Source organism: Aulonocara sp. 'chitande type north' Nkhata Bay, linkage group LG6 (assembly GCF_057382095.1).
Source record: "Aulonocara sp. 'chitande type north' Nkhata Bay isolate Kocher_YH1m ecotype deep benthic linkage group LG6, A_spYH_male_GT1.1, whole genome shotgun sequence".
NCBI lineage: Eukaryota > Metazoa > Chordata > Actinopteri > Cichliformes > Cichlidae > Aulonocara > Aulonocara sp. 'chitande type north' Nkhata Bay.
The window spans coordinates 38,983,849-39,128,027 of NC_141349.1; positions in this window are offsets into that span (position 1 = coordinate 38,983,849).

Genomic DNA, 144,179 nt, shown 5'->3' on the forward strand with positions numbered 1-144,179 from the left:
CTTTGTGGCAGCAAAAAGTTGGCAATCAGTACATTTCTAATGAAACTGCTTTTTTTTATCAGCTTTAAAAGGTCGGGGTAACATTTGTTTCCTCACTGGAAATTGGCTGGCATCATGTTTGTAGAGATAATGCAGTATTGTTATGAAGAAGCTGTCTATTCACGGCACCTCTTATTTTTCTGTGTTGCAAGCAATCACAGTGGTTAAAACTGAAAACATTTTTTGAGACAAAAACTACGAAACATTGAAATCAACAAAGAATGACCTACAATTGTGTGATTTCCACTCTTAGCAGCACTCTTGAGTCCTCCCTTGCCCCCTGAAACCCAGAACCCTATGTGGACAATCCAACAAAAAAAAAAGAAGAAAAAGAAAACATCTAAATAGTAGCCTCAAAGAAAAAAGATCAAATAGGTGTATTTAAAGAAAAATGCTGGAAAAATTAAAATAAATACATGAGGTTTTCTCCAGCCCAGTAGTCATTATGGTAAATACTTTTTTTAAACTTCTCTTCTACATACTTAAACTTTGCACATACGTCTTACAAATAACACATATACCTCAACTGAAATATGGTAGTATTGTATCATTCTGCAGGTCAAACAACAACCAATCAAACTGTGAGTCTTTGAAAAACGAGACCTTCTCAACCACAGTCTGGTAAATGTCATGATTTTCCTCAGATGAGATACTGTGATGGATGCAGAATGCTGCTGTGAAACAGTGGCATTATGGAAAAAATGTGGAAAGGACTCAAAGTCAGGTTCCATTATTTCACCATGTTTTTGCTTCTGACCTTACCGATTAAAAACACGTCCTTTACAGTCCAAGCCATTGCAGCTAATTGCTTTTTCTGCAGTCAGTGATAGGCACTAAACAATGTAGAAATATCATGGCATGTTTACAGGATGTGGAAAGCTTAAAATGAATATGATAAAATCTGTGAAATGTCAGTAAAAGGGCTGTACGATGATTTAAAATCTAGATGTGTTGGCAAACGAAACAAAAACCATCTGCTATCAGTAGTGGAAAGGTTTAAAACTGCAATAGCATGTCAGATGAGGTGTTTGACAGTGACCTAATTTAGTGGTCTCTTTATACCGACGTTAAAAAAATAAATAAACAAATGAAAAATCATTGCGTATTAATTTTCATATTGAAGTTGTAAAGCACAGAAATGCTGGGTGATATCCACATATGCACTTCAATAAGGAGAGATCACTTGAAAGAACTGAACATTTATTTGATGTAAAGAACGGAAAAGGACCCAAACACCCAGAAGAGCAGGCACATGAGTGATTACATAGCTTCCTCATTGAACTTTTGCTTAAGAGTCTTACATACAGAATTAGTACCTATAGCACAGCGATTCTTAAATATTAATATAAAATATTCTTTAAAATCCTTAGAATCTCCCTAACTAGTATAGAAATTTCAGAAAATTTTTGTCTGCAGTAAGCTCCTTCTCTGGATCTTCAAGTTGGTGATAACATGAGTTATTTACCATTCTTATTCCTATACCCTCCCACTCCACTCTACCAAAAAGTGTAATTCTGCATAACTTCAGTTACACGTGCACAAACTATCTTAAGAAGAACACTAACATCTGTCTGTTGGCTACCTCGAGCCATCACATGCTGGAATTTGATTTACATTTGATGTTTCAACTTTACTGTGATCATGGAAAATAGTGTATAGTGTATGATATACTTCTATTTATCTCATGACATGATTATACAGCGCTAAGGGTTGGGTGTCGATGGCTTTGCCGAGCTCTTCAGTAGGAAGGCAGGTTGTCAAGCTCCTCCACAACTGGGAGACTCAGGGTAACATCAGTCACCACATTCTGGGTAGCATGCAGCTCTAGCTAGTGTTCCACCCAGTGTTCTAACTGTTTGGTCTTGTCAGTGATGACATCTCCTATCTTGGACTTCAGCAGTGTGGTCTTGATGGCTGTGTGGCCTGTAGCTGTTTTGATACCCCCGTACATGCCCCTGATATTTCCGTTGTCTGCATTTGACTGAATCCTCCCGCAGAGGTTCAGAGGTGTGCTTCAGCACACTGGAAGGCAGTTTGCTGGGTCTTATTCTGAGCAGCTCGGAGAGCATCACATGTACTAGGGCAGGGGTTCTGCTTGTTCTCTAGCAGTATGTTCCTCTTGGCTTCTGATACTGGTTGCATCTCTGTCCAGTGTGTTTTGTACCAAACTGTGTTCCTGTGCTCTTTCCTTCCAAAACCTGGGATTCTTGGAATCTTGGAGTTGGGACCATTTAGTTTCAGCATCATTGTCAGTAGTTATTGAGGTCTTCAGGTTCTCTTTGAAGGTGTCTTTAAGTGCCTTTAATCATACAGGGTAGTTTCACAGCAGGGGTTATGTGTATTGAAAGCCTTTGGTTCTGGGATGGTGGCTCTTCTTGAACACCAGTCTCACACTGGTGACAACAAGGGAGTGGTCTGTGTTAAAGTCAGCACTGTGGTAACAGCGAGTGTGTAAGATGCTGCTCAGGTCCGCATACCTGGTGATGGCAAGGTTGAAATGGTCCAGTGGCAGGAAACTGGGTGTCTACAGTGTCTCCTGTGATAACATGCAGACCATACGAAAGCAAAGTCAAGCGGTTTCTGTCCATTGTCATTTATCCTGCCCATGTTACCCCATGGTGACATAGGCAAAATGTTCAGGCTTCAAAATCGACCCACAATTTAGCATTGAAGTCTTCCAAAAGGTACAGTCCTTCACTGCTGGGAATCCTGGATACTGCCTTATCCAGTTCCTCAATGCTCTCTCCATCAGGAGCGAGTGTGTGAATGTTAAGCTAAAAGTGCTCAGGCATAGGAAAACATGCTTATATAGATATGGTTGTGTAAATTAGGCGTGTATTAAGAAACGGTTTTATATAGTCAAACAAACAGAAAAGTGCTACTGCAGTAGCAGTTGTTTCTTTTACAATCAGGCAATATTGTTACCTAATTTTTGCATTCTTAGAAATAGTCCTGACTCTGATTCCACCTACGGACACATTTGTTTTTGCTGAGATCATACACCTTCCTCAGGTTGCATATGGGTGAAAAAATAGCAAATTAAAAATTCACTTTCACATCATTCCATCAAGAAAACTGTACAAAGCAAACACAAATCCTAACAAAATCTACTATTAAGATCACGGATGATTTTGTTACTATGGTAACATTATTTTTTTGGTCACTGCAGTGTAGTGTGTGTTTACTTTCTCTGACTATTGAGGGCACATCAACCTTAATTCCATTTTGGCATTACCCAAAATCAGAGTTTTATTTGGGAGCCAAGAAAAAAAAGTTCTTACACTACTTATTATTGTATTAAATATTTCTTGGCAGCAGCTCGATACAAAAAAGTTTTGATTCATCCTCCATGTAAAACTGTATTCCTTTGGTTTGGCTTTGTGATATGGTAATTAGAGGGCTTTTGTAGCAATAGCAAGTAAATATTTCTGGCCATAAAATCCATTGGATATGCCAAGCATGTTTTTGGGATAAAGGCACCTTGATCTTTAATAAGAGGAGAAGATATAAAGCTCTCTACTTGGACAGTATTCTGCTCTCATATCTGAGTGTAAACTCATCTGTGGCTTACTGCAGATAACAAACTATAAATTCTTTATATTGCTGAAACAATGTTTAATCATAATTTATTATAATATTTTATCAAATAATGTTTTAAAAAAATCTACTATAAAATTAGAACTATAAATAACTCTTTTTCTTCATTTGGCTGCTTCCTTTGTCACACCAACCCTCTGCATGTCTTCCGTCATCACATCCATGAACCTCCTGTGTTGTCTTTCTCTTTTCCTCCTATCTCGCAGCACCATATTAAACATCCTTTGTCCAATATATCCACTGCCTCCTCTGTATATATCTGATTTATCTCAGCCTTGCCTCTCTTAACTTTGTGTCCAAATTCCTCAACTTAAGCTGTCCCTCTTATATACTTATTTCTAACATTGTCCATTCTTGTCACTCCCAGGCGTCTTAGTCATGTCAAGCTCTTTTCCCCCCTTTGTTACTTCTGTCTTTGCTGTCATGGTCCTGGGTCATTTTGACCCAGTGTTCTTAGTTTTCTTGTGTTTTTGTATTTTGTTCATTATTTACTCCATGGTTCCTAGGTTATTCAGTTAGTTTATTTGATTCCCCCTCGTGTATTTACCCCATGTGTCCCCCTCCATGTATGCCTCATTTCTCCACCTTGCGTTTTATTCCATGTTTTCCCCAGCCCGTTATGTCTGTGCTCGCCCCGTGTTCTCTCTCTCCCTCCCGTCCACGTCTCTGTGTACTTCCTGTTTTACTTTGATAGTCTCCCGTCAGTGTACGTCACGTTGTGTTGCTCCTGCCCTGTCTTGTTATAATTATTAGTATCAGCTGTGTCCCCTGTGTGCTCCCACGTCCCTCATTATCCTTCTGTGTATTTATGTCTGCGTCTCCCTCAGTTCTGTGTCGCGTCCTCCCTCATGACTGTGTGCCCCTCCATGTGTTTCCTCGTCAGCCACTTCCTTTAGAATCTCCCAGTTTAGTTTTGTATTACTTTGTATCGCCTTTTCCTTCTTTCAGAAATAAAGCTGTATTTGAGTTTAGTCCTGTTTCCTGTGAGTTTGCGTTTGGGTCCAATTCCTGCCTGCACACAGCCAGATTATGACACTATTTATTTATTTATAAGTGACTTATGTATGTATGTATGTATATATATGTATATATTGTACTATTCTTAGTTAGCGTATTGTCTGTCTTGTCTTAATGTTGGTTTAAAATGGAGCACTGTAACAAAAAATAATTTCCCCCAGGGATCAATAAAGTATTCTGATTCTGATTCTGATTCTGATTTGCTGTGCAATAGCCTCCTAGTAGTTCAGTCTACTTTCTTCAGTTTTCTGCTTATTTCACTTTTTCTTTGTTACCTTCTTTCTTAAATACTTTACTGGACTTCTTCATTCCATAGTCAAGTATTTTTCCTGTTTCCACTGTCTACTGTTTTTCCCTCACAATTCCAGCTACACTTTCCCAGTCATCTGGTAATTCTTCCCTATATCACCAAGCACCTGTCTCAACTTCCTGAGCTCTGCAACATCCTTCAGTCTTTATCTTCAGCTATTAAATCCTTTTCCCTTTTTCACTTGCTTCCTCTCCCTGACTTTCAAAGCCATCCTGCAGACTATTTTGTGATACTGCCAGGTACATTCTCCCCTGCCACCACCTGTAAGAAGTATATAAGATGTATCACCTTTTGCATAAGAAGTAGTCCACCTGTTTGCTCCACTTTTTTGCACCTTCCTCCTCCTACAACATCTGCATCATGCTCAAGCATCATGTCTTTCTGCTTCACAGCAACATCAACACAACAGTTGACAGTATGCTGTCCATGCTGTTCGTAGACAGCTTTAAATCTGCTATCTTCCATCTGTTAAACAAAGAAAAAAGTCTTGTACAGGTGTTTTCATGAGATCGGCTACGGTTGCCAGATTAGCCAGAGAAATCTTGAGTGCCTGCTAGAGACATCTGACTACTTCTACAACTTCCACTGTTATACACTGATGAAAAATCCCTGGACCAAACACTTTAGTATATCTATATACATCAATCCAGGATTCAGGGAGTAACAGATGCTTTTCTACACAAACTGAAAAAAGGTGGTACCTTCTAACATTGATAACTTAATTCTTTCTTTTCTTTCTTTTTTTAAGTTCTTAACTCTCAGGCCTTGTTCAAAAACACCACCCTTTCAGCTTGTTCATGGCCACAAGTGGCCACCTACAGATTAGGTCTGTAATTTTTTATTATTTTTGTTTTTTTGCCATTTTTTTTTTGCATAAAGCTTTTAAGTAACTTCAGTTCTTTCCATAAATATAAAATAATTATTACTTTTTTATTTTTTAACCCTTTAAACACCAGTTTGTTTGTCCACTGCACCAGCTGGACGACAACCTCAAATCTCGCAATTTTAGAATCAGAATCAGAATGGGTTTATTGCCAGATGTTGAGGTTTACAACATTAGGAAATTGCTGCGGTGCTTCAGTGCAAACAATAAGAATTAAAGAATGAGATATACATGAGATATATACATGAGAATAAGAATTATGAGTGCTACGTAGAAAGATATATACATGAGTGCAGGTGGTGATCAGTGCCAGACATGAAATGATGCAGTGACACAGCGTAGGGTCATGTGTCAGTGGCGGGGGCAGTCATGTGGTTATTGTTCATGTGTCCAACAGCAGAGGGGAAGAAACTGTTCTTGTGGCGAGAGGTTCTGGTGCGAATGGACCGGAGCCTCCTGCCTGAGGGGAGCAGGTCAAACAGACTGTGTCCAGGGTGAGAAGGGTCAGCTGAGATCCGGGCTGCACGCCGCAGTGTCCTGGAGGTGTACAGGTCCTGCAGAGATGGGAGTCTGCAGCCAATCACCTTCTCAGCAGAGCGCACAACACGCTGCAGTCTCTGTTTGTCCCTGATAGTGGCTCCAGCGTACCACACGGTGATGGAGGAGGTGAGGATGGACTCGATGATTGCAGTGTAGAATTGCATCATCGTCCGTGTTGGCAGGTTGAATTTCTTCAGCTGCCTCAGGAAGTACATCCTCTGCTGGGCTTTCTTGATGACGGAGGTGATGGTGGGCTCCCACTTCAGGTCCTGGGTGATGGTGGTACCCAGGAAGCGGAATGAGTCCACAGAGGTGATGGGGGTGTCAGTCAGGATGATGGGGGGGAGTGGGGCTGTGTGCTTCCTGAAGTCCACAATAATCTCCACTGTCTTCTGGGCATTCAGCACCAGGTTGTTGTGGCTGCACCAGGACACCAGACGTTCAACCTCCCTCCTGTAGGCAGACTCATCCCCGTCAGAGATGAGCCCAATGACGGTGGTGTCATCTGCGAACTTGATTAGCTTGACAGACTGGTGGGTGGAGGTGCAGCAGTTGGTGTACAGGGAGAAGAGCAGAGGAGAAAGAACACAGCCCTGAGGGCTACTGAAATTTCTTGTATTATTAATAGTAGAGTCTGGGGCATGTAATTGATTCACATCAACATTGATTATAATGCATTGTTATTTTAGTGCAGAGAGAGCAAAAACATAAAAAAAACCCTTTCAGCTTGTTCGTGGCCAAAAGTGGCCACCCCTTGTTTACATTTACAAAATGCTATAAAATTATTATATATTAAGAAAAATGTCCAGTTTTTTTACATGATTTTTTAGATTAGCATCAGGGCTGTTCATCAAAATCAAAATTTCATTAAAATTCTGAAATTTAACCCTTTAAATACCAGTTAGAGCACATAATCATAACAACTCATAAATAGAGAAAATCATAAAATCCCAGTTTTTTTCTAAATAATACATGCCATCTGATTTATTTGCTAACCATGATGAAGGTTAGATGCATAGCAATAATTAACACCATCAATGACATTTGTGGAACATTGTTTTTTTCTGCAGTGGCAGAAAAACATAAAAAAACCCTTTCAGCTTGTTCGTGGCCAAAAGTGGCCACCCCTTGTTTACATTTACAAAATGCTATAAAATTATTATATATTAAGAAAAATGTCCAGTTTTTTTTACATGATTTTTTAGATTAGCATCAGGGCTGTTCATCAAAATCAAAATTTCATTAAAATTCTGAAATTTAACCCTTTAAATACCAGTTAGAGCACATAATCATAACAACTCATAAATAGAGAAAATCATAAAATCCCAGTTTTTTTCTAAATAATACATGCCATCTGATTTATTTGCTAACCATGATTAAGGTTAGATGCATAGCAATAATTAACACCATCAATGACATTTGTGCAACATTGTTTTTTTCTGCAGTGGCAGAAAAACATAAAAAACCCCTTTCAGCTTGTTCGTGGCCAAAAGTGGCCACCCCTTGTTTACATTTACAAAATGCTATAAAATTATTATATATTAAGAAAAATGTCCAGTTTTTTTTACATGATTTTTTAGATTAGCATCAGGGCTGTTCATCAAAATCAAAATTTCATTAAAAATGAGAAAAATCCTAACATCAGGAAAGAGACCATCGCTAATTCTACAGCCCTTGAAATATAGAAATGATCGTGGATTTAATATAAGAAAATCCCCCACACCTTATACAAAGCAATCCCACATAGGGTTTCCAGCACCAGAGTTTGGAAACTCTGACTTTTTTGTTAACTCCGATCTGGCTACCACCAGCCATGTAATGAAGAACGCAAGCAGCATCCAGTTTTTATCTTTGTTTCCTCTCACTAGGGTGACACATGAACACAGATGCCAACCAACAATATGACTGATCCAGATAGTAATTAGCAGTGTGCATGCCTCCCTGAAATGCTGCTTGCCCACCTGCTGTGGCTTCCAGTCTGGTACCAGTGAAACACACATACACACACACACACATTTGCATGAAACGAGGCCGTAATGTACCACTCTGACACCAATCCAAAATTCTTATTATACTCTCTGATCAAACTGGGACAATATTAACCTGCCAATGTTCACGGTTGGTACTTTAAGTGAGATATGCTTGCTAGGTCATAACAAACAATCACACAAAACACCAACATAGACAGACCGCAATGACCAACGGCCAATTAGCACCACCTTCAATAATGATCATCCATCATTACAAATTGCCCTTTTATATGGGTGTCCGAGTGGTTTTGTGAATGTGCGTACTTGCGGTGTGGAGTTGTTTCAGGCTGTCGTGTAAATCACACCAGAAGTCAGACTCTGTCAGTCAATGCTGTCTGCGCTGGACTTCAATATAACCAGAGCTGAGTGACATTTAACACAAGTGTGTGTGTGTGTGTGTGTGATATTATGTGCATTATTGTGCTTGTGTATTATTTCATGTGTTATCGCCTTTTCATTTCCGCTTCCTGCCTGCTTTGAAAGTCATAGAGACGGCAGGCCATGGCCCTAAATCATTGCTGATGTGTGTGGATGCATGTGTGTGTGCTACTGTAATTCTCTCATTTTAAACATGGCTCATCTCTTCCTCCCATCACTCTCATGTCTATATCCTGTTTTTCTCCATACATCAGCTATTTACAGACTTGAAAATCTGGAGCTGCAGATATGGTTGGAATTTTATTATTGTCTTCATTTTCTTGTTATTTCTTCCTCTCCTTTCCTCCTTCAAGGTCTGCAATATTTGAATTATGTGTAAAAATTCCACCAAAAACTAAGACAACGCGAAGAAGGCAATATATGGGCTCAAATTTTAATCAGTATCATTATTTTTATTATTATTATGTTCTTGCAGCACGAAAGTGCATAAATACATAATGAGATTGCAAATGCAAAGCAGCGTAAGGAGCATCAAATTTCAACTAAATTAAAAGAATATGCCCTGCCTCCTACCCACAAAGACTGTTTATTATAGCCTACTCGCCACAAATTAGTCTATAGCAGCTTTGGAGCCAAAGACATGTATAATGGATAATATATTAACATCCCTCTAGACTGTGTGTAGGTGGTGGAGGCCATGTTTGGGAGGGATACACTGGATCTATGATGAAAAACAGAAGAATGTTATTTAAAGGACGCACACACAATACACTACTTGTGTCTTACTTGAAGACTTGACCCTCAAAGGGTACAGTCAGAGTGAACAAGGAAAGAGGAATGGGGATGAAGGTAGCATTATGTAGATTAGAGCAACTCAAAGGCTAGGCAAAAAAAAAAATGGGAGTAGGAGAAAAGACAGGGTAGATTTGTATGGACTGTGAGGTAGCACCTGGTATTCTCTTATATTATTATGAAGAATGTGACTGTACTCCATGAGCGTATGGCCGCACAAATGAACCAGCTGCTAGCAGATGAAACACACCCGGAATGACTCACTGAAGGCTGGACAGTCCTGATTTCCAAGGATCCCCAGAAGGGACTGATTCCATCCAACTACCGGAGGTCAATAACCTGTCTCCATATCACATGGAAGCTCCTGTCAGGCATCATAGTGACTAAATGACCATGCACGTAGCTCAATACATGAGCAAAGCACAGTAAGGACTGCTCTGTTTACCATTAAACAGAGCAGTCGCCTGAAACTTCAAGACTGGGCTTGCCAACCTATGCACTGCCTGGATTGATTACAAGTAAGTCAATGACTCATTCCAAGATGCTCCACATTAAGCCTATGACCCAATGTGGGGCATCCTAGAATTCCTAGATCTATGCAATACCAACAGAACTTAATAATACCTTCATCAGGGATTTGATGGGGATGTTGCAAACAAACACTAGATGCCAACTTCAAGCCAAGTGCACAGGTCACCATCAAGTGCAGGATTGCTTCATTCCATAGTCGACTTATGCCGGTGCCGTGATAAGGAGAGGCAGTGAGACACAGTAGTTAACACAGCCTTCCTTTCATTTACAGGATCACAAAAAACAGCATTTGAAAAGCTGTTATACTAAAATTCAGGTCTTGTTGGCATGTGCTTTGCAGGAGCTGTGAGTTGGAAATGTTAATTCTTACACTCTCGCAAACTTAAGAAAAAAACGTACTGAATGCCTTACCTCTCTATGGTGAAAACGAAGTGGCTTTAAAACTAGTGCATTATTTCCATCTGATATTCCCCTTGTGAAATACAGTAATCAGTCTTCATTTCAGTCTCAGTGTCATTGTTAAGGTTCTGTAGTAATGGTAAGTATTCAATGTGTTGGTTTCTTTCCTTCACTGCATCATGAATAAAGGCTATTCTATTCTATTCTATTCTAATGTGAATAATTGCCACTCTAAGCCTACATGAAATATATGCAAATAATCTTTTTTTTTTATCCCTTTTAAAAATCATTTTCAATCTTTGAAGAAGACGTCAGCTTTCAAGGATTGACAACACCTGACAAAACCTTCCTGTATCTGTCACACAAGTTATCAGTGAAATTCAAAGACAGTGTGGTCTTAGCTTCAAGCTTTGGTTTAAGAATCCATAGTTTTGAAATGACTAAACCTCTCTTCACTATATAAAGTATGAGACAAAGGGGCACCTACTCGACCTCACAGTATGCTGAAGTCACTTCCACTTCAGCAACTTCCTTATACCTGCTTTCACTGAATTAATCTATATTCCTCTCCAGTGGGTGCTTCAGTACTGGCAGGCAGACTTCAAAAGACTCTGAGACAGTCAGGTCATCCAGCTAAGGGACGTTTTGGGACAGCATCTTACATGTCCCTCAGTTTCTGATACTGTACTTAAACATTAACAAACTAGAGGACATCAGGACTGTGTATTGTTTATCAGGATGAGTTTCTATGCAATTTCAGTAGCAGTTATGTGGACTTCTTCATTATCCCAGTGACCACTGATATTAAAGTTTTACCATTTTTCATATCCATATGGATGTGTTTCGTTTTATTAACCCAAAATACAGAAGCGTGATGGAAAGTCTTGCTTTTAAAAGGATTTTGGAGGATATTAGTAAAACATTCACTGTGTTTAAAAATGTGGTATACAATACCAATAAGATATATTAGGATGTAAATAATGGAAGCTACAGGAAATTGCATGTTACTAGCCACAAAATAGCAGTAATAGCCATGGAATGTAAATCTATTGGGTACTGCTCGTGTTGTCAGTGCCATAAGTAATTGCTTGGATTTTATTTTGTACTTTATATTTGTACTGGATATTCTTTTCTATTCCTTCAGAAGTATGCAGTATATCTGTGTCTCTTTTTTGTGTGGTAAGTCCATTCTTACCATTTCAACCAGTACCTCCTACATTTCCTTTATTCTTAAGAAGGATCAGAATTAGTTTTACTGGCCTTTAATCCACCACACCACCCTCATGTGATCACCAGGGGTTCCGACCTGAGCTCTCTTTGTGCTCATGTGCCTGTAATTCACAATTGTAGAGGTCTCTGTGGAGGTCTTCACACATTGATAAAGACAGGCTCAAGAGAGCGAGAGAAAATGAAATCCATGAGCATCCTGGCACCAGCCTTTGAGAATAAACAGAGGTCACATACAAGAGAATGAGTTCCTCAAATAGATATGAAGATACATACACAGTGGTCATGCACACACATTTTATCTTCATCTAATGCTGACGCTTTTTCAGAGTAATCCAGGTCATACTAGAAAACACATTACTTACTTTTTCCAGCGTTTTTAATGTTCAAGGTTGCCAAAGGATCATGTGTTGCAGAAGCTGTCTGACAGCTTTGTTGCATGAGTCATCTAACTTAAGTTTGAAATTCTAATGTTGACTATTTAATGCATGAGGAACTTGAGTCCGCAGGGGCTCTGCTGTAAAATGCACCAGCCGATGTAGGTTTTACTTAAAATGGACTTATGGCACAAAAAAACGGAAAGGAGGGCCACACAAGTGCATCAAGCTATTTTCGTCGATGTGATGTTACAGCTGTAAACAACACTGGGAGGCTTGTTGATTCTTGCCGCCTCAAAAAAAATTCAGAAAACAAGGTGGCGCTGCCTTTTAGCCAGCACAGTAATTTGGTTTACTAATTTATTTTGGCCTGTAGGTTTGATGCACTTCAAGCAGCACACAATAAACATCAGAAAGCAGTTCTCCCATTGTGGGTGTGCTGTACAATGCCGGTAGCCCACTCAAAACAGCAGGAAAGCAATCAAGTACTCTGTGTGCAGGAAAAAATAAACAGACAGACAGACAGACAGACAGACAGACAGACAGACAGACAGACAGACAGACAGATAGATAGATAGATAGATAGATAGATAGATAGATAGATAGATAGATAGATAGATAGATAGATAGATAGATAGATAGATAGATAGATAGATAGATAGATTTGACTTTAGCAGGAGTTCATATGAAACTGTCCTATAGCACTTTCACTTTTCTGTTGCCTGTGTTCTCTGTAATGCTGCAGTGACAGAAAGCTATATGTGAAGACAGTGATGTGTGATGACAGAGATCCAGAGAAGTGGATGGAGATAGGGAGTAATGAATAATGGAAGAGAATCTTAGCATACCTGCTGAATGATTACAGCTCAAGGTTTGCTTGCATGGGGTTTTCTCATCTCTCTGCAATTCTGTACCTCCCCCCATGTATTCCTCCATACATGTATTCTAGCAACCAGTGATTTATGATAACCGCATCACACGACTACCGCGTTGCACAATGTACAGTTATTTTTTTAAGCATTCTCTCTTTATGTTTAGATTTCTCAGTCTATTATAGATCAACAAGTAGATTCACAAACCATCCTAGGAAAACAAAAAAGGTGCCATTTAGGCCAGTCACATGACCCTAAAATAAGAAAATAAATAAATAGTCCCAATTAAAAAGATAGCAGATTCACAAACTTTCCTAGGAAAACAAAAACTGTGAAAAAATGAGAAGCCTCTTGCGTATGTTAAGGCAATTAAGCCAGTCACATGACCCTAAAATAGCTAAAAAAAAATAGCCCCAATTTCAACACAATAATAGGAAACAATATGCCATACTTTACTTGTATTTGATAGGGATAGGGAATCTGGGGGGAAACTTTTAATTTCCTTACACTTAAAATTAAGTTATACTAACGTGAAAATGCAGAAGAAATAAGATGGGTTGCATCCAAATGCAATGAAAATTCTCAAATGGTATCAATAATGTCAAGTCTAGTAAGCTTTTCTGGTGTAACACTGTTCAGACTGCATTACAAAGGGCTAAAATAAAACATGCAAATCATATACATGTCATGATATAAATGATGCACAAAGACTCATTGTGGAGTTGAAATATAACAATAACAATCCAAAGTGAAAACCAAACAAGACTAGATTTGTTTCCCTGTTCACAGATGTCTGGTTATCTTACACTGCAGATGTGATCATCACCACGAATCCAGATTATTTCTGCTACAACCTCGGTAAAAGCAATTTCCAGACAGTGGTAACTGTGTGATGACCCAGTCCTCTGTTTTGTCCGCAGGGACAGGTGTTTTACTCTACCCTGTAATGACTGATCATTAGATCATATGTGAACATGGGGAGCCCAGTAGAAATGAAAACAACTAAGAGGTTAAAAGAATTTTGAAGTCGTGGTTTACTGACCAAGCCACTTTAAATAATAATGTTTTAAGCCCTGATAGATGATGAAAATGATTTTTTTTTAAATTTTGTTTTGTTTTCTGGGAAAACATAGAAGGTCTGACCCTGTTGATTTTAGATACAAGTAGAATTGAAATATAATTATGTCCAAGTTCAATTACTGATTTCTAAATTAGTAGAGGTATTTTATTTAATATAGAAGCTAATATAGAGGTTTGAGAATAGGACCAGCTGCATGTTGCAGGAATGCAAGCTTCTCCATTCCAGATGATTTACAATTGGAAAATTGAATTTTTAAGTACATATTGTTGTGTTTATTTATTTATTTATTTTCATTTTTGTAACAGTAAAATGGAAACTCTCTATTTCCATAAAATGTGTTGTATGCAATGTGGTTTATGAAAGTATCACATGACAGTTATCTTCTTACTATAATGATAATAGCGTATGTATGTACATATGAACCCTATCCCCTTATGGGTGAGCTAATCTGAACTAAACTTTTCATAAACAACATCACACATTCTGGAATTCTAAACATATATATTATAACTTGCAAATGTCATGTTACTCCATGTGCGTTTGCTTCACGTTTTATGTTCAACGTACATTGCCCAACTTAATAGTTACCACAGTTTACATCCGTGACAGAATTCCCTTTGACGCACCACTAAATACAGAATGCAGAATCTGAAGAAGGGCTGCAGGTCTGGCAAAGCATGCTTTTAGGGAAGGTTTTTGAATAATTAAGCCACCAGACTGAAAGCCACTGAAAGCATGATCAGTAATGCATTTTTTGAGATTTAATATTTGGAAAAGATTAAACCATGTTCTTGTCTTTCTGAAACGGCTTGTCATTTGTGCTCCAGCTGCTGTCCATCTAGTCTGTGTCCTACAACACCATGTTTATGTTTTCAGTAAGTTATATCATCATACCATTTTCTCAGCCATATTTGGAATATATGCATCAGTCCCACTGTTAAAAACAAAAAACAAAACTATAATTTTATAAAGATACCACAGTGCCTCCTACAGGGGTAGGTGTTTTTCGATTGTCAAACGTGTATAAGGATTATCATGGAATAAGGATTATTATATTATGTTTAACAATAGTGGCATAGCCTCTTCCTCCTCTCATCTGGAGCACTGCATATGCAATACAGAAACACAGTAGAATGAGAAGAAGGAACTTATACATTTAAAAAGTCTCAAAACTCAGCAGTTTGTGAAACACTAAGTGATGATTTAAAAATTCACTTAGGTTGGGTTAGGTCGACATCTAATATTACTTTAATATACCTTTGAAAATAGCAGTGAACACATATATATGATTACTAATATTAATCCCAAAATAAATGTTTGTAATGTTTTTATAGAGAGGACAGAAAGTTTTGAACATTAGCAGAAGTTGAAGAGCATGAAGAGCAGTTTATAAATAGAAGGGATACTTCATGTAACAAAAAATTGAAGTGAAAAATAAACCATTTCAGTACATAAAAATAAATCATAACATTCAAATGAAGAGTCTGATACTTCATTAAGTATGACCCCTGAGCCTCACAGACAATACCAGGGAAATGACTTGTTAAAGACCCTTTAAAATCAAATCTGGCAGAGACGGTGCATAATCCGCCTCTTATATCTTACGTCATTAGCCATTCCCAGCTTCAGATTCTTATTCGACTGAGAGTTAAAAATGGCCTTTTCATCTTAAATAAAATGAAAAAAGTAAATGATGGTCAATGAAATGATAAGTGTGGCTGCTCTCCCAGATGTTACAATAGAGTTTGACATCCAGACATCAATGAAAAAGATAATTTACTAATTTTAACTGAGTTTAAAGTTAGCAGGAAGTTAGCTCACTAGTTTCCACTTACAGATGCTATACCATCATCTGACTGGGATTTTTTTTTAAAAACCCTAGGAGCTAAAACATGCAGCTCTATCACTTCAGATATAAATGAAGAAAGTAAATTAATCAGCAGTATTGTGTGCATGGTTATTAAAGTTTGGATAGCTGGCATATAATAGTGTGCTAGTCCGTGGCTAGCTACGGACCTATGAATAGAATAATATAAACACCTTAGCAAAGCAAAGATTTAGGATGAATGTTAACTTCTTCCCTCCAGTAAAAGTTAATTTGAAGGTCCCTGATGGGCTGAGACAAATGTAATCATAAACTTCAGTCAAGAGATCTGAGATGATCAAGGTTAGTCATTAGTATGGTGCTGCATGGTTTGCATTACTCAGCATAAAACATTTCTGATCCTCAGCTTCGTGTACCCATTGAAACTTTACTTTTCCTCAGAGTTATTCTTTTCTGAAACAGATTTTTGGTGTCAGGCAAAATTTGAGTCCATGGGCTGTAGTTACTTCAAAAACACTCAAAACCTGAGCTTAGAGATGCAATGCACTTAGTGCTAATAAAAAGTCAGTTGGGCCAACAGTGATCATAGATTATTTTTAGGGGTTTTATATCAAATAAAACAAGATACAAAGAATGACCACACGTTAAAAGAACAACAGCCCTAATGAATGGAGTGAGAGCTTGGACCCAGAAGCAGGCGGATAGTTCACTCAGGACAGGTCCACACTACATCAGATGATGTATATTCAAGTCAAATCTGAGGGAAGAGACTTTGTTCAATAAGTGATTAGTGCTTTTGGTTGCTAATTTTAACTTCTATTAGAAGCACAATTTCAGATAGTGAGTTTTTGGTAATGTCAGTTTGGTGGCTTGCTGATACTGCAGTCCCCAATCTGTACATCACATTGAGCCCTAGAGGGTTATGGAAAAGGTATTGAGAAACAGAAGTCAGCAATGAAAGCAAAAAGAAAAGTTGAAGCACTTAAAAAAGGATAAAAGACCTGTTTTTGTCTAGGTTTTGAATTTTTCCAATGACAAGATTAAAAATTGAGACTAACAACGGTTGTATAGAAAGCTGTTATGATTTAAAAGTAGGAGTTTTCACCACAGATTCTGATGTATTATGCATAGAAAAAAAGCTAGATTTTGCTGTTAACATCTTTCTTTTATGTTCATAACTCTCTCCTTCCTATTTTACACAACTGTCTGACACAATACAAACACAATGACTGGTAAATGTTGACGCAAGCGAGAGTATCAGGGACACAGAAAACTAAGAAACAATAATCTGAAAAATAGCTATGTGGAGACCGGTTCCCTGTTTCTATTCTGTCAATATTCATATAGTAAATGTGTTGCCATGGTAAAGTAGAACAAACCTAAAAGGTCGAACGAAACCAACAAAAACAAAACTATATGGAAATAGTCAAAGGAGCTTGCAAAGAAAAGCATCTGGACTTCTTTAAGTTGCTTGAAGACTTTTCACCTCTCATCCGAGAAGCTTCTTCAGTTCTGAACTGAGAACCTTCACAGACATATATGGAAGTAGCTAAAATTGTATATATAAAAAGACTTGAATGTTATATATGATATGTATGACTTTATTTTCTCAGGCACTATACTTAGATACTTACCCATCAGAATCAGAGACTTTCTCAGGGGAACAACAAGAGTGATTTAGCACAGTGGTGTATACCGATCATCCCACCTTTATATCTAATGCATGAGTCAATGGAAGGAAACACATCCTGTTTAATGTGAAAACACATTAAACAGGATGTGTTTAATATGTCACAGTAAGTGACTGATGGAGATCTTAAGCTTGGCTCTTTTTTTAAGAGTCCTTTCTTATCAAATCTTTTTTGATAATTCAAAAAAAAAGTAGTTTTAACTTAAGATTAATTTTAAAGGAAAGTCAGCCCTAATTAAGTGGAAATTTCCCATTTTCTTGGAAAACTTTTCAGGAAAACTTTATGGCTTAATATTTCAAAACATTTGAACACAGAAAGGTGCTTGGCAGCTTTGAAATCCAGGTATTATTATACATTTTGGACTCTGCTGGTTGGCCAGAAATGAAAGTACATTGTATTCGTGCCTATAATACCTTTATGAAAAAAAAAACATTGCTTTTTTTCCAGCCTATTTCATTTCTTATCAAGTTGCACAAAAAATTTTTTTAGCAAAGCTTCAAAACTACAAATATATAAGTTTTCAATCAATCAATCAATCAATCAATCAAAAGTAACTTGTAAATAAAACGTAAAGTCAGTTCTGCCTGGTCGACTCTTTTCTACATCCCTGATTTCACTTCTCACCACTGACCATGTGATAGAAACCATAAAAAAGGGAAACCGCAGATGTTTGACCTCTTGCTTTCACTCCGGCTTGCCTCTCTCTTTTTTCCGCTTTATTCCTCTCAGCTCACTCTCTCCCCGGTGGGCCCGCCAAGCTGTCACATAGTACTGGAGCGTGTCCTTAACTCTGTTTTGTCATTCTGTCATCCTGTCTTCTCTCCTACCATCCATCCATCCATCCACTCCTCTCCAAGCTCCCCAGTCTCTGAGGCCCCTGTGGGATTTCTGGATGACCAAAGCGCAGACCCTTATCTGTCTCCATGTGTACGTGTATGTGTTTTTGTTTGTGTACTGTATTTTGAGAACGTAACAAATGCCAGGTTGGGATTTACAGGTGAGCAGTCATGGAGCGGCTGCAGATGTTGTCAGCCCCGCAGTCTGCTTCTCTCTCTCTCTCTCTCTCTCTCTCTTCGTTTTTTCTTTTTTCGTAACTCACTGTGTACTCTTGGAGCTCTCACAGATGTTAACATGAATGGTCATAGACGGCCCTGAGCTAAAACACACTGGCCAGCCTTTTCAGTCTTTGTATATGTGTACAGTACATACATATGTGTGTCTGTGCGTGCCTGTGTGTGTATACGTATATATATGTGTGTGTGTGTGTGTGTGTGTGTGTGTGTGTGTGTGTGTGTGTGTGTGTGTGTGATGAATGGGCAAGTGCCAAGCAGCGTTCCCTTGGTGGCCTTGGATCAATCTGCTTATCTGTTAGCTGCCAGCACTGCCAGTGATTAACGACCAGCTCCACACACAACACATCCTTATTCATTACCACACACGTCACACACATGTGTGTTGGCAGCCAGTCAAGCAAACACACGCACACATGCATGCGCGTACACACAAGACATCCTTTTTCATTACAGTAGATGACCACATTGGGGACAGTCTGGAAGAGCTGGAAGCCAGAGAGGTGAGTGTGAGCTGGAGGGAGAGAGATGGATAGGTGCAACATAAACACTAAACGACACAGGCACCTCCAATTACTCCTTTTATTCTACAGTTATCCCTCCTTCTGTTCTACCACCGAGCATCTTCTATATTTCCCCTTTAGTCTATTCAAATTTCTCCTTACAACCAAATTTCCCCTTGTGGGACAATTAGAGGATTATTCTATTCTATTCTATTGTATTCATCTTTCTCTGTGCCTTTTGACTTTCTGACCTCTTTGGATCACTTAAGTGCAAAACTTCCCACAACATTTGACCTTCTCGGTGACTTTCCTCCTCCAGGCCAGTGTGTGTCTTGGATACCTGAGATAGTAGCCTACTCTGTCATCAGGCCAATCAGAGCAGCAGAGAATACCCCTGGGGCAAAGTGTAGGAGGGAAGAGGCGCCGGCAGGATCAGAGACCAAGATAGATGTGTCTTCTTAAAATGTATTGCAAGATCACAGCAATCCCTTAGGACATAAGTCATGTTTTAAAAGAAATTAGCACAACTAAATTGGATTTAAATGCAATCTTTTCGATGTGGTTGGATTGCTCGGCAGTTGGTGTGGATTACTGAATTTCTAACCCAGTGTTATGAGACATAAGACTCTTATGTCTCATTTATACAAAATTGAGCACCTTAAAGTGTTATGACATTAAATCACAAATGTTTGGTAGAAAAGTCTGGCTTTGACAGAGCATGCTTGAATGACTAATTTATCTATCTGAGGTACCGTATCATCAACATAATGCTAATCCTTATTTCGTTGTGAGACCATGATGTAATGTGTTTAATAATGGTTATAACCATAACCATGGTTATGGTTAATAACTAGTCAATAGCCACCACTCTAAGCAGAGTTTTGGTAAATAATTTTGTACATCAGCATTTGGAATATCAAATATTATTGTTTATAACTACAATGGCAGTTTCAAGGTGAGTTCCATTTTTTTCTGAAACAGCAGGATTCAAATTCTTATTTCTGCAAGCAATGTCTGTTTTCCATTTAGTGTAAAGCAAAGCGTTATTTTTAGTTTTTTTAATTTTTAGTTAAGAAAATTCTAAGCTTACAAGCTGTTCCTTTGGCAGAACAAGCTTGTATGAGCCAGCTGCTTCAGCCCTGTGCTCAGACCTGCTATTTTTGTGATATCCTCCTGCTAGTGGTGGTAGTGGTGGTGGTTTGGGGGGGGTGAAGAAGACAGACTTGTATTTTGCCTGTGCCAGTGAGAGGAGGACAGAACAGCAGCTGTTTTGCAATCTTTAGGGACTAAAGACGATTGTGGGACAGTTTAAGATTTCACAGACTTTGTTTCACTTATTTAAGACTATTACAGTTTCATGGTTGGTTCATGGATTAAGAAACAACAGGATATAAGCACAAGTTCACCCTGAAACAATACTTTAAGTAATAAAAAGGAAATTGTTTAATATCTGGGATCTGGAATAAATAGAAGTTTTCTTTGTTTTCATTTTAAAATTAAAATGAAAACAATTCCCAAACACATCTAAATATATAATTCGATCTCATTTAAAGCTTAGGGATTGTTTCGCCTCATTTATTGTGCCTGGCAGATGAAAGAAAGGTAGTGGTGATGTCCAGTTGTGTTTTATGGAAATATATTCTCAAGTCCAACAGTTTATGAGACAGTTTCTCTGTATCTATGAAGCGCCTTGAGGCGACTTTTGTTGTGATTTGGCGCTATATAAATAAAATTGAATTGAATTGAATTGAATGAGATAATTGGACAAACAGAAAATTGCCTTCATGCCCTAAATAAATTGTCCTCTGTTATTTTATTAACTGACACACTGGTTACAAATGCAGCACTACAAAGAGATGTAGATAACTATAATCCCCACCTTTTTTTTAATTTACAGCACAGGCGGAAGATACTAAAAGTGAGAAGAGTATATTAGACAACAGTGTTTCAATCCAGTAGTTATTTATAGAATTTTCTAAGCTAGTTTAGCTTTGTAGGTGTCTTCAAGAGCACCTTAATTTGTGGATTATACTTTTGTGGTCAGATGTTTACATGCACTCATCATGAATATGGATGTCATGGTCATTTTGAGTTTTTAATGATTTCTTTGACCACAAATGTATATAAATGCAGTACCATGCTTTTAAATCATGCTTTTTATTTGTTTTTGTTTCTAATGTCTCTGTAAAGCACTTTGAGTCACCTTGTTGTTGAATTGTGCTATACAAATAAATTTGCCTTGCCTTGCCTTACCATTAAACTGATTAAAATGCCCAGGTGGGTTCTATTCAGGGTACTCTGGCTTTCTCCCACATTACAAAGACATGCATTGCTTTCTGTGAGTTAAATAAAGTGGTTGAAGTGAATGGAATAACGTGCTGTATGAATGTATGGTTAAAATGTGATCTGTAATCTAAAGCGCTTTGAGTAAGACTTTAAAAGTGCTATATAAATGCAAGCAAATTAACTAAACAAATGTAGAGTAATGGGGAGATGTTAGAGTGGCCAGCCATGTACGCAGCCTTGATTTGATATTGCCATTTTAGCACTCCTATAATAACATAATTGTTGTGGCTTCAGGAACGTCTTTTCACCTGAATATTAATAATATGATGTATTGATTTTCTAACCTGGGAGAAGTTTGAGACTTGAGTGTGATTATGAATGGCTCTTTAATGTGTAGTTAAGGGTCCACTTAACAAAAAGGCTCCCCAAACTGAAGCTAGTAATAATTATCCAAATCAGATTTAACCTACATATAGGAAACCTTTATCCAGTGTCCTGTGTAAAGGTTGAGTGCTTGACCCATTCATCTACCATGACCTACTATCTATGTGGATTCTTCTTTATATAATCTTACTCAATCTTTTTTGTTTGTTTTTCTTCAGTTTTAATTGATTGTCCTGGAGTAGCATTAGTGATAGTGTTTTCATCATTCCAATCCTTTAGCTTTAAATTATTCACTATATCCTCCTGAGAACCTAGGAAACAAGTATAGTTTAGTTCTCTTTCAGTTTTTTTGTGATGTTTTGCCTATTTGGAGCTAAAAGAGGAAACCCAAGCACATGAGATATCATTGGAAAGGCCAGATGTCCTCTTTTTTCTTTTTTTTCTTTTTTTTTTTTTAGCTCAAAAGGACTTATTAGGGTAGCTCAAATAAGTCAAAAGATGATTTGAGAAATGTCATATAGCAGTGTTTTCACTGTAGTGCATTTCATACATAAAGACTAAAGCTTATGGAATTGTTTTTATGTCAAAAGTCACACAAACAAATCATTTCATTTCATAGGTTCAGGTATTCATTTCCGCTCACAGAATTCAGTTCTTCACACAAATTCACTAGCCTGTGCACGGGTAACTCAGAAGCCATGTGCGCAAAGAAGCCATCAGGTACACAGGAGGGTCTGCTTGGTGAGCACTGCAGCAGATTCACCCTCTCATGGATAACTCTGCCCTCAAAGCTGAATTGCACTCGCTCAACTCAACTAACTTTTGACAATTTGGAGGGCAGCGCCTAAAGCAAGAGGGGTCTGTGGTAGGGTGTGGTTTGTAGCTCACCTGCAAGGGAGGGGTGGAGCAGTGGGTATAGGATATGGTGTCGGGGGGGCTGACCCAAACAGCTGTTCTCCATCACCTGGTCATGCCTTCACTATTTCAGTAGGATGCTGAAGGGAGGGCCACATGCTGCTGGAAAACTGGACAATAGCACTGTAAATAAAAACACTCACTAACCTGCAGCTCTGCGGTCATCGGGTCCTTTATTGTTACAGGGTCCTAATGTGGTTCATCACTTTCAAAGCAGTGACACGCTAGCCTCTATGATGGACAGAATTTAGTTTACTGTTTATGTTGCTGCTTAGCAGCAAGGTGACTATGGCAAGCTGTGTGCTTAATGGCACTGTGCTCTTTTCAAATCAGGGAGTGCAAAGTTTAGCAACAAGCTGTAGCTCTCCTGCTGCCTTCAGATGGCTGCAGGAATTTGGTGAACTGAAGGTTTTCAGACAACAGATGCTCAAACAATTTAATTATAGGTCAGTGTAGAACACTTTACTTGCATTCTTCTTTAACTAAGATTAGCGTTATTCAAAATTTTTAGGTTGCACTGTGTACTTCCCCTTGCATACTGCTCCAGAAATAGACATATTTCTAATTCTCAACATAACATACATAGACACTCTTAAAAAACAGTTATCTCCACTATTTGTTTAATGCACAAACAAAAAAGAAATCTACTTGTGCTTCCTTTTCAGTTCAGCTTATTTAATGGTCAAGTGCCAACGTGAAGGCTAAAACCTACCTTGTTTGCTGTGCACTTGTCATTTTGCTTGTCATCATGTCACCACACACAATCATGGAGGTGTGTCGTGCTGTCATGAAGCTCTGGATACTCAAAGCTTAAGTGCTGGCAGCCAGTCGCCCAGTACAGATGTCAGAAATGATACCAGATATCTTGTTAAAATGTGAAAAACTGACAAACTAATAAGCCAGTGCTCTTGGTGAAATATTTAAGGAGAAGTGACATTTTCAATGTCCACAGTGTTCCTCATCAAAATAAAGAGTGTAAGCTTTTCACAGCTTTACGCAGAAACCAAAGTTAAAATTACATTGCGACACCAGGAAGAAAGTGGACTTCAGGAAGACCAGGAAACACTTGACCCCTGTTTCAATCCAGGGGGTCAGTGTTGACATTGTGGAGGACTATAAATACCTTGGAGTACACATTGACAATAAACTGGACTGGGCTAAAAACACCACAGCACTTTACAGGAAGGGCCAGAGTCGTCTCTATTTTTTGAGGCGACTGAGGTCCTTCAACATCTGCCTGAAAATGCTGAGGATTTTCTATGAGTCTGTGGTGGCCAGTGCGATCCTCTATGCTGTTGCATGCTGGGGGAGCAGGCTGAGGGTCGCAGATGCCAACAGACTTAATAAACTAATCCATAAGGCCAGCAATGTTGTGGGGATGGAGCTGGACTCCCTCAAGGTGGTGTCGGAGAGGCGGATGCTGTCCAAGATAAAGACAATGTTGGATAACACCTCCCACCCACTCCATGACATGTTGGTCAGTCACAGGAGCTCGTTCAGTGAGAGACTGAGATTACCGAAAAGCACCACTGAACGACACAGGAAATCTTTCCTGCCTGTGGCCATCTCCCTGTACAACGCATCCACTTAACACACTGTTTGCTGCTACAACTACACATGTTTCTTTTCCAACTATTTATTTATAAGTGACTTATGTATGTATGTATGTATGTATATATATGTATATATTGTACTATTCTTAGTTAGCGTATTGTCTGTCTTGTCTTAATGTTGGTTTAAAATGGAGCACTGTAACAAAAAATAATTTCCCCCAGGGATCAATAAAGTATTCTGATTCTGATTCTGATTCTGACAACTGGAACACTATGTGCCTTCTGTCAGCAAAACCCAAAGCTCCTTTGTCTTGTTCAGCTCCTCTTTCTAACTCTATTTTAGACCGCTAAGAGTGTGTCTATAGACGTGTTTTTACCTTGTAAAATCATATATAATATTTCCCTCTTGTGCTCCATGTCTGCATTCTATTGTTTCTTGTAGATTTACCTTAAGCTCCCTGTGCCATTTCGGATTTTGCTTTTGTGTTTCTGTTGGACATGGATCGTGTTTTTTGATATTTTTTGTGAACAGACAATAAAGGCTCATATTTTGTTTTGTTTTGTGTTTTTTTTCTCCTTTCTGTGCCTCTTGATTATTATTTTACGTTGATTATTTTTGAATCAAGATAAAGTTATCCTATACCAAATAAACAATTGCAGCCTTTAAATGGCAAAATGTAAAGAAGAAATAATTTGTTATTTTCTCCACTGTGTTTTGATCTGTATTAGATGCTTCTAAGGTCGTCAACACACAAGCTAATAACCACTTATTCACACATAAGCCAATAAACAGAACATGTTTTACTCTTTTCTCTGTGTGGTATCATTAAAGGTTTATGTTCACCACCCTGCCAGTGACTGTCTGTGTACTGTTGCTCATGCTGCTCAGCTAATGTACACTCAATCTTTAAACTGCTCAGGACACTGCTGATGAGTATGATGGAACGTCAGTGAAACTTGCACCCACTTGACTCCCAGCTAATATTTTTTTTATAGTTTGGCTCTAAAATAAAATAATTATAGTTATTGATGCTGATGATGAAAGCAAAAGCTGTGCATGTGTGTGTTTTCTTTGTCACATCTGTTATTTATAGACACACACAACATACACATTACACACTAGAATTTCAGTGAATCGGAGAGTCATATTTCTAAAACCACGCTGGCAAATCGAAATAAAAAGGATGTAAATTAAACATGTGCTATAAATCTGAGAGGACATGATGGGAAGGAAAGAAAGCATTGGTTTATGTAAAAGAGAGTTGATCGCAAGTCAGAAATGATGACAATAGTTGATGGGGACACTTTTTAGCTTCTTGATGCAGGCTAAAGAAGATATTTTTTGACTCAGGTTAAATAAAAATGCAAACAACCAGACATAAAGAAAGACAGTGTCAACAGAAATACCAGAGGCTTCAGCCTTTCCTTCGGTATTGCTCCGTCTCAGTGTCTCTCGCTCTTATCATCTTCTGGTTTTTTTAATACCTTTCAGCTGATGAGCAATGTATGCATTGCTGGTATGTGAGTATGTGTGTGTGAGAAAGAGAGAGAATGAGAAACCGATAGAGCAATCCTGGCAGCTTGCCTTTGATCTCATCTTTAGCAATAATGCTCCAACTTCAAATGGCCTCAGCAATGGCAGGTAGATGTCTGTGGCACTGCTACTAAGCACCTATTTGCATGTGAGACTGACAGTTGTGGCACTTGTTTCCATATCTCACATTTCTCATCTCACTGTGACTCTGGCTCTGGGTTTATGAACTAAAGCAGCCTGTGCTTGCATGTGTGCTTGCATGTGTGTACACTGGCTTCATTTGTTGCTACATTTGGGTGTCTAAATGGAGATGTTTCCTGGGTTTGTGTCACGTTTGTTTCTTGCACGCTTGTGCTCCTTGAATCTACACACCAATGCAGCTAAGACATCTCGAGGGGATGTAATGCACTGACTGTTAATTAAATGAAACTTGCTCAGAGAAGATGTGTTTATAGCCATTTATTACCACCAAGGTTTTCATTATGGACATCTCTGCGAACACAGCTTCTTCATACTTCAACAGTGTCTACACCATACACTGATTTGTTGTTGATTTGTTTCTGCTTAGATCTCAATATGTTTCATTTCATCATAGTGAAATTCCTAACCCATTGTGATATGCTCCTACTGGTACCAACTATCTTTTAAAAACGGTTTTGGGTTTTGGGGGGTTTTAAAATTTGTTTTTGTTTTTTTTGTTTTTTAAAAATTAGATGCTTTTATTTTCTTCCTTCAATAGATTCTCTTCTTTTCAGAATATGTATCATTGCAACCAAGTGCATTTTGGTCAAGCAAATACATAGTGAGCATATCCAAAACCCATCTGCACAAATATAAGTACCTACCTATAAGTACCTACTTACAAACAGCTAAGCAGTCAGTATACACTGTACAGCTTCATGTACATTCATAGTTATAGCCACGCAATTCAATACTTGTATGATTTTTTTCACTTTTAGTGAAATATCCATTGTGCTAACGATATGTTAGAAAGGAAGGTTTCGAAAGGAAAACCTTACAATATCAACTTATACACTGACTCAAAGTGTCTCATCCACATTTAAAGTTACATTTTTCTATTTATCTCATAAATATTAGTCCAGTGATACCTCAAAATCTTGTTAATTTGATTTGTTGTTTTTCTGTAGCTTTAAATAAATACTCTTTCCTCATCGTAGTAATATTTATTTATTTTCCTTCAACATCATCTCTTATACTGTATCAGTAAACAATATAAAGGACAAGTGTAAAAGTTTTAATTATAAACATCTACTCTTCTGCTTTAATCCATAAATAATGCTGCTTCCTTACAATTCTGAAATGTTTTAAGGTCTGCTTCCTGAATTTTTTTTTATAAAATTAATGCTTGTTGTTAAGTGATCCATTTTTAAGCACATTAGCAGGTTGTAAATTGAATTTATCATGTAAAATTCTAATTCTCAACCTATTTGTGTGCCTTAGTTGTGCGTAACTGATATGCCGCAGGCAACAAGAGTATTATTGCTCACCAAGTCCAAATCTTTATGACCACAGTCCACCCATCTTCTGTTGGCTACTGCCACCATGTCATGAAGCTCAAATTCTTAACTGTCTCACTGAGTTCTTCAATGAGTACTCAATGGCAATAGAATCGCGTGTCTGTGAGATATGGTCGAGCCATCCAATCTACAGCATCTGTGTGATGTTATCATGTCATGAAACAAAATCTCAGAGGAATTTTCCAGGCCCTTGTTGAATTGGTGCCAAGACGTAAGGCATTTCTGAAGGCAAAAGGGTTTCCAACCCACTACTAGCAAGGTGTACCTACTAAACTGTTTGGAGTTACAGTAGTAGCTTCCAGGGAAGTGTATTGTGGAATGGCACTTAATGTGGTGGACCCTCCACCTGAATGGATGTGAAAGTCTATAGATACAGTCTAGCACCCAGATTTAAATTTGAACTGGGTACTAGAGTGATGGCAGTACTGAGAAAAGCAGCAAATTCAAAGATAGTTATATTAAGAAACAAGAGGTAATTCTAATTCTTCAAAGATTACTAAAAAGCATGAAATTTAAAACTTTTCTGCCTTTGAAGCCAAACTTATTGAACATACGTTGATTCACATTAGTGAAACTTTCTCAGCAAATTATTTATATTTGAGTTAAGATATTGTGATTTTGTGTGTCACATTCTTACCATTCAATGTACTATTGATTTACTGACACAAAAATGAATGAAAGTGATGAGATATTCTAATGTAATATTACAAATTATGCATATTTAGCTATTTCAAAGTTAGTAGAAATCCAGATGTGCAGTAACTATCTGTCTTAACCACAGTTAACCAACAATACTAAATGCATGAAAAGGGTAATGTAGAGAAAGCAGAATGAGAAGTTTCACTGTCTTGTTGTGTTGGCTGTTGGTTGTTGCACACACACAAACACTCATATGGCTTTGTGCGTTGGAGCATGCCCTGTCTTGTTTCCTCGACATGAGAGTGTTTTACATTCAACGTGTAGCTTTTTGGTAAAACATGTATTTATTTTTTTATTTGTGTGTCTTAAGTGGTGGAGCAAGTAGAGCTGATGGTTTGACTCTCTCCACACATTAAACGTTCCATGTAAGCTGAAATCTCCGACTCTAAAATGGTCGAACTAAGAAATTAAAAGATGAACCAACAACCGTAGAAGGAACATTTGGGATCCAGGGTAGTCTGGACTCGGCAGCAGTCAAGATGAAGGCCCTGGTGGACTGCCTACAGGGATTCCTAAATTTCTTAGTTTTAATTATTTCCATCTTTAGATAACAGCCAACATCGAAAATAGCTTACAGAAAACAAACTTATTACATTACAAATTTCACCTCAAATCAGAGTGTTGCAGAGCAACCTGTTGTAGACAGAACTTAGGCCAGAAACCAACAGTGATTTGTCTCAAAGGCTAGAAAACATTTTAACACTCTAAAGCTCAAGTGTGAATACTCTTCCACCCAGCTCAGCCTCGCAGCCTAGACTCACTGTGTAGTTTGGCCTACCGCCACCGTCACTAATACAGCTAACCTTTCTATCATAACAGCGCTTCACGCAGACACACTGCAGTTATTAACCTCTGCAGTAGTGCCTCCTTCCAGGGTCTAATTGCTGCCAATACCATGTTACTGCTCAATCTAATAAAGATTATACGTGCTGCGCCAAAAGGACAAATTGTTCACTAGATTCACTCTGTTCACTCATTTGGTCCCTGTTGGACATAAAGTTATGTGAGCTGGAGCATAATGAACATGGTAGTAATATTCTTGGATATGATCCCTCATATTAACTATTTCAGAGGAGAGAGGCGTAGAGGAATTGAAAGACAAATGAGTAGAAAAGAGGAACAGAATATAGGAGAGAAGCTGAAAATATGCAATAACTGAATATGCAAACATTATAAAAATGCAATTATTTTGTAGCCTAAAGTGTTTGCATTTGATGAAAATATGAATTTGTCCTTGGTTATTTGTCAACCATTCAAGTCTGGGAAAAAAAATGTTTCCATTCACTGAAAATGAAATGCAAGCTTGCCCAACCTCTAAAACTATTTTCATATGGAAACTAAGATCCCAACTTGGTAAAAGATTAAGCAGAGCAAGCAGATGACCTCAGCTGAGTGGTGAGGTTGTCTTATAACCAAAAGATTACGAGTGTAATTGTGGCTCGAAGCGGTCCTATTTTCAAAAAAATTCTATTTATGTTCTTTCCAGTTAGCTTCTGAGAGGAAACATTAAAACAGCTGTTTGCACAATATTACTCTTTTCATTTGCTTGTTTGAGTGTAGGAAGCAGTACATGAGTGTACTGCACTCAAATCCCAGAGATCACGAGAGAGGTGAACGGGGTGGATTGTGATCGTTGAAGACTTCTTTGTGTGGTTATATTTATGCAAGAAACATATTTTGGTTAAAATAGAATTCAGTCTGGAAACATCATTTTACAATTTGTGCGCTATTAGCAGATTTTATTATGCAAGAGCAAAAAATGATGGAAAAAAAAGTTTTCTCACAAAACCTTTTGGGTATAAAGTTCATTACACATCAACGTCGATGCCTGTTTGTCCTCATAAGACATCAATTAATCTCAATAAGCAGGATGCATGCAGGAAACAAGATTTTTGATACTGGATGTCTTGCTCTGCTTTCCATTTACATTCATATTGTGCATGTATCCATTTACTACTGAAGTAAATGAAGTTCTGTTGACTATTAATCATGCTTTGGGTGCATGAAGGTAAACACTTAATGTGTAGGAAGACTTAGCCTTAGTCAAGACATCAGTCAGAACGCTTGCATCATTTTGTTTTTTAGCCCCTCGAGGCGGGCAATAAGAAATGTGAAAGCAGTTTTGACATGTTTACTTACATAGAACTGAATAGTTACAGTTCAGAATTCACCTCTTTCTACCTTTTTTAAAATTCTCCCTACACTTTAAGCATATATCTGCCTCCTTAGCAGATAAATACTACACTTATTACTGCCTAGTTGTTGAACTGGGTATATCTGATTACTGGTGCTAAACATCAGTCTTATGTTTTTGTATTAAAAAGTTGGCACTGGCTAAGGGAGGTTGATGATAAAGTGTCACATAACAAATGTATCTAATAATGATGATTTTCCTCCTGTGGCTCCATGGGCACACATGCATGTCACAAATACACAAAAGTTGTGTGATGCATTTCTTCTTACTATAAAAGAGTGCTGTGCACCATGTTATGCAGATTTTTAATAAGTACATATTGTTAGTGAATATTTTATGAGGTGTGTTCTGGCAGTAAAAAATCAGCAGGACACCTTTACAAGACATTACTGTTGTATACTAAGTCCAGAAAGACCGATGCCAGGTAATCAATGAACAATTCAGCACAGTATTAAAAACTGGCCCACTTTCACGTGTTGGGGCACAGAAGCAGAACCCTTCCAAATCACATAGCCAGGCTATGGTGAGGAGGAGTGTAGCTAATGGAAACTCCTCACCATAGCCACTGTCACCTCCCACATGCAAACACATGCACACACTGTAATTGGCATCGATTAAAAAAGAAGGCTACAAAATATGGGAAAGGTAGAGAGGGTGAGAGGATATCCTATTGTGTAACAAGAGAGGCACAAGCTAGCCAAATTAGCTTCAGTTGGAGTTCAGTTGTTGAGTGAAAGTGATTGAGTGCTGTTTTAATGGGAGAGTGGGTGGAAGTGGAGAGGCAGGGAGGCTGCATGCCATGGCTAGCTCAATCAACACATCACTCCTCTCTCCTAGCAATTACCCAAAATACATTTATTTCACTGCTACAGCCAACTATTCCCTTCAAAAACTATCACTGAGACCAATGCAACATCATTAAATAAGCCTGAGCATTGGTGCAAAGCACTGTTAACAGGAATACAAATTACTCCAGCTGTCATTAAAATACCTTATTAAATTACAGTGATGCTCATTGCAAGTTACATCCTTGAAAATGGATCTGCGTCTTTCCCTGAAATAAACAGAATTAATAGGCATACACATGCTCACACAAAAAACCCCTCCTCATTCCTGATTCTATCAGTTCCTGGCCAATATAAATGGTGAGAGCTATGACATTGGAGATGTTACAGGAGTCTTGTTATGGGCTGAGGATGGAATCTGTTGTGTCCTGGTTAGTATTCCGGTGTTTGTGTGTTGTTTGTAGATCTGTTACAGTGACAGAGAGCTGACAATATAATTATTTCCCCTGTGGGAGCTGACTCCTGGTGATTAGGTGGCAGCGCTGTGATATGTGATGCAGATGGTGATGAGGAATTGCAAACGTGTGCGTGTAGCTGTGAATGTGCCTTTATGGTCAAGTTAATGAATAAGCGTTTCATCGCAAGATTGCAGGATACGCAACGATGGTGTGTCATAATCTGTTGATGCACAACAAAATGTCCCTTTGAGATTTCGTGTCAGGATGGTGCATGTGCGTTTGCGTGCCCGTGGACGCACACATTAATGCATATAAGTGCTCTCTGTATGTGCGTGAGTGTGTGCTGATGTGATTAATTGCACAGCAACAGCATCCAGTGTCATTCAAATTCTTTATCTCAAGGTTACAGAGTGATGAACCAAAGAAGATAAGCGGGGTGTGCAAACAAACGCTTTACAAATTGCCAGACTTTTCTGGTGTTTACCCCCCAAAAAATGTTAAAATGGAAGGGTTATATGCAGTCAGATGTCAAAAGTGAAGAGAGCACAGGAGAGACAGACAGAGAAGGAGGAGGGGGAGCAAAAGATCCTTGATGCTAACTCCATGTTTCTTATTCCCTTGTCTGTCTGCATGAGCGACAGAGATCAGAGATGGAGAAATGTCACTTAGCAAGCATTAGGCTACCACTTTCATCTGCCTTTAGATCAGAGAGATCGGGGGGAGGGACTTTTAAAAAGAGTTTTAAAGGGCTGTGAGCCTCCCTTTGCCTTTGAAATCATTCCATCATTCATTTTTATCAGCACTGAACATGTAAAACACGTACATCTAAAATTTCTCCAGCCAAAGGGATGCCAGATTTTCCTCCTAGTTTTTGAGGACAGAGAGATGTGGAGCTGTAACCTTGCTTTGCTGGTAAAAGGTGCAGAGTAAAGCTGAAAGAAGTCTGCTTATTGCATGTAGATTTTTCTGTATATATATTTTCTATCTACATATTTAACATATATCCTTGTCATACAGCCAGATGGGGAAAACAAACTTTTTATCTATCTATTTTCATATGATCATTTTTCCCTTGTTGTCCTCTTTGATGCTGTTAAAAGAGAGTGATTACTGTGCCTTCAACTTCTGTAGCAAGGCACCATAGACAAACAAATGAACAGCAACATAATGATACATTTACTTTGAAAACAGAATGCATTTTGTTCCTTAATTCATTCACATTTGACTGCTCTGATGTTTTTTTCACTGCACCCAGACACAGTTCTCTCAGTGACACTACAGGTGTGTAGCAAGAATGGCTGTGTATGTATTTATGAACGTTTTGGTCTTTCAAATGCAAAGATTCAATCCCTGCCTTTGTCATGTATACAATATAATATTTCTATCTTTAAACTGATTGTTTGAAATGATAAGCAATTTGAAGATTTAGTTTCTATGTTATATAAAGCATGACATTTGTTCCATTAATAATAGCTCACCACTAACTGAGGTTTTTAGGTTTTCGTATTCCTTCAAACGGGCTATTGCTAACCATTGTATTTTAACGATTACGCCAAGCCTATACTGATTTACTTGGCGCATTGGGTGGACTAGGTGTAATGCAGAATGTCTTTGCATGGTCACAGGAATAACAAGACTGAACTCTCCTGTTTTTTTTTTGTTTTTTTTACATAGTTCATGTAACTGTAATTTTAACATTATTCAAGGGATACAATTATAGCAATTGTTAGTTAATTACAGAGAGTGTGGGGAGGTAACATGATGTTAAAAATATTAGTTCACATAAGATGCTCAAAAAATGCTGTAATGTACTGAATTAAGTTCATGGGGTGTTGATCAGTAGCACTTTATTCAGCCCTAGTTAATGCCCAGATTTTTGGCTTCTCAAAAAAGTAAAATCTAGCCAAATGAAATGATCACAATCTTCAAATGCCGAGTTTGTTTTTTGTTTTTTGTTTTTTTAACCAATCTGCATCTGTTCTCAGCTTGTCAGGTTGTTGTTAGTGAGTGCCTGGGATCACTAGGATCATCCAATTCATTTTTTCCAACTTCAAATCAAAAAGTAAAAATCAAAATTATTTTATCAATTTAGTTTCTGATGTTTCAGGTTATGTCTTGTTTAACAATTATGAAGGTTATTTTATTTTTGAGTTCCAGCTTTAGGTTCATTATTCTGGTGATTTTACATTTTGATTTTTGACTTGAGTTTATTATTGCTCTCGTCTCTCCAGTTCTTTGGTGCGTCATGCATACGATGAGTTCACTTGTCTAGATGTTTATTAGGTGTCTTTTGTTTTTGTTACTTACATTCATCTGTCTTTTCAATGTTGTGACTAATTCAACATCAGTGAATATACAATAGTTCTTGGCTTAGTATTTGTGCATCTTTCCTAGAGTGCTCTCAGTTATCCCAATAATTTTTTGGACTCCTCTTGGCTTCCATTTTGAATTTTGTCTTAGGACCTTTTTGTAATTCCAATAAAAGGCTTGTATTTTTGTTTTCTTGCTTGTTTTTTTATCTACCTGGAGTCTTGAGATCTTTACTATATACATCACAATTTAAACCATCCATTTATCTGATTAACACAGTAAATGAATTCTGATCCAATCTTGTAATTGGCAACATCTTTCAGCATCTCAGTGGGAGTGAGATCCATAAGTATTGTTCTTGTTTATCTTTTTTTAAATTTATTTTTGCAGCTTCCATGTTACTCATTGGTATTGACACATAGCTATTATCAAAGGATGTAGCTTAGGTGGAAATATAATTGCTATAATTATGTATTTACCAAACTATTACAGTTCCTGAAAATATACGTGTATGTGCATGTGTGTGTGAGAGAGTGTGTAAACTGTGCGGGAAAATAAAGAAAGCTAGTATATTTTTACATTTATTCACTGCGTGCAGCCCACGTGAGTTACAAGTTCATAAATTCAGTGGTTCCACAGGGTTACTCTAATTTCACCAACTGCAGTTTTAACAATGATATATTAAACTGAAATAGGGTCAAAACTAGGTCAGTCAGTGTCCAGCTTATATAAGTGTCTAACCACTGCACATAGGGGTGTGTAAAAGCATGTGTCTATTGAAAACATATTGATGTGTTTTTGGATTTAAAAACAAGCAAAACTGACACATTTACCTCTTTGCATTAGTACAAATCAGGCAGCACGGTGGCACGGTGGTTAGCACTGTTGCCGCACAGCAAGAACGTCCTGAGTTCAATTACACCATCAGGCTTTCTGTGTGGAGTTTGCATGTTCTCCCCGTGTTTGCGTGGGTTCTCTCCGGGTACTCCGGCTTCCTCCCACCGTCCAAAGACATGCAGCTTGTGGGGATAGGTTAATTGATTAATCCAAATTGTCACTAGGTGTGAATGTGAGTGTGAATGGTTGTCTGTCCCTATTAGTTAGCCCTGCGACAGACTGGCGACCTGTCCAGGGTGTACCCTGCCTTTCGCCCTATGACAGCTGGGATAGGCTCCAGCGCCCCCCCGCGACCCTGAAAAGGATAAGCGGAAGCGAATGGATGGATGGATGGATGGATGCATTAGTACAAATCATTAGTACAAACTTTCCTCCTACATCTTTCAAATTAATTCTTATTTAGTGCATAATGAAAGAAAAACTGCAATTCAATCAAATAACCAACTTAATCAGGAATGTCCATGTACTCTTAGCCGTAATGTGAACACACGTTCTTAAAAAACAGTTGACTCTCCCATTGCAAAATAAAAATGTAAATGAGAAAAAAAAAAGCATGGCTGACCACATTTTAGACTTGACTGTCTAAGGCCTCACTGACCAGTTGGCCAGTGTTTGCTCGAGGATGCTGGCAGTCGCAAAGGAAAACTGTTTCAGTTGCTGCACCAAGATATGCCAGACATATGGTGATGGTCACTAAATTGACTAGGACACAGTTTGCAAAGAGGACACTGTCTCATCTGGAAACACTGCACAACCACTCACCAAGCATTAAAGAAACTTTCTCAAAAAAAAAAGGCCTGAGTTAAACTCTGCAGATATGATGAAATGATTCTGAATGCCAATACATATTTAGAGTAGAAACTATAATTATGAATTATTGTTTTTTTTATTTGTTTTTAATTGCTTCCAATGACTTTCTCATGAAGAATGGCAAATATATCACTTTTAGTTTATGAAGGATAAATGAGTAGAGATGAGTAAATGTGAAGAGACCTTAGATAATGAAATGGAAATTTATTCAAGATTGAACTGTCATGCAAAAATTACCATTTGTTCAGTAAATGAGTTATCTGTAGTAGCACTCAAAAGTTTGGACACAATCAACTCATTCAAGCATGTTTCATTATTTTCCTTTTTTTCCCTCCATGTTAGAAAAATACTCAAGACATGAAAGGTCAACCAATTTTGCAAGTGTCCTTAAAAGAAAGTATTTGCCAAAACTATTAAGGGGTGTGATTAAACAGATTTTCATTTGAAAAAAAAAAGTTATCTCTGCTGCTAAGCATGAGTTGACTAAACTATCGAACCTGTGAATATTGCATGTGCATTGAACCACAGTTTATAGTATACATACACACACACTCGCCTCCAGCGAGCTACTCATTCATGTTTGTGACCGAACTTTCAGAAACAGACTCCATGACGGTTGCATGAAGGCAACGTCCCTTACTGGGACCTGCGCTTACAGCCCAGTAATATGCAGTAGAATGGAACTCCCCAGAAAACTCGAGAACTGGGAAGTCCACCACTGTGGTCAGTGTGTTAAATTAGTAGGCTAATATTACTAAGGTTGAGTTTTATGTACTTGAGTTACAGATGCAATGTGTACCATTCTGCCTGCAGCTCTGACCGCGAGTGGTCCTTTTTCCATCCTTGAAATTGGATATTGTTGTTTTTACAAATGTTTTAGAATTTCCAACATCCTTCGTACCAAAAGTAAACAGTTACACTGGTTGGTCTTGTGAGGTCCATTTGCCCTTCTTTTTCCTGGTTCAAACTATAAACGGCCATCTTCCTTCCCTCGACTTTTCCCTTGTTGCTGGATATTTGATGGATATTTGAAAGTCTTTGCCTTCACTTCCAAAATGTTGAAAATTCCACATTGTCCCCTTGTTCCCCGAATCTGCAATGGCGTCAATGTATGAAGTCTGTTTTCTGCTGGATCTTTGCATACTTGAAAGTTAGCTGCTGTTGATGTTGTGCAGAATGCCCACCCTACACTCCTTGTTTCTTGTTTAACATCAGTTGTTCAAACTCATTAAATTAGTGAATACCTTTCGTATATAGAAGGAAAAAATACAGATTATTTTAGTGAATTTTAAAGGGTTTTCAGTAGTTTAAAATGCATTATTGCAATAATGTGTTAAAAACATGTTTTCTGTAATACATATAGATGCCACCATTAATCTGATTTGGAATGTATCGAAAGTTGGTTCCACAGGTTTAGAGACACGTCTTGGCTGCACTTTGGAAAAAGATGAGCACCATTCACTACTGCTTATTGAATATGCTGCATAGTACATATTTTGTAGTATTTGTGAGTAGTTATACGCAATCAAAGGAATTTTATACTATACACTATATGGGGAAAAGCACAGAGTGAATTACACATTACACCTACAAAACTGCTCAGCCACGGGAACCCAGGACCCGTTTTTGGGCAGATGTTAATGCCATAGGAGGTTTGGAACTTTGCAGTCATTGAGTCAGTAGAGCAAAGTTTTACAAACTATGCACCTCAATATTCAATGACACCACTCCATAACTTCTTGTAGTCTGACACTTAACCCTTTAAAGCCGGTCGGAGCGGACACGCTCCATTTTGCGTAACTATTTTAAAATCCCGGTAGCACTGCAACCACGTAAGCGAGCGCAAAAATTTTTTTTTGCATATGAAACCGGAGGCGTTGTACTTACATCTTATGCCATCAGCTTGTCCTAGGTCACAGTTTCCTTCCACATATAGCTTTGCAAAAATTGCATAAAAAGCGCTTGCAGCAACAAAAACATAATATTCCAGAAGCAGGCTTTGCCTACTTCCTATGTCCATCAGCGTGAACTATCGCATGTCCGCCATGACCTGGCCGAAACCGGAAGTGACGTCGTTTTGCGGAAATGTAGTTTTTTACCATCAAGGCCTCATGAGCCTATACTTGTGTTTTTAAAAGTTATGTTTGACTTTATGACTTTCTGTGTCGTTTCTGGGATGCTTAGGACTCATATTGCACTGCTGGAAATATTTTATTTTGATGCATATGCTGTTATTTTGCAAATTTGCATTATAATATTTATTTTCGTTTTTCCTGCAGTATATGAAAATTGGTGTATTTCAAAAATAAGATTATGAAGACACTCAAAATAAGTTTCCTGTGGTGGGAAACTAGTTTGTGCAACTTTTTTGTATTTACAGTTTTGAGGGATAAGCCTCTTAAATTTCTCTAACTAGAAATATATGTTAAAAAACAAAACAAAAACGATTTTAAATTTTTTGTAGTTTATTGCACTTTTTTGCAATTTATGTAAGTACTATGCACTTAATGCATACATATTATTAAAATTTGGGCTATAATGGTTGTATTGATGTACAGTGGGGCAAAAAAGTATTTAGTCAGCCACCGATTGTGCAAGTTCCCCCACCTAAAATGATGACAGAGGTCAGTAATTTGCACCAGAGGTACACTTCAACTGTGAGAGACAGAATGTGAAAAAAAAATCCATGAATCCACATGGTAGGATTTGTAAAGAATTTATTCGTAAATCAGGGTGGAAAATAAGTATTTGGTCAATAACAAAAATACAACTCAATACTTTGTAACATAACCTTTGTTGGCAATAACAGAGGTCAAACGTTTACTATAGGTCTTTACCAGGTTTGCACACACAGTAGCTGGTATTTTGGCCCATTCCTCCATGCAGATCTTCTGGAGAGCAGTGATGTTTTGGGGCTGTCGCCGAGCAACACGGACTTTCAACTCCCGCCACAGATTTTCTATGGGGTTGAGGTCTGGAGACTGGCTAGGCCACTCCAGGACTTTCAAATGCTTCTTACGGAGCCACTCCTTTGTTGCCCGGGCGGTGTGTTTTGGATCATTGTCATGTTGGAAGACCCAGCCTCGTTTCATCTTCAAAGTTCTCACTGATGGAAGGTGGTTTTGGCTCAAAATCCCACGATACATGGCCCCATTCATTCTGTCCTTAACACGGATCAGTCGTCCTGTCCCCTTGGCAGAAAAACAGCCCCATAGCATGATGTTTCCACCCCCATGCTTCACAGTAGGTATGGTGTTCTTGGGATGCAACTCAGTATTCTTTTTCCTCCAAACACGACGAGTTGAGTTTATACCAAAAAGTTCTACTTTGGTTTCATCTGACCACATGACATTCTCCCAATCCTCTGCTGTATCATCCATGTGCTCTCTGGCAAACTTCAGACGGGCCTGGACATGCACTGGCTTCAGCAGCGGAACACGTCTGGCACTGCGGGATTTGATTCCCTGCCGTTGTAGTGTGTTACTGATGGTGACCTTTGTTACTTTGGTCCCAGCTCTCTGCAGGTCATTCACCAGGTCCCCCCGTGTGGTTCTGGGATCTTTGCTCACCGTTCTCATGATCATTTTGACCCCACGGGATGAGATCTTGCGTGGAGCCCCAGATCGAGGGAGATTATCAGTGGTCTTGTATGTCTTCCATTTTCTGATGATTGCTCCCACAGTTGATTTTTTCACACCAAGCTGCTTGCCTATTGTAGATTCACTCTTCCCAGTCTGGTGCAGGTCTACAATACTTTTCCTGGTGTCCTTCGAAAGCTCTTTGGTCTTGGCCATGGCGGAGTTTGGAGTCTGACTGTTTGAGGCTGTGGACAGGTGTCTTTTATACAGATGATGAGTTCAAACAGGTGCCATTCATACAGGTAACGAGTGGGGGACAGAAAAGCTTCTTACAGAAGACGTTACAGGTCTGTGAGAGCCAGAGATTTTCCTTGTTTGAGGTGACCAAATACTTATTTTCCACCCTAATTTACGAATAAATTCTTTACAAATCCTACCATGTGAATTCATGGATATTTTTTTTTCACATTCTGTCTCTCACAGTTGAAGTGTACCTCTGGTGCAAATTACTGACCTCTGTCATCATTTTAAGTGGGGGAACTTGCACAATCGGTGGCTGACTAAATACTTTTTTGCCCCACTGTATAGCAACTTGAAATGCTCCCAAAAATGGCTCCACAGCATGTAAAAATATAATATAAGCTCTGGCGGACTTGGTTCTACGGTAGGTCTAAAAGGGTTAATGGTTGAGTTGCTGTGGTTCCTGAAGTTTCAACAGCAACAACACCAATTACAGGTGACTGTGAAATATTTAAGAGGGATGGAAATTTCATGAATTGACTTGTTGCAACAGCAGCATTCGATTACAGTATCATGCTTGCAATCATTGAGCTCTTTACAATGACCCATACTTTCATAAATGTTTGTAAAGGTAGATGTCATAGATAGGTGCTTGATTTTATATACTTCTGACAATGGGACTAAAAACACATAAATTCAAAAATTAAGAGGTGGCCCAATACTTTTGTTCATATAATGTACAATGGCATAACATACAAGCTTAATTTTGAGCTGTGCTTACTGTATTAGTAAAAATGCAATTTAGAAGAAACGCATTTAGTTATTTTCCATAAACAGAAAAACTGTACCAAATGTCCACAAAGTGTCCACATATGTGCATGTTAACATTTCTCTGTGTACCTAAATGAGCTGGGTATGTGCATCTGTGTATGTGCATGTGGGCAAGTGTTGGCTCTGCTATTTGTGAAGTTACAGTTGAATCGTCAGAGCAGATAAAAATTAATGACTTTCCTTGGTGAGACTGAACTCTCCACCACAGCATTACAGTGCATCACCATGAGCTGCAACGGTTAAACACATGCACATAGACAACCTGAATCATCTGCAGATAGACGCAAGAAGTGTGGGAGGACGATAGAAAAAGCTCTTAAATCCGCAAACACACACTGAGTTCACACTCTCATTCACACTCATACACACGTAATCACATATCTCTTGGCAGACTTTGTTTCAATTAACATTTTTATTACACAGAGGGATATGAAGGAAGAGAAAAGGAATTGGAAGGCAGAAGTTATATCTTTTTGTGTTTGTGTGCATGTAGGCACGTGGCACGCGCAGATATACATACAAGTCAATGAGCTTTTGGGCTCATTTACATTGACTGGCACAAGAAAAAAGAAAATTGTCATTACGGATTGAGTTAGAGAAGAGCTTGGTGGAGCAAGGGGAGAAGCAGGAAGGGTAATAGCAGGAAAGGAAATGATAAATAAGAAAAAATTTAAATCATTAATTTCCTCCTTGCTCTTCATATGCAGAAGCTTCATACAAATTGAGTTTTTCAATCAAGTATTATTTGCTGAGTGAACTGAGAGGCCACAAATGAAAATGGGTCTTAATTGTACATGCAGTTGTCCTGCTGTGTGAGCTTCCATAAGTGGTATTGTGGCTTCGTCGGAGTTCCATCACCTCTGCTGAACCGGTTCCTGATTCCATTAAGGCCTCTTGGTCAAGGTGTATATGGTGATTAACCCCTTACAGCAATGGCAGTGAAGCTGTAATTTCTAATGAGCAGTAGTCAAATGCAGTTGACAAAGAAACATCAAACTTCAAAGAGTAAAGAAAGAGGTAAAACTTTGGCAAACGAATTAAATAGGGTAAAAAAGAAGCTAAAGCAGTGCACCAGTCGATAGATGACGTCAACTACAGCTGGCCATGTACCTTCCAAAGACTTGCCTTGATTACTGAATCAAAGATACCAAGATACTTTTTAGGACACTGACATTAATTTGCTCTGCAGCTGGTGCTGTGGCTAATCAGAAGTATGTGCATTATGCAGTACTGCCTATAATATTGCCTGCCGCTCTCCAACTGCAAGTGTTCATTCCAGGCAGTTTGCTGCAATTTTATTCTATTTTAGATCGTCAGAGGGATTTCGTCTCCCACTGGCTTCTTCACCCACAGCCAATAATGAGGCAAGAGGATGAAAAGAGGGAAACAGAGAGGAACCAACACACTAGTTTACATAACATCACCACATGAAAGCTATTGAAAGAGATCTGTGATTGTTAGCCAGCTCGTAATTCCATTTTAACCCTTTAAGACCTACCATAGAACCAAGTCCGCCAGAGCTTATATTATATTTTTACATGCTGTGGAGCCATTTTTGGGAGCATTTCAAGTTGCTATACATCAATACAACCATTATAGCCCAAACTTTAATAATATGTCTGCATTAGGTGCATAATAATTACATAAATTGCAAAAAAGTGCAATAAACTACAAAAAATTTGAAAATCGTTTTTGTTTTTTTAACATATATTTCTAGTTAGAGAAATTTAAGAGGCTCATCCCTCAAAACTGTAAATACAAAAAAGTTGCACAAACTAGTTTCCCACCACAGGAAATTTATTTTCAGTGTCTTCATAGTTTTATTTTTGAAATACACCAATTTTTATACACTGCAGGAAAAACGAAAATAAATATTATAGTGCAAATTTGCAAAATAACAGCATATGCATCAAAATAAACTATTTCCAGCAGTGCAATATGAGTCCTAAGCATCCCAGAAACGACACAGAAAGTCATAAACTCAAACATAACTTTTTAAAACACAAGTATAGGCTCATAAGGCCCCGATCGTAAAAAAACTACATTTCCGCAAAATGACGTCACTTCCGGTTTCGGGCAGGTCATGCGGTCATGTGATAGTTCACGCTGATGGACGTAGGAAGTGTTACAAACAGCTGATCGGATCGGCGAAGCGTGTTTCTGGAATATCATGTTTTTGTTGCTGCAAGTGATTTTTATGCAGTTTTTGCAAAGCTATATGTGGAAGGAAACTGTGACCTAGGACAAGCTGATGGCATAAGATGTAAGTACAACTCCTCCGGTTTCATATGCAAAAAAAATTATTGCGCTAGCTTACGTGGTTGCAGAGCTACCGGGATTTAAAAATAGTTACGCAAAATGGAGCGTGCCCGCTCCGATCGGCTGTAAAGGGTTAATTGTGTAGTTGAGGAAGCTGATCCCTGCTGTCAAGAAAACAGTGAGATAGAAATACAATAATCTCTTCAATGTCACCCGTTGACATACTATGACTGTTGATGAGCAACAAGAAACTAGAGGAAGTGAGGCAGATAAAGAGAAAGAAAGTGATGGAGATGGAGGGACGAGGAGTCAGAAGGAGAAGAATGTTGTGGTTTTTGTCTGTCAGAGTTGATTTGCGTCAGCTGGAGACAAAGATTGATGAACACTTTGGAGAGCAAGGTGTGTGAGTTGATGGGTAGTGGAAATGCCACTGTTAACACAGACGTATCCACCTTGGGGAAAAAAAAAAACACATGGAAGTGGTACAGGTGTGGGAGTATTGCATGTGTGTAAATTACACAGCATCACACTTTAAATCTAACCTCATGATAGAGGGGGAAGGGCTTGACCCTTATGTATTCCCACATCAATCAAAGCTTCATTCTTTCTGCCTACCCAAGAGCTAGCTGCAACCTCTGACCCACCCCATCATGCACCACATGGAGGGCCAACGGGAGCTAACGTGCCCTCCACATTCAGAGGTCAAATACAAAATTTCCCCAAGAAGCAGCCCTCTGAGATGTACTTCATCCACAGTTTGACATGGATGAATGATTTAGGGTGTATTGCCTGCAGAAAACAGAGGTGATCATTTGAAACCTCTTTGCGTGAAATGAAAGGCATTTGGGACAATTACACAACAATGCTGCTTAGGTCAGGGACCATACTGTTTGAGGTCACAGCTGTAATTGCATTTTTGCTTAGATTGATTGGACTCAAATTATGTTTTTCTCAGTGTTGCAAGAAATTGCACCAACACACTCTAGGAGTAAGTAAGTAAGAGTAACTTTCTCAGATAGTAAATGTCCAGTCATGTCTTTGCAGTAACAAATTGCTGTAATATAACTTGTAATCATTAGCATGTCCAGCTACCTAGGAACATATGTAGCTGATAGTATTTCCAAAGTCAGGCAACACTTTGAAACTTATAATAGATATTTGTCCCTCTATTGATTCTACAGTATGTTATTTGTAGGCGCTGTTGCAAAGACACAAGTGTTTCCTGTTTTCCTCAGAACCATCAACACAGCACACAGAGCAATAGACGTAGAAGATGTCCACGACTAAGTATTTAGGTAAAAATTCAGTCTCTGTTGTCATATTTCTTCTTTTTTACATGCTATTTATCAATGATCCTCATTATACATAGTGGAGGGTGAACACTGTGTTCTTTGTTTGTATTAGGAGTTCCTCAATGGATCCTACTTGTTCTGCATACTAACCTTGTGTTTGCATTAGTCATCATGACAGAGAACGTGTTATTATGGTTTATTTTATTTTCTTATGTTTTTCCGAGAAAAATAATTTAAATATAAGTGTTTATTTAATGATTGGGCTGCTACAGGTAGCTGCAATGAAACATGGAAACATGGATTACAGCGTTCCTATGTTGCAAAGCAATACAAAAACCTAAAAATGTCCTTTCAATTTCTAATAACGCAGAGGTATGCTAAGGTCATATAAAAATACTAAAAGGCAGGGAGGTTTTGTGGCTCAGTAGAAATAGCCATCTGTCTTAAAGCCCATTAATTCCCTAAGCTCTCTCCATCATGTAAATGCTTGTCCCAGGATAACTCCTGCTTTATCCTGTCTTTTGTCAATCTTCCTTTTAACATTCTCTGTTTCCTCTGGAAAGCAGTTCTTTTTTCTTTTGAGGGTGGAGTTTGTAAATGTGTTTGTGTATCTGCCCTTCCATTGAACTAAAGACATTCACTGGCAGAGAGGGGCAGTAATGGGTTACAATTAATGTGTTACTGTAATCCAATTACTTTTTTCAAGTAACGAGTAAATTAGGGAATTACTATTGCAAAAAAAGTAAGTAGATTGCTGTTATTTAAGCATGCTGCATTACTACATAACTAAACTGTGATTTTGTTTGTGAGAGTTTCTTATGACAATGATGTTCTAGCATGCGGCGTCAGTGGCAGCAACAGACGTGTGTAGGTCAACAATGGAGTGTGGGAGAGAGTACGACCATGCAGCATTTAAAGCGTGGAAGTACTTACATTACTTTGAGTAATGTAAGGGAATGTGAATGTGAAAATCATAGAGAAACCCCCGAACGCTCGATGCAATGTGTTTAAAGTTAAAAGATTAAAACTAATAAAACAAGTTTTAAAAAGAGACTTTTTCATTTTAATCAATTTTATATGACGGATTATGCAGAAAAAATTGAATCGGGCTGAAAGGTCTATTACTTTATAACATATTCAGGTTCTGTATTATGTTTTTAGTAACTAAGTAATAAAGTAACTAATTACTATTTTCAAGTAACTTGACCAACACTGTTCAACAATGTCTATCACAATTTATCTCTAGCTAATGGCTAACCATTTGTGGATACTAGCCAGATGGCTACATCTAAGGTCTCAATATACCCACCACATCAATCATTTTGTGCCAGAATACCACATCTCTGTACTATTTACACTAGTGCTTTGGGTACAAAATAAAAGTTTTTACAGGAAGCCTTCTCAAGCTGTTGCAGCATCTCCTTCTGTGTATGCTGTGAATCTTCTGTGGTGATACATCATTAAACTGGTGGTAAAAAAAAAAAAAAAAAACCCAAAACAAACAAAAAAAACCTGACATGTAGTCTCGTGCCTTCAATCTAGCTGTGGTGGAAATGGGACAGTTAAAAAAATCGAGAGGGGCACGACCTGCTGAAATGAAACTGGAGCAGCAGCTTGTGCCAGCAGATGTGACATCAATTTTACCGTATGGTGCTGTTCGTCAAGGCAAGAAAAACATGTATAATGGTCCCATGACTGTGCACTACAGTAAACATCTGGTAAGAAGCTAAGCCTTCATTACACTTTTTGCATCTGCAAGTCCACAAGGGTCTGCTGGGATCCACTCAGAGTTATGTGAGTTTTATTATCAGATACTGAGCATGAGAATTACATTGCACCCCTCAGTCTCATTATTTTCCTGACAAAGAATTATAAGTGTGCTATTAGACTTGTTTAATATAGAGCACTTCCATATCCATGTGTGAGGCGTTGAGTCTGCCTTAGCCAAATACCTCCAAAATGAGTGGAACCAGCATAATGGTAGGAATACAATTTGCCCTACCAGTCATCAGGAGGACTTAGATGCCACTGATGTTAAAAAAACAAAAACAACAAAACAAACAAAAAAAAACCCTACGGTGCAGCACCATAAAACTGTACAAGAAAGAGGTAGGGTAAGAGTTTGTGAGTGTCAGAGCCACAATTAAGAGAAAACAGAAAGAAGCATCCAAAAATACATCAGGAAGATGTCTCCTCGGAATGTGCTTCACCTAAAGAAGGCCTCCAGCATCTTAAGACAGACAATGATGACAAACAGGAGGGAGACTGTCCGCTCCACACTGAGACACTTTAACTATTCCAACCAAGTGGGTGGGATAGAAACATCTGTGATACATAACACCCAGTGGTAGACACCACTCATGGTGGTTGAGAACGACAAGGTTCCAGGCAGACAAGCAGCTACTACAGAAACATTTAATATATCTAACATGTTGTCCACCTGTGTGAAACTTCCACTAATCTTATATGTCACTGTGTGTTCCTTGAAATATGTGTTCAGCACAGCCACTTCCATACTTTTTGCAAGTCCATTTCCATCTGTCCTTCCACATTTCTCTACTCAACACCTTCTCGTCATCTCTGTTGCCTTAAACTACACGTCCATTGATGTCCAATTCAGTTGCCACTTGCTTTACCACTGCATCCAACTTTTGACAATCAAACTATGTGAAATTTGCACTGACAGCATTTGATATCACACATCTGACTTAAGCTCCAGACTCATGATCCTGTCTGATACCCCCTTCATGCTTCACATTGTGCCTTCTTCATTTCCCTTTCCATCTACATCAGGGAGTGGGGAACTCCAGGCCTCAAGGGCCGGTATCCTGCAGGTTTTAAATCTCACCCTGGGTCAACACACCTGAATGAAATGATTAGTTCATTACAAGACCTCTGAAGAACTTCAAGACATGTTGAGGAGGTCATTTAACCATTTAAATCAGCTGTGTTGGATCAAGGACACATCTAAAGCCAGCAGGATATTATTTTGATAATATTTTGATGAACCCTATATTTGATTTGAGAAACTTTTACACAGGATGCCGTTCCTGACTCATCCCTCTTCTCATATATCTGGGCTTAAGATCAGCACGAGAAGTAAACTGGCTTGAGGATTGTCTTTGGAAAGTTGGAGGACATGTATTGTGAAAATTAGTAAAAGTACATTATCACACTTTTCATTTTTACACGTGCTGCATAGCTTCATTTTGATTATCTCTCTTCTGCTTGACTTCCCACATTTATCTGTCACAAAACTTTTCACAGGAAATTTTGACTTCATCTAAGCAATCCATCCCACCTGTGATGTGAAACTTCTCTTTCTCTTAAGTTACTTCACACTTTTCAGTGACCTCTATCTTCTTTCCCATCATTCTCCTTGTGTTTCTTCTCTTTGCTCCATCATTCCATTTCTCACCTTCCCCACTCCTATATTCACACCCTCAACATGGCTTTGATATTTCCTATTTCTTACTTCTCTTTGGTGCTTCTTTTCTCTTTTTTTTCTTTTTAAACTCTTTTTCTCACTTAGGATGTTCTTGGTTTGATGCCCCTCAAGCCAGGCTTGAAGAAAAGTGAACTGAACAAGTGAGGTGCTGAGAAACAATAACAACAGGATGTATTTGGCAAAGAGAACTCACTCGGAGTTCCATTACTGTGCCCTGGACTGTGTGTATGTTTGTGCATGTGTGCGCAAGTGTATTTGCTGGAATTATGGTTGCCCTTGAGATAGAAGTCAACCTTTGAAGCTGCAAACTGCCTCGATAAGCACCTCTAAAGTGGGTGGAAAAAAAATAAAGTTCAGTAAACTATTTCCACAGTACTGATTGGGAGAAAACCTAGATAATGTCTGTGTGCTTTTAAGCTGTGATGATATCTGTAGTTTTGTGTGAATTTAGCTTCAGCCAGCAGAGGATCAATGAAGTTCTTCATTCAATTCAAAGCCAATCCCCTAGACGAAATAAAAAACTTGTATTTTCCAGATTGTATTTGGATACACTGAGCTTTTAGTTTTGATTTAGGAAAGTGTGCTGTAAAATTGCAGAACTGTTCTCCATTAGCTTTCCAAGGGTTTCAATGATTGCTGCTGTCTCTTCCACATGCCTAAATCCGAAACAATTTTGAATTGGGTCTCTATCATATACAAAATGAGAAACTCAAATATAATATAAAAAATACAAACTCGAAACACAGTACAGTGACTTCTTGTTTTGTATCTCACCATCATCAGAAGATAATATAGGACAAATATCAGTATCAAGCAAGGAGTATTATTGTACTTGTGTAAAAAGACTAAGATCACTCAATAATGTACTTATTAAATGTTTCCAGGTCAATGGCTAGGTTGTCAGAGGACCTTCTGTTGTCATTTTTAATGACTGAGTGCCACAGTTCAAATTTACTTGGTCAAAAGTGGGCTGTAACACCTTTGGTTGTATCTGAAGTATGTCAGTAGGTATGCTCAAGTTATATTAAAAAGTAATTATCATGGCTTCAGTTCATAATACAAACTTTAAGTGTGCTTGTTCTTCAGTCAGAGAATCAAAAGCAGCTTGTGGTGTTTCTGCTCACTGTTAGTTTAGATCAAGGCAAATCAAGATCAAGGCTCGCAAAAATCACTAAGGTCCACAGCAGGACTTCTCAGAGAGTAGTGGGGAATGAACAAAACACAGAAAAGACATCAATGTACTGATAGTCTACTGGCATTCACAGTATTTAACATACAAGAAAATGTATTAGACCATTACATGTTCTGTAAAAGACTTAGTAAACACAAAAAAGATTTTAATAAATTTGATTAGAATTTTGGGGCAGCGTGGCGGCACGGTGGTTAGCACTGTTGCCGCACAGCAAGAAGGTCCTGAGTTCAGTTCCACCATCAGGCCAGGGTCTTTCTGTGTGGAGTTTGCATGTTCTCCCCGTCTTTGCGTGGGTTCTCCCCAGGTACTCTAGCTTCCTCCCATAGTCGAAAGACATGCAGTTAGTGGGGCTTAAGTGGTTAATTGGTTAATCTAAATTGCCAATAGATGTGAGTGCAAATGGTTGTCTGTGTCTCTGTGTGTTAGCCCTGCGACAGACTGGTGACCTGTCCGGGGTGTACCCCGCCTCTTGCCGTGTGACAGCTGGCATAGGCTCCAGCACCCCCCGTGACCCTGGAAAGGATAAGTGGAAGCAAATGGATGGATGGGTGATTTGAATAGGAGTCAAACAGCATGTTAGTTGGCCAATCTAGCTTGTCGGCACAGTTTTGTAGGTTGTTTTTGCATCTTTCTACAACAGACAGTCTAACAGCTTTCATTTCAAGCAGTATCATGTAGCTGGTAGCAGTAACATGTCCACATGAGAGAAGCATGACCACTTTAAAATATTTAGGACTTCAAAATATCTTTGAATAAAATTTGACCCAGAAGTGAAACGTGCTCAAAGCCAGTACAAGCAGAGAAGCTCACTTTCTTATCTTGTTGCTTTCGTTGTAGAACTGTTTCCTCCACCCTGAGACTCTGAACTTTAAGTGCGCTAAGAACAAAAGTATTTGTTCCTTTTACTCAAGAGGTTGTATTACTGCTGATACAGAGCAATGCTTGTTCATCGCCTCTGTCTGCCTTTCCTTTTCTGTGTATATCTCTCCCGTTCCCTCATGGTAGGAATTTGACCTGAGGGTTTTTCCTTTGCAGCGTGCTGAGGTTCTGATTGGAAACCAGGATAACTCCATCCCTCCCACTGTTATTTTGTGCTGAAACCAGGGGGATTGACACTGAGAGGGTCATCCATGTGTATCTGTAACTGTATATGTGTGTGCACACGCATGTCTGTGTAATCTGTACATTTGGTGATATTGTGATTGTGTAGTTTCATTGTGCGCATCTTTACATAACAGCTTGCTTTAAATGATATTCAGAAAACATGAGACATCTTTGGAACTTAAAAACTTAAAAGATTTGAGGTTCTTTTATCATGTTGGATATAAAAAGAAATACATATACTATATCCTAGCAAAACTGAGATGTCAAGTCGAATGTACTGAAATTCAAATCAAATGTACATATCTATATGTGCATTTCACTACAACACATCTCATGTTGTCTTATTACTTTAGGTCTAATGTTACTTCTTTCGTTAGTTTCTTTTATCAGTTTTTACAACTTCTCTCTTTCTCTTTCTTTGCCTAAGGGAAAATACTTTTCAAAATTCTGAGACTATGTGATGACTTTTAATGGAAAATTCCAGTCTTGAAATTTTGTACATTGTTATTAACACTCTATGAACCTTATCACATTCCAAGAGTTGTTTTATGATTTTGTGTTTCTTCTTCCATCAAACAGATAAAGCTACAGTTTGAAAACACACATTTCTAACTGTAATAAAATGCTCCTGATTAAAAAAACAAACAAACAAGAAATCAAGTATTTCTGATGTGAATAGCACATTTGGACAACAATCACAACAGTAATAATTTACAAAGAACTGAAGCCTGGTAGTTTGTCTATTCATTTTACATGACAGACACCTTTTTTCTGTGCTCTTATTTTCTGTGATTTTCTGATTTGTGCAGAGAAATTTTTTTTTAAAAAAAGCGTAATATATTTTGTATTATATTGAATAGAAAAAGCTATTTTCAATTAAATGAATGGTTTTTCATTGTCATGTTTTAGTATAACACTAGATTCACCACATGTTGACCCTCTGCCAGCACTCCCATGCATCACATTTTATGCACTGGGTACCTTTTCGTTTCAAATTATGGAGGGCAGCGTCTTTAAGAAGATATGAGTTTCACTCCCATGTAGGAGAAGTTCAGTTGGACTTTCACATTTTCCAAATTCCCATCTGCAACAGCTGCACATAGCATTTGGCTAGGATTTTATTATCTCTATTTTAGACTGCAGTGTGTCAGATTACCCTGCACATTAAAAAATGTGGCTAAGGAGTGTGGAACTATCACCATGTGTTGAGTTTGTAGTTCACTATGAATGCTTTATGTGGGAAAAACAATGTTTCTGTGACTTTACATTATATAAGCATACTTTGTTTTAGACTGCATTTGGTGTTTTATTTTGAAAATTAATCAGATTCTCGCTCCATTTCTATGTCTGACTTCCTGCCTTCCTCATCTGTTCTCTGCAGCTTGACAAATATTCAGTTATTCTGTATGGACTCGGCACTATTTTCAGCAATGCAAAAAGGAGAACCAATTGCATGGCTCTTGTATGCCATGGCTGGTGAAATCAAAAGCATCGTCTTAAATGTGCATGTTTAGCTGTGGCTGCTATGTTACAGTGCAGCTGCAACTGGTCATCATCAATTACTTCTCCAATTAAATTCACCATTAAAGTTTAATCTCAAGGTGGTTCCAGGTAATTAACTCATAACTCTACATTCTGGAGAAAAGTAAAATTGCTTTTTTTTTTAGAAAGACTGTAAAAATTATTGGTTTGTGTTTGTTACGTCATTAGTTAAGTCATTTTTGTCCCATGATTGCCAAACATAGGAGAAGACTATAAAAAGAAAACAAATGTCATTTTCTGATAGGATGGGGTAAGGGATAAGGATTAGTTGTACTTAGATCTCACAAGGTTGCACCTGATTCGGATACTGCCTTTGACATGACTGTAGTAAGAGCAAGAAGTTACTTCTGACAAAATGTAAGAGTTGCATCTAGCATCAGCCTTTCAGGTGTCTTTTCTATGTGACTCTTTTTTAGTTGAGAGCTCTATTTATTGTGACAGTGATCTCTTTGTATTACAGTGATGTGTCTATGAACAGGTATTTTCTCTTTTTAAAGACTGACAATAAAATCTGATTTCAATAAGTTAATGTTGTAGTAATTTAAGCCTGTCATTAGGCAGCTGAAATACTTATAAATCTAAACAGTTAAGGCTAAAGTCATTTAACAGAATACAAAAAGCTTTACCAGGTTACATCCTTTGAGCTTCAGTTGTGCTTTATGTTTGCGCCTGGTTAGATGTTGAAGATTAAATTAGAATCTAATCTGATCTATAAAGGGAAAAAAAGATAAAGCTATCTTAAGACTTGTACACAGCCATAAGAAAAAACTTAAACAACAATGTTTCTCATATGGAAATTCTTGAAATGTAATCTATTCCTCATTCTTCAATAGAAGATGCGGAATTTATGAATATACAAAATGTTTTCATTTCAGAGGATGAATCACTGGATACATGGTGCCTCCTACATTATTGAAAATAAATTTCGAGGCTTTGTGCAGTGCACATCACAGTTGTGTAAATTGCCTATTAGGCCGGGGTGGATTTCTAAACTAGATTTGATAATAAAAATTCTACTTGTGGGTACACTCCTTCAACTCAGAGAAACTTTCCACTTTCACCAAAAGAATTTGAAAACAGATTGATAGTGCCAAACTCTCTCCGTGTTGTATTTATAGTTTGTGCAGCAGAGTTCTTGTGTTCAGCAGTGTCAAAACACATTTTTGAGTGAAAGAGAGCTTCACCCAAAATTTTCAAATGCATACAAAGATGTGTTGATAAATGCTAATGCATAGAGTATGTAATATTGCATAGATTTTACTGTTTTACCCTTGTGCTGTCCACATTGTAGTATAAAATTATCTGCTAACAGAAGCTTAGTGTCCTCTCTTCCACACACTCATCTGACCTTAAATACACCATAGATCAGTTATTAAAACTTTTCTTCTAAAAGTTCTAAGAGTTCATAAAAAATCTTGGGGGACGTCATGTCATGTGAACATATAACTGTAGCCGATGGATATTGCTGACCTTTTCAGCATATTTGAGAAAGCAAAAAACATGAAATATATATATTTTTTTAGTATTTTCATAATTTGATAAATAAATAAGTTGCACGTGAACAGTAAATAGACCCCTTTACTCATCACACCTTCAATCCCCCAAAGATAAAATCAATCAGATCTGTATTTGGTATCAACCACTACAGCCTCTTTAGGGAGCAAGAAATGGAACCTGTCTAATTTAAACCTCTGAGATCTAATGTCCAGTGTTCTCTTGTTACCAAATCTGTGGCATTATCATACCAAGACCTTCGTCTTCTAATTCCTTCAGAAAAAAGAAGAGTTTGTTAATCCCAAAGAAAAAAAAAAAAAGAATACACTTATTTGACGTGCTTGGTAGCTTTGCAAAAAGTGATATTAAATCAGTAAATAAACAAACATTTATAGAAATACCACGTCTTTGATACAGTCTGATAGATGGGCAGCTTGCAGTCATTGATTCAGTGATGTATAATATCATTGCTGACAATAATGTGAGGCCATAATGTTTAAAAGCGAGTAGACTTGTCAGAGGGAGTGCAATAAAATGGTTGTAGTTATATTGGGGGATTTGAAGCTGGCATCGTACAGTATATGCAAGAAAATCCTAAAATACACTGAATCAAGAGGCAATGGAAAATGTACTACTTGAGCAAGCCCATGTCAAGCTAATAAAGATGTGTTAGCATGTCATGTAAATATACTAATATGAGCAATGCCCTCCACAAAGTTTTCACACAAACTATATCTGCTGATCAGCTGATTATTTTGATCACTAGCTAGATTAGTTTATCAAAATGGCCTCACCATTTTCTTACAAGAAAATGTCAGTTTGAAAAAAAAAAGTTCTCAAAACTGATATAAACATCTTTAAAAGTGGTTGTTCAGAATGATTTATTTTAAGATGAAATAAGTTTAAAAAGGTAAAACCAACTATCTTAACAGCTATTTGCTATATATGTCCTGTTTGTTACATTATGTGTTATGTTTGACTTTATTGAAGTCTGAGCCTGGCTTCACATTAAACTTTAATTTAGGGTTTAGGCTTGATTGATATGTGATTGATATTGATATTGATATTGATTGATATTGATTGATATTGATATTGATTCATATGTGTACAAAGAGTACAGCCCCCTGCTGTACTCTTTGTACACATATGACTGTGTGGCCACTACCAGCTCCACCACCATCATCAAGTTTGCTGACGACACCGTCGTGGTGGGCCTGATCTCTGATAACAACGAGACGGCCTACCTGAAGGAGATTAGGAATCTGGAGAACTGGTGCCAGAGGAACAACCTCCTTCTAAACGTCAGTAAGACAAAGGAGCTGATAGTGGACTTCAGCACTAAGCAGGAGAGGAACTACCAGACCCCCGTCATCAACGAGTACCCAGTGGAGAGAGTGGACAGCTTCAAATACCTCGGAGTTCACATCACGCAGGACCTGTCATGGTCCTGTCACATCAACACCGTGGTGAAAAAGGCCCGTCAGCGTCTCTACCACCTCAGACGCTTGAGAGACTTCCAACTGCCCTCCAAGGTGCTCAGGAACTTTTACTCGTGCACCATAGAGAGCATCCTGGCGGGAAACATCTTAACCTGGTTCGGAAACAGCACCATGCAGGACAGACGAGCTCTACAGAGGGTTGTGCGGTCAGCTGAGCGCACCATCCGCTCTGAGCTCCCTGACCTGCACTCAATCTACAGCAGGCGGTGCTGGACCAAGGCCAGGAAGATCGTGAAGGACCTCAGCCATCCCAACAACAGACTGTTCTCTCTGCTGAGGTCAGGAAAGCGATTCCGCTCCCTGAAGACCAACACAGAGAGACTGAGGAGGAGCTTCTTCCCGCAGGCGATACGGTCTCTCAATCACACCACCACACAGTACTGACCCACATATACAGTTCTTACACACACACTGGACATTCTGTACATTGTTTTCACTTCATCACTTAAATCACTTTAAGCATATTTGCACTGCACAAGACATAATGTGGATTGCACAACACTGGTCACTACATTCTTCATTTCCGGTTAATACTTGTACAGCTGCTGTTATTGTGTATATATTTATTTATATTTAGATTTCTTCATACATTCTTATATAGTTCTATATTGTGTATTTTGTTGTACAGTTATTTTATTTTCAACTTTAATTTATATATTTTATCTTATTCTTTCCCAGTTAAATTTACCCTTCATTCTAATTTGTGTTGTACAGTTATTTCATTTTTAACCTTAATTTATATTTTATTCCTTCCTAGTTAAATTTACCCTTTTTAATTTTTCATATTTATTTCCTATCTTATTCATAGCCTTTTCCTTTTTTGTTTTCTTTAGGTCACGAGCAGTTGTCCAAGCATTTCACTACATATCGTACTGTGTATGACTGTGTACGTGACAAATAAAATTTGAATTTGAATTTGATTTCAGAGTGTTTGGGACTACATATAAATGCTTTATTATAGAAAAAAGAAATTTAACGCATTGTATGATAGACACCATGCAGCCTTGGTATTTACCACTTTCATTAAAGTTAAAGTAGCCAAGAAATGTTAAATGAATGTGAAGTTTTTCTTTCTTTGTTCTATTATTTGTGCTAACAGCTAATTTCCTCTCTCTTTTGATAGTCTGGATGTAGCAGAGTGTAATTTTCCATTGAGTGTTCATGGATTAAAATGTTTTCTTTCTGCATTGCCACTCGAACATCAACTCAAGCAACACAAGTTTTATGACGCCATAGTAATGATTTTCTATTGTGTTTTCATGATAGCTACCATTGTCTACCTTTCTCCTTTTCATGAGACAGAAGGAAGCAAGAGACACAAGGAAGGGGAAAGAAGGATGGAGGCTCATTACAGCTTAGGGGATTGCTGTCTTTCTGTTTGTCTCTCTCTATCCCTTGATTTTTAAATCCCTTGTGCTTGCCCTCCCTGATTCCCCCCTTCCTGTTAGCAGGACAGGCTTTGTATTATGGTGACAAGTCCATGCATGTGTGGGTGAGAGAACGTGTTTGTGTGAGCGAAAATGTGCGCTGACTTACAATGTCTGTCACTTGTGTGCAGGAAGGGAGCCATCTCCCTAAACTGGCCCTGATAGCTCCCTTCATTCAGAAAGCAATCAGGGACTCTGTGGCTTCCCTCTGTCTTTCAATCATTCCCCCCATCACTGATGTAATTTGTCATTAGCAGAATGAAGAAACTTTTAATTGAGTCTCAACTATTTAGGGGCAGATGACAACTCCTTCCTCATCTCATTTGGCCTGTTTTTGTTTGCTTTGCTGCTGTTTTGTTGTAACCTTTGTTTTTCATCATGGTGATTACCTGTGTGTGTCTGTGTGTGTTTCTACATGTGTGTTTGTATGATGCCCAAATGTGTACAGATGCACACTTTTATGCAGAGTTGAGTGTCTGGGTGAATCTCTGGTTGCTTGTCCTGTTTTGACCTCTCCAATTAATTTCACCATTAAAGTCAGATCTCAAGGTGAATTGCAGAGATTCACAGAAAGGTCAGTGCACTGTATTTATGTATATTCAACAAAATTTTAATTAAGCAGCAGTCATTAAAAATTCACATAGTGTGTTAGCTGCTCAGGGGGGTTGAGTGTGGTGGAGAATAGCATAAAACATTTACTGTTTAAAGCCATCTGAGCGGAAGTAATTTACTGTCAACTGCTGTCATGAGCTGCAATCCAAGTGCCTAGTGTGGTACGATGAGTAAAAATGCACTGTTTGCTTGGAAACTCACACCATATGAGATTATAACTTTTTACAACAGTTTTTTATTTTTCTCTTTTGATAAATAAAAATAAAAGGGTAACTCTTCATTGTGATATTTTCATGTGAGGTTTCCTTTGCTGGCTTTGGAAATCAGTATTGAGCATGAGTTGTTTGAACTCAGCAGCACTGACATGTCTTTTTAACATACTAGTTACCTAATAGGCAGATTCCATTCAGAAATGTCATTAAAATCTAAATGAGTTTTTAAAAAAATATATTTTAGATTATCTAGAAATAACAAACCTACTCCATAACAAGTACAATTCAAAAAATTAATATTTGTGTATTTGTATGCAGTGCATAGATATTTGGCATTCAAGTGGCCTGGCTGTAATACAAACACTGGCACAGGTTTTTCTTACTTAAATCATAAGAACACTGACAGAAACGACTAATTGTGCTCTATAGAACAAATGTCTTCATTTGAATCAAATCCCACTGGCTTCCTGCACAACTTAGGCGATGACACCTTGTACATCAACCAAGCTTTGATTTTTCTCAGCACTGTGTAGTTATTGTACCTCTGTGCAAATTCAATCAATTCTCTCCTTTTGCTGCATGAATTGATGGTTCTTTAATATCTACAGTTCCCATTTACCTCATGGCTTCAAAGCTTCAAACATGCAAGTGTAAAGGAATCAGATGTGGTGCTGTCACTTGGTGTTCGCTCACTCTGTGGTAGAGTATCACTTCCTGTTCCTGCTTAAACACTGGTGTTTCTGAGTAGCTTATCTGCTTAGCAATTTAATTAAAAACTTTTAAATACATTCTTTTTTCATAGTATAATCTTCACGTGCTTCATCCGAAGCACACTTTCTGTGTACTCACTACCTAATTTACAGCCAAAGTATTCACTCAAAGTCTCTGTACTGTTTCGCTAGCTTAGCTTAGCTCATAGCCGACTCGTTAGCACCATGGCTACTTCACCTGTCCCTCCTGCACTTTCTTGCTCATTGTGTCAGATATTTAGCTACTCCTCGGCCTCCTTTAGAAGTAATGATATCTGTAACAAATGTAGCATATTTGCAGCTCTGGAGGCCAGGATTACTGAAATGGAGACTCTGCTTCGCACCCTTCGTTCACCCGTAGCTAGCCAGGCCCCTGTAGCTGGTGCAGCCGAAGATAGCGTAGGCCCCGCTAGCTGTTCCCCGGCAGACCTCAAGCCGCTGGGAAAAGAGGGTGGCTGGGTGACGGTGAGGAGGAAGCATAGTCCTGAACAGAAGCCCCAGGTACACCACCAACCTGTTCATGTGTCTAACCGTTTTCCCCACTCGGCGACACACCCGCCGGGGGTCAAACTCTGGTAATTGGTGATTCTGTTCTCAGACATGCGAAGCTAGAGACACCAGCAACCATAGTCAATTGTCTTCCAGGGGCCAGAACAGGCAACATTGAAGGAAATTTAAAACTGCTGGCTAAGGGTAAACGTAAATTCAGTAAGATCATAATTCACGTCGGCAGTAATGACACCCGGTTACGCCAATTGGAGGTCACTAAAATCAATATTGAATCGGTGTGCAACTTTGCCAAAACAATGTCGGACTTTGTAGTTTTCTCTGGTCCCCTCCCCAATCAGACGAGGAGTGACATGTTTAGCCGCATGTTCTCCTTAAATTGCTGCCTGTCTGAGTGGTGTCCCAGAAACAATGTGGGCTTCATAGATAATTGGCAAACCTTCTGGAGGAAACCTGGTCTTGTTAGGAGAGACGGCATCCATCCCACTTTGGATGGAGCAGCTCTCATTTCTAGAAATATGGACAAATTTGTTAAACCCCCAAAAATATGACTATCCAGAGTTGCGACCAGCAGAGTTACAGTCTTACACGCCTCTCTGCAGCTTCTCTCCTCCTGGTACCCCCCCAAAAACTCATCTCCATAGAGACTGTGTCAGCTCCCAAAAAGACAAAAAATAAACTAAAAACCAGCAATAAACAACTTAAACATAAACAATCACAAAGAAAGAACAATATAGTATCCACATCTGAACCAAAGAGTAAAACAGTGAAATGTGGTGTGGCAGCAATTTTTCACACCAGCCTATTAATTAATGAAAGACCAAGACAGACTTTTAATTCATTTGAAAGCCTGATGCTTAACCTTGTCCACCCCAGCTGTAAAACTCAGAAACCAGTCTTACTTGTTATCATCTATCGTCCACCTGGGTCTTACACAGAGTTTCTGTCTGATTTCTCAGACTTTTTATCTGATTTAGTTCTCAGCTCACATAAAATAATTATTGTGGGTGATTTTAACATCCATGTAGATGCTAAAAATGACAGCCTCAACATGGCATTTAATCTGTTATTAGACTCTATTGGCTTCTCTCAAAATGTAAAAGAACCCACCCACCACTTTAATCACACTCTAGATCTTGTTTTAACATATGGCATAGAAACTGAACATTTAACAGTGTTTCCTGAAAAACCTCTTCTGTCTGATCATTTCCTGATAACAAATACATTTACAATAATTGATTACACAGCAGTGGAGAGTAGACTTTATCAAAGTAGATGTCTTTCTGAAGGCGCTGCAACTAAGTTTAAGAATATAATCCACCATCTGTTATCATCTTCAATGCTCTGTACCAACATAGAGCAGAGCCACTATCTGAACGCTACTCCAACAGAGGTCGATTATCTTGTTAATAATTTTACCTCCTCACTACGTACGACTCTGGATACTGTAGCTCCTGTGAAAACTAAGGTCTCAAATCAGAAGTACCTGACTCTGTGGTATAATTCTCAAACACGTACCCTAAAGGAGATAACTCGTAATCTGGAGAGGAAATGGCATGTCACAAATTTAGAGGTTCATCATTTAGCCTGGAGAAATAGTTTGCTGCTTTATAAGAAAGCCCTCCGCAAAGCATCTTACTATTCGTCACTGATTGAAGAAAATAAGAACAACCTCAGGTTTCTCTTCAGCACTGTAGCCAGGCTGACAAAAAGGCAGAGCTCTGTTGAGCCAACCATCCCTTTAACGTTAACTAGATGACTTCATGAACTTCTTCACAAAATAAAATTTTTATCATTAGAGAAAAAATTACCAACAATCATCCCACAGATGTAATATTATCTAAAGCTACTCTTAGTACCATTGATCTATCAATCAATCAAAGCTTTATTGGCCACATGCAGGTTGCCCTGCAGTGAAATGGGACACCCCCCCCCGACCTTACACACACACAACACAGACATTACATGGGGATACAAGTCAGAGATCGGTAGCGTTACAGAAAAACACTGAAATGTACACTACAATGGGAAAGTACAAGAGGAAAAAAAGAGACCTCTACTCATGCTGTGCTTCCATGGTAGGACAGCATGAGAACAGGAAACAAAAAAACTCTTCTGCACAAAAAGCAAATAATGTCCACAGCACAACATTGTGAAAGACATGACAAGCCACAGGATTGGGTGGGGGTGAGGAGTAATCCGAAGCGAAAACAGCAGCCGCCGTGCACTACCATTCCAGCGCGGCACACAGACCCGCCGTGTTCCCCCGCAGGAAACAAGCATCGAAGGCGTTTGGAAAGGAAAAGCACAAGACAAGACAAGGACATAAGAAGCTAAGCAGGGAAGTTAGACTCTTTTTCTCCAATTAATCTTTCTGAGTTAACTTCAATAATTACTTCCTCCAAACCATCAACGTGTCTTTTAGACCCCATTCCTACAAAACTGTTCAAAGAAGTCCTGCCATTAATTAATTCTTCGATCTTAAATATGATCAACCTATCTCTAATAATGTACCACAGGCCTTCAAGCTGGCTGTAGTTAAACCTTTACTCAAAAAGCCATCTCTAGACCCAGCAGTCTTAGCTAATTATAATCCAATCTCCAACCTTCCTTTCATATCAAAAATCCTTGAAAGAGTAGTTGTCAAACAGCTAACTGATCATCTGCAGAGGAATGGCTTATTTGAAGAGTTTCAGTCAGGTGTCAGAACTCATCACAGCACAGAAAAAGCTTTAGTGAAGGTTACAAATGATCTTCTTATGACCTCTGACAGTGGACTCGTCTCTGTGCTTGTCCTGCTAGACCTCAGTGCAGCGTTCGATACTGTCGACCATAATATCCTATTAGAGCGATTAGAACATGCTGTAGGTATTACAGGTACTGCACTGCAGTGGTTTGTATCATATCTATCTAATAGACTCCAATTTGTACATGTAAATGGAGAGTCCTCTTCACACACTGAGGTTAATGATGGAGTTCCACAGGGTTCAGTGCTAGGACCAATTCTGTTTACACTATACATGCTTCCCTTAGGCAGCATCATTAGAAGACATAGCATACATTTTCACTGCTATGCAGATGACACCCAGCTCTATCTATCTATGTAGCCAGATAACACACACCAATTAGTTAAACTGCAGGAATATCTTAAAGACATAAAGACCTGGATGGCCGCTAACTTTCTGCTTCTTAATTCAGATCAAACTGAGGTTATTGTACTCGGCCCTGAAAATCTTAGAAATATGGTGTCTAACCAGATTCTTATTCTGGATGGCATTACCTTGGCCTCCAGTAACACTGTGAGGAACCTTGGAGTCATTTTTTACCAGGACATGTCCTTCAACGCACATATTAAACAAATATGTAAGACTGCTTTCTTCCATTTGCGCAACATCTCTAAAATTAGAAATATCCTGTCTCAGAGTGACGCTGAAAAACTAGTTCATGCATTTATTACTTCCAGGCTGGACGACTGCAATTCATTATTATCAGGATGTCCAAAAAACTCACTGAAAAGCCTTCAGCTAATCCAAAATGCTGCAGCAAGAGTACTGACAGGGACTAGAAAGAGAGAGCATATGTCTCCTGTTTTGGCTTCACTTCATTGGCTTCCTGTTAAATCCAGAATTGAATTCAAAATCCTGCTCCTCACATACAAGGTCTTAAATAATCAGGCCCCATCTTATCTTAATGACCTTGTAGTACCATATCACCCTTTTAGAGCACTTCACTCTCGCTCTGCAGGCCTACTTGTTGTTCCTAGAGTATTTAAAAGTAGAATGGGAGGCAGAGCCTTCAGTTTTCAGGCCCCTCTTCTGTGGAACCAGCTTCAAGTTTGGATTCGGGAGACAGACACTATCTCTACTTTCAAGATTAGGCTTCAAACTTTCCTTTTTGTTAAAGCATATAGTTAGGACTGGACCAGGTGACCCTGAATCCTCCCTTAGCTGCAATAGACGTAGGCTGCCGGGGGATTCCCATGATGCATTGAGTTTTTCCTTTCCAGTCACCTTTCTCACTCACTATGTGTTAATAGACCTCTCTGCATTGAATCATATCTGTTATTAACCTCTGTCTCTCTTCCACAGCATGTCTTTTATCCTGTCTTCCTTCTCTCACCCCAACCGGTCGCAGCAGATGACCGCCCCTCCCTGAGCCTGGTTCTGCCAGAGGTTTCTTCCTGTTAAAAGGGAGTTTTTCCTTCCCACTGTCGCCAAAGTGCTTGCTCATAGGGGGTCATATGATTGTTGGGTTTTTCTCTGTATCTATGAAGCGCCTTGAGGCAACTTTTGTTGTGATTTGGCGCTATATAAATAAAATTGAATTGAATTGAATAGATGTGCACACAGAAAAACAAACAGAGCCATGCAATGCACACAAACCAACAGACCACACAGCCTCCCTTGAGATTCCATTAAAAATCACATTTTTGATTTGTTGAATTGTATGCCTGAATGTTAAAGTGACTCCTAGGAAGCCTAGGAAGTACACCGAAAATTGCAACCAAGATAGAGGACGGAAAGTAGCTATATGGGAGGTAGGAAATAGCTGCGTGCGTGTGTGGGTGTGTGTGTGTATGTGTGTGTGCCCATGCTTCGATAATGGTATTTCTGGATATATCCCAAGTTATTACTGTAAATCAGGCAGGCTTTCAAGACCTTTAACACAAAGTAACAGTCCCTAACAGCAGCCTGAGGCTGCCATATAGAAATTACATGAATATGGATTAGGGGGGGAAAGCATGGAAGAGAATGAGAGATAGAAGTATTGAGTAAGGAAGAGGAAAGAAAGAGAGATGAGAAAGAGAGGAAAGAGAGAGAGATGAGGAATTATTAAAATAAAATAGAAAGGAAGACAGTGAAGACAGTGAAAGAAAAAGCAGAGGAATTACGATGGACAGATTGAAGGGTAGACAGAGGTTAAATAGGAGAGTGGTATTTGATAGAGGTAAAACAGCATGAGGTGGCTAAGAGAAGCGGGTGTGGAATGTGCAGGTGGAAGGGCAAAGCGGGGGCCAAGGTCTGAAATGGAAGGAATGAGAAAAAAAGAAAAGACAAGCCATTTCAAATCAAGAGTCTTTCATCACAAGTGGACCACGTCCACCCATTGCCCTTTGGCTGAAGCACACAACAGACTGCACTCATATGCAAACTACTGAAATTTATGGAAATGTTTGGTCCAGTGTGGACTTAAAAATAGGATCGACTCTCCAGCTTGCTCATAAATCATGCATCATTTTTCAAGTCAGAGACTTTCACTAATGGGTCATTGTGAGGACCCTCATTTGGCACTGATACTGTATATGATTATTGTAAAAGCATGCGGTGGTCTTAACACAGCCAGAAACTGTAATCAAGGATACATCTCTAGAAGTGTTCTGTGCAGTTTTCCAAAATAAAACTAAGCCTCTACATCAGCTGTGTCTGTGACATACTGAATAAGCGAATATCAGTCAGAATACTAGTTTAGTTCAAAATAACATATGACAGTTAATGGGAGGACTCACTTATTTTTTTCGCTGAAATGAATGGTCCCCAGAAGATCTTTCTCACCTTTTTAAAAGATTGATTTTTTCTGGCACTTTGCCTCTCCACACTGAGTACCTCAGGGGGCGGTTCCATCTAGCATGTCATCAGGCATGAGCGTAAGCACAAACCTTATTGTGACGGCTCTGGCAAGCTCTATGTCACATCGTTAAACCACAAATTATTCATTTTACTTTATTCTTTGGTAATAATGTGGAACAGTGGAGGTAGGTATGGAGGAAGGTACAGTGTTTTATTTTGTAACTTTTAGCATGAGTCAGCAAGATTTTTGTTAAACTTTGAACTGCATACCCCTCTTCTTCAGTTCTTTACTTTGAGCTAACCTTAAAAACTTGCTGATTGAGCACTGCTTTTCTTACATGCTTAAGACTGATATTGATCTCCTCATTTCATTCTGAGAGAAAAGGCAAAGAAGTACAACAATTATAATCAACTAATATTGTGCAATATACTACGAAACATGTATTCTCTATTCATCAGATATGAAAGCATCAGAATTAGAGAAGGAATATCCAGCAGGCTTTGCAGTGCTTCTTCCTTAATTACATAAAATATATCTTCTCCGTGTCAAACATTCTTTTAATAGCAATGTGCACACCTTCATCCTCACACACATACAATGTCATACATACAGAGTCATACACACAGTATGCACATTTTGACCAAATTTCCTCACTCCTTTAACCTGCACTTCAGAAACTTTATTTTGAGCTTACAAGTTAATAGTTCAAAGAGATTGAAATCCACATATGCAGTTACACACCCAAACACGCACGCTCACCCTGCAGATGTATTCCCACTATTACTGTGCGAGGAACACTATTAAGGAAGTGCTGCGGTTGCATCTGTTCTGAGTGTGTGTACAGCCCTGAGCGAGTCATCTATTTCAGCAACCTTCCCTTCTCCTCTAGTCAACGCAAGAGAACACTCAGCGCCTGTGAATACAACTCTCCAGGCTTGAGAGGGACATACCCTATAGTTCAGCATGTCTCAGCGTCGATTTCTCTCTCTCATTATCTGCATTTCACACTTTCTTACCCTCAGTTCTAAAATCTGTATGTTTTCCCGCTGGGTTTTTCATTTTTTCTGTTATTTATCTTTTTGTTAATCTAAATATTGTATTAATGCGGGTGTTGCATGTGTTGCTAACAAGACAAGGTGAGAGAGAAAGAGCAAAATATTGACTGCAGGATGGCGTCCAACAGCAGAATGACATTTTGCAGACGAAGACACAGATGGGGTGTCATTTTAGAAAAGAGTTGTGATAACAATCAGAAACTGAGTCTTGTTATGCCAGCAGTTCTTCTCCATGCATACATATGACCTCGGGTTTGTGTGAGCGCATGTATTCACGAATATCAGTGCATACTACTGTCAGAACACACACAAAAAACAAGAAAGTCAGCCTTCATATTTATATAGTGACATTACAAAACACATATCTGTTGAACTTCTAGGAACAATGTGTACATGACACATAAACATGCACTCTATATCTTTTATCTGCATCCCAGGGATTTCACATTTATGATCATGTATGTACATTGTCTTGCACACTATGTGGTGTGTGTACAAAGACATGTACACCCACACTTTGCACTGAGTGCGTGTACATGTGTTTTATGTTTGTGTGCTGACTGACAGCACCGTGTTTTTCTGCAGTGCTTTAGTGCCATCTACAGGCGGCTCGCGCTCGGGCGTAGAGCGGTACAGAGCCGGTGGCCATATGTGAGTAGTGGCCTTCCGTTCACTCTCACCATGGGATCAGAGAGTGTTTCCTCTGAGTGCGCGTGCATGTGTGTGCATGTGTGTGCATGTGTGTGAGTGCTGCAGGGAGCACAACAGACACGCCATAAAGGTGAGAGGATGCAGGAGGAGAAAATAGCCTTGTATATTTGTGTGCGAGTGCGTGTGTGCGCAAGTGTGTGCGCAAGTGTGTGTTCGTGTGGCTTTTCACTCCTCTGGCTGACAACTAAAATACCACACTGCTCTGGTCTCACAGACATGGCCTTTTCTTTCTCCCTTCTAGCCTTTTTCCCCTCTTTCTCCTCCGCCCCTCTGTACTCAAACTCCAAACTCAGCGTCGGTCCAGAAGTTTGCTCTCGTCTCATACTTTTAACATCATTCTCGACTCCTCTACTTAAGAATGGCACTCCGTTTCTGTGCCGTCTCTCTCAGGATCTTTCTCTCACTTTGCTCTGGCTCTTATCTTATCTATACAGTGTGCTTGAATTATAAGATGCAGTTTCCTCCCAGACTCAATAAGAGAAATACAGGTCTACCATTTAGAAACTTTTAATACATTTCCACAAATCATTTGAATTCAGTTCACTGCACTACTGTCAGTGCTTTTGAGGCCAAACACTCGGAACCCATCTATTGGCAATGTGATTTAAATTCTAGTTGGTTTACGGAGGAACAGTGATTGATGACAGTGGCAACAAGATGTATGAGTAAGAGAAGCATTTGGATTACGGTGGTTGAACAGCAGTGCTTACACGTCCACCCGAGCTACTTCTGTCTTTTCCTTTCTTTTTATCTCCTCTATCTGTTTATTCATTCCGTCCCACAGAGACACTGCTCTCCTCATCTTCCACTTCCCATCTTCCTCTCTCTTCCCGCAGCCTCTCCGCTGGGGTTAATGAATGACTTGGCAGGAGGCGGTAGCTGTGGCTGTCGGGGAGCCAGTAGGGCTCGGAGAGGTGAGGAGACACTCTTCCTGTCACCTCCCAGCTACTATTTTCACTCACCAGGCTACACTGCCAGGAACAGGATGGCACCGGCTTATTGGATTATCTGTTAGAATGACTTCCTGGTCCTGGGTAGTCTTAGTGCAGAGCTCTAAAGCAAACGGGAGCTTCAACTACATTTGTTTATATCAGTGTCAGCACATGAAAAGTAAAGCCATCCAAGTTGGAGAAAAAATGTAATGGTGCATTCTAATAGGAGTACTAGAGGACACTGTGGATTAAAATTGTCCACCAAAGTAAAGCCATGGAGTAATAAACACCATCCACAGTGTCACTGAATGTCTTGTAAAGTCTTTAGAATGAGCAAAGGGTGACTCCTACTAAAATGACTGTCACAAAATGTGGTCAAGGTCTTATTGTTCCGAGGAACTGAGAAAATATGCTGTTGTTTTTTGTCAGCTGCTCTCTTTAGGGGTCTCGACAGCGGATCATCTCCCTCCATCTCACCCTATCAGCACTAACCTCTTCTGTCAACCAACCCTCTGAATATCCTCCTTCACTATATCCATGGACTTATTGCTCGTACCTGCCAGCTTCTTCTTGTACAATAAATCCATTATTCCTCCTCTGTACATGTTGTTCAACTTTGTCTCCAAACCGCTCAACCTAAGATGTATTCATTTCTAATCTTGTCCATTCTGATCACTCCTAATGAAAATCATCAATAGTCATACATCATGGTAAAGCTTCCTTTTCACTCTTGCGGTCATCCTTCTGTCCCAAATCCCCCCTAATCTTTGTCTCCACCTACTCTATCTGCACTCTTCTGCATTCACTTGTCGACTGTCCATGGGCTTGGATGTTGACCCCAGGTACTTAAACTCATCTACCTTCACTATCTCTACCCCTTTGCATGTCTCACCTCTCATTAACACAGACGAATTCTATCTTGCTTCTACTGACTTTCATTTCTCTTCTCTCTGGTGCATAGATCCATCAATGCTGTCAAAGCAAACATTTTGTCTGTAGTGCTCTTTCTTGGCATGATGACATACTGCTGCTTGTTGATCATCACCTCTCTTCTTATCCTCACATCAAGAACTTTTTCCCATATCTTTATGGTAGTTACTACAGTTTTGTATATCAGCCTTCTAATGATAATAGGTACCAGTGCACTTCTTCTCCATCCCTCAGGTATCTTCTGACTCTCCAAGGTTGCGTTAAACAGTCTAGTTAAAAATCGCGTTGCCCTCTCTCATAGACATGACCATATCTCCACAGTTATGTCAACTGTATCAACCTCCTTTCCTCTTGTCATTCTTTTCATAGCTGTCCTCACTTTCTCCTTACTAATTCTCTGCAGTTCCAGATTCACTAACTGTTCTCCGTCCATCCTTCCCTCTTTCTCATTTCCTTCCATATTCTCAGCACATTATTTTCACGTGTTAAAATGTTTCCATCTCTTTCCATCTCTGTCTCTTCCATTTCCATCTCTCTTTCTTAAGTAACCTAATCTGCTGTACAACCCAGATTTCTCTCTCTACCTAGCCAATCATTACAAGTCCTTTTTTCCTTCCTTAGTGTCCAGCTTTATATACAACTCACTATAAGCCTCCCATTACTCCTGTCTATTTTCATTACCTCTGTGAACATCACATTTTTCTTTGCTAACCTCTTCATTTGAATACTTTCCTATACTTCCTTGTACTAAGTCTCCTTGTTCTCATTCCTCTATCCAGATGAGGCACCAAATGCCCTGTTGGCAGTTTCCTTCAGGACTGTAGCTGTACTTTGAGCTTATCTCAACTCTGAACTCTGTGCAACATTCTTCATTCTTGCTGCTACCTTAGTGGAAAACCACGCAAAATCATCATAATACAAGCCAGCTATATACCAGATGGTTTATCGGACATTGATTGTGCTGAATACAAAATGTAATCTGTAAATTGCTGTAATTTAAATTTTGTCCAGACATTCATAGTCACTCAGAAAGAATTCTAATGACATTTCAGTCAGGAGCACTTTAGTCAAAGAAAATTATTATTTCTATCTGCAGTAATTCATATTTGGCAGTTTGGCTGTTCTCTGGGAACCCCACGCTGTTCCACTTGCAAACATGGAAAGCCTAAGGCTGGGAGAGCATGACTTACTGCCCTTTTATGTGTATACATGGAAAGCCTGAGGCGGGGAGAACAGCAGCAAAGACCCCCTAAGGGTAGACAACAGAGGAGGCATCAGTGACAACAGACGTAACATTGATTAAGTCAGACACAGCATGAAAAGGAGGAACTACGGTCGAGGCAGATTGAAAAGTACTATTTAGTGGAAGCACCTTAACGAGGCAGGATGATGCACCACGCCCTTTTGGAGATTGCCCATTGCAGACGTAGTTAGATATTAGCTGATGTGAGCAGTCTTAAGATCAGTTGTTACCAGCTATTGTATGGAGATTGTGGGCTTATTTCAAATAAAATTATTATTGATGTAAGTAAACTTCCATCCGTAGAGCTCCCTTCTGAGGCTTCCCTCCCATGTACACAAATGGAAAGACCAAGGCAGAGAGAACAGCAGCAGAAAGCGCCAACAGAACTACAAAAAAGTCCCCAGCCTTCTGTGTGCTCCAATAAAAGTGGAGTTGCAGCTGGAACTTACACTACAGTTGAGCTGCGTGAGCAGTGATTCTTTTCTCAGTGGTTTCTGCCAGGTGAGCGTTATGGCAGGCTGAAATAACCTTTTCTCACCAAATGACTTGATTTGGAAGATTCTGTAACTCACGATTGATCAGCCATGGATCTCATCATTGGATGGTGCTTAAAATTACAAGCTGCAGGATAAGAAGAAGCATGTACCCCAACAGCTTGTTTTCTTCTTTAGAAGAGGAGCTCGCAAAGCTGCTTTCTGAGAAAGCAACAAGTTTAGGCATTAAAGCAGCTTAAATACCACATTTACATGAGATTTGCCAGTTGGATGCATAGAAGGATTTTAGCTAAGGTATCAGCTGATTTAGATTGGAGATCGTCTGTTATCAGCTGATATACCCAGACTGTGGTGGAACTCATTTTCATGAACCCTAACACTCAGAACCTGCTCGGTTTGTGACCTCCTGATGTTTTACCTATCACCATCATTTGCGTTCCTTAATTATCTTTTGTAAATGGCTCTGTGAGCGACGGCATGGGTTATGCTTGGGAGAATTTTTTGTGTTAAATACCCAGTAGTATATATTGCAACGAAAATAAGACACACAAAAAAGCAAGACTTTCGAAAAACTTTTACCACTGTTTATTATCGGGCATCTCTGCCTTTAAAGAGATATTTATCCTTTTATCCCCAATATAAATATCACTCGGTTTTTGCATTTCTAATAAGCCTGTATCAAATGTGCAGACAGCTCTCTTTTCTACCTGATGAAGCCTTTAAAAAGAGAACTTTTCTCGAGTCTTTTGTGAATCCCCTAATGGTAGCTCATATGTTTGCAGTGCTAATGGGCATAGATTTGAAAGCTATCACAATCCCTTAAAAAAAAAAGTAACAGATCACTCACTTTATAAACTGCCTCTTTTATCTGCCTGCAGGTAGTTATCAGGGGGGAGTGTGTGTGTGGGGATGTGTGCATATTGGGGGGTGGGGGTGGGGGGTCTCAGACATGGGTTTTAGAAAAGCACCACGTTGAGCTCGAAGCAGCTGTGGAAAAAGACTCGAGGCAAAGTCACAAACAGACAAATGAGCTGATTTGTTGGCTGATTGAGCAGCACTGCCTGTCGATTAAATCCCTTTCAATGTTTGCTGTGTTGAAAAACAAGATAGAAGAAACATAAAGAAAGAAAGTAAGAGAGAAAGAAAAAGAGAAGACGAGAAAGAGAAAGACTCAAAAAAAGCCCCTGAAAGAGCAAACTGGGAGACCGAAGGAGGCTGCCTGTGAGACAAACGCTTTTTAAAACATCACAAAGGCCTAGATGTTGGTTGTCATTTCACTTGTGGGAATTTTATGACAATCTCGAAAGTTGAAAGAGAAGGAACAAACATGAAAGGAGGGGCAAGACACTTTACGGGTTCAAAAAGTGGAGAGTCAAGCTGAGAGGGAGGGATTGTACATGTCTACGTGTGTGTGTTTATATGCATTGATGCAACTCCAGCATGACTTGTGAGTATGTCTCCGCCTCTGTCACCCGGTAAAACAGTTGTCATGGGAACATGGCTGTCAGAGGAGCAGGCACATTTCCATCACAGTCTTTGTTCTTCTTGTTAATGTAATCCAATACCTACCCCCACTACACAAACTCACACAGGCAAGTTTACTTTTGTTTCTATTTTGATATTTCTTTTGACCATCTTCTTTTCTTCTCTTCTAGTTTTTCAGGCACTTCCTCTGCAACACGTTTCTTCATAAAGACAAGTCTTCCATTCGACATTGTGTTTGCATAGAAAAAGAACTGATTTAGTTTGTAGCCAAAGCAAAATAGAAATATCACATTTTCTATACTATTCATTTATTCAGTGTTCATTATGTTCGGCGTGTTCTCTTCCCAGAGCAGCATTCATTCTCAATAGTTTTTTTGTCTTAGGCTTTGGTCTCCACCAAGTCCTGAGTGAATTATAGGAGTCTCCACATAGCAAGAGATGTCATTTTTTCTTTTTTTCCTAGATGTGGAGTGCTTTTTGCTCTCTTAAAACAAATCTGTGCCTTGTAAAAAGACAGATTTATAGTTTGTTTAAAATGCAAAATGTTGAGATTTAAAGCACAAAGTAGTATAATGCCATTGAGATATAGCATTGTGTTACTCTGCAGTATAAGAAAGACCCTTGTTTTAAGTCTTGGTCACTGGGACAAAACCCATTTAAAATCACCCTTCGAGTATGATTAAAGGAAGTTTTAAAAAGTTTGCTGACTTTAACCCAAAAAGACTTCTTTTGCAAGTGGATGCATGATGGAATTAGATTTGAATTCAGGATTCTTTGAGTGCCATGCTTATCTCTTATATTATTTTGGAATGTAATTACCAGCTGCAAAGGTTTCCAGACTCCCGCTTTGAGCCTTGTAATTTGTCAGTGCAAAAAATTACGCGCCCATCCACTGGAACAGTTTGAAAAGACATAATAATGGAGCAGGATATAGTAATGGTGTCAGGTCTCACAACGCAGGCCAGAAAACAAAAACAATTAGTTCATAATTAGATAAAGGATGCTAAAATGTTGAGGAAAACTGCAGAGTCAGGTAATATTTCTCTGTGGTTTATCATCCAAGCAACCCCTTGGTAGTATTTACTTAGCATTATACTTAATGGATTCTAAAGCAGACTAGTGGTGAGCACTGACGCACTCACACTTCAAGTTGGTGTGCTGGTCTTAAGACTCGATGAAAGCAAGTTGTTGTTATATTATATATATACTATATATATATATAGCTTTGACATTGAATTGATTGCAGTGCTTACATCCAGTTTTAATCATCTTGTTAATATCACTTAAATATAATAATCCAATAATATTAATCCAAAATTCAATCTCAAAAAACTTCACAGACTTCAGACTTTCACACTTCATTATTAATAGGTAATGACTACATAGAAGTATCCGGTCTTTAAGGTCCAAATTCCACTTCAGGTCCCAAAGTCAAAGGAACACTATGGCATCACTGAGAGTTAAAAACTGTCTAAATTCATTTTTAATTAAAAGAGCAGTGTGGCTGTTCTATCAGGTGTAACAATTAAGTTTAACATCCAGGCATCCATGAAAACAGAATTGATGAAATTTAATGGAGTTAGAAGTTAGCAGGGATTTAGCTCGCTAGTTTCCACCTAAACATAATATACCACGTTCTGACTGAAGGATTTCCGACATAAATGAAGACAAGAAACTAAACAGCAGTGACATTTCTGGGGTTACTGAAGTTGGGCTAGCTAGTATATGATGATGTGCTATGGGGTGGCTAGCTACACAGCTATGGTTAGGATAATATAAATACATTAGCAGAGTGACGCTGGAGGAAGAACGCTAACCTTTTTCCACTCGATAAAAGTTAACTTCAGAGCTCCCGATGGTTAGGGACAAATCCAACTGCATGGCAGGATGCTGTAAACGGGCCAAACTTCTGTCAGGAGAAAAAGTGAAATAATCCATCCACAATAGTAAGTTAGTAATTAATATACTCCTGCAATGGCTGGGCTGTAGTTACAGCATAAGGTTTTAAAAACTGAGCACTGCCTTTTTTTAGGGGCTTGTTCAGATTAAATAGAACAAGATGCAAAGCATTAAATCATGTTAAAAATACAACAGCCTTAGTAAATGCAGACTAGTTTGGACCCGGAAGCAGGGTTCATATGTCATCACTTAAAGACCGGATAGTGTGCTGCACAAACTGCAGTGTTTTGTCAACTTACACTTGTCAACAAGTGTAAGTTGTCATAGGAAATTTAATTTTGAAATAACAAAGTATATATTTATATTTCAGTTACACCAGGTTGTAGCTGAGAGGTATCAGCTGTGACAAAATTAGTTTTTTTGTGTTTTAGTCTGCTGCTTCCCTCCATCAAAAAAGCTTAACTACTATGAATGAATACAATAAGGCAATAATTTAACAATCTGATAATCTGTGATAAAAAATGTGTTTGCTCTTTGAAAACACCCAGGCCTGGTACATACGTTATCTGACAGTGTTTGAATCCAGAAAGCATCTTCTCTACTACGGCAGAGCAGATTACTTGTGATGTGATTTATAATTCCACAGACTACCACTGCGATCAAGGCAATAAAAATAAATCACAGGATTTAGGGGAGCTTGGTTTCATTTGAGCTTTCATCAAATTTCCACCTGCCAGCCTCACGGGTTGCAAACTCTGGAGAATTTTCTCAGTGTGATTAGAATCGCCATCAGTGACTTCTTTGAAGATCAGAGGGTTCATATGAAAGCTAACAAGCTCTTATTGTCCCCACTGTGAAGGGTCTTGCACAGATGCAGATACACCGCTGTGGCATGTTTTCTCTCCGTCCATTAGGCTACACGTTACTGCCGCTGATGATAGCAAATTCATTTTTTGTCAATTTTGAAGGAACGCTTTCAGCAAACTATTTATTTACACACTTCACCTCTTTTACTTTTGCATGAAAATCAGACTCTTAATGTCCTTTGAATTACTATTGTTATTTGTGCATTGTGAAATGCAGAGGGTTTTGTTATCGCTAACACACCGGAGAAATGCTCATTCAGCCTTCCAAGTAGCTAACAGCAATGTAGATTAGAACAAGTAGCATTCGGCTTGTTTGTGTTGGGGGTAATTATTACAATTTTCATTTATCTATTTGTTTGTGAGGGTTTTTCACCACACAGAAGCTGCTTAGAATATCAATAGCAGGACAGATGTGTCTGGCAAATTCTGTTTTCTTTTCAGAATTCCGGTGAAGAAACCACAGCGTTTCTTTTTTTTTTTTGCCTTTCATTCTTCACTCCTCAGCTTCCAATATGGTGATTTTTAATCACCTAATATCATGGCACAATGAACAGATTGCCATGAGTCACAAATGGAGGCCACGCGAGACAAAACAAAAAGAAGGAGTGGGAGAGAGGCTGCTCTGCCTCTAATTAAAAAAAGTGAATCTGATCAGTGTGTGGAGGTGTGTGTTTTAGTATGTCCATTCTTCAGTGTTTGTGTGACTGTAAGCAAGGACACGTACACACCAGCATCTGTTTGTCAGAAAAAGGGACAGCAAACAAAGCCATAAAAGTGTGCTGCAGAGAAAATGAACTTTTCAAAAGTTCCCATTCTTTATCGAGCAGACATCATCAAACTCCATTTATTTCTGGAATGTGATCAGGACACAACAGAATAAAGCACATCATGAAGGTGAATGAAAGTTAAAAGAGGTAACATTAAGGCCCAGAGTGCATCTTCCCCGGCCAAAATCGAGACGCCGTCATCGAAGAGAAGTCGCCAGGCAGACTCCCCCGGTACAACATCGCCTGCCGGCAAAGACATCGCAGAAATCCTGGAGTCCATCGACAAGCGATTGTCCAGTTTCGATGCGAGGCTGTCCCTGGTGGAGATCTTACACCGGGAATTTAAATCTCTGAGAGAATCCCTGGAATTCAGCCAGCGGCAGGTGGAAACGCTTGCCGCTGAAAATGCCACGCTACGGGAGTCGGTTAAATCTCTCACCGATAACGTGACCCAGCTAAACATTGAAAATAAAAAAATAAAAGAGTCCGTTATCGATTTACAAGCCCGTAGCATGAGAGATAATCTTGTGTTTTCTGGTATTCCAGAAACTGCCGGAGAGGACGCAGAGGCAACGGTGAAAAGCTTCATTAAAATCCACCTGAAGCTGCCGGAGGACACCGTAAAGAACATCGACTTCGATAGAGTACATCGCTTGGGGGGCGCGCGGTCGCGGACCGGGAGACCACGGCCTATTGTGGCCAAATTCAGCCAATTCAAACAAAAGGAACAGGTGAAGAGTCGCGGCAGAGAGCTGAAAGGAACGGACTTCAGCGTGAACGACCAGTTCCCCAAAGAGATCCTGGAACGACGCAAGGTCCTGTTCCCAGTTCGACGTAGCTTTATCCAGAAAGGCTCCCGTGCTGTCATCGCTGTGGACCGGCTCTACGTGGACGGACAGCTGTACCGCGACCCCGGCACCACACCGTGGTTATACTGACTGCACTCCAGATAAGAACCCGCTACACTCTTTTCTTATTCATTCACACTTTCTCCTTTAAAATGTGTTTAACCTAGTAATATCAGTAGGATGTCATAGCAGATATAATACCGTCACCCTCCGTCATTGCTTTAATTGGAATGTTTCCGTTTCGTTTCCTTTTTTTTGTTGTCGCTCACAGTTCATGTGGTTTCTTTCTTTCTCTTGTCTTTCACTGCTGTGGTCACCTACTTCCCCACTCACCTACAAACAACACCCTCTATTTCTCCATATTTTCACAACACGATCACGCAAACACATCAGCTCAACGGCAGCACATTCACAACAGCCTCACAGCACGCACAGACTTGCAGGACACATAAGCAAGCCACGCTTGTTCATATTAGTGAATATTCACACACATAGTCAGACTTATGGAGTCTCTCACCACACTTCTTTTTCTCTTTCTATTTACAAACAAGGGATGTTTCCATATTCTCTCCACCTGTCTAAACGAAACACCCAGCATACATCATTAAACATACACGCACAATTAAGGGCATGCTGAGGTTTGTCACATGGAATGTAAATGGAGCTGGCACCAGAGGAAAGAGGTTAAAAATATTTAACCAGCTTAAAAAACTACAGGCAGATGTTGTTTTATTACAAGAAACTCACAAACCTGTCACAGGTTTAAACGAACTTAAAACACCTGAGTTTCCTAACGTGTTTGCAGCCGGTTATAATTCTAGACAACGGGGAGTAGCAATTTTAATACATAAAAATGTTAATTTTACAGTACTCGATACAGTTATAGATCCAGAGGGTAGATTTCTAATTATTAAACTATCAATATTGAACAAAAAACTATGTATTGTTAGTATATATGGTCCAAATGTTGATGAACCCTCATTCTTCCACGGTTTTTTTAGTGCACTCTCTGAACACCTTGATTGCACACTCATTCTTGGCGGTGACCTCAACCTTGGACTAAATGAAGAAATGGATAGGCTCAACACAACAGGAACTCAGCGTAATTGGCAGTCCACAAATATAATCAAACAGTATATGAACGACTTTGGTCTTTGCGATGCATGGCGCTCTCTTCACCCCACCAGTAAGGAATATACTTTTTTCTCGCATGTTCATCACTCTTACTCTCGTCTGGATTATTTTTTGGTCAGCAGCTCACTGCTGTGTGACATTTCAGACACTGAGATTCATCCTATAGCTGTCAGCGATCATGCTCCTGTATCTTTAACACTAATGCACAAGAATAATACTACGCCAAGTAAAAACTGGAGATTTAATATATCACTACTTAAAGATGAAGACTTTATTAAATACTTTAAAAAGGAATGGACTTCATATTTAGACTTTAATGACACTCCCGGAATATCTGCTTCTGTTCTATGGGAAGCAGGGAAAGCTGTGATGAGAGGTAAAATAATTTCTTTCTCATCACACAAAAAGAAAGAAGAAAACAAAAATATTCAGGAATTAGAAAAAAACATCAAATTACTAGAAGAAGCCTACGCGTGCGACCAAGATCAGGAAACATTGAACAAAATATGCAAAACAAAACTAGAATTAAATGAAATTATTAATAAAAAAACACAATTCCTTATACAAAGACTTCGCTTGCAGAATTTTGAACACAGTAACAAATCAGGTCGATTTCTAGCTAACCAGCTAAAAATAAATAAAGAAAAAACAACTATATGTGCTGCTAAAGATTTATCGGGGAACACAATATATGATCCTGGAAGAATAAACAACATTTTTAGGGATTTCTATGAAACTTTATACTCACCACAAATAAACCCATCTAAAAATGAAATTGATCTGTTTCTTGACAACGTAACTCTTCCAAAATTACTAGACAGTCAAGCAATGGAATTGGATTCGCCACTGACGCCAAGTGAACTCCAGGAAGCCCTGATAAGTATGCCCAATAATAAGGCTCCAGGTCCAGACGGCTTCCCTGCAGAATTCTACAAAGAATTCTGGACAATTTTGGCACCAGTATTCCACAGCATGTTGCAGGAAATCGAGGAAAAGGGCAGACTACCACCAAATATGAATTCTGCCAACATTAGTCTCCTGCTAAAACCAGGCAAAGACCCTTTATTTCCCTCAAGCTATCGTCCAATTTCTCTTTTAAATGTAGACCTTAAAATAATCTGCAAAGCTCTCTCAAAGAGATTAGAGAAAATGACCCCCCTCTTAATTCATCCTGACCAAACTGGTTTCATAAAAGGTCGGCACTCCTCAACAAACACTCGTAGATTACTTAATTTAATAGACTACTCATACGATAAAAACATCGAAACCATAATATTATCTCTAGATGCAGAAAAAGCATTTGACAGAGTTAATTGGAAATTTTTATTCGCAACTTTACACAAATTTGGTTTTGGAAACTCTTTCATAAACTGGATAAGAATATTATACAATTCCCCAACGGCTCGTATCAGAACAAATGACCAGACATCCTCCAGCTTCTGTCTCCTGAGGGGCACCAGACAGGGATGCCCACTCTCCCCCTCACTTTTTGCAATTTTTATCGAACCTCTAGCAGCAGCATTTAGACAGGCTACAACAATTAAGGGCATAAAATGTAAGAACATAGAACATAAAATCAGTCTCTATGCGGATGATGTGTTGCTTTTTCTGCAAAACACACAAACCAACCTCTCTGAGGTAATTACTTTAATAAACTGGTTTTCAAGAGTTTCAGATTATTCAATTAACTGGCCAAAATCTACAGTTCTCCCCATTAACTGCTCCTTCCATAATTCTTCCTCTGCCCCACTGCAATCCGGAAATATTAAATATTTAGGTATTAATGTCTCTCCTAAGCTTTCAGACTTAACTAAACTAAACCACATCCCACTTCTAAAGAAAGTAGAAGGCGATCTGACTAGATGGAAATCTTTACCCATATCACTCATGGGAAGGGTCGCCACTATAAAAATGATGATCTTGCCAAAAATAAATTACTTATTTTTGATGATCCCTAACAAACCATCACAAGATTGGTTCAGATCTCTGGATTCATATATTTCCAAATTCCTTTGGAAAGATAAACCCCCGCGTATTAGCTTAAAAACGCTACAAAGAACCAAGGATAGAGGAGGATTAGATCTGCCTAATTTTCACCAATACTTCTTAGCCAACAGGCTTCAGTTCATCTCAGAATGGTTAAAACATACCTTCTTGGTTGAGCCCTGGCTAGATGTTGAACAGGCACTATGCAAGGATCTAGAGATTTCAGACCTACCATTTATTAGCTCAAACATCAAAAGACATGAATGCTTTAAAAGTATCAACATCAGCTTTTCTCTAACAGCATGGTGGGAGTTTCTAAAAATAACGGAGTCTTCATTAATCCCATGCAAACGTACACCTATCTGGAATAACCCTGACATATTACAAAACAATAATATGATTAATTTCCCAGAATGGAGTTGTAAAGGAATTAAATACTTAGAACATATATTAGAGGGAACAGAATTTATTCCATTTGACAGACTAGTTGAACAATATGGGATCAACAAGACAAGGTTTTTAGAATATCAACAAATTAAATCCATAGTAAAAAAGAAATTTAACCTCAGTCAAGTTGAATTACAAACACCACTAAGTGCGGCACATTTTCTTACTCTTAAATCCCCCAAATTATTATCTAAAATATACAGAACACTTTCTAAATTAGATGAATCAATATCCCTTCCTACTGCAAAGTGGGAAGCAGATTTATCAGTCAACCTAGACCAAAACTTCTGGTCTCAGATTTGCTTAAAAACTTTTAAATTAATTAAAAATCCCAGTCTGCAATTAATACAATACAAAATACTTCATAGAGTGCACTATACAGGTCATCGGATGTTTAAGATGGGCTTTACATCTTCCAACAACTGCTCACACTGTCAAGGCAATACACCAGACAATTACATCCACGCTCTTTGGTTCTGTCCACCAGTGCAAAAATTTTGGCGCGAGATATGTGAAGACTTATCAAAATGTCTGAAATGTAACATTCCAACTTCCCCCTTAGTGTGTTTGTTGGGCAGCTTAGATAATGTCACTTCAGAAAAGAATATAGCCCATATGATCTTCACTGCCCTATGCATAGCCAAGAAAACAGTCCTCATGAACTGGAAAAATAAAAATAATCTTAATTCTAACCAATATAGAAATTATCTATTAGATTACATTAGTCTTGACACAGCCTCTGCCACCACATCAGATCAATTGCTCTGGGCCCCTTTTATCAGCTCCATCACCTAGTGGGGGTGGGGGGTCATAGTTTGGTCCCGCCTTCACTGTTGTGATTGGTGAGGGGGTAGGGACAGGCTTAGGGCGTCGGGGGGTTCCCCGGAGGCATCTTCCTTGGGGGGCTCAACCCGGGGTAGCGGTCACGTCCGGTTGAGGGCTCTGTTGGCTCTCAGGTGACTGTTTCCTCGCGGCTGCGTGCAGCGGGGCTAGGGGAGGGTCTGTGCTGACGGACGTGGGTTACTGACCTGGCAACCTGGCTGCCCCTGGGTGGGTCCGGGATGGGCGTGAGGTTCTGGGGGGGCTCCGTCTCTGGGCGGGGGCCCGGGCCGGGCCTCGGGGGCTCGGGTCCTGGTTGGTGTGTTGCCGGGGTTGTGGGCGGGTGGGTGCATGGGGGCCCGGCCCTGGAGCAGGGTGCCGCCGGTGCATCGAGCCGCCTGGGGGGCTCTTCAACTGGTGGGGGGGATGGTCACATCTGGCAGGAGCTTTCTTCTCTCAGGAACTCTCTGCAGGAGGGGGAGATACAGGAGAGGTGGAGGAAGATCTCAGCCTGGGCGTTTACCGTCTTATGTAGTCTGGAAGATGTGTGGTTGGTGGGGTGGGTGCAGTTTTCTCTGTGGTGGGGTTGGGTGGACTGTCCAGGGCTCTGTGGAGCCGGGGGGCGCTACTGCACTGGGCCCCGGTCTGATGGGCCTGGGCCCCCCTTCCCTGGCGGGTCGCGGAGGGTGGGAGTGCCTACTGGGGTCAGCGGGGGAGCTGGCCCCAGGGAGGGGTTACCTGCCCCTCCCTTCCTTCCCTCCCCATCTCCAGCTGCCTCCCTCTTCCCGCTCCTCCACAACCACCCACACATGCAGGGCCTTGGAGTGGGGGTATGTCACCAGGGTGCAGAGGAGGCTACCCCCCCCCCCTGTCCCCTTCTGGCTGCCTCTGCCTCAATTTTATCCCACAACTTAGACATTCACATTATTCACACTCTCATTACACATACATATAGGATCTTGGGGGTGGGCACAATCACGGAGTCCAAATCACCATCAGGGTGTATACCTCACCCCTGACGTCGTTGCCCACCTCTCAATTTTAAATACACTTAGTCATTGAGGGCTAGCAGGAGGGACCATGCGCTTACCTGCTGCTCCTTGGCAGGTAGCTCCATGCCCTCCTGGGTTTTAATTGCACCTTAGAACACATATGCATCAACACTACAATGAGCGGGTGGAGGGAGGTTTGGAGTCTTCTCCCACCCCCATTCTCTGCGGCCTGCTGGAGCGGGGGGGCTAGTAGGAGGAGTTGGCCGTCCGACTGCGGTCTGGGGTGTGGGGCCTCCCTGCTACTGCGGAGTCGGGGTGGTCTGCCTCTCCCCACCGCAGGGAAAAGGGTAACACCACCTGGGTCTGGGTGCAAATCCCCCCTCCAGGGGCAAGGGTACCTAGACCCGGTTTGTAGAGTACGCTTGGGGAGTGTGATTGTGTGTACAGCGTCTCTTTATGTCTGTCTCCACGTTGGTTGAGTGTGGAGTGAGTGCATATGAGAGCATGAGGGTGGGAATGGATGTTTGTGTCTGTGTGTGCCTGTATGTCTGTGTCTATATGTCAGGTTGGGTATCAGACGCCACCTCTCTGGGGACACCTCAGGCCCTCCAAGGTTTGGAGGCCTATCTCCACCCACCACCACTTCCCCTGCCGGTGGCGGACTCCCTCAGGTGTCGGTGTGTTGGTGGTTCTTTGTGTCTGGGGGTGGGCGTCCGGGTACACACCGGCTCACTCCTTGGCGGCCGCTTGTCGGGGCCTGGGGCCTGGGGCTCGCTCGGGCCCCTTTGGAGGTGGGGTGCCCCCGGCCTCTCGGCCTAGGGCTCGGTCACTCAGGCGCAGCTGGGGGCCGGCGGAGCTCACGGGCGCGTCACTGCAACCCCCCCTGGCTTCTGCTCCGCGGCTGCTGAGTGAGCCCTCATCTGGGACTCTCCTCAGCTCTTACTGGAACAGTGGCGCGGCTGCCCCTCTGTTGGTCTTCCATGGTCTCTTGTGTTCTGGGGGCCTCTGGATGTCTGGAGTTTTGATCTCCTCCATACCCGCTTCACACCCTGGAGGACGGGGCTGTGGCCCCCCCACACTCCCTAGCAGATCATTACATGGAGAAACCTTTGGAATGCAAGCATGCTGATCCACACAGGTATGCACACATGGGTATTCACAGACGCGGACTAAAGCTTTCTTGGCTGCTGCCTCAAAGCACACTGTGCGCTGTCTATCTTGCGTGCTGCACAATATCGTTTATTACTTAGTAAATACTGATATCTATGACTAGCTAGTTTATTGTGATGGTGCTTTGTTTTCTCTATTATTATGTTGCTCTTTGTTGTTTGCTGTCTCCTCTGTTTGTTTGTTTGTTTGTTTGTTTGTTTTTTCTCCATACAGGTGACCCAGGAGTTTTTTTTTTTTTTTTTGTCTCTCTTCCCCCCCCTTCTCACCGTCTCTTCTCCCCTTGGGTTTTCTTTCTTTCTCTCCCCCTCTCTCTCTCATTCATTCCCCCTGTCCTATTTATTAAAAAAAAAAAAAAAAAAAAAAAAAAAAAAAAATGACAAAGGATGAACTGAAGCTCTGCCATCACGTAATGTCGCATACTGCTGTTTCTGATGTCATTTAAAAAAAAAAAAAAAAAAAAAAAAAAAAAAAAAGAGGTAACATTACAAAAAAGTATTTTCTTTTTCTTTTCTCCTTTTTATACCTGAATATAATGTCCCCACTGCCACCCTCACACCTACTAATCAGTTAGATAGTTCTCTTAGTTGCAAACTTCCAAACTTTGTATAAAATCAAGAAATTGGGAGATCCATAGCACAATATCAATGCAAAGGAGTCTACAGAAATACGTGAAATCTAAAGTAAGCACACAAGTTACTCAGAGACAGTTGCATACTTGTTAGAAAACAAATATCATCATTGCCCTGAAGACAGTACACTGATGACAATTCTCTTTGCTTTGCTGAAAGGAATAATGTTGATATATCTGGGTGAATAGCCAAGAAATCACCACTCTATAAAATACAAATTAAGATGTTCATTAAGAAAGTGAAGATTAAGTTGATTAAATTGAAAGAATATCAAATTGATGAAAAAGAGTCAAAACAGTGCAATTCATCTGTCGGAAAATATGATATATGTGTCATAGCAATCTACCAAGTTTCAGACCAAAGTGTTGGACCAACACAACCATTGCAGTCATTGTATTTTCAAGGTTAAAAACTGTGCATAGTAATGCTTAACCTTGGTAAATGGCCTGTATTTATATAGCGCTTTACATATCCAGTCACTCACCCATTCACACACTGGTGATGGCAGCCACATTGTAGCCACAGCCACCCTGGGGCGCACTGACAGAGGCGAGGCTGCCGGACACTGGCGCCACCTGGCCCTCTGACCACCACCAGTAGGCTACGGATGAAGTGTCTTGCCCAAGGACACAACGACCAAGACTGTCCAAGCCAGGGCTCGAACCGGCAACCTTCCGATTACAAGGCGAACTCCCAACTCTTGAGCCACAATCGCCCCACATTCTTGTCAGAGAAGCGAATATTGCTTGAGGTGCAGCGACTCACTGAAGCAGATTATGGCCTTTTCAGTGGTTTGTATTATTTATAATAGAGCAAATAACATAACTTGTGTTACTGCCAGGTAAGCTATACTGTGATAACACCTTGCAGCTAACAAGCAGGTAGATATAGATATAGATATAGATAGATATAACACTACACATATACCCTTTAGTAAGTAAGGCAAAAACAGTCTATTATTAACATTCAGTCTTTGATTGGTGCACAGAGAAAAAGAATAAGCTAGAGACTGCAACTGAATAATAAACTATATTTTATTTTTATTTTTATTTTTTTTTAAATTTATTTGCAGCAAACCTGAGGATCAACTGATGGTAAAAGTGCTTTACACGGATATTAAAATATATCACACAGTAACAACACAATACACAAAAACACATCCAAAAGGCTCTTAAATAGATGGGTTTTCAGCTGTTTATCAAACGTCAGAGATTTTGGTGCATAGACGGGGAGGTAAACTCTTCCATAGTTTTCGCGCTAAAGTTTGGAAAGCATGATTCCCCTTAACACTGACCTATGAATGACTGACCTATGAGTCAATCATAAAAATGACACCTAACTCAAGGGATGAAACCACACTGTGTATACATATAACAATTCGCAAACAGCCAATTTTAAATTGGTATCTATAAAGAATTGTTGTTACTAGCACTCTGTTACAAAAACATAAATAATTCCCATTTGGTGAATGGATGAAAACTGCCAATCTGACAGATATAAAATAGTATTTTTGTACCAACAAGGGGATTCCCAGAGAGCTATTAGTTTTTGCATATCTAGACATGGTGTATACTGTGTCCTTAAAAAAATGAGGAAACTGAATGGTGAATGATAAAGAATGGTAAATGGTAGTTGGATTCTGAAAGGGAGGAGATGTTCAATTACAGATCTTCCTTCTAGAACTTACACATAAGCTTCATGAGTGTCAGTTCAAAACCATCTGAAGCTGCATCTGAAAGTCATTAAGAAATAGGAAAAAAAATACACCAAAGACCTACCACAGTTGGTAGGTTGGATCTTTAGTTGATCAATCAAACCAATCTGACCCTGAATCCTCCCTTAGTTATGCTGCAATAGACATAGGCTGCCAGGGGATTCCCATGATGCATTGAGTTTTTCCTTTCCAGTCGCCTTTCTCACTCACTATGTATTAATAGACCTCTCTGCATTGAATCATATCTGTTATTAACCTCTGTCTCTCTTCCACAGCATGTCTTTTATCCTGTCTTCCTTCTCTCACCCCAACCGGTCGCAGCAGATGGCCCCGCCCCTCCCTGAGCCTGGTTCTGCCGGAGGTTTCTTCCTGTTAAAAGGGAGTTTTTCCTTCCCACTGTTGCCAAAGTGCTTGCTCATAGGGGGTCATATGATTGTTGGGTTTTCTCTGTATCTATGAAGCCTTGAGGCGACTTATGTTGTGATTTGGCGCTATATAAATAAAATTGAATTGAATTGAATTGAAACTTTGTCAGAAGTGCTCTCAGAAGAAGAGTAGCTGTCAAGAAGCCTTTCTTAAAGAAGGGAAACAGGGTGAACAGCCAACATCCTAAGAAGAGCTTTAGAATAATTTTCAGGAAGCCTGAATAACTGTTACTGAAGTCTTCAAGAAAGTACAAGATAGCTTGCCTAAGAGAATTCAAACTGTGTAAACAAATATCGTTGGCCATGTGTAGTGCGTATTGTATTTCAGTTTGTGTTTATGTTTCAATAAATTGCTGATGATGATAATGATGGGTCCTCAAGACTTATGTAGGTTTTTCATATGCCTACACAATTTCCTCATATTTCCATCTAGCATCCACTTGTTTTAATGAGACTCAAGGTTAAAGGAAATAAATAACCAGTCATGGAGGATCACCTTATCTCGTGCCGTCTGATTGTTTGCTACTTGAAGTGTTGTTGAGAAAGGTTTTTACTAGCAGCCTCATCAGTGAGCTTTTACTGAACAATGGCTGTGGCAGCAGGAGATACACACTGACTCTGTATGGTTTCTTTGTGTGGACAATGTTAATAAGAAACTAAATGGACACTTTGAGCACGCACTTGGGAATGGCCATTTACTGCTTGAAAGTACCCTAACAATTTAGATGGTTCAACTATAGATCTTTATCAGTTTTCTTTTTTTTATCTGATAGAGTCATATTATTTGTGCAGATCACCATCAGTCTGCAGTGAAGAATTTAATTATGCCTTGAAGTAAAGCTTCTCGAAGTAAAAAGTAAGCAAACACTTAATTAGTAAGATGTAATAGTTATGCGCTATAAAGACAAAAGCACTGGTCTACACCTCTTAATGTCTGAATTCAAGTCCAGGAAGCTAACCATGCAGTCTGCCTTTATAAACATTTGTGAAAGTGCAGGTTGTCCTAAAAAGCTGAATTCTAGTGTGGTACTTTAACAGACATTGCATAAACTCAGTTTGTGAAATTTCATCCCATCACATTCTGTGATGAACTGTATTGCAAGCTGGAAGCATTTAGGAACCACAGCAAATCACCTACAACGTGGCGGACCACATAGGTTTCTATGGCTGAGCATCTCCTGCAGGTGTAATATGTAGGTGCCCCAGTACTTGTGTGTCTACTTTTGATGACAAATTAATAGCAGCTCTACGTGGATGATGACAGATGACAAAATTCCACGCCATTCTCCTCAACTTTTCTCAATTGGAAATTTTGTTGTTCTAAATTCCACTTTGAGTGTGTTTTTTCCATATTTGGGTATATAAAAATCCCGTCATGGCAGATATATTCCATATGTAACACATCTTTTACACTGATGACAGCCAATATGATTCCATCTAGAAGCATGGTCAGCACTATGCAGTCACTGTGCTAGTCCCAGCCACCCAACAATCATGGTAAAAATGGTATTATCAAATTCATTTTGGTTTTATGTAACTAAAAAAGTGTCTTACCAAGTATTAATCAAGCATCCTATACTTTTTAAATGACCTATTTTGTAAGCAATGGTTTCCTCTAAGACAGTATCTATCTATGAAGTTCACTTCATGCAGTGTATTTCTTGCCATTCAGCAATCACAGAAATGCAAGTTTTCTAACATTGTTTTTACACCACCAGTAAAGGTTGTGTGAATAATCAGTTGTGCAAGGACCCTTTTTTAAAAAACGCTGTCACAAACAAAGTGTGTCTGTAAAACTTATTTTTTGTAAATCAAATAAAATGTATTACCACACTAACACAAATCAATAAAATGTTGACATCAGAAGGCAAGCAGTGAATGGATGTCTCATGGGTGCTGTCGAGTAGAAACCACAAATAGCTGATGCCAGGTGGATGGAAAAGAGAGACGCCACATACCTCACCTTCCATAGCATAGAAGCCCCATGGGAGCTGCATTAGTTGATGTCCCTTTCATTCCAAGATAGACTAGGACCACCTAAAAGACAGAGAGAGGGCAAAGCAATAAAAGACATTTCAACAAAATTATATACCATTGCATTAGAGTAGATGGTACATCACTGAACTCTATACTTCTAATCAATGACTTTGAGGGGGAAAAAAACACAATAAGCCTGGGTGATCAATTTATATTATATCAGAGACAGATAATCCACCTGATTACCTTCTTGGCAGCAAGGAAATTAATTGAAATGCAATGCTATACAGTGTGACATAAAGTAGTACAGTTTGAAAGAACTGGGTCTAGCCAGTGAGTTAAGGTACCTTTCTTTATCTGAAATACAGCAGAAAAAAAGCCACAGAAGCACACATTCATCATTCTGCTGTCCAGTGAACTTTTGGAACTCTTGGTTCTCCCATATTTATGTGTTTTCCATCTCGTGTAATATCTTGTAACAAATCAAAGAGGAATAGTAGTGTGTGTGTGTAAGATGCGATTGGAGAGGGTGCGGGGCTGATAGGGTCACATTAAGGTGGAACTAAAAAGAAAGAATTATTTACTCATAATGACTTTCATTTTTCTATACTCATCTGGAGTACAAAAGAAACAGTTCCTCAGAAAATATCCCATTTCTGTGAGGTCACAATCATTCCCTAGATAAGAAACTTAACTGATAATGGATTATTATAGAAGCAATATGTGTCATAGGCATTTTTTCTTTCTGCATAGCCAAGTTGTACTCAGTGACACTGTTCCAATCTGTATGACATATTATTGTATTACAGTGCTTCCACACCAGGGTCAAGGATCAACCCTTTTCAACTTTGTTACACATTACTGTGCTCAACTGGATTCAGACCTGGTGACTATGGAAGTGACTATGCATTTCCGTACATATTCAAGAATCATCATTTGAGCTTTTTCACCTCATGTTATCCTGGAAGCAGCCATCAGAGGATGAGTACACTTTGGTCATGAAGAGATGAACATGCTCATCAACATGTTTTAGGCAGAGTGAGGCATTTGTGCATAATGCTGCATTTGTCAGGGCTGTGTTTGTGACCCAGCGTTTTGAGTTTATTTTGTATTTTTGCTTTTCTTATGTTAGATTGCATTAATGTTAAGTTCTTCTGTTATTTAGTTACTTTTCCTGTCCTCTGTGTAGTTTGTCTTGTCCTCTGTATTTTACTTTTAGTTACGTCAGTGCTTTCGTCTCCCTTATCTGTTCTCATGTGTCTCTCCTTGTGTCCCGAGTCTGTCATGTGTTTCATGTGGATTTCATATGTCTTCATGCTCCTGCTCAGGTTCATGTTCATGCTCTTGCTTTGTTTCCTCTCATCATCGGTTTTGCATGCCCCTGTTCAGGTTCATGTTCATGTATTTGTCATAGTTTTCATGTTTAGCTCTAGCTTTTGCCAGTTTAGTTTAGCTTTTGGTCTTTGCCTTAGTTCGCCATTGTCCTTTTGTTTTCCACATTTTACTGCCAGCCTAAAGAAACAGCTCGCATTTTCTTACAGTCTTGTTTTGTCTCCCATACGTCTGCTTTTGGGTCTGCTCTTCAAACACTCGCTCAGCCGTAATACCATTCCCATATAGATGATAAGAGGATTGGCCATTAAGGTCCAGGTTTCCAGTTTATTTACCGTATATTTAAAGAAATTGTTTCGCAAGTGTCATTAAAAAAGAAATGATCAAAGCTTGTTTAATAAGGAAGAGGTGAAGAATTGAACGCAACAAGAACTTCAAAAGTTTCATTTACTTAATTTATTTAATGAAGATGCTCATTTCCTTACACAATTACTTACTTTTTGAATGGGTTTTTTTTTTTTTTTTTTTTTTTTTTGGCCTGTCCCGTTTGGCTCTTTTGCCATCAGAATTGTTGTCTAAAGGCAAAGAAAGATGCCCAACGGATTTACTTTACCAAACTGACCATCCCAGCCTTGCCGTAATGGTCCATTTGATTCACCTTTTATTGTTTATTTTATTTTCACTTACTGAATACGGGACTTTTTGAATGTTAAAAACTATACAGAGTGCACGGATCATTTTGCTTTCCTACTGCTTTCCCAAACAAGCTAACGGACGTTTAACACAATTTAATTCCAGAGAGTGTACATGGCATAATAATGAAAAAATTAATGAAGCAAACAATCTTAATAATTTAATCATATGCATTCATTAATGCAGAGTCACACTGGGAAAATGCTTGTAATTGTAAGACATGTTCATTATTACCTAGAGAAAGCCAGAAGGAACTAAGTTATGTAGAAAGCAAAAAATAAATTATGTTAAAAATAGCAGACGGTGACAAAGTTGCTTAAAAGCTGATGTTTCTTTTTTTTAAAAACTGTCCTGTCTGGCAGCTTTTGCAATCAGACTTGTGAGATGGGAGGGTTAATAAAATGATAGAGTGCAAATAGAAATGCACAATGTATGCATGGCTGGGGTTTATTGAGCTATGACCCCTCTGGCACATGGTCCCACTACCCGCTAGATTGCTTCTGCCCCTCCTTGGGATCTGGGTGGTTGTTGGTTATGGGATGTGTGGTTGGCGTGTGGCGTGTTCTGGTGTGGCCCTCTTCCTTGGTGGCGCGGGGTGCCTTCAAACTCATGGGGGCCAACAGGCATTCTGTCCCCAAAAGTGACTGTTGGCCCCCACAAGTATAGTGGCATGTCAATTTTCTCTACTTTTACTTTTTTTATACGTTTCATCTATATTTTTTGCTCCTCTGGCTCACTTGCTGTGTTTTTCTCGTGTGTGTAGAAAAGGAAAGATTAGTTAAGGTCTTGAAATATCCTGACCTGAGTGATACAACCTGTCATCTTAATCTTGTCATTACAAAGGTGAGCAAAAGAGGCACAGACATTGGAAACTGGGAGCTAACAACTATACATCATTCAAAACATGTTTGTTGTTGACATTTTATTATTTTATTTGTGTAATAAAACAGCATAGCATCTATTGTTGCTAGGCGCTGCAAGCAACAAGCTTTAAATCCTTAATGTCCAACTTTTGCTTTAACCACATAGAAATTAGAAACATTTTCAGCAATTAGAAAATGTTGACCTCATGAATGACTTTGGCGTTGCATATTTCCTGTTTCCGGTTTTTCTGTCACGGTCCTGGGTCTTATGACCCAGTGTTTTGAGTTTCAGTTCATTTGTTACCATGCCTAGGTGATTCTAGTTCTTATTAATTCCCCCTCGTGTTTCCAACCCATGTTAAGTCTCCCCTGCTCTTGTTGTGTTTCATGTCTGTGTCTTACGTTGTCAAGTTCTGGTTGTCATGTCTGCGTCTCATTATGTTTCCTGTTTTATTGTGAAGAGGTCTGGTGTTTCTGGGTTCATCGTGTTCAGTTTACTCTTCCACTGTGACGTCATTATGTTCATGTGTGCCAGCTGTTTCCCCATGTGTTCCCACTTCCCTCATTATACTCCTGTGTGTATTTAGTCCGTGTGCTTTCAGTCATTTGTTGTCAGGTCGTCTGCTCATCCATGTCTCATCTCCAGGTATCTCTGTCAGTTCACTATGGTTAAGGTTTTTCATGTTTTGTTATTACTTCACCCAGTTTAGGTTATTGTTTAGTTTTCACCGATGCCCTATTATTTTGTACCCTCGTTGCTAGCCTCAATAAACGGCTTGTTTTGTTAATCCACACCACGTTTTGGTCTGCGTTTGAGTCCTCCTCTGCAACACATACGGTCTGCCCCAGCCAGACCGTGACATTTTCACATTTGGTGTTCCAAATAGGTAACAATTCTATAAAGAAATATATGGATTTTATGCAAAATCTTCCCCTAATCCTGTGGATCACCAGTGACCTAGTGGATATAAAGTTGTCTGTTAGGATCTTCCAGACATTTTGGTGTTGCTGAGCGGGTCAGTCCATTCCCTCTGTGTGAGAATGTACCCAGTTGTTATTACAGCCATGCCTAAGGTTTTTGCTATCTCTTTGATAGGTTTTTCAGCCTAATGATAGCCTCCTTCAATTACATCAGTATCCTCATCTCACATTGAAAGCTCCAGTGAAAAGGAAGTTTCATTATGAAGATAGACAACCCCAATGCAAATCACATACTTGGAATCAACTTCAGATCTTTTTCCTTCTTGATTTGTGATGGATTAATGAAGGAAAGGCTCACTTTGCCATGAAACTACTTGCCAGTAAATTGTCCAATTACCTTCTTTGAAAAGTCTTTGAGGATGTGAAACTACATACTAATGTGCCTGTAATTTCTAAACAGTTGAAAGGAGTTTGCAAAAATTGCATAAAAAGTGCTTGCAGGAACAAAAACATAATATTCCAGAAACACGCTTTGCCGATCCGATCAGCTGTTTGTAACACTTCCCACATTGAAACAGACGTCAGCGCGAACTATCGCATGTCCGCCATTTCTTGCCCGAAACCGGAAGTGATGTTATTTTCGCGGAAAATGTAGTTTTTTACTTGTAGGCCTTAAAAGCCTATACTGGTGTTTTTATAAGTCATGTTTGACTTTTCTGAATAGTTTCTGTGATGCTTAGAACTCGAATTGCACTGCTGGAAATAGTTTATTTTGATGCACATGCTGTTTTTTTTGCAAATTTGCATCATAGGATTGTTTTTTCATTTTTCTTGCAGTATATAAAAATTGGTGTATCTCCAAAATAAAACTATGAAGACACTCAAAATAAATTTCCTGTTGTTGTAAACTATTTTTTGCAACTTTTTTGTATTTAAAGTTTTGAGGGATAAACCTCTTAAATTTCTCCAAGTAGAAATATATGTAAAAAAAAAAAAAACAATTTTCAATTTTTTTGTAGTTTATTGCACTTTCTTGCAATTAATGTAGTTACTATGGACTTAATGCATACATATTATTAAAATATGGGCTATAACAGTTGTATAGCAACTTGAAATGCTCCCACAAATGGCACTACAACATGTAAAAAAATAATATAAGCTCTGGTGGACTTGGTTCTATAGTAGGTCGTAAGGGTTAAATAAATATCGTCAAATAATCGAGATCTCCATTTCAGTGAAAATAATCGTGATTATCATTTTTGCCATAATCGAGCAGCCCTAATATAATGTGACACATGTGTAATAATAAACAGTGATCAGCAAAATAAGCACATGCTCAAGATTAGTCAGGATAAAGAAATAAAAAAATATATATCTGTTAATTTCAGACTCTACCACAGACATTGTAAAGCATCTTATATCTTGACTGTCTCCAAGTTCAGCACTTGGAATCAGTATCCAAAAACTCAATTTAATTCTTGCATTATGAATTCCATCATCTGGTCTTACATTAATGATAGAGGTGATTGCCTACAGCGTTGTTGTAGAATCTCCCATTAGTCTAGTCTACTGGGTTTGAAATCAAGTGATGTTATTGGCGCTCCATTCGTAGCTCTCTCCTCAGACCAGTCACTGAGAAAGACTGTGGCTGATGGCAATCATAAAATGTTTAACATCTTAGAATGCATGTAATTATATAGTGTAGATTAGGTTTTACTTTTCAGTCCTAAGTTTTGCATTATTTTTAGGCATCTGATAGCATGGATGATAACATTAGTAGCTTTTCCAAACTGCTTTATTGATTGTATCCTATGCTGTACTTTGCCATTAGTGGATTTTATTGTTAGCATGTGTTGGAATTTAAAATATAATCTGAAAACTTATCTGCTATTATATTGTTTTCTGGATAAGAGAGGCCCAACTCTTAGTACAGTTTGTGCTGACAGGACTGACAGGAAATTACATGCTTTTGCAGGCGAAAAGTGAAACTAAGCAGAGTGTTTGATCGAAACTTAAAGTGTGTGACGTCTGTATAAATGACTAGGTTTCCTGTTTTGTGCTTCAGACCTGGGGTTGTGTGCTCAGGTCTCCATATTCCGGAATATGTAAATAAAGATCATTTTTTAAAGTAAAAGACCACTTTTGAGCTGTGTTTTCTTGGCCCTAAGAATTAAAAGAAACATTTTTAACACTTGGTGCCGTGACCCGGCACATCTCATGTGTCACATGGCAATATACCAAAATAGGTCTAAGAATGTATCAAATATTATAATACCGTATAATTAATATAAAAGGTTGATGACAATGTTATTTTTGTTATAATACTTTTGCATCACATATTATTACCTTGTAATTTCTTGTTTAACAAATGGGAAATAAGGCAAAGATTTCCCTTCAAAGACGGCGCATATTTCTGCAGGTTTGACACCAAGTTTCTTGATTGTGATAACATTTTTACTGCTTCAGGAGGAAATACTGTTGCATTTCCACCTCTAAAGGGGCCCTGTTTTACAACATGGGTCCAGTGTGAGTGTTGCAAGCACTGGCAGACCCTCAATAATTTTGTGAATGAATTACATATACATGTATCTTATTGTTACATCTCAGCAGTTTACACCTGAACACGCAGACAAACATGATGACTACACATTGCTACACAAACACTTGTGTCATTCTTCAGTTCTCTTTCTTTCTCCTTCCCTATTCACCTTTTTATTCAAAGCAAATGTGTTTTTGGCACGTAGTCCATCCTTCACTCGACTGGATTACCTGCCAGCACCAGCTGCCAAATGTGTACAAGCTTTTAACACTCTGGCTCAGTTGGCTGGTTTCCATGCCTTTTAAACACACGCATGCCCGACTGCACAATAATGAGACTCACACACATGAAGATGTGTGCAATCCTGAACAGCTGTATTGAGATTTGTTTTAAAATCGGCACCTGAACACATTATCTGTTATCTCAAGTTTCTCTAGATTGTTGAACTGAAAAAGATTAACATACGATTAGGTCAGAACAAGAGTATGAGAAAAGTACCTGTGCTTTCAGTGTAGAATGTGCAGGTGATTTGTAGTTAAGTATAAACGATATAACAACGGAATGAAATTATATAAACCATACCAATGTAACTATGATATGAAGTAATGGTGGTATAATTTTTATATATTATCCAATGATGTGAACAGTACATACATATACATACAGACATACAGGCATATAGCTTTTTTTCTTTTGGCTGGTCAAATTATAGGTCAAAACAACAGATGATCTGCTTACATCTTATTCCTAATATTCTCTTCTCTCACACATCCATGATCAACCTGATTGAAGAGCTTTGCATAAATAAATCCCCACAAACCTCAATGAATAGATCATGAATGAACATGATGCTTGGGACAGTGAGCACCAGACACACCTCAAATTGTAAAAACCAGATTTTAAAAACAGTTTGGTGACTTATTTCCTTTGTTACAAGTTATTTCAGCTACAACAAAAAACAGAGTCCACACCAGTATAGTAAGCATTAACCATTTTATTTATAAAAGATGAAAATGGAAAAGCCCCTTAACCTGTTAAGCCCCACGTCCCCCGTAGCCAGAAGATGAGGGGAGCAATGGCAGTAAAAGTAATAGTAAAAAAGAAAGAAGCCAAACAGAGCAGCAAACATATTTTTCCCTCATGTTTTTCCACTTCTGCCTACATTTCTTCATGTCCATTCCCATAGTTTCTGTGATTTGAGGACATAGTTGTGGGTTGCGTCCATGTGACGTGTAATGACATTTTATAGGGAGGTTCATGTCAGGTTGTGCGATAATTTTTGGGAGAGAGTTTCAGATGGGTTTGGGGTTGTGATGTAGTTATGGCATAGATTTCCTGCTAAAGCACAAATCCCAAGAAACTGACCAAGTAGCTCCTACCCAGCCTTTGTACTGTTTGGTGGCTGATTGCTGAGTGGGACCAGGTGCACACTGGCTCCTCGGGGAAAACAAGTGGCAGCTTGCACAGAAGAGAGCAACACACACACATACATACACACTGCACTACTGCATCTAACATCAGTAAATCAGTGGTGTGGCGTATGCATGAATGAATGAGCAAAGAGTCTATATCTGTCAGCCCAGGAACCTGTCTGGCATGTGGAGGAGAGAAGAAGAGAGAAAGAGTGGTCAGGCCAGCTCCTTTTTTCCTCTATGCCATAATAAGCCGTTGATGACAACAGGCCGGCTAGACTACCTCAGTCTCCCGGAGCCACATTACCTATACAGACAAACTGATAGTGGTCATTGCACTTTATTGTTACTTCAGTTTGTCTTTGTATTGATTGTTGTGACTTGTTTGACAAACCTACCTTTAAGCCCCAGCATCTATGTCTTAATTTGTGCCTGCAGTGGTGTAGTAGTTAACACATCCCCTGGACAAGGAAAAACTTGCTGATTTGATTTTAGTTGGAGAAAAAATGGCCTTTAGAGTTGCATTGGGAAAAAAAATCTCTTGTAAAAACTGCAAAATGACACAAGTGGTGATGCCTGTTGTGGTGACCTCATCTGGCAAGGGAGCAGCTAAAAGTCGATTTTATATATTTTTTAATATGCATAAACAACTGGATTAAAATCTGTGTAATGTTGAAAAATTATGTTTGCAATCTACTTACTTAAATAAGTTTACTTTTCATATTTCCCAGAGGTAGAATTTTTCACCTTTTTTACTTTTGTATTATTCTTTATAACAATAAGTCTGGGAACCTGCAATATACTGACACCCTGCACGTCACCCCATGCCAGCTGAGACAGACCCTGAATTGTATAAGGAGAAGAACATGGATGGCTGGACAAGTCCGGACTGAAAAATAACAGTAAAGATTATTACAGAGCTCTATATGCATTTCCAGTACTCGTTGCACAAACTCCTGCTGAATAAGTTGTTGTTGTTGCAGCAATCAACATTATTTTATCTGCTCCTGGTAACTTTTTTTGCAGGATGTTTTTTTTTTCCTTTTTTATATCAAAATGTTCCGATAGTTACCTGTCTGTCAGCACGTTTTGCAGGTGAGTGTAGGACCAAAGGGAGAAATGAGTGGAACCTCCTTGTCAGTGTGGCATGATGCTACCGTTAGGAGAGAAAGTAATGAGCACAGAGGTCAGCATTTTTTATTTCTGTGACTCTACACACAGAAAAACAATGCAAACACACATTTATAAATGCTCTCTGTCTCTCTCTCTCTCTCTCTCTCTCACTCACACACACACACACACACACACACACACACACACACACACACACATCCTAAATGACAGGCACTTCTGTTCCTTGGGCCCATTTTCAAACCAGAGTTTTGCTCCACTTTACTTTCTGCCAGTTTCAATATTATGCTACCATCAGTGCCCGTAATCTTTTTTTTTTCTTACCCAAGCTGTGACTGACAGTCTTGTGAGTGTGCCTGGCAGATTGGAGTAATAAGGTAGAATGGAAATGTCTCTTTTACACAGACAGGAATGGTTTTACTGTTTAGTAGACAGTAAACAAAAACAGTCTGCCTATTTAATATATATTTTTAAAAATCTACCGACATGCAGGCATACACACAAACACATACACATATGCACGCACACACTACTAGGAGTAGAAGGTTCATGCAGTTGCATAGTGTAGTACCGTGTGAGAATTGTGACTCATGTAGAGTATAATATTTCTATTATTTTTCGTAGACATTGCTGTTGACTCATGAATTTCAGAGATTTTGGGATATGGAATGTGAAGGAAATCCAAGAATGGAGTGTAAAGGAATGTAAATCTCAGATAAATACTCTTCATGGCCAAACATATTGAATAAGCAAACAAAGTATGTGGACGACCAAATATTACACCCATATGTGATTGCTCAACGTCTTATTTCAAAGCCATGGGTATGCATCATTTATTAATGTTTATATTTAGGAAAAAGTATGTTGCATGAACTGGTATCACAGATTTCAACAAGCCTAAGCTTGTTTGCCCCATTCTTTGCAAGACAAACCTTTCAGCAAACAGACAACAACGAAAACAGCACAAACAAACCTCACAGGTCACAAATACCAAAAGTCTTTTTAATATCAGAAAATGACATTTTTATGCTTTCCCCAAGATTTTGGAACCTGGCTGCAGGCATTTGCTCACATTTACCTAGGAGATGATTTGAATATATTAGTCCAAATGCGCTTTTCCTTCTCAAATGGAAAACCACTTTGTATACTGAGATAATGCTGTAAGTACTCTATCTAAAATATTTTTGTGTGCTGCTCTTTTAGACCGGCCTCATTTTTAAATAAAACAGGAACATCCAGCAGTGATAAACAGCTGCCTCACCATCTATTCCAGGGGGAGTGACAATAACAAGTTTATCTTCTGTGAGCGTAGACTCAGACGTTGAATCCAGAATCCTGGACTTCACTGTACTTACAATTGATGGGCATGTTCCTAGGAAGTCCACAGATGTCCAGGACTGTCCATGCCTTTCTCCAGACATGTGACGAGCTAACTTCAGAAGATTAGTTGAAAGAAAAATAAATGCCTGCAATACCTGATATCTTGTACTTTTTAGATTCGTAGTGAAGGACCGAGTGGTTAAGAACCCCAAGCATAAGTCATGGGGTTCTTGGGAATCTTGGGATTTGCTTTGTGCACTGGGGTTATTTTGTATTTATTATGGCTATTTACCAGCAAAACTCTCCATGTTATTGAAGTAAACTGATTAAACACTTTATTCACACTTTAAAGATTTGCTTTCTATTTGAAATGACATCAAAGATTATTCCAAAACACAAAGGGTCCGCTCCATCGAGCTGAAACATGAAATTTACTCTACTCTACCTGTACATTTTAATATGCACAATTAAAATTCTCCCTATCAATCATCTCTTTTGTGTTTTCGGGTATCCTGTCTTTGCTCCTCTGTCGTGGACATAGTATCTTCACTGTCTCCCTCTGTCCCACACTCTTCCTCCTTCATTCTTCTCATATTTAGCCTCCAGCTCTGCTGTCAGCTACAGGCTACTAGTTTAACCTGAATGCTTTTTTATACATGGCTAACAAAAACCTGTCATAGTTTCAATTTCCATTCTGTAATTTGATCAACAGTATGTATATCTATGTATCAATTAATAAAATATTCATATTAACATAAGAAAAAGTCTAGTCCTTCTAAGAATGGAATTTAGGAAACATACTTTATTTCTCAGAGTTAATTTAGAGGGTGTAAATTTGGACTAAACAGGCTGATGTTGGGGTGGTAGTGGGGAATCTGAAAATGATTAATGAAGAGTAGCAGCAGTTCCAAGTAACAGAATAGCTTACAGGTGAGCTACTAGGCAGCAGTCGTGAGTGAGAAAACCAATGATGGCTTAATTACGGCACTATAATTACGCCACATGTGTTACAGCGAGAACAATATGCTCTGTCAGGGGGCAGCCTGAGCAAGCTCACAGACTTTGCCTCATTTTTGGTTTATGAGTTTCAGGCAAAGCCTCGCCTTGCTTGCTGGTTTCTTTTCACAGAGACGCAAACTGACAGCTACATTGAAGGTACACGAGCATGCACTGATACATATGCACGTGGAAAGCTGCCTTATTTTGTTTTTACCGATCAGAAAGACTTGTAACATCTTGCTGTCAACCTTAAACTGCATCCCAACGGAGAAACACCAAAATAAAAGCAATTTAACAGGAAAAAGAAAGAGAGAAGAAGAGACAAGGACAGAGACCAGTGTGAAGTCCTCATATGTACGATTTGCCTTGCCCTCATAACAAAGCAAAACAAAACCCTATTTCATAAATAACATCTTGTTTGCCACTGATAAAGTAAATCATATTCTTTCTCCCAACAAATGTGGCTCCCAAATCTCATAAACCTCTTCTAACCTTTCATAAATCTGTTTTTTTTTTCTTATATCCTTTCATTCTTTGCTTTCTCTCTTTGTGACCCTCTCCCTCCCTTTTGGATCTGCAGTGCTGCTTTATTGTCTAGATAAGTTGACAGCAGCAGGATTTCTTTTTTTCCAAGCACAATGTGCTTTTGTTATGAAGCTGGAGGAATTAGTGTTTGAGATTAGCTGATATCATCTCTATATCTTACCAGAGAGAGCACAGAAGAATTTGAAAGGAAAAAAAAATCACTTTCGTAGCCTCTCAATTACCAATCGCTGACCTTAAGGCTTCAGACATTTTCTCACTGCTTCTCCATATATTACTGTTGACATTTCTACATTTGATTAATAACTTGCAATAACATTCCTTTGAATCCATGTGTTAAAAGAAGACTTCAAAAGAGGAATGAGCAGAGCTCAGAATTGAGATAAATATTGTCATGTCCAATCTTCTACTTGTTCTGATTGGTGTAAGATAAAGGTTCTCGTGGTGCTAGGTTGGATTTGGACCCTCCTGAATCGTGGCACGTTGACAGGGTTTAATAGGGGCCAGAGGCTTTAAAGGTCCAAGTGCATCAGAGTTATGATGTTCCTCACGTCGTTATCGCCATCAATCTGAATTTGATAGACAAGAGCACAGGAGAATAAGGAGACAAAGAGACAGCAAAACAGACAGACTGTGTGTATTTGTGCACTTCTCTTCAGGCTGCCTGATTCCTGATTCTTCTCATTATCTTATTCTTATTTTGCCTCCACTGTTTTCAGAGAAAAACACTTTTGTTCCCTATCTTTTTGGCTATCTCCCTTGAGATGAGTATCCAGAATAAACTCCTAAAATTGAATTCTTTGGATTTCATTTTTTTTCTTCCCTCCCGCCTGAGGTCTTAAGAATACCGTCTTTGCCAATATCTCATGGCAAAGACAACAAAGACAGCTTTTGTAAATAATGACAGAGGTAATAGAGCTTTAAATTCACTATTCACTAATAGAAATAGAGAAACACGCGGACTTGATGGAATAGATAGAAGAAAGAAACGAGGATAAGAAACAAAAAAGAGAAAGCCGCTTTTAAAACCAACAAGTGTTGTTCTTTCCAACTTTCTTATTTCTATCTGTAGAGTGACCTTGAATGAATGGTGGAGGAGAGAGGTGTTTTTAAAACATGCACTTACCTTGCATTGAGGTGATTTTAGCAGTGCATACAGTCTCACACACATGCACCAGCTGTCTCCATGCCATCTCTGTGTCCCCACCACATCCCCCTGGACTGAAGAGATTGTTTTCTCTTTCCTCTAACCGCCCACTGCTGACAACCCCCCATGTGTCCCTTCCTTTTTCCCCCTCAGTCTAATTATTCAGCAAGTGAGGGAGGCAATCTGCTCTCCCTTGTTGCTGCTCAAGTGCCCATTAGAGGGAATGTGCTTCATCTTTCTAATGAACTGATCACATTAAATGAGTTGAAAAACTCTGTGGCTTTGCTCACGTGTATTGAGGGAAACTGAGGGATGTGGTAGGTAGGGATGAAGGGGATTTAGGGGACAAATAGCAGCAATGCATGAGTGCGGTGGAATAACGGGGGGAAAGGATGAGGTAGATACATTCATTGTGCTTTCCTTTCTTTTCAAATGCACGCTGATTGTAAAACAGGGAAATTTCCATTTCTTTTCCGCACTCTGTATGTTGATCTTTCACAGTTAAATCCTCTCTGGCGCTGCAGAGCAAAACAGCTAAAGTGATGATTTGTATTAAAATATGGTTTGTGAACTCAGGGAGTATGCTGTTTTTCGTTTCATAAAAGGTTAAAAAATAAAATACCGAGAGATCGTATTGATTTAGAGAACCTAGTTGACCTTATGAGTTCAGATCCGTGTACCTCACCAGATTTATACAGCGGTGAATGCACTGATAATCACAATAAATCACTATTCAATTTTAAAGGATCCACCTAGAAACCAATGTTTTGTTGTTTGTTGTTGTTGTTGTTTTAGTTCATTTATTTATCAAATATACTCCATAATGTTGGAGATGTCAAAGAACTATGTTAAAAGCTGTTAAAAAAAAGTAAATTCACGTTCTGTTTGTCTAATTTTTTGCTATCGCTTCAACAGGAACACTTGCTTGACAAAAAGGTCTGAAGGCAAGTTGCCACATATGGAGAGGCCTAAAGCACTTAGCAAATTGCATTGTGGTTTTATGAAAATCTCATTTGCCTGAATCTTTACAACACAAGTGTGTGCCCCATAAAGGCACAATAGACATACTGGTGGGAAACGTGTGTCATTGAAGAACAACTAATAAATAATAAATTCCTGGAATTTAATAAAGCCCTAAAAACATATCTTGCAAATTAATATATTTTGATTGTGTTAACGGAAAAAAAAAAAACTCATTCATGCCTCAAAATGCTTTAGATTTTTCTAGTCACTCCCTCAGTCCTTTACCATTTGCTTATAATGAATGACCAGAATAACCAAATCAACAGTAAGTAACAGACGTTGATGTCTGTCACTCCTGTCTTCACACACACACACACACACACACACACACACACACACACACACACACACACACACACACAAAGAGGAGCAGGAGATGAGAGTGAAATATCAAACATGGATCCTGTGAAACAAAGAGCACAGAAGAGCAACAAATCAGGACGATAGACTCTCACGCTGAACTAAAATTAAAAAACAGAAACATGAATCAACTTGGATATCAAACAGTCTTTAATAAAATGAATCACCATGAAATAATTAATAGCAATATTACAAGCATTATAGTGTCTTTGCCTGATAAGGGGTTAAAGTGAAAAATAGCTTCTAAAAGGTGTGTGTGTGTGTGTGTGTGTGTGTGTGTGTGTGTGTGTGTGTGTGTGTGTGTGTGTGTGTGTGTGTGCAATTGACTGGCGACCTGTCCAGGATGTACCCTGCTTCTCTTCCTATGACAGCTGGGATCAGCTCCAGCACCCCAATGACCCTGGATTGGCTAAGGGGAAGAGAGTGGCTGATGGATGGCTGCACGGATAGATGGATGGATCTTCAACAAATATGACAAAATGATAAAATAAATAAATGTATAATAAAAAATCACAAACATCAACATATTACAATCAAAACCTAGAAATTGAATCTCAGTCGAATCTCTACAACTTATGTTTCTGTGAAAGTACAAAATGTGCTTCACTAAATAGCTGAGAACTAGATCAGATTACCAATCTCGACAACATGAAGACACTGTCCACTCGAACTGTGAAACACCACTAATAGTAAATTCTAAATTTAGTGCATGAGAGATGACAAGAGGTTGGTGGTGATCAATAGCAAGAGTTTGAATTGCCACCAGTGCAGAAAATGAATGGCAATGCATAGTGACAAGAGAATGGGAGGAAGAGTGAGAGATGATGGGAGAGGAGAGAACAGAGGGGAGGGAGGGAAAGAAAAAGAGAGAGGAGGAGATGGTGTTGGTGGTGAAGAGGAGGAAAGAAAAAATGGTCCTGTCCCCCAGTTTGGGTTAGAAACACTTATAACTCAGGACCATAGATTATGACAGTCCAATCTTCTGGGCTGCTGCCTGAAAAATAACCACGAGCTTCCAGCTGCCACACACACACAAAAACACACACACATACTCACATGCATGCAAAGGGAGATGGGTATAAAGTGGAGCAGCGAAATGAAGGGCCAGGCGAAAGAGGAAAAAGTGGGAGGCAGTGGAAATGAAAGAAGGATATTGATGTATGCAGAAAAGGTTGAAGTAAAAAGAAAGCAGAACTGTAAGCGGGATGGATGAGAGCATAAAGAGCAGAGGAAGTGTGAGTGTGATGGGAGGGTTTGTGAAAGTAGCAGATGGAAAAATAATGACAAAAGAATAAAAGAAGCAGAGCAGATAACAAACAGAAAAGGAGGGTTACTTGGTGTTAAAGGTGCAATCTTGCTCTGCAGAATACAGCATCATTTTTCAAAAGATTTTTGCCCTAGCATGTGACTGAGAGATTTATTTATTTAATTTCATGTAACCCTGCACCATCTCGTTGGGATTAAAGATCTGTTTTGCAAGACAGACCTGGATAACAGGGCAGAAAAACACCTTAAAATCAACATCAAAATACACAAACTAGAAGAGTGAGACGGTGTACCAGTACTGACAATTGAAATTATATTATTACTCTTAAACTGATTATTTAAGTGATTTCACTGAAGACTTTACTGACTCAAATTAAAAACACTGACTAAATAGCAGCTTGCAGAGGAACACCGATATGCAAATATAGGGAACTGCAGCCATCTTTAAAAATGTTGTGCATACAAGTCATAATGAGTTATATTGCCTTTACTTCTATGTGTTTCTACTGCTACAGAAAAGATGGTGTATGTATCCATTGTACAATATCTTGCTTACTGTTGTGCCTTTGCACTACAACATCTGAAAAGCTCTTTATTAGATTTGTGAACAGGATGTTTTCATGTTGAAATCACCCAAGGATTACTCTTTTCATAAGTGTGGCCTCACCTCTGTATAACATTTGATACGGTAGAGAAACAAGCTAGGATTTGTGCTGATTTTGTGAATATTTGGTAAATAAAATGGTCAAAATCCCTCCATCACTAAATAATCTCTTTCAAGTGTAACTTTATTACATCTGCAAAATAATTAAATAACAAATGTGAGAATAAATAAGTAATGCAACATTTTGTCAGTTATTGTTTGTATAATTTGCAAAGTGCAAAGCAAAATAACATCACTTGTAGCTTACTGATCAGCAGGAAGCAATTTTGTGTTTTTGATGAAAAGGAGCTCCTTTAAGCAACTGATAGATTTTTCTTTATGAGGACAGTTGTTTAACTGTTTCAGGATAATAATCGTAATAACAGTATTATTAATAATAATAGGATAATAAGAGTTACATTTACATGAAAGTTTTAAACATAACCTCTAAACTACCAAATGTTACTGTGGCTCTCCTTAAGAGATACTTTCAGAACATATCTGGAAAAGCTGAGTCCCAAGATCATCCCCAGAGTCCCGAAATTGTATTTTATGATGAAAGGAACACCCAAACTCACACACCTCACCGTTAATCAGAGACTATGAAGAAAGTTTGATTATGAAAACCTTCACCTGGACCTGTAGTTTTGACACATCTCAGCCTCTAAAATTAATTAATCTTTCCCAAAATGGCAAACTTGATAAGACTAGAGAGAGGCTTAAAATATTGACATTATTATTATTTTACCTTAAACATCTCTCTCACCAGCTGCAAGACAATCCTTCAGCTGTCTCCCATTTGCCCTTTCCAAGACACAACATGAACTCCCCCTCAACAGCAAATAAGTCTAAATACCAAATGACAGACTTTACTCGTATCATACAGTATGTTGTGGGACCAGTGTTTTCCAACATTAACATTAGCAAATGTCAGGGCAGGCAGTATACCGCTGCGCTCTCAATCACAGCTGAACCATCAGCACATTACAGTACAGTAGTACATCAAAAGGGTTCATGCATTTAACTTTGAAATGAAAGAGAGAATATTTCATTTGAATTTTGGCCCACTCCTCTTTACAATGTCGCTTTGTTATTCAGGTTTGCAGACTGCATAGTCCCATGAAAACTCTCTGTTTGTTACTTGTTTGTTTTTAAAGAAATTGTGGCAGCAATTTTCACTAATATTAGTTACATAGTCACTCACTAAGAAATATTAACCATTTGAAACGGTTTAAAATTATTTTTTGATACATGGAAGTAGCAACAGACACCAATATGTTTTTCTAACTTCAAAGGAAAGTTTGTTGGTTTGCTTGTTCTGTTAGTTTTGGTAACAATAAAAAGTTCTCTAACTTTACTTTTAACATGCTACCCTGACACAATTTATGATTATATTTCAGCAATTATTTCTTTATGCGTTGAGAGTCATGGGAAGAATCCAACTGGGCATTTTTATCGAAACAATGTTTTCTTGCCTTGAAAAACATTGCCGCCATGTTTTTCACAAAGGATCTCCATAAAGTTTGTTATCCTTCAGCTTCAAGCTTTGTTGATTGTGACTGTACACAAGTTAGACCACAGCACAGAACAAACATCTGGAATTACGTGGAGCATAAATGCATTATTTCAGTCAACAAAGAGAAACTTACAAAAGCAAAGTGCTGTGTATTAGTGGAATTATTACATAATACAAAATACAATATAATAAAAGCAATTTCAAATTCTTCAATGTCTTTTTACTCTATACAATCTTTCACCAAAACACTATGGCATTTATTATAGAGACACGCAAAAATTGCATCAGTCTTTAAAGAAAGAGACTTCAGTCAGCTCCACAATTATTTGGACAATGGTACATTTTTCTGCCACTTTATAACATGACTGGGGATTTTAAATCAGGCAGTTAGGAAATGCAGACTTTCAATGAGATGAAAAGAAAAAATGATTGTATTAATTGTTTAGAAACTTCAGGAAGTCCTTTTGATTTTACAATCTAGAGACACTTTTGAATGACAAGGTGCAAACTATGCGAGAAAATATGTTTGTTTTTTCCAATAACTTTTGGGATTCAGAAAAGGGTGAGAAAAGAATGGCAGTAATTCCTAAAGCGACAATAGTTTTTTCAAACCCCTTGATTTTTAAACCTAAAGCTGAAAGTTTACACTTCAATCACACCTTGATGATTTGATTTAAAATCCACTAAGCTGGTGTACAGAGGCAAAAATTGGGACATGGTTTAAATGTTTGTTGTTGTAAATGCATTTCCCAAAATTTTAGATTATACATGAACAATGTTGGGATCATTACTCAAAAAAAGATATATCTTACACATTACTTGTTAATTTTCTTTAAAGTAATATAGTGTGTTACTTAGTTACTGGCTTGAGAATGTAATTTGTTAAAATATTGATTAGGAGGAAAAGAACCCAAAATGCAGGCAACGACTGATGATATGAATGAGAGTTTATTTTCAAGTGGCAGAGTGACAAAGACAGGCAATGAGACATGAGAAGCTACTGAAGAAACCTAAACTGGGAAAACTAAAGAGCAAACCTGAAATCATAATAAAACGGGGAGAAGGGCTGAGGGACGCAGACCAAAGAACAAAACACCATGAAACGCAAACAAGTCGACAAATAGCACAGACCGACACCCACTATATACAAGCTGAACACAGTGATAACAGACACAGACCTTCAAAGCGAAACAGGAAATTCCTAACTCCACCTCAGGGAAATGAACAAAACACAGGGGGAATGACACAGGAAATAAATCTTAGAACTGGAAACCCTGAGAATGAAACCTACATACTAATAACCATAAAGAAATTAACATAAAATGAGATAATAATGATGAACATAATCACAAACACAAAACCCTGGGTCAATGACCCAGCACCATGACACTATCCTAATAAGGACACATATATAATTGTATTTATTTTTTTGCTTTCACATATTAAGACAAAGCTAACAAGAAAAAAACAAAGAAAACTAGCCACAGCCAAAGATCACCACAGTGATTTTATTTTAGAAACATGAAGAGGTAGAAACGGAGGCTACAGTCCTGACTGCTCATCGGTGTGTTACCTGTTGAAATTCAGGCTCTGGCTGCTGAGCGGGGGTCAGTATTCACTCAGCTTCTGTTGCAGTTTGCACTTTGCCGTCATGCTCCTTTTGTTTTTTGCAATAAAAAATAAATTAAAAAGTAAAAGTAATGTCGATATTCCTACAAAGTTCCACATTTGGCCAACATTTGCCTTCTCCTGCACACAAATTAAAATCAGTTGATTGCACAGGAATAATAAAAAGCTTTATTAGCATGTTTGTTTGATGTTTTTACATTTCTATCCACTTTATGTGCAGATAACTACAGAACATTTGTAACGCAAGTATAAAACTACACATAAATAACCTTAACAATACTTTGATTACTGAATTTAGTACAGTAATGTGGTATATTACTACGTTACAGAAAAATGTAATGTAATTATACTATTGCATTAACACGTTACACCCACCTCTGTACAGGAACATTATGAGCCTGTGCTAAGGTGCTGTAAGTTTATAATAAAATACTTTTAAGTCATCAGTTCCTCCCAGCTCCAGTTCATTCTAGAGGCTGCAGTACTCCAGCCCCATCCCAATTCCCATATAAGATTTCCAGTTTCATTTTATCTGCTACAGGCAGCTCATCAACTATGCAATATGGTGACTAGCCTGGACTGTGATTGCGCCCACTAATAATGTTATTGTGCCAAGAAAAAGGATGAATTTCTGGAAAAGAGATAATACAGTAATATATATTAAATTGTTATGTATATCTCATATTACATTATAACACTGAAAGCTTTAGTATTCTTAAACTTCATATTAGCTTTTTTTTTTTTTTTTTTAAATAATAATACAGATCAATAATTAATGTGCTTTTTCATTCTTCCCAGTTTAAGAATTATTCTGCAACAGACTCAAGAATTTATAATGTTTAAAAATGCATTATTCTATTCTTACTTACTAAAAGTCAAACTTCAAAGCAATTTTAAATCTAAGATTTAAGATGAGTATTAAAGGGAGAACAACAGAGGAAAAAGAGACTAAAGTAGAGATAAAGAGTAGAGGAAATAGTCAAAGGAAAGGGGAGCAAGAGTTGATGAGAGGGTGGAATAAGTAAAGATGGAGGAAGGGAGGGTCGGAAAAGATGAAGAGGAGGAATAGTTAAGAGTAATAGAGGTGAGAGGGCAGCAGATAAGAGAATGGACAGAGTGTGGCAATGGAAAGATATACAGCTGCAGGACTGTGAGAGGTGTGTAGAAGGAGCCAGCGGAGCTCATTACTGCTTATCTCAGTGGTAGAGGAAATATAGTGTGTGTGTGTGTGTGTGTGTGTGTGTGTGTGTGTGTGTGTGTGTGTGTGTGTGTGAGAGAGAGAGAGAGAGAGAGAGAGAGAGGAGGTGTGTGTCACTCAAACACACACTCAATTTACATTTCAGCTCACCTCACAGACATTAATATACGATGAATTGTGGAATTTGATTAAGTGGGTATGCTATCTGGGGCTGCTTCTGAACTATGTAGAGTAAATGCACATCCCAGCATGCACTTAGCAGCGAGTTACGTGCTCACTCTGCATGAAAGTGGAGACTTGGATTTGTCATGAGAGGCCTGAACATTTCAATTCGAATGCAGCGCTCTTTCACCGATCCCTTCGTCTCACTTGTGTCTTTCTCTCACAGCCTGCTGTACCTCCCTGCACTTTGCCATCAATCTCCAACCTCCCCCCCATTCAACCACTCTTACTCCAACTTTCCATCCCTCTATCTGAGGCCTCATCAATCTACTGTCTCGCTGTAGACCGCACTCATGACACTGAACTTCTCAACTCTTCCTCTCACCCCTAACTACCCGTTCTCTCGCCCTCTTTGGTCGTCCCCTGCCCTGAGTTGCTCCCTCCATCAATCATGCATCCAACTCACGCATTACCAGTCTGAACCTCTTTCCCCCCTCTGCCCACCCACTCAAGGCATTAATCTCTATCAGCTGTCTACACTCAGTAAGCTAGACAAGAGTCTGGGTACACTCTTTGCTCTCTGCTTTTGTCCTCCTTTTTCTGTCTCTCCTCCCTTTTTCTCTCTTTGCAACTTTAGAGCTGACCCCATAATTCGGCTCTTGCTCCACCTGTGTAATAGCATTCATTTGATGGAACCACCTACCCATACTCCTTCTAATTTTACATCTTTCACTCTACTATTTGTTGAATTTCCTCCTATCTTTTTATTTCTACATCTTTCCTTATATTGCTTCAGTTATTTTCTTATTAATTATTTAGGAGTTTTTTATTACTTTATGAAGTGTAAACTAAAATTGGTCTTACTCTTTTTATCTGTTTACATTTATTTTAGCTGAAGTAAATGTATATTTATTGTTGTTGTAAGAGAGACCTGGCAGTAGCATTATTTTATCCAAAATTATAGCATATACAAACTATATAACCGTAACAATTAGCCAGTTGAAAATGATCAAATAGCGCTTACATTTCAGTTAATACATTTATAATCACATCAAACAAAGGTGCCAAATTCCTCATAATTGATTATCGAAAACTCTGTGATGTTTCTGCATAACTAAAGATCAAGATGATTGTCCTTTGGGTTTTGTACTGCTGGTCAAACTAGAGTTAAGGATGATAATATGTTTAATGGGATTGTGCAGGAGGGACAGGAATAGAAATAAATACATCAGAGGAACAGCCCAGGTTGAGCGGTTTAGACACGTTAGAGAGGCAAGGCTGAGATGGTTTGGACATGTGCAGAGAAGGAATGGAGGATATGAGATAAGTAATAAAATGCATCATAGAAAAGTGATGGGTTATCAATAATGGATCATTACTTCTTATACAACATGCAGACACTTAACATTTTATTGGGTACACAATACTACTGATGCATGCTGTGTCGATTATGTGAGGTATTGGAAGTATTACTAATGGATTCTAATGGATATATTTTGACATGATTGGATCACGTTTCCTGCAAACCACCTCACTAGATTATTCTATAGAATTCAGATGCCACTGAAATCCACTCAACTCTTTTTCATATAATCCAATAGAATTCTGCGAGTGAGAAGCTGTAATGTGTGTAATTCTCTCCTTCCCCCATGATGATTCCCATGACCACTCCCATCCACATGCACTTCAGTATTTAGCAAATATTTGCACGGTGTCATCCTTCATTTATCCAGGAAAAAAGTCTCATTGGGATTTAAATCTAATTTCCAAGTGAAACCTGACTAACAGGACAGCAAACGTTACAACAAATACAACACATAACATTGCAACAAGTAAAAAACAAATACAATATTCCATATAGACAAATGTGTGAATAATATGCAATAGCAGAACATTAAGGACAACCTTAAAAACATTCACACTGACTAAAAGAGTTATTCTCCAATAAGCAAGAGAATAACTCTTGGAGTTATTCTCTTGCTTATTTAAAATGCATTTACTCTCCCCTAATGGTAACTATTTCTGACTATTTCAGTTCCTTCTGTAGATTATTATTATTATCAAACCAGGAAACAGAGGCCGCATTTCTAAAAACCTGTTTTTCCAATTCTGTTCTGATTCTTGGGAAAATAATTTGTATGACGTTGTGAGAGCTGCAATGGTGAACATTGTAATAATAAAATATTTTTGCATAACATTCTGGTGTTAGCATTTAGCCCAAGGCACAGTTACGTCCATGCGTTAGTACTGAAGTCAGCAGATTCATGTTCCAAGTCCTGCTTAATGTTTGCGAAGCCAGGGTAAAAGAGGATAAAAAAATAAAGCAGTTACAAGATAAGATAAAACTAATAGCACAAACTTAAACCTGGGTCACTTATAAAATAGATTAGATTAGATTAGATTATATAAAATTAGATTACCTAAAACTTTATTAATCCCTCGGGTGGGTTCCTCTGGGAAATTCTGTTTCCAATAGCACAGCACCAACAGAAGTTACAGAATGTGAATATGCCATATATACAAGCTTAGTTCCCCCCCCCCCCCCCCCTCCCTTGTCCTCCTCCTGTTTCCCCTCCCTCCCACAGAGTTTTTAAGTCTGTTGGTTCTTCTCCTCTGGTTGTTTATGGCCATGTGCAGAGGATGCCCAGCATTGTTCATAATGTCCAGCAGTTTCTTTAATGTCCTTTTCTCTGCCACTGTCACCAGAGTGTCCAGCTTCATGCCGACCACAGAGCCAGCCTTCCTGATCAGTTTTTCCAGCCTGGATGAGTCCTTCTTTGCTGTGCTGCTCCCCCAGCACACCACAGCATAGAAAAGTACTCCAGCAACCACTGACTGGTAAAAGATCCTCAGGAGCTTCCTGCAGATGTTGAAAGACCTCAGCCTCCTGAGGAAATACAGTCTGCTTTGGCCTTTTTTATACAGGCACTGAGTGTTGCATGACCAGTCCAATTTGTTCTCCACCCACAGCCCGAGGTACTTGTATGTGTTGACCACCTCCACCTCTTCTCCCTCTATCTGAACCGGCAGTGGACCTGCTCTGGACCTCCTGAAGTCCACAACCAGTTCCTTGGTCTTTGAGGTGTTGAGTTGCAGGTGGTTTGTGTGACTCCATGTCACAAAGTTCCTCACCAGACTCCTGTGATCCTCTTCCTGATCATCCCAGATACACCCCATGATGCCTGTGTCGTCTGCAAACTTCTGAATATGGCATAATTCAGAGTTGTAGCAGAAGTCAGAGGTGTACAGGGTGAAGAGAAGAGGGGACTGCACAGTTCCCTGATGTCCTTCAGCCTGACGTACTGTGGTCTGTCGGTGAGGTAGTTTGAGATCCAAGCTACCAGGCAGGGGTCCACCTGCATCCCATTTAGTTTTTCCTGAAGCAGACAGGGCCGGATGGTATTAAAGGCACTTGAAAAGTCAAGAAACAGGATCCTGACCGTGCCTTTTCCCTTGTCCAGGTGTGAGTGGGCTCTATGTAGGAGGTACAGGATGGCATCCTCCACTCCAACATCAAAAAAAAGGAGTTCAAGGTTTTTGATGCTGCTTTGGATGCTTCTTATTCTAAGAGCCAACAAAGCAAGTAAGTACGTGCTGAGGCTTCCAGCAGGTAACTACGCAGGGGGGATGAACCATTTTTGCATCCCAGTATCACAGCAAAACGTGTAATTGACACACCGTTCCTGCTTTGCCTCTCTAAATTGTGAAATAGACACAATGGCAAAATTTGTTCCAGTAATCTGCAGTAAGACCAGAGGGAGATATTTACAGATATTATTACAGATGTGTCAATAACAGACACTGTGAACACATTTACATATTTGCCACCTAGCTTAATCATTTCCGATGTTAAGGACCCTGGAATGTACTTCATGTGTTTTTTGCTTATTGCCGACTTTAAATATATTATCTAACACTGCTGGTAATTCAATCTCTGCATGCAGTAATGCAACTTCTGCATGCATGTCTATGTCCATCCCATCGTGTCCATTGGACCGGTGTATCTATTACACATTTTGCCATGATATCGGGTTGATTCTTCAGTTGAATGAAGATGTGCAGGATGTGTTCTCATCATGCTATTGACTCATGGAAGAGAAGATGGAATGTCGATGATCTCACAGCATCCTTTTTGAACTCACTCCAGTTCCTCCGGAGGGCTTTTGTCAGCCCAGCTCAAACTGGGCTGGCATACACAAAGGCTGGACAAATGAAGGTCAGATGAACTTGCTATACAATTTCACACAGGAGATCAGAGGTCTATCCTACAAAGCAGAAACGGGTTATTAATAAGGTTGTGCTCAGTTTATCCCTGCTATTTTTTTCTTTATATGCATATATATTGGAGTCTAAAAAGGTCCCTATATAGGGGCATAACAAAGAACACAATGCTAAAGCCTTAACGTTATGTACTATTTACATAATCGTGGGCGATCGTGGCTCAAGAGTTGGGCGTTCACCTTGTAATCGGAAGGTTGCTGGTTCGAGCCCCGGCTTGGACAGTCTCGGTCGTTGTGTCCTTGGGCAAGACACTTCACCCGTTACCTACTGGTGGTGGTCAGAGGACCTGGTGGCGCCAGTGTCCGGCAGCCTCGCCTCTGTCAGTGCGCCCCAGGGTGGCTGTGGCTACAATGTAGCTGCCATCACCAGTATGTGAATGGGTGTGAATGGGTGGATAACTGGATATGTAAAGCGCTTTGGGGTCCTTAGGGACTAGTAAAGCGCTTTATAAATACAGACTATTTACCATATTTGCAAATGATCCTATAGTTAACAGTTTTGTGTAACATTGCTTCTTGCTTTCTCTTACCTGCTCTGAGACTTCCAGAGTTGCAGCTGAAAGAATAGTTAAAATAAGGCACAGTTATGCATCTGAGCCCGAGGGAGAGATGTTTAGGAGGCAATCACACACATAAGGCTAACCCAGGGATACAAACAGTCTTTTCCTGGTTAACTGTGGTTCAGCTACGGTGTTCTAGAAAGATGACAATTGCAATTGTATATAGTGAGCAAAACATAATGTTTGAATCTTGTTAGTCTTTATAGACTAGTATAGAGTTTTACTGGTTTCTGTGTTGTATAAGTGACTGTTTAACTTTAATTACGATGAAAACATCATAGTTAGCTGACAAAGGCTCCAAGTTATGCACCGCTAATGCAGCTCTTTGTGTCTGTGTGCTGTATTCTGTAACCTCAAGAGTCTGCCAACTGTCCCAGTTATGTTCCTTTGGCTCCTTAAACCTGTACCGATGAGTGTAAATATAGGACTCATAGAATCCCCATTTAGTTCCATTAGCAGTGACCTCAGTGCCATTTGACCTCCACACTCCACAGACCTGTCATAGAGAAACATGGCAGAGCCACCACAATAGGGGTTTTTCACCCACGCACACAATCCAGAACTCTCTCTTACTTTCTGTGTCCATCTCATATACACATGCAGCTACACGCACAACACAAACACACACAGACCCTTTGCTTCCGTTCTTTCTTTCAATCATCACAAGTGTGAGAAATGTGTACACACGTTAGGAAAACAGTAGAGTGTATACACATACACTTGGACTGACCACACACAAGCATGCACACACAAACACACTGGGCTCTAAGGGGACCCAGGGAGACATACAGGGACCGCAGGTTTCAGCTTCATCCATCACCACTAAGCCCACCTCTCCATTTCACCACCTTCTATCCATCCATCATTTTCTCTCCCTCCCTCTCGCCATTGTATTCTACCTCCTTCCTCTCCCCTCCCCTCTCCTCTCATTCTCCTCCTCCTCCCTCTATTTCTGTCATCTCTTCCAACTCTCTCTTTTATGCTCTCACTCATCTCTTTCCCACTAACCTTTAAGCCAACCTCTGCCTTTGAGCACAGTGCTCTCGATCCATCTTAGCCACATCTCTCCCCTCTGCTTTCCCTCCCAATCTTCTCCATCTACCCAAAATTTCCTTTAGCGTGTCCATCTGCTTGCTTCACTGTCCTCTCCATTTATCTTTCTCTGAGCCTGCTTCTCATCTTCCATTTCTGAATTTCTCCCTCATTGGGCGCTTTCTACCCTTTTTCCAGCATGTTGCTTTCAATTTTATTACTTCTACCCCTTTTCCAGGTCAGCTTTTCTTACCTTTTTTTCTACAGCCATTGTTGTTCTGTGATACACCTACATCCCAAATATCAAACCTTCATCAAACAACATTCACGTGAAGATTATTTTGGAGGTGTATGGTAAATCAAAATTAGTTTTTTTGTTTCCAAGACAACTCCTGTCTTCCACTGGCTTCACCCATTTTAGTGCAATCATGTTTCATCATGTTTCAGTTGTTTTAGAGCGTCACCTTTCATTGTGAACCTGCCTCCAGCTGTTCATCTTCATCAACCCTGACTTTAATTTATCAAGTGATCTGGATTTGATGTGGATTTAAGTAGAGAAATCAATACTGGATCAGGGCTTTCACCTGGATTCTCTATGTCAATCAGTTTAATGGAGCAAGTATTTAGAAACGTAGCCCCTCTTTTACGATCAGTGTTTTTCCATTTGAGAAACACAGTGAACACACAAACAAGCTTCTGTCATCCTCCCAAAACTTTCACGAGTCCTTCTGGTGTTATTATGTAGCTCTTTGTGAGTGTGGTGGTGACGGTGGACCTGTGTGTGTAAGTATGTGTGTGTGTGTGTGACATTTAATATCATAGCTCTCCCTGGCATGCTCTTCATTACACTGCACTCAGTCTAATTTCATCGGGGCCTGCAGCCGTTTGAAAACAGGCCAAATACTCGATGAGAGATGAAGAGAGGAAGAGGAAGGAGGGGAAGAAAATGGGAGAGGTGAAACTCAGAATGGGTTGTTGATATTAACCAGCAGCTGGTGGGACATGATGTAGCTATGTTCGGCCACGCATCCACATCTGCTGCCTCCCACACAGTTCTGCATTAATCCAATTCACAGAATTAAAAGCTGAAGGATGTTTTGCTTCTTTACCCCTGTAACCCCTTTCCTCCTCCTTTCTTTCTTTTCCCTTTTCCTCTTGCTCTCTCTCTCACTCTCTCTCTCTTGCTCTCTCTCTCTCTCTCCTTCTCTCTCCCGCTTTCGCTCTCGCTTGCCGTCTCTCTCTGTCTCTCAGCAAGAAGGATAGGCGCTAAGATTAATTCCCTATTTTTCCTAGGGTATTTGATAAACAGCCATTCATCTTTGGGACATAGGCGAAAGACACTGTATGAATCTGCATAGAGAACAGAGAGAAGCACCAAGATGAGGTATATGAGCGAGCAAAAGTACAGGGGAGAATGAATAGATGGAGGTGAAATCAGAAGAGCAAATGAGAACGATTAAGAAAGGAAAAGTTGGGGGGAAAGGCAAGGACGTGAGGAAATAAGTGACTGTTGTAGCATGAGGGCAACAGATTAAGATCAGATGAACAGACCATAAGCTTGCCAATTCAAGAAAAATCGAATTGAAACTTCCCATTCCTGTTTAAATAAATGAGAATACGACAGAGATTATCAAGACATTTCAGCTCAGTTGGTATGATCAATAAAAGAGCAATAAATTCTTATATGGTTGCACAAATCTGTTCTGAAGACCCACCTTTCAACTTTTGCATGTGCATACGCTGATGAAAAGAGGATTTGGAGGGAGGTTGCAAAGTGGCTTGCATATGCAGAACAACTGTTGTCAACAACTGTTGTCAGGATCAGATATTTGATATTTGCAAATTGGAAGGGTAGGAGAGCAGTAGCAGAAACATTAGCTGACACAAGCTGGCACTGAAATCACTGGATCTGCATTACAGCTGAGCCCGACTTCCTCCATTGTGACATTTTCACGGTTAGTGTGAACCTTTGGTACTGACCTATTTACCAGCTGTGGCACTAACAGCAGCTGCCTCATACAGTTTCCCTCTTTTACACTTTCCTCTTTGTTTTGAGCGTTTGGCCGTGTGTTATGATACCAGCTGGGCAAAACACTAACTAATTAGCTAGCCAGCTTGCAATTTTTTCGAACGCGGGAAGAACACAACACAGATTGTGCAGAGGTTGCCAGTGACTCAGCAAGGGTGGTGAATGAAAAGTGAATGAAAGTCATTTCATGTACTGTAATCACTGCTTACATTAGCAAGACAGTCTAATGAGCTTGGCATAGTTTGCCAAGCTCATTTAATTTCCACTTTATTTTTAATCTTCTCTCTTTTTAATCTTTTGACAGGAATACTGGAGATGGGTGAGGAATTAAAGGTATAATAAAAGGTTATTTATAATAATAATGGATTGGATTTATACAGCGCTTTTCAAGGCACCCAAAGCGCTTTACAATGCCACTATTCATTCACTCTCACATTCACACACTGGTGGAGGCAGCTACAGTTGTAGCCACAGCTGCCCTGGGGCAGACTGACAGAAGCGAGGCTGCCATATCGCGCCATCGGCCCCTCTGGCCAACACCAGTAGGCAAGTAGGGTAAAGTGTCTTGCCCAAGGACACAACGACCAGGACAGAGAGCCCAGGGATCGAACCGGCGACCTTCCGGTTACAGATGCGATTCCCAACCCCTTGAGCCACGGTCGCCCCGTAGTAGGTTATTTGGAAACACACCACACCACAAGTGTGCTTAAAAAACACTTAAGCAACTTTAACTTTAGATTTTTGGCGTGAGTCAGAATCCAGCTGTCAAAGAGTTTCCACTGCTTGTTGTTACATCATTTTGTTCTCAACAAACTACATGGTGTATGTCATTAAATATTTTCAACTTAAATATTTCATTCAACAAGCTCTGATCTGCAGTTTAGGTGTAAATTTTTAAGCAGTTTATTTGCAAGCATGATATAAACCCAGATGTACATATTGCTCTGCCTCATGAAACCCACCCAGCAAAACGTGAATACAATTCAATTTTTAACTGTTTATTAGTTTGACTATCTCAGCTCAAAGAGTTTTGTGTATGTGTGCTTATGTGTGTGCATGACAAGTGCTTTAAGAAGTGAATGACAGCTGTCGTTCAGCTGCTTACACTGGACCGTCTTGCCACACTGATAGAATTAAACAGGACATTCGTGCCTCATTAACAGTTTGAGTCCAACCTCTGGTTTATACTCACCGCATTAAAGGCTGAACCTCTTCTAACTTCCTGTTTGAAAACTCTAAAAAGATAAGGTGTATTTTTGTCTCAGAGCAAACCGAGGACATGTGTTTGAAAGCTCTAATTGTGTTATTTTTATTGATAGATGCTGGGAGGCTGGTGTATCTCAAAGTGTTGAAATAAGGTGAAAGCGCTCTCTCAGCCCCTGTGCAAGTCAATATCTTGACTTTAAAGCAATTGACAGGTTGTTTTTGTGAACAAATCCCTCAGTTTTGACATGTAATCCTGTCTGCGTAGCGCTCCGTCCCTCATCTAGTCTTTTCCTTGTCAAACAGGGCTAGTGCCTGATTTTATTTGGCTGCCACAAAAAAGGCAAAGCCAGTGACGACGGGAGTGGAATAACACAAATGTGATGTTCTTTTTTCTCAGCTGTCTCGCTCTCTCTTTCTTGTTGACTGTTTGTTTTCCACTTTCATTTTTTTATTTAACTCTGCCTAACCCTAGTTTTCTCTTCTGTCCTCCAATTTTCCATCTCCCCTACCATTTTCCTCTCCATAGTTGTTTTTCAGATCTCAATGAAGAAAGAAGTAATTATTATTATAAAAACTCTGGCCTTCTCCTACTCCACTCTTGCTTCATTCTCTTCTGACAGGCATTTAATTTGTTTCTCAGACAGCATTTCACCTTGATCGGGACACTAAATCCTCCAATTAAATCACCCAAATTGGCACTCTGGGCACAGCCAGAGGTTGGGAGGGTGAGCAACAGCAAAGGTGATATATACAACACCACTGTATACCACCGTTATGTGTGTGTGCGTGTGTGTTTTGACAGCAGGGATTGGCTATAGCTGGTGAGCTGACTCCATCTGTCAAAAGGCCCCCAGCCCAAGGCTAAAGGTGCTATCTGTCATGCCAGATGACAGGGACTGGGAGTCCATGACAGGGGGGTTATCATATCACAGCAGCTAAGAACGGAGGCAGAGAGTAGTAGAAGAAGGAGGGAAGAACTGTAAACTAAGAAAGGATTATGGTTAGACTGAGAGAGAAAAGATAAAGAAAGCAAAAATGGAACAGTAGAGGGGAGCAGAGGAAGGAAGAAATTGGATGTATTGTATCATAGGAGGAATTAACACGTGTCTTGGGTGATTTAATTGCAAGATGATCATTCTCAGCACACAGGATCGCACTGAGAAAAAAAACTAACAATAATGCACCACTTTGGGTACCTGTGGCTATCGTCAGCCGTTTGGCCACTGTGTTGTGCAAGTAAAAAATAATCTGCTTTAGAGTGAGTGACTGGCCAAGCTTGACTCAAGATTATTAGGGCAAAAGTTTGGCTTTGATAGTTTATAAATCTACGCAGGTTTGCAAAAAAGGAGCTGTGCAAGGCTATGACATTTGACCTTGTTCATGTTCATTTGCAAAGCATAGCGTAATAAAGTGAGATCCTATTTCAAGTCATCTACAGGCGTATATGGAGAAGCATTCTAATACTAAAAACTAATACGCTCTCAGCTTGTGACTGGATCAGCCAAGATGCATGTCAATGTCAGGTACGAACAAGGGTCAAACATGCATAGATGGAGGACGGATGAATCGAGGAAAGACCTGCTTGGAGACTAGCAAAGAGGAGGAAAAGAGAATCGGGGTGAGGAAGAACACTTTGAGCAGATTGGACTTGAATCAGTAATAAGACAAGGTAGGAGGTGAGGTGAGAGATGAGCTACTCTATCTATGACCAATGGAGGATGGAGGATGAAAGGGAAAGGTATAGCTGGGAGAGAGGCAAAGGAAAATCGAGGAAGAGGAAAGTGGCGTTAAAATCAGAGAAGATTTGCTTGGATGTGCTTTCAGAAACTCACACAGCCCTTGCACGCACACACACACACACACACACACACACACACACACACACAAGCACGCACACACACACACCTTAGGTGTAACTCTCTTTTCAATTACTTGTGACAGCTGCTGTCCCCCTGATCCATGCAGCTACTGTGGCAATGGTGACAGGAATTATGGTGGAGCAGACAGGTGAGTCAGAGGGGAGCACGGGGTGGGAGAAGTGGGAGAAAGGCGTGCAAATGGACAGAAGGCCATGGATAAGTCTGGAAGGTATAAGTTGGACAGGAGAGATTCAATAACAAACTTAAGAAACAAGATGGAAAATACATTATTGGTAATATTTAAATAGAAGATTTGCTAATAAGCATGGATGATTTATGTACTGTGGCAGTGGTGCCAAATTTTTAATAAATAAATAGACTGATAGAAGAATGAAATGGAGTTACATCTATGTAGTGTTTTCTGTTACTAATTACTCAAAGCACTTATCACCACTAAGTGCATTTCGGCCACCTTTTTCACACATACAGTATACAAACACGGCACTTGATTCTATTCACTTAAGTGCTTTAATTACCTTGCATGAATACCAACGGCCAGTTTTGAATCACCAGTAACCTGATAAACACATCTTTGGGCTGTGGAGGGAGACCAGAGTACCTGAGGAAAGCCAAGAGACTCAAACAAAGACGATTCTTGCTGAAGTGCTAATATATTTCTATGTATTTGAATAAAACATCTTACCACTGATATTGATTGAATGGTCTGTGACCTACATTTACCTTTACAGTGTGCAATTTCTGCCACTTAGTTTAACTACTTTGACCACCACACTTGAGCAGACTTTATGCCAGCTTATTTATTTTGCTCTTTGAATTGTCTTACTCTTTTTTTTATCACTATTTCTTACTCGCCTTTACGATCGTCACGCTGCACAGTCTCTTTTGATGTCACCTGCCTCACCATTGAGGTTTGTCTTTGGGTTCAAGCCCTGACAGTTATGGACCTTGCAGGCTCAGAATGGCTCTAAAGTGTTCTCTCTTCTGCCACTTATCATGAGGAATAACAACTTCCTTTAACCGAATGACTGGCTGCCTCCAAGGTATTAGCTGCATAATCTGTGGTGTCAGCGTAGTTCTAGAAACAGTTTTTCTTGTCTATAGCTCTTTGCACCTTTCCAGGTCTACATTTCAAGGTTGAACAGACAAGCTTCTGTCACATTTGCTTTGCCGTGAAGATTCCTGTTACCCAGCTTATGTGATAACTGTTTCATCTAATTCCATTGAGCCTCAATCAGCTGAATGTTCCTATAAAACCGTAAGTCAAGTCAAACATCCTGATTATCCAGGTGGACAGGATGGTTCTTCTTGCCTACACCTCCAAGAGACATGTCTGCAGAATTGTGCCCACCACACACTTCACAGTTCCTCCCTCAGGCTCTAAGCTTTTCAGTGATTACCTGCCTTCTCCTTCTCAACCCTAAAAAGCAAGTCAGCATCCTTTCACTCAAGCTGTACATGCTGTCACAAGTACAGTACATGTTATAATTAGCCCTTTTGACTGGATGCCAAATGTCAAGAAGGTACATCTTTTTTTAGGAAGAGAAAGACAGGAAGCATCCACACAAAAGCAACAGCAAATGCTTTTAGTATTTCTTTCTTCTGCTAGTCACCTAACGTTGTCACTTCCTTCCTGCTCCTTACCATTTTTGTATTTTTTTAGTAAAGGAGACTTCACCACTATCTCTGTTGCACTTCAGTCTGGCTGTCCTTGTCTTGACCATCATTCAGACTTCTACTAGTTGCCTATCCACTGTTTGGTTTGTGTATCTACCCGAGTATTCTGAGCTAGGAGAGCTTGAATAAAAATCTAATTTAACCACTGTATCTTGGGTCATTTAATCTAAACAACACAGATGTGCAGTCATCAGCAAAAAAAACTGTTGATGCTGTCATGAAATGTTTTGATAACAGTATTAAGAAGCATAGGGAAACTGGAAAAAAGGAAAAACTATATATATAGTTTGTGCTTTGGCCTCAAGATGTTTGGATTCCATACGGTTGTCTAACACTTTATGGGAGAGGGAAACAAGAAGTTGTTGGGTTGTTGTCTTATTTTTAGTTATCTCTGTTACACAAGAGAGTATCACAGAATCAACATCTGCAGGTATAATTTGAACTGGATACTGCAGACAGGGCTCAAAACAGAGAGCCAGAAACATGCCTTAAAAGCATCTCTGTTGGGCTTTAAACTTATTTCAGTCATGTTCGGCTGATGTTTCAAACAACCCAGCGTAAACAGTGGGAAGCATCGGTGGTTGCCTGTTAGCAATTGTTATACAGTAGGGATCGCACACAGGCATGCATGTGTGCACACAAATACACACAAAGATGAATGGCTTTGGGATCTGAAGAGAGTAAACTGTTTGCTCCTTTGGAGAAAGTCTTCAGCATGTCTGTGCACCCGGTGCTGCTAGAGTGTGTTGCTCACTGTGTGTTTAACCCACCACCCTTTAGGGAGGCTTGTGGGTGGTTTTGGAAAGGGATGACAGGATCAAAAATAGGTGTACCATGCATACGCTAGAACACCTGCACACCCAGATAGACACACATGCATGAACACATGCTTACACACATGCCCCGTACACTAACTGACTGCTTGAGCTTGTTCCACTGGGTGCCTGCAGGCCCACCAACATACCCATCATTAGCCAGGTCTATTTTAAGAGATGAAAGTGACTTTTCCACGAATTGTGTAGACTCCATATATGTGATTATTATTCACGTAAGTATTGTAGATTCAAACATCCAAAGAATTATTCGATATCACTAAATTTATTATAACTGGGAATTTCCCTGTGTTATCAGTGAAAGCGTGTTGAAAAAACCCCCAATAAAATTGATGTTGCTTTTTTGTAGAAAAAGTATATAAATATGTACATTTTAAGTGTGTAATCAGAATTTAATGATCTTTTTAGTAACATGGAAAATGATGCGCTCATTTCTCCACAAGTATATTTTCATGCTTGGTGAAGCGCGCAGTGTTGAGAATCTTCCCAGAGATTCTGAGCACAGCAGACTGATCCCTTTGAAATGTTTGCTGTAATTAGAGTTTTCCTAAATGCAATGAAGTAAAACAAAATTATGGGAAGACTCTGCAGTCTTTATGAAACAGAAATCACTGATCACGTGCTGAGTAAATGTGGCAATGTGTCAGCTGGAAACATTTCCTACTACATTAAGTTTCAGATCATCTTAAAGGGATTCCTGCATATGTACTCGTACACAAACAGCAATTGCAGGACCTGGAGGTGTGGTTTGGCTCGCTGTCCTTTTGAAAAGACATAACGATGCAACTAAGCTTAAAACAGACGAAATGACATGTTGCAGAAGCTGTGGCAGCCACTGTTGCCTTAAATACTGAAAAATTGACCAACAGTAGTACCAGCAAAGCCCCAACTAGATAGTAATTCTCCAACAAAGCAGTAAAAAAGGCACATTGCTAACTTTTCCTTGTGTTGTGCATTTTATCAAATTTTCTGTTAAATGAAATGAAATGAAAATTAAATGTTAATTGAAATAACACTAGGCTAGGCATGAATAAATTGATATTTTCCCTTTACTCTCATAGTCATAAATGCGCAGTATGCACAATAATAAAGTGTCCAATAATATTCTTGAGGTGACTTCAGATTACATGTATATGGTCATATAAAGGTGAACAGTGAAAGACAAAATAAACAGGACGATCCAAAGCTCAGTGTTGGGAGCTTGGCTCGCAGCTATACTGCAGCTACACAGCAGTTAATCTGTTCTTATAAGAGTTGGATGCACTGAATACATATTTCACAATATAATCACATCTCAGCACACAGACTGGGTGCTGTTTCTTCCTCATAATTCCTAATCTAAATATTAGACAACACACACACACACACACACACACGTGCACTCCCATCCATAACAAAGTGTGACCTGGCCTCTGTTTATGAGCAGATGTTAATATTTGTCAAATTACAATCATCTTGCGCAGGGTTTAATAATCACACAGTTGCACACAAACGCACGCACACACACACGTTGTCCAGGTGGAGCACTACCCCCAGCATTCAAGAGGAAGAGGCAAAATTACCTCGCCGTTGGCATGGCAATGGCTCATTGGAGAAAATGGCTTCTGCTCCTCCCCAGCTGAGCTCCTCACATCCTGCCAGGGATGATGGATCAGAGTGAATAAATGAATACGATAAAAGAGCACGAGAATAAAAGAAAAACAGGTAAGAATGTTTACTGAGGCCAAGAAACAGACGAACAAGCGGATGAGGAGAAGACAGAGCAGTTGCTGTGATGAGAAAAAAGAAAGAAACAAAGTCTAAATGAGCAGTTAGTGGTTTTTCAGAAGCACCTGTGGCTCCAATACTCCTGCTCAGAAAAAGGCTCTCTGTTTCAATGCATTATGTGAATTTGAAAAATGATATCTATTTGGCTATTTACACAATAGATTCAAAAGATTGAATCTGTGCAACTAAAACTATCAAGTTGATTTCTGTAGTGCTGCAAAGGTCCAATAAACTCATACAGTACTCCAAAAAACAACCAAGATATGAGGAACTTGAAAGCATCATACGATGGTTTATATTCATCTCACTCTTTTCTTCTAATGAGCAACAAATGATCCTGTTGTTAAAATTAAGGCTCAAGAAATGTACCGTCCCTCTGAGCTCAGTGTTTCATCTCATTATTACAAAGGCTAAGATACTTGGGATATTCACTTCGTAATTAGGCCATACTTTAGGTGTGAGGTGCCCAATTAGAGCGCCACAGTATGCTTATCATCTAATGAGCAACATATTTTGTCTAATTTGATACAAAGTACACAGTGTTGTTCATTTCTAGTAACAAAAAGGGGGCAATCAAATTATGACCATAAATATTATCAGTCTGGTTTGATTTTATCACAATCTTAAAAATTATAACCTCAGTGAAAAAACATGTATCTACTAAAATATCGAGGTATTTCATCTCCGAAGCCCAAAACACAAGTCAAAAACAGAACAGAAAAGAAAATAAGCCTAACCTTGTTTTTCTTTTGGAGCCAAAAGGAAACACAAAAAGGAGCGCTGGGCCACAGGTGGTAAAATGCTTCAGGTAGGAACTACTACAAATTGTTCCCAATTGACATTTTTCTCCATTCCACATCTTTTTGGGATTTGAATCTCCATGGCTACAGGGGAGAGGAGTGGATCAAACCTAATTCAGTTCACTTTTAGCCCTGTTATAATGCTGGCACTGTTATAAACCAGCTGTTCACGGTGAGCAATCAAGTTCAAAAGTGTATCAGGGCCTATGCTATGAGTGAGCCAGAGCCACGCAGGTATCTTATAGTACAAATGATCACACTGTTAAATAAATACACGTGAGTATTCAGCAGTGAAAAGGTCTCAATGTGTGTGTAAAATCAGGTTCTTTCAGCAAACTTTCTTTTCTGATTGGAAAAAGGCACCTATTGCCTTACCTCTTCTCTGGATATGAGGAGCATTTCTTTGCTCTACTTTTAGTTCCGACACTCCTGAGCCCACCCAGGGAACCATTTAGGAGACGGAAAGGCAAAGAAAGACAAAGAAAATGCCTTTACTTCTACCTCATCAAAGCCTCCACAGGGGACCTGTCTCTGTTTTTTTGTTCCCTTTGTATTGCTCTGCCCATCAGTTCCAACAATGCTTCACAAAGCAACCAGAACAGGCTGTAATTTCATTGCGCTACCTGGTTGTCTTGGAGATTCCTTCTGACCAATCAACAACTTTGTATCTTGTTTGCTCTCACAGCTTAAAAGGTAAAAAAGAAAAGAAAAAAAAGCAGAGCTCACTATGTTTTTTTCCCCTCCCCTCAGGGGTCAACTTTAGTTTGGGCTGGCTGGCTTCTTGTTCTACACTTCTAATTGGGCAGAAAGCTCACTGATCAGTTGACACAAGTTTACACCAATTCTTTCTAATGAGTCATACACTATAGTGGGCTATAGCTAGCCAGGGTTAAACCACAGTCCAGAGTGTTTGAGTTCTCTGTTCAGGCTAAAACCATAACAAATACCCTTGTACTGTACAAATATAAGATAATTGACTTTTGTGTCCTTTCAAATATAAAGTTTGAAGAAAATAACTAAAAGTTTGAACACTGGGAACAGTTTGCAGACGATTTTGTGCCAAAGATATAGTATATGAATTGTACTTGTCTAGCCCAAAAGATATCTGCCCTTCAAATTCAAGGACATAAATTTAAAGCAGGAACAGTCAGTATCAGACAGTCAGCAATGATTACAAGGATTCATTGGAGTAAAATATGTTTTTTCCTTTTCTTACTTTTATTTCTGCACAAGGAAAAGATGCTGTTTCTAAGATTTTACCAAGTATTTCTGTTTGATTTTGTGTTTATTTTGCATCCGCTTATTCTCATTCTGCCACCATATGTAAATACAAATGCAAATTTGTGGGGATTGTCTTCAAACAGTCTATCCTGTTTGTGCCTGCATTACCTATTGTGACACATGACCAAGAACGTCTGTATTTGCACTGCCGAGAAGTAAAAACTGAGGGATTTACTTACAATGTGATTTGTCAATAAATGAGCTGTACATCCATAATTATATTTTTAACAAAATTAAATATAGCAGTCAACAACTTCCGGTGGAAACTGGTTGGTTGTTGCAGTTCAGTGGACACAGAGGTCACTAAAAGAATTTTAGCCTTTCCATAAAAATGTGATGCTTAAGACTTTGGTTATCAGTGATTTGATGGCATGTATAGTTTTTGCTGTTTCAGCACACAAGTAAGCACACACACTGGTAACCACCAGTCACTTGAGGAAAATGTGTCCTCAACTGGTTGGTAAGTTGTTGCAGGAGGCTGCTGCCGCACCAACAACTTTCTTGTGTTTCTGTTAGTTGCTGACAGATTGATGAAGTTAAACATCATTTGAATGGAAGACACCATCTTATCTGCAAACACTTGTCAAGTGGTGAAATGTGCAACGAAAACCAGAAACACGGACATTAGACCTTCATAGAAAAATTCGACTTGTTGAAACATGTTGGTTTCAGCTGTAAAGCAAAACTTTTACTTTGAAAGAAAACAGTCTCCATTTTCACTTTGCATTGCACTTTTTCAAGTTTCATTGAAGCTCATGGGTTATCAGAATCAGAATCAGAATACTTTATTCATCCCGAGGGAAATTAGGGGTTACAGCAGGCAGCACGCTAATGGCGCATGCGCACTCACAAAGGAACCTTCTGACCAACTTTACACAAACATCACATTGGGCAGACATGTCAGAAGGTAGGCTGAAAGGAAAAAAACAACGAAAATACACTACATGAGGTAAGAGGAGGAGAAAAAAAAACTCCACTCAGACTGAGCTCCTAGTGGGAGAACAGTTTGATAAAAGAAAAAACACCTCAGCACAAAAGCACATGACTATCAATACACCATAGAAACACAAGACAAGCAACAGGGGCGGGTAAAGGGTAAGAGAGAGCCGGCGTAGACAGCGCATCCGGTCCTGCAGCATCTGTGCTGGTCCAGTTGACTGCTATCATCCCCGGTAGGGCACAAGCATCGAAGGCGTTGGAAAGGGAGGGGGATGAGTGAGTGCTTATCAGTGTAAGTGTGTGTGTGTGCGTGTCCATAGTTTAGCTGAGACAGTGTCCTTCGGCCTATCAGGCTAAGTAAACAGTCCTCCAGCCAATCCAGGTGTCCTTCATGGGGCGGGAAGAATAGTCATCACACAGTCGTTATCAGGGAGTTGTTTTGGTGGGCTCCGTTCCGCGATGTTTTCCAACTGTCGCTCAAGGGTCTCATTTTGAGCAGGCCTCTCTCTGATGTTTCCCCTCATACGCTCAATGGTGTTGTTTTGAGCCTTCACAGCAGCTGTAAGCGTCTCCAAGGTGTTGACCATATTACGTTCGTTGTGAGAGGTCGCACCTCGTCCCGTCGCTTCGAATCCAGCGGGCAGCCTTGTGGGGGTTTGAACAGCCGGTTCCGCTTTCTTATTTCTCTGATAAACCAGGGCTAAGCCAACGCCGATCAGCATGAACCCTGTTATCATGGTTCCGAATAGGTAGATATCTTCAGCGTCCTCGATCGACAGTCCCGCCAGGCACACGGTCCTCCAGTTCTCCACCCGTCCATCGTGTAACCGGCAGGGAAAGTCCCTCCAGGGCACTCAGGCTCTCCCGAGCCCCGACTTCTCGTTAAGGGTGTCAATAGCACTCAGAGACCAGTTGATCAAATCCATAATTCTCTTTTAGGTTTAGAGAACGACAGTGAGAGACTGTTCCAGGGAAAGTAAATTCACACAAGACAAGACAAGGACATAGAGGCGAAGCAGGGAAGATAAGGGTGAGGAGGAGAGGAGAAAGTGCGACCGCCTTCGCTGAGAGCTCAAGAAAGAGCTAGCTAGTTAGCAAGCTAGTTAGCAAGCGTTTGCAGATAAGCCAGTGTCTTCCATGTGCAACTATATCAATCTGCTGACAACCAATGCAATCACAAAAAGGTTTTTGGACACTGAAATGTCTTTGCGGCCAATTTCACAGTGCAACCCCCAGCAACCAGTCAACACCTGGTAAGGGGCTATCATTTTTTTTCCCTATGGACCAGAGGTTGCGAACGGTTCTGCTACAGGTCTTTAGGCCTGTGTGACTAAGACCAAAGTTTGTTCAGACAAGCTACTCAACTGATTCAGTGTCATATACATTACAAATGCAGTATTTTTCATCTCTACCTGTAATGAACCATATCAAACGGAAAATGCAGAACACAGGATGCAACAATAAAAATCCATAACAATCCTGGACTTTCCTTCCATGTAGAGGAAATACCAATCGGTCAGTCAGGTCAATCCATCTATGCCAAAAATCTACCAAAGGTCACTTTCTGCTTCCCTGTGAGATGCCAGTGGCTTTGAAAAATTGCAGCATCTGACACCACAAGAATGACAATGGGTCAAGTTGAATCTAGCTTGGGAATGCCAAACTTCTAAACAAAGAGTAATGACAAAATAGCCGATGGCTGAAGCTAATAAACGGCTTCTGGTTTGTTCCCTTGGGTTTGCTGTTTGTTTTTGTAAACACAAAAGAAGATGAACTACTATCAGAGTGAAAAGTTTCCCAAATACTTTGTTCTTTAAACAAAAAAGCCTTATAGCTCAGTGTCCAAACAAAACTGTAAGTGGCTTCATGAAATCTCCTGAAAACATTAATGCGTCTGAGTTTCTCCATAAAATATCAAAGGTAAGGTAGATTTAAAGCCAAGCTTTTCTTTTTCATAAGCTTTGTCTGATAACTTTCCATTTGGTACCTGGTGCTCTTTTCACCTTCTACCGTTTACTGAAATTTGAGCTTCTGAATTCTAAAATGGAAATTTGTGCACTCTGTGGTGGCCTCAGAAGTTTCCACAATGGAGTGTAAAATCTGGTGTCAAAAGCATTTTTCTTCTTTTTGATTAAAATCCCACAATTCAAGGCTTTGACGGTGCTGCAGTGAATCCACAGCTGCAGCATTTGTTCAGTATAGTCTGAGGAGAGCGATCTGAGAAGCTGGGAACACTGTCGATTAATAGTTTTTCAGGGAAGACATACATGAGAGAGACAATACTCTTGTTGGAGAATGCCTGTTAGGTTTGCACTTTTACACTTCAGATGAACTCAGAAATGACAAAAACAGTTTCCAGAAAGATTTCTATGATAATTACGGTGGCACTGGCTGTCAAGCTAAACAACAAAAACTATGTTTCGAAGAACAACAGAGACACACAGCAGGAGCTATTTACTGTCGCACGTAAATACTGAGATTAGCTCTTCTAGTTTTAAACATTCAGTTATGTTTTTGTGATCATTCACAATATACACAGGCTGGTTTTCTCAGGCTCAGGCTATCCAAAGAAGAAAGTTCATCAAGATGAGGAAATTTACAGGGGTGCCTCCTTGACCAACTGAGGTGGAGGATAACAATTTGTAAAACACTGCTGCCTTCAGGCAAAAAAGGAAATACGATGAAAAATATGTAGGGAAGATTCAAAAGTCTGATTTTTTTTCCTTTCTTCTCTTTTCATTCTTATCTATATTTAACACCCCCTCCCTCCCTCCCTTCCTCCCTTCTTCCCCTCTGCAAAGCTCTCTGTGCCTCTAACTCTTTCTTGGTATCTTACACCTCAAATGGTGCAGAGACAGACTCACAGTTCACTTCATCTACTCTGCTTCCCAACAGAACAGACAGTTATGTGCTCTCACAACATGCAGTTATGGAAGCGCACTTACGTGTAACTTCCACACACACACATGAATACACCCTCTGACAAGCACAGAGTTGCGCATGGCTATGTGAAAAGTGGTTCACGCACACAACTGCCTAGTGGTAAGCTACATAGTCACTTGGCATGACACTCACATACACAAGCACACACATACATGAGTCATTTATATGGGCAGCCAAATGGACTACCAAGTGCTGCTTCACCTCCCATAAAGCTGCCATAAACCCTCTCTGCCTCTGACAGTTGACTGATTGGTGTTATAACAAGGCAGGTATGTGTGTGAAACTGGTGGCATATATGTGTGTCCATACACTGAGGTGGACAAACTGCCTCTTACTGCCAGGTGTGGATCTAAAGAAAGACAAATGTTTCATAAGGCAATTATCTTAGTAAAAATGGCACCCACAGTTAATAATATCTCCATAATTATTGGTGTAAAATGCAAATTTCAGTTCTTGTGAGCCATATATAATAGTGGGTGGTTTTTACTGACATTAATGTTTCGATTGTCCATCTTAATTTATTTTCTGCTCATTCAGAGTTTTTTTTCCCAGTCAAATCAAAATACCTGAAACATATACTTTAAAAAAGCTGCATTGTCTGTGTTTCTCTCCCTGTAAACAAGGTCTAGATTTTTTCTCTCTCTCCTCCACAATAAATGTGTATTTGCTTGGAATTTGAAGCAATGATTCTCTCCCATCCAGCCACAAGAGCATACTGATATTGGGCATAGGTCGGGCATTAAGGTCACACAGTGATGTCAGATGTTGAGGTTTGCTTCACAGTTGGCATTCCAATTTATCCCAACGATGTTATATGGGGTTGAGGTCAGGGTAGTGTGGAGTCTAATTAAGTTCTTCCTCGACAAACCCAGAAAACCATTTCTTGTTTTAATTTTTTTTTATTCGATATCTTACACTGCAGAGGCAGAGAAAGGAGGAAAGAGAGACACAAAGAAGGTCCCAGACAAATATTAAGCAGGCCATATTAAAGTCCCACAGTAACAAAGTGTTAGCCACTCAAGACAATGGAGCCATAGGGACTGCTGTTGTTGTGTCGTGTATGAGAACGCTGTCATGTTAAGACAAGACTAAGATTTTCTAAACTGTGCACTATTGTCTGTGATTCCCAACCAGGGAAGAGGATAAGATACCCTTAGGGGTATTTTTGTAGTACACGCCCTACAACAAACTGTCACTTATGCAGGCACAAAATGCAGTTACAAGCAAAATATGTCTGAACTCTTACCTAAAAATGAGTCTACCTACTATGTGTGTGTGTGTGTGTGTGTGTGTGTCTCGACCTCAATTGCACTCTGTCTCACCTCTCACCTCGCCAACTAAAGCTCATAACCTCTTACCAGACAGAAGCCACTCTCATATATGTAACAATCTAACTGAAACTGTGTACGGTATATATTGAATAAATGCTTTAATCAAATGCCACTACTCAAAGCTTAATAAAAAGGATATAAACGAATAAAAGATAATAATGAATAACATGGCATGTATGTCTTGTAAGCGTGTAGGCAATCCTTCCATAGCTCTAAGTCACTTTGCACAATAGATCGTCTGGACCTAGCGCCAGACGAAGCTTCTGACCCTCAATTAACTGACTGAGCTTCAACTCTTTAAAAAGGACAAACTGCAGGGTGTGTATAAAAACAGTTATAACTGCACCAGAGCTAAAATTGGTCATTGCATGATGAAAACAGAGTAATGCCATGCAGTGACTAAATTGTATATTTGAATCAAAGTTTTTAAAAAGTCAAAGTGGTTGATAAAGTATAGGTAAACAGCTGAAGTTTTAATTTATCACAATGGATGGACAAACTGAATGAATTGTTAGCTGATTGCCAATAAATTAGTAGGTGAAAATAGTAGAGGAATGGTTAAAACGGTGAGTCAATAGTTAAACAGTTCACTGACAGTTCACTACCATAGCTCTATGTGGCATATATGAAGGGATCCTTCCACCTCCACAGCCCTATTCATGTGACAGGGAGGTGGAACCACTAACACATAATATAGTTGTAGGTTTTTAGAATGAAGTCCAGTCAAATTGCATTTTTAACTTCTACTGTCATCTCATGGAAATCCGCCCAGCTAATTGAACTTTAACAAAAAGCATTCCTCGACACCACCAAAGACTATCGGCTGACCCGATGCATCCATCAGTGTGTGTGTGAATGTCAGATAGAAAGCGCTCTGACAGTTTGCTTCCAAGGAGGCTCAACAGGTAAGTTTTTCTTCTGGAGTGTCAGCCAGGTTTCTCTACTGACATATAAGGTTAATTTAGGAAATTTGCAAACCACACAAAGGATGTGTTTGTGTTAACACAGCTAAGACCCAATACCCTGACCATTGAATGAAAACCAATCCAATACAATTTGTAAAACACCAAATGATATATTCAAACACATCAATCACAAAAGCCAAACAAACACACCAGTCAACCAGAAAATTCAGTGCGCACAGCCCATAATTTTGCTTCACAGCAGTTGCTTCAGTTCATTCATAAAACAGAAAACAAAGAAATCCACTCCAGGGTTTTTTGGGTTTTTTTATCCGTTCCTCGGTTCATTCCAGTAAGGTAATGTAGATCCCTCAGAATACTTTTTAGTTCTTCTGCTCATTTATCACACTCTTTATACAAACAGCCGAGACCCTAAATCCACCAGGTTTATAGTAAGTTATAGGAGATAACTTATGGCGCCCAAGCAAGCTGACAGTCCCTCCTGGTCTGTTTCTTTAACTGTTTCCACTGTACTTCAGGGGAAATGCATGTCACTAACGCAAGATTAGCTTAGCCTGTGAACTCACTGTGTGAGGAGGTTAAACAATGGCGAATTTCTGCCGGTATGCACATTTGTTTGGCCACAACCAACACAAGGTCTGTCTGTTGATAATTACGGACAGAATTACTACTAAAACTAAAAAAAGAAGGTCTTTGGTAGTGAATGTCTGCCTGACGTCTGAAGAACCATGGGCATCACCGAATGCTGCTTTTCCTCTCATGAGATGCTCTGCAAGGCCTTCAGTTGTGGATTGTTTGTGGAGCTTTTTGCCTTCAATTTGTATTCAGTTACAGAAAAACATGTTCTACTGGGCTGATACCTGTCCACTGAAGAATATTGCATTACTTTGAGAAACCTTGAGAAATTCTTGGATTTGCTTTTTGCATTATCCATTTGCACTGCGGACTACTGCGCAGTTTTGTAGCATTTAGCTCAATCTGACTGGAGAATAGCCTTGTGCACTTCAGTCTGGTATTTCTATCAGCAGTCACGTCATCAATAAATTCTACAGATCTGGTTCAATACATTCCCTTGCCATTGCATTGCCTCCACAATGTTTGACTGAACTTGTGGTATTTTAGGGATTATGAGCTCTCACTTTCCTTGGTTCATCTTGGTTTCATCTGTTCAAAGAACTGTGCAGAGATTTTTCCCTCTAAATTTATTCTGGGCGTCCTATTCTCAACCAATGGCTTGCACCTTGTTGTCAACACTCTGAATTTAGATTCATGTAGATGTTTCTTGATTGCAGACTTTGACATTGACACTACCCCCTGAAGAGTTCTTCACTCTTCAGTTTTTCATTGGTAATCCACTTTATTTGTCTTCTGTGGTGTCACAAGCCTTTTGATGTTGCTGAGGTGGCAGAGTGCATTCTTTCTTTTTTAAAAATACATGAGATTGTTCAATAACCACTCCTAAAATTGTTTGCATCTCTCTGATGGGTTTATTTGGTTTATCAGTCTAATTATGCCCTCCTTCACTTGCATCCGCATCATTTTGGACCACACATTGGGAGATCAAGTGAACAGCTACCAAATGTTAATTCAACACTTGGAAACAACTCCAGATGTTTTATCAGCTTACCAAACACACACACGCACACATGCTTTTGCATTCCTTAACCCTTCAGAAATGGAGCAGTGGTCTCTCTGATTCATATTGTCTCTCCTCTGCTCACATTAAAATTGGTACACTCACTCTTACTGACTCCCTCCCACTCTCTGCCTCGAACACATACACACACACACATCTGGCACAGGCACACGCACACAACAGCCCACAGCGGTAGCAGTGCTACCCGGTGTGGACAGCTCCATCTATTGTCTGTGAATAATGTCCAAGGTCACTGTGCACTCAGAGGGTGATCATAAAAACCATACGGCTGCTAACCACAGGCCCAACCACTGAATTAGACAGATGCTGGGTGAAACAGGGAGAGATGAAAACAGAGGAAAAGGAGGAGGTAAGCGAGAAAGTGTGCCAGTAAGTGAGCGATGGAGAAAGAAAGGGTGCAGCACAGAGAAGAGGAGGGATAGAGATAAAGGGCGGAGGGAAAGCAGGGAACGCAAGCAGTGGATAAGCATGGGTGAGGAGGAGAGAGGCATCTGATACCCTCTCTGCCTCTCTCTCTCTCAGATCAGCTTATCAGATCACAGATCACGGAGGAAGACCGCAGATCTGCACTCCTAATTTCACTCTTGCTTACTACTTGCAAATGTGGGAGCTTTTGAGTTTTTGTCACATCCAGGGACCAAATCTGAACTTCACGCCAGTTGACCAAGGACAGCTTGTCAAACCAGAGACACAATCTATTTTCCAAATTTGACTTCAGTGCACTTTCACTCAGCACACTAATAGACGGTCTCTCCCTTAATTGGGGTTTCTTAAGGTCAGGCCTCATGGAAATTAACAGAAAAGATTGCAATATTTGCTAAATTGACTGTGTGTAACAAAAAATCCATCCATCCATTTTTTTAAACAATTTATCAGTCTAGGGTTGAATAGAGCCTGGAGCCTATTCCAGCTGGTTGCCAGAGGTTGCCAGACCATCACCGGGCTAGCATAGATGTGTTTGGATTTCAGAAGATGACACATAAAGGCACACGGAGAGCTTTCAGTTTCCTAATGAGTTAGTTAGGAGACCAACAGCACTCCGATGAATACAAGGGTGCAGTTAGGAGCTGGTTTGAGTTGTTATTATTGTAGATGTATACTCTAGGCACAAAAATAATCAAGAATATGAAACTACAACTTAATACTTTGCTTTGCAAAAAACAACAACAGCAACAACAAAAATACATTACCAGCACTGAAGGTATTAAATAGTGGTTAATGGTTCCTGTTTGCACTTTCCATAATGCAAGATTTAGTGAAGATTGTAAGAAAGGCAATAGCAATTGTAGGTAACAATACTAATTAGTGGTAAGTTGAATAGCAGGTTTGCACATATATTGAAATGCAAGTACTGCCATTTTTTTCAAGGTTTTGTTCATCAGCTTGCAAAAACTCTTGAACTCCCTCCATCTTTATGAAGTCTCAAAATCGGATCATACTTTAGTCAAATCCTCATGAGGCAGAGCAATGCTAAAAGATATACAATCCAGGGAAAACCCATTTTTTCCTTGGTTGTACCGTCACTAGCATCAGATTAAAGGTTCTAAAAATAAGCAAATACAGTTAAGATTAATTATATATTTTAAGAGTCTCATGCACCACTACTACATCACTACCACTCAGTGCACCACTACTAAAAATGAAAGGCTTAATTTTAAGAAAATGTAACATTGTATGTATGACCCAAATTGTCTTAAGGCTTACAATGAATCAATCACTGTGAGGGTACTAGGATCACATCTGCAGAAAAGGAAAAAAAAGTTGTTAATTCATATTTATCTCACTAATTTATCGTGTTTTTTTATTCTTGAGCTTCTCGTTTTAATAGTTCATGACAGAATATAACTTTTACAGGAATGTTTAGCAATTTTTTAAAAAAGGAACACATGAAGCTAAAACCAAGACAGGTAGACAGAAACATCACTGACTGGTAATGTTGCTGTGTATCTTTTGTACATAAGCATTTGTTACAAGGTTCAGCCACTTAAGCACTTAAGCTTAAGGCCAGGTTATGCTCTACAAAATCTAGTTTATAAGCAAAAGGAGTTTATGGTTTCTCTGAACAGTCACAGACAGAAACAAGATGATACAATCATTTAAATATGGAGATGAGAGCACATATTTTTTAGACAGTTTCTCCTGGAAGGCATTAAGAGTGTTTCACTTGGTTGTTCATGTAAAAAATAACCGAAATGCTTGTGTAAATGATCAAAAACCAGGGCTTAAGGGAGAAATTCAAACTCTGCCTCTTTTTGCAACAACACCTTGCCAGTTGCTGCATAAAATAGGTGGGAATGCTGGATTGTTAGTAGTAGAAACTTAAAGAAATGGTCAGATAAACTCTTCACACATTCCATCACAACCACCAACACCACCATCAATAAATGGTCACATTTCATATTCCAGAGTCGCAGCTGCATTTAGTACAATCATTATTTCCTTTTCTTTCTTTCTTTCTTTTTAAATGAACAGCAGATAACAAGTTTAGATTTGGGGCTGCTGCATATTATATTTTCACACTTAGAGGGTACACCACAGAAACGGGAAACCAGATTCATCTGTAAGCTTTTCTTTTGTAGTCCACACTTGGGAAGTTTTCTTACAACTAGACCCTCAAATGAAGCTATAATACACTCACTCCAATTAATTCAATTTGAAAATGATATTGTGGGCTGTTGTAGAAGTGAAGAAGTGTTGCTCGCTGTGTCAATGTCTAAACCCAGAAATAAAGATGCAGAAGTGTGTCTGCTTGGCATATTGGCAAAGTAAGCTGCTGGGTACAATTTTCACTCAAAGCAACATTTTCTTTCATATTGGAAGGTATGCAAATTAAGATGTACCTGAGGCTACCAATGATGAGGAATTTGTTTGCGTGTCAGTCATGAATGAGATCATTTCAAGCACAGCGAGAGCATGAAAATGGCATACCGAGGCACAGCAGGCAAAATATCTCCAATTAGTGTCTGCACAAAATGTTAGGACTGATGAGGGAATCTCATATATGTGATCACCCAAACAACCTCTACCTTGCATGTGTAAGTAGTTCTCCAGGTCCAGTGCCATATACAGCCTATGTATGGAATGCACACGATCTTACTCTCTTGGGAAAGATAATAATTTAGTGGCTTTTGACAAATTTGGAGAAAAGAGAAAAGGAACTATAACTTCAAAAAGACATTTGATGCTCTAAAGGTCTTTTAAAGGAATCAAAATAGGTTCCGCTGAAATAACTCCCACAACAGCCATGGAGAAGTGTGCAATAACTACTACATGTTTATGGATTACTCTACTGACCTTTTGTTATTGTGAGTGGTTACAATAAAGTATATTGAGCATTCAATCATAATATACAACAAGAATTATTAATACCATTAAAAAAAAAAGCAATTACATTGAAAAAGTTACCTTTAATGAAGCATGTGATTAAGTGTCATTTTCATTTAATAAACTGTATAATTATGGCACCAGGAATAGAACTCGTTATTGGCTTTGCTCCTGTTTAAAGATCATGACACAACATATACTGCTCAAAAAATGAAAGGAACCCTTTCTTTCTCAAAAATGAAAAAAAAAAAGTCGTGCTGGATATCTATATTTATATGGACTGGGGAATTAAGGCATGCCACATTGTTTAATGGAAATCAAAATAGCGTAGGCTAATGGCATTCATTGCCATTGCCTAATCTGTACAGCTCTGTGTGTCTCTCCATGAATATGCTTCCCCAGACAATCACTGACCACCACCAAATTGGCTACCAACAAATTGGTCATGCTGAACAATGTTATAGGCAGTATTATGTGCTCTCCAGGGCCTGTGCTGGACCTGCCAATTCTGGTATTCTAAATGACTCGACTGCACCAGGAAGTGTACGCAGGGCTCACTAGAGGACGCTGGGCCCTCAGGCCACCCTCATTAAGTCTGTTTTTGATTGCTTGGCTTGAGACTTTCACACCAGTAGCCTGCTGGAGGTCATCTTGTAGGTCTGGCAGTTCTCATCCTGTTCCTCCTTGCACAAAAGAGCAGATACCAGTCTCGCTGATGGGTTATGGACTTTCTACAGCCATGTCCAGCTCTCATAGAGTAACTGCCAATCTCTGGAATCTCCTCCATGCTCTTGAGACTGTGTTGGGAGACAATGCAAACCTTCTGGCAATGGAACAAATTGCTGTGTCATCTTGGAGGGTCCTACCTGTGCAATCTCTGTTCCTCATGCTACCAGTAGCACAACGCCAAAGCAGCAGAAACCGATTAACAACCCCCTCACCTATTTAACAGCCCTAATCAGTATCCCAGAAGTTTTAATGACTTGTTTCTATACCCGGATTAAAACGAGTTCCTTTAATTTTTTTTAGGTATTTTAGTTTAAGTAGCTAACACTTTTTCACACAGTAAGACTCGAGTTCCATTGGGTACAAAATTCTTTACCTTGAGTTTAAAATGAAGTCTGCAGTGTCAAAATAATTAGATTAGATGTGTGGGAAGTCCAAGTATGTATGACAGATGTACACTATTACATGTTATGCATATATGATTATATGGCATGTATGCTCATTTTTAATGTATTAGGGGACCAAGATAAATTTAAATGCTATACACTGCCCATCAGTTGAAGTCAATAAAAATCAAACAATCATGGGATGCCACCCCTTAGTGAAAGTACGTAATTTAAAGCTAATAAGCATCACAAAAACCTAGAAAAAATTATTACTATTGCAAAATCTACTGAAATGTGCTGTACAGCACACATATAGGATACATTTTGGGATACTAAACATAAACATTTCACAACAAGCCCAGTAAAATACACTGTATTATAATATTATAATATAATATATCATTATGTTCCAAAGTAATTTATGACAACTGAATGTTAAAGCAAAAAATTATTTATGAAGAACTCGCAACATCAAAGTCAGAGCAGCTTATATAAAGCCAATATCTATGGCACCAAGTAGACGTGAGGTTGGAGAGTGAGGAAACGATTTAGAGTGGGTATTGCAAATCAGAGGGATTCCGAGGAGAAACCCTGAAAGCACCAAGGGTCAAAACCAGCTGGGGGAATGCAGGCACCGAAAGAGAGAGCTAGAGAGGAGATAAGGGAACGAGGCAAGTATAGTGATTAAGTAAGCATATGAAAGACACTAAACTAGAGCCTGACGTTTACCACTTAAGCATCAGTGCAAGCTGATGAAGAGTGGGTGAATGAACTTGCTGTTAAATGGATAGGAGGCTTGTGAGCTAATGGAAAACAGGTGCGCAGTTGGAGGCCCGGCCAGGCGCTGACTGAGAGCCCCACCTCCTGACGGGCCTCACCGGAGCTGGAAGATTCACCTACATGAGAAGGGTAAGAGATTAAGAAGATAGCAAGTGCAAAAAGGAAAGAGGGAAGGAGGAAGGATACTGATACTGCCAGCCTGTGACATTATATTATTAATGATAAAATACAGCAAGTAAATGAGCGACATGAACAGTGGGAGGATCCATAAATATTGAACAGAACCATGCTCATAAAATAAATATAAAACATAAAGAAGTAATGAAAAACCTATTAACCTGCTATAAAATATTTGTTTTATATATGTGCATTTGTTTTGTATTTAGTAGGTACGTATCATCTGATTTTATTGGATTTTAAAATTGCAATGTTTGTTTTTAATGCCACTTTTGGTTTTTTTTATTCAACAGGTGTGATGGTGCCATATTTGTCAGAATGCGCGTTACTGCATGTGTGAATTATTGTGTGTGTTTTGCCTGCTTTCCCCCATATCCCCATGCACCTTCGTAATTAGTGTGTTCTTGGTAATGTAGTCTAATGGCTTCACGGGAACACTCTGAAATGCTGATGAACATCTGTTTGGCAGAAAGCTCAGAAAACACACGTTCCGTCTATGTTGGTCTCAAACCCAGATAGAAATGCACATTTCCTACAGTTTGCCATCCAAGTGACTTTGTGTGTATGTAAATCTATGTGAAGAACATAAATGTCATGAGCTCGGAAGAATTGATCCAGCTGAAAAACTTAAACACCTGTAATTATACAAATATCCCTGCATAACATTTTGCTTCGTTAATGTGGCTGCATAGCAGAATCAATTAGCATTTTAGACATGCTCAAACATTTAAGTACACACGCAGAAACCAAATCCTTCACTTGTTTATCTCAGCGGTGAAGAAGAGAATTGTGGATGATTTTACACTCTTTCCATTCCCTTAATGCCCATTAAGACACATACAGTCATGCTGAATTCATAGCAGCTCTCTGACATGGAACACTTTCTACATGAGAACAGGTGGCTGTGTATGTTTGTGGCCTTGTTAGGGCTGTACAGTGTGCTGCCCCTACCAAGGTCAAAAAATGTCTCAGCACACCCTAGGAGAAGGAACAGGGCATTTTGTGTGTGTGTGTGTGTGTTGGTGTGTGCACCCCTGCCAGCTGGCAGGGACCCAACCTGCTATCAGTGTCGCGCCTTCTCCTGGAGACAGATCCGCTGCCTAGTTAAGAAGGTAAGCAGAGAATCTGATGCCTTCTCTCACTCTGGCCTCTCCTCCTCTCTTTTTGTCCTTCTGTCATTCTCTCAAATGTCAGGGCAAAGCAAAAAAGGGCAAAAAGTGTGCATGTGTGGGTGGTTGGCTCTGCAGCAATGTATTATGGTGCAACCAGCCATAGTCATGTCTAGGATCCAACAGTTTGCATGCTATAACCTGAGGCACATCCTTCAGAGGGACCAAAACATACAGTTATTGTGACACAATATGACTGACATTCATTTCTTTCTTTCTCTCGAATACTCAGACTGCAGCGTGGACAGATGAAGGGACGGTGGGATGCAGGGATGAAGGAGAAGACGGATGCCAAGAGAGGGAACCATGCGACGACGGCGGCTTAAACAAGCTCCCTAATTGGACACAAGAGGCCTCACAAGTTTAGTGGCAGAAGACTTCAAAAACACTTTTCTAATACAAATACAACCAGGAGAGGCACATAAAGGGGCGCAGATAATTACAGACAATTGTCAAAACATGTACATAAACACACAGCAGTAAATGCAAAACAGAAACGGTGATGCGAGCAGCAAACTTGTATAAAATAATTATTGTCAGAAAACATAGTGCACACACACACACACGAACAGAAAGTAAAGAGCAGTGCTGTGGAGGGCTTGTGTCTTCCACTGACACATGTACATGTATAAGCTTACCAGCACACACACATACACACACACTTAATATAATAGGAGTCCCTCAGATCACAAAGCAGCTGCATTATTTAACAGTAGGACTAGGATAGCCTCCAGTGTGTGTGTGTGTGTGTGTGTGTGTGCGAATCTCCTTTTCCAGCTATAAATACACCTGCATCTGAGAATCCCCTTGTTCTTTTTGCTGTTTTCCTCTGTCTCTCCTCTGCTTTATTCACTGTCTCTCTCCATCTGCACCGGAACTGTTATACTCCACAGCGATTCATCACCATTTGAAATGTTTCTCGACTTAAATCTAAACGTTACCCAGCATGGAAGCAGGATTCAGTAATATATGATATTATAGGAGACGGAAAAGTAGTGTCACTGTCTGCTGTTTTTATTCAAAACCAGCCATCAAGATGATATGTATCATTTTCCCACCAGGTTAGGGTGTGAGTTCACCTATGTTTCCTGTGAAAATGATTGTTATCTCTGCATTACAAACCAAAAAGTACTATAAATGTCACTGATATGTCTCTAGAGTAGAATGCAATACGAGCTGTTGCACCCACACACTGGATCAGTCTCAGGCAGCGTCTGATCCAGTGCTGCTTATAGCGCCCATGTTGTAGATGAAAGACATGTGCTTCATTTCTAAATGGAAAATATTTTAATCAAGAACACGTCCCTCCTAAATGAGAGATTTTTACACTTGTTTACTGGCATATTTATAAATATGGTTAATATGCTTTAACACATATAGCATGATGGGCTTTCTCTTTCACATTCCTGAAGCTTGCAGATATGTTTAATTGAGCATCTCATTTGCATACTCCACTATATCCGGACAGACATTTCCTAAGGATTGTTACTGTACTGGTGCATAACAAAATAGCTGATCTCCTGGGTGATGCATTTCAGAAAAACCCATAAATTTCATGTCCTGCTACTTCGGTGTCTGTTCCAAGTTATATCTTGTTCTTTTACCACTTCCGGTTTTATTTTGTGTATTTAGCTCAACTCTGTGTCAGATCCTCCACTTTCTGCCCTTGTGTGTTTCCTTATGTTGTGACTGTGCGCCACCCTATTATGTTCCACCACTGCCAAATTATCCTTCCCCCTTGTGTATGTCTCCCCCTGTCTCTATGTCAGATTGTCTTTGTATCATGTGTTGAGCATTACAACAGTTTCCTCCATGTGCAAGGCTTCCTGTGAGCCTGACATTGTCTGTCTTTAATTTTTTTTTCTTCTGCCTTCTCCCTCTGGTTGTGCTTGCATGGTTCAACTAATAACCCGTGTACCGAACAGTTTTTGCCTCAAGTAGAGTTTTTCTTTTTCAATTTTAATACTGCCTCTGGTGTCATGCATTTAAGTCTACCTGTTCCTGCCAACCAATCATTACCGGTATCTGTTATCTGTGATAATTCTAACATATTGACTGCAAGATTAATTTACCATGACAATCAGCTTTTCTCATATTCTTGACTTCTTCTTGTTCTTGCATGTTAGAGAAAATTCGCAATAAGAGGAAAATGTTCAGATCATCGGCACCAAATTTCATTGCAGAAAACCAAATTGTTGAATAAGAAAATCAAAATAAAATCTTATGATTGTCCTAGAAAGAAAGTCGTGTGATGACTACAGTAAATCGATGTCATCATCTGAAAAACATTGATTCTTCTACAAGCATTTATGGCCATCCATCCTATAATTGTTATTCAAATTCTAAAGAGGAAAACCGCGGCTCATTAACAGAGCCACACAAATTAAAGCTTAATGATCTAATTCCATAAGTGTTCATGCGACACCGAGCCTTCAGAATCCTTCCGTTTTCTCCAATTCATCATAAATATGAATTATAATCACAAATGACTGTCAGGGGAAGTTTGCCAGTTCACTTGAATTTAATTAGTGCATTGATAACTTTCTCATTTTCATGTTCTGTTCTGTTTTAATACTATGTTGCAGATATTTTGTAGAATCAATCCAGTATCTCAAACTGAGAGTAAAGAATACCCAGCAAACCAATACTTTCGAATTTTGTCACATGGGAGGCAATTAAAATAATGCCAAGCAGCGTACTTTAGATGGGCAGACATGCATGCATGTACACTATCAACTTATGGCTGGATGTGGTCTCTTTGACTCTACTAACGATCAGAAACTGTGGCAGTTGATGGGAGCACAGCTGGATAAATATTCAGCTCAACTAAAAAGCTGAGACACAGCTAAAGACAATCTTACAATTGGCTGTACCCAAACCCCCTGATTCGCTGGACCACACAGTCGTGTGGGAGCACACACACACACACACACACACACCGAGTGAAATGAAAATATTTCAGTCTGGAGAAATTATTACATAATATAGCGTGAACTGAAATGGAAGGGAAGTCGCTTACAGCTATCCAAGGTCTTCATTTTGTCATAATATTTTATTGAACTTGAAGTGAAGATAAAGTGAAACAAAACCAGTAAAAAGCTGCAGCTCTATTAGAAGTAAGACGTAACATATATTATAGATGATTTATTTTATCTCAGTTACTTAACAGGATTGTTTTCATAGTTAGGTGGTGGAAAATTCTTAATAAAATATCACTGGGGCAATCATGGCTCAAGAGTTGGGAGTTCGTCTTGTAATCGGAAGGTTGCCGGTTCGAGCCCCGGCTCGGACAGTCTCGGTCATTGTGTCCTTGGGCAAGACACCTTACCTACCGCCTACTGGTGTTGGCCAGAGGGGCTGATGGCGAAATATGGCAGCCTCGCTTCTGTCAGTCTGCCCCAGGGCTACAACTGTAGCTGCCTCCACCAGTGTATGAATGTGAGAGTGAATGAATAGTGGTATTGTAAAGCGCTTTGAGGGTTCCTGAAAAGCACTATAGAAATGCAATCCATTATTATTAGTATGAAAAGACTGTGATCTCAGGTAAAAACTAAAGTCACCATGGAAACCTCTGTTTGATGGCACCAAAAGGAGTGTATCATCAGCAAAGAGCAAAAATGCAATTTTAAGGTGACTAAACCTTAGCAAAAAAAATAAGATTATTAACATTCAAAGGATACACTTTAGCTCACACTACCTTTCATCAATATGTTGCAGGTTAACGTGTCAGAAAAGATTCTAAGAAGATAATTGCTACTTTATTTTAGCTATTCTTATTTAAACAATATTCATAGAGTTTTTGTGCATTTTGTGACTCTTGACTTTTACCAGCATGTTGCTGAATCTTTTCCCCAATGATTTTAGATTGCTCTCGAAGGAATAAGGAATCTTTATTTGGCGAAAGAAAGGTGTATTAACAGACATGTACACTCAGTGCACATGAGTCAGTGTTGACGGGACTGCTGAACGTCACGTTCAAGTCGTACCCCTTCACACTCACATGAGAACACACAGGCCATTAGGACAGAAATGCATTTGAGGCACTTTGTGGTATTGATTTTTGTTTACTAGTAAAAATAGAACAACTTTCAAATGTAGATCAATAGTCACACTATTTCTGCTTTCACGAAACAGTACCAAAAGGAACACAAATGTACACATACTCAGTCTAAGAACAGTCTTGCACTTACCGTAGATGAGGGGTGGCGAGGTCCAGGAACCAATCAGATAACAAAAGAGAAGACAAAAGCATGTGTGGGGAAGGAAAAATATGAGGACACAATAGCTGAGAACAGGCACTTCGGCTGCGGGGTACAAATGCACTTAAGCTGTAGCCTACAATCTGTCAGTCCACTGCAAGGAAAAATAGAAGATGATTGAGAAGAGAGCACAGTGAAAGAGCATTGTTCTTTTTCTTTTTTTCCGTTCAATAAGACCAACAGAGAGCAAAGACGTGTTCCACATAAAGCTAATTAATTTTTGCTGCCTCTTGCCACTAATATGCCAAAAGAGGGATTCTTGTCAAAACGGTGAGATACAAAGTGCTTGCTCTGACACAGGCAACTGACGGAGTCCAGCCACAAAAATAAGTGGGCCCAGTGCAAGTCATTGTAAACTGAGAGGGTAGGGTGAAGGAAAATAACTCTGTGTTTTTGCCCTTCTGGCCATGTAAGTATTTCGCCTTCTGAGCCATTCTGATAGTTGTTTTTTATGCAGATGACTTGTAGTTGTCTAAAAAAAAATTTAATATTAAGTAGAATTTGGCCTCAATTTTTTTTAGTGTTGCTAAGGGTTTATTTTGATTTGTCTCCTGTTTTTATTTTTCCCCGCTGTTGCAGCTGTCTTCCATGGACAAACATGAAAAAACAAAACGTGTTTTTTTCCTCTCTTTCTTTCATTCCCAGCTCAGACTTCTTTTTCAGTAACAATGTAGAAGAAAAAATATGTGATGGCATTTTCCATGACATGCAAACATTCAAACATATTCTCATTTAAAATCTTTTAACATGCATAAATGTATATTTTCAAGCAGATTTGGAGAACAAATTCTAATAATTTTGCCAGACTTTGTCTCTCAGTTATTTTTGATTAAAATGTTGTTGTTGTAGACAATCTGGCTGGGGAAACATAAACTGGGAAGCAAAACATAAGCTTCCCACAGATTACCAAAAAACATTTGACAGCAATCTTCTTCCCTGGAATAAACACGCAGAGACGTCTCCCGAAAGTTTCTGTAACTACTCTAATGGAAGAGGAAAAACAGATCCAATTTGCCATCTTTGAAATGAGTCAGGTTGACCTATGGTTAGGTCTGTCGCGCCACAGAGGATTAAATAGCCAATATAACTCTATTTTAGCTGTTGGGCTTACTTCCAGCTGACTTTATGTTTCTCTTTTTAAGGATTACTAGCTCTTTAAATTAAAATAAAACTATTTTTAACCATAAGTGACTGAATTGAATTACATTCATAAAAACAGAGGACAGCGCATATGCTGTCTTTGAAGAAAACTAATAAAAACAAGTTTTTTAAGTGTTTAAACAGCTGCAAATATGAGGGGTTTTGGGAGTGTGGGAGACACTTTCAGAAACAGGCTAAAGTGTTCAAACTGTGTAACCAGTGTGCTTTCATGTAGTTTTAATGGACACCTGCTTTCCAGTCATAAACAAGTATTCACTGCAGGTGCAGTAACACAAAACTCCTATTATATCTCTTGCAAGAAATGGGTATTTCTTTACATTTTCAAAACTGATATACTGTAACAGACCAAAATGTTTAATGGGTAACTAGACAACAAAAAGCAGGCTTTCATCTGTGTCTGTGTGCACGCTCTACCTCTAGCCTATGAGCAGCATGTATATCATTTGAGTATCGCATATACTGCACCCCACAGACAGTGTCTTCACAGTGTAGCCAGTTTGTCAGCAGACCCCCTTTGGTGCTTCGGTCACTCTGTTCTATTACTGCACAGTATGCATGAAACCAAACAAACACCATGGCCAATAGGCAAGGCAAACAGTTTCTCAGCATCCTGCTGCCATTTAAGGCACAGTATGAGGTCTGTGCTGTGCGCGTGTTGTGTATTTGGGATAATGGTAGTTGGTGAGCTTGAGAATTTTTCCAGTAACTGGATGAAGTTGATTGTGTATGTGTCACAGATGTGGGAATATAAAAGAAAGTTGCG